The following is a 144179-nucleotide window of genomic DNA, read 5'->3' as shown; positions in this document are numbered from 1 at the left end:
GGGTAATAGGATCCAGAGAATGATTGTGGGAGACTGTGATGAGTGGTGTATTGCAGGAACTGGTGCTCAGACCTTTGCTGTTTGTTTTATATATGTATATTAATGATCTGAATGTGAATTAGGAGATATGATCAATAGGCTTGCAGAAATACATGAAAATCAGTGATATTCTTGATAGTGAGAATAGTCATAAGTTACAGAATGAAAATGATCGGTTGATGGGCAGAGCAACAGAGATGAAATTCAATGCAAGGTGATGCATTTTGTGATAGTCAATATAATTAAGATATACGGTGGTGATAGAAGGTTTGTGAACCCTGTAGAATTTTTTCTATTTCTGCATAAATATGACAAAAATGTGATCAGATCTTCATTAACACCAAATAAAGATAATTCAATTAAATAAATAACACAGAAGACATAATACTTGTTCATTCATTTATTGAGAAAAATGATCCAATGTTACATGTATTTGTTGGAAGAAGTATGGGAACCTTTGCTTTCAGGAACTGGTCTGACACCCTTGTACAGCAATAACTTCAACCAAACGTTTCTGGTAACTGTCGATCAGTTCTGAACATTGGTTTGGGGGAATTTTAGATTGTTCCTCCTTATGAAACTGTTCCAACTCAGGGATGTTGGTGGGCTTCCTTGCATGAACTGCTTGCTTCAGGTCCTTCCATAACATTTCTATAGGGTTAAGGTCAGGATTTTGACTTGGCCAATCCAAGACACAAATTTTCTTCTTTTTAAACTATTATGTTGTTGATGTACTCTTGTGTTTCGGATCATTGTCTTGTTGCATTATCCAACTTCTATTAAGCTTCAAACGACAGACTGCTACCCTGATATTCTCCTGTAAAAAGTCTTGATACAAATTTGAATTCATTGTTCCCTCAATGACTGCAAACTGTGTAGGCCCTGAGGCAGCAAAGAAACCCCAAACCATGAGGCTCCTTCCACCATGCTTCACAGTTGAAAAGATGTTTTGGTGTTGGTGTACAGTGCCCTTCTTCCTCCAAACAAAGCAGTGTGCATTTCTGCCAGAAAGCTCAACGTTTGTCTCATTTGTCTGCAGAAGCATTGTAGAACATCCAGACTTGCAGCAAGACTTGCAGTGAGACTTGCAGCAATGTGTTTTCTTGGAGAGATGTGATTTCCTCATTTCTCTTCAGTGTTTTTGTATTGTATTGTATAGCGTTTATTTTATTACTTACATCCAAGGGAGTAAAAATTTTCATGTTGTGCCTCTGACACAATGTACAGGCAATAAAGAGGGGAAATGTGGGAGGATATTGCTCAAACTCAAAAATTGGATACATAATTGCTTTGTATATACATGGATATACAGTCAGATTCACAATCAGATCAATGTACAGTCAGATTCACAATCAGATCAATGTACAGTCAGATCAATATGTAGAAAAAGAGGAAGTCATGGAGGGGTTGTCCAAGGAGTCTCTGTGAGTGGCAGTTAGGAATGGGAAGGGGTAATTGAGGAGCAGATAAGGAGACCAATTCTGATAAGGAGTAATAATAACAGAGTTGTTGTGGTGGTGGAAAATTTTAATTTCCCAAATATTGATTGGCATCTCCCTAGAGTGAGAGGATTAGATGGGGTAGAGTTTAGATGAAAAGGCCTTAAGACGTGAGAGAATAGGACCAATCAAGTGTGACAGTGGAAAAGCGTGTATGGAAACAGAGGAAATAGCGGAGGTACTTAATGAATACTTTGCTTCAGTATTCACTAGGGAAAAGGATCTTGGCGATTGTAGGGATGACTTGCAGTGGACTGTAAAGCTTGAGCATGTAGATATTAAAGAAGAGGATGCTCTGGAGCTTTTGGAAAGCTTGAAGTTAGATAAGTCACCGGGACTGGATGGGATGTACCCCAGGCTGCTGTGGGAAACAATGGAGGAGATTGCTGAGCATTTGGCAATGATCTTTGCATCATCAATGAGCTTGGGAGAGGTTCCAGAGTATTGGAGGGTTGTGGAGGTTGTTCTCTTATTCAAGAAAGGGATTAGGGATAGCCCAGGAAATTATAAACCAGTGAGTCTTACCTCAGTGGTTGGTAAGTTGATGGAAAATATCCTGAGAGGCAGGATTTATGAACATTTGGAGAAGTGTAGTATGATAAGGAATAGTCAGCATGGTTTGTCAAAGGCAGGTTGTGTCTTACAAGCCTGACTGAATTTTCCGAGGATGTGACTAAACACATTGATGAAGGTAGAGCTGTAGATGTAGTGTATATGGATTTTAGCAAGGCATTTGATAAAGTACTCCATGCAAGAATTATTGATAAAGTAAGGAAGCATGGATTGCAAGGGGATATTGCTTTGTGGATCCAGAACTGGCATGCCCACAGAAGGCAAAGAGTGGTTGCAGAGGGGTCATATTCTGCATGGAGGTTGGTGACCGGTGGTGTGCCTCATGGATCTGTCCTGGGACCCCTACTCTTTGTAATTTTTATAAATGGCCTGGATGAGGAAGTGGGGGGGATGAGTTAGTAAATTTGCTGATGACACAAAAGTTGCGGGTGTAGTGGATAGTGTGGAGGGCTGTCAGAGGTTACAGCGGGACATCGATAGGATGCAAAACTGGGCTGAGAAGTGGCAGATGCAGTTTAATCCAGATAAGTGTGAGGTGGTTCATTTTGGTAGGTCAAATATGATGGCAGAATATAGAATTAATGGTAAGACTCTTGGCAGTGTGGAGGATCAGAGGGATCTTGGGGTCTGTCGATAGGACACTCAAAGCTGCTACTCAGATTGACTCTGTGGTTAAGTAGGCCAATGGTGCACTGGCCTTCATCAATCATGGGATTGAGTTTAAGAGCCAAGAGGTAATGTTGCAGCTATATAGCACCCTGGTCAGACCCCACTTGGAGTACTGGCTCAGTTCTGGTCGCCTCACTACAGGAAGGATATGGAAGCCATAGAAAGTGTGCAGAGGAGATTTACAAGGGTGTTACCTGGATTGGAGAGCATGCCTTATGAGAATAGGTTGAGTGAACTATTCTCCTTGGAGCGACGGACGGTGAGGGGTGACCTGATAGAGATGTTCAAGATAATGAGAGGCATTGGTCGTGTGGATAGTCAGAGGCTTTTCCCCAGGATTGAAATGGTTAGCATGAGAGGGCACAGTTTTAAGGTGCTTGCAAGTAGGTACAGAGGAGATGTCAGGGATAAGGTTTTTACACAGAGAGTGGTGAGTGCGTGGAATGGGCTGCCAGTGGTGGTGGAGGCAGAAACAATAGGGGCTTTTAAGAGGCTCCTGGATGGCTACATGGAGCTTAGAAAAATTGAGGGCTATGGGTAAAGCCTAGTTAGGTCTAAGGTAAGGACATGTTCAGCACAGCTTTGTGGGCTGAAGGACCTGTATTGTGCTGTAGGTTTTCTATGTTCTATGTTTCTATGTCTTGATAAATCTGATGGCCCAGTGAAAGAAGTTATCACGGACCCTGTTGGTTCTGGCCTTAATGCTGCAGTACCATTTGCCAGATAAAAACAGCTGGAACAGATTGTGTTTGGGGTGGCAGGAGTCCCTGATGACCCTCCGAACCCTTGTTATGCACTTGCTGCTGCAAATATTTTCTTATAGTGGACACATGAACAGAGATTTTCGCAAGTTCCAGAGACTTCAGCAGGTTTTTTGCTGTTACCCTTGGGTTCTTTTTCACCTCCTTCAGCATTACACATTGTGCTCTTGGTGCGATCTTTGCAGGATGGCCACGTCTAGGGAGTGCACCAACAGTACCGAGCTTCCTCCATTTGTAGACAATTTCTCTGACTGTGGACTGATGAACACTCAGATCTTTTGAAATGCTGTTGTAGCCTTTTCCAGCTTGGTGCATCTCTACAATTTTTCTAAGGTCCTCTGAAAGTTGTTTTGATCGAGGCATTGTGCACATAAATAGATCTTTCTTGAGAAGAGCAGGCTCTGTCAGTAACCTGACTTTGTGTGTCTTTTTTATGGGGCAGAGCATGCTACTCATTCATGCTACAGTGAGGACCTAAACACAAAACACAGTGCTGTATTATAATTGTTCTGCCTCTAGAGGTGCTGTTCATTTTGCACAAGCCTCACTTCCTGTTTGTAAGCTGTTTATTACACCATTTCCTGCGCAGGTTAACTTGGATTTTGACTAGTAGTATACATGGCAGAAAGGCATCCATCTCCATCCTTTTTTTTAACCTTGAAATGGCACTATCTGTGAGCTTCTTAATAATGGTGAGCATTTAGTAGATATATTTTGAAGGAAGTGTTAGGTTTATCATTCATCGCTATTAAGCTATCATTGTGCTATGAGTTCACTCTAGCCCACAACATAGCTATAGAATGTTGCATGTGTGTAATATCCTATTTAACGGTGATTGTGAGAATAATCAATAAGATTAGTATATTCAGGCACACAATAATTCTGTATTGAATCTAATATTTGTTTTACTTAACTTTCTGCAGTTTCACCAAGTTTTCTTATTAAAAAACCTTGAAGAGAGCTTCTGGCTTGGATTACTTACGAGAAGGTGTTTAACTCCTGCCTAGCTTTGAATACAACAAACTGCAAGGGCATTAGAATGAAAAGATAAATCATCTTCAAAGGCATCGCACACGGACCGGAGACACATCTGAACACCATATGCTACAATGTCATCTTCTGACCCCAGTAACATCGATCGCCAAGCCCTGGAACTTAGGTCAGGATGTGGTGCATCAATCGTGTCTTCATGACACTCAAGTGAAACCATACTTGGCATGGCCGCAGCACGGGACCGCGCCGGAGCTGAACCCGCAAGAACGAGAGCAGCATAGGCTAAGCGCGAAGCTGAACTGCTCCTAGGAAAAGCATGCACAGACATGGAGCGAGCTCATGTAGAAGCGACACTGGAGTATGAAGCTGAGGCAAAGGTGCCTAGAGCAGCGGCTGACTTAGACAGTGTTAGTCATCGCTCTAGGAAGGTGACTGAAGAACTGACCATTGGTACAAGTTTTCTAATTCAACATGATGTTTATCAGAGGATGACATCAAAGTAGCAGGCAAAGATAGGAACCAGATTCCTGCCATGCTTCACATCAAACTTTAACCCAGAGCTCCTTCGGAGCTTGTGTCCTCTACTTCAGATTCAAACCCAAAGGAAGATGACCCTTCTTTTAAGATACAAATTGAGAAGTGCCCAAAGTCACTCAACTTGGAAGCACATGGGCATACAAAGGCTAAACGATGCACCAATGCATCAGTGGCTCCTTTTTCAACAGGAGCTACTATGAAACCACTGGATAATAGTGTGAGTGAGACGCTGAGTTTGGCCTGAGGCCAAGTCAGTCCGATTGTGGACGAGACAGTTATCTGGATAGTGGTGGAGAATCTAGGGAGGGCAGCAAGGAGAGATGGAAAAAGAGTAACAATATATTGCAGAACACTGATAGACACATGATGTAGTGACCATCAGTAGATTCCAGGAAGCTGAGCCAAGAGCCTGCTTCCAGAAGAATTAGACCCAGACACAGCTGTAAATTCAGGGACAGTGCCTTGGGCTACCAGTTGCAGCACACCGCAGCAGAACCCGGTGGGGAGCCTGCTGAGCGTCCATCTGATACATCTACTTCCCTGTACATTCTATCGACATGTCCTGGAACATCAGAAGTTACCAGAAACAGAGCTGGTGGAGTTGTCGTGGAACCAATAGGAGGGGAGGTCGGCTTCCCGCTGCCATCTTTCAGTGACTGCAACCATATCCCAACAACAGAGATGAGTTCTGAACTCCTGGAGCTGCACGTGGTCATTTGCACCTTCAGGTCCAAGCTGACAAGATTCCCCTGCTTGACGCTTCTGCTGAGATTCTCCTGTTGATTGGCAGGGACACCATCTGTGCCCATGAGGTTCACAAAGAGAGCAATGGTCAGCACAATGCACCTTATGGGCCAATGACTGGACCTGGCTTGGGTCATAGTGGGGGAAGTCTGACTCGATGGTGCTCATCAGCTCACTGTGAGTGCATTTAAATCTAATGTTTTGGAGAACACGTGACAAAGTCACTTCCATTCCTGTAAGAGTCATATCTGTATGAAAGAGAAGACTGTAGGAGCAGCTAAAGACAGGCTTTGCACATTTGAAAGCTACCTCTCAGCACAGAGCAATGGAATCGGCTAATGGTTAGAATCCTTCTTGTTGTTCAAAGAGGTTGTGCAGCGCAGGTACCTCTCCCAATCCAAAGCTTCCTTAGTGAACTTTGCCCTTTTCTTATCTCTGAGGGCCTTCAGCAAGTTGGAGTACAAATTAAGAGATCACAGTTTCCACCAGAGGAACCTCACCCAATCGACATGCTAGGTGAGCACAGTGTCACCGGTCTGTTCATCAGACATTACCATCAAGGATGACATTTTCAGAACAGGAATGGTTAAAGACTGTGAAGTAAGGCTGTTTCAAGACCAGTCTCTGAGACTGTACATTCTTTTGTCAAAGACTTAATGAAATGATCATTTGACCTTTAGTTTCAGTAGTTAAGTTTGATATCATAGATGTTCTGTCTGTAGAGGTGCTGTTCACTCTGTATGCAGTTCATTTTGTATAACATTATTTCCTGTTTGTAAATTGTTTTTTACATCATTTCCTGCTCTGGTTAATTGGGATTTTGACTTGGAGCCCACATGGTAGGAAGACATCCATGCCTTTTTTTGCCTTTGAAACAGCAATATCTGTGAGTCTTGAGCTTCGCAACATTGGTAAACATTTAGTAGATGTACAATACTATGTTTATTGCTATTAAGCTATCATTGTGCCACAAGTTCACTTCATTCCACAACATAACTATAGTATGTTGTATGTGTGTATTACCTTGTGTAACAGTGATCGTAAGAATAATCGATAATATTAGTATATTCAGACATGCAACGATTCTGCATTATTTCTGAATTTTGTTTTGCAGTTTCCCAAATTTTTCTCATTAAAACCCTTGAAGAAAACTTCCCACTCGGGTGATTTTTGAGAAGGTGTTTAACTTTTGATGAAGTGTTTAGCTTTGTACGCAACACACTGCCAGAGCAGTAGAATAATAATATCATTATTACACTATTTCCCAAAAAAGTACTTAAAATATACTACCTTGGAGAGCCAATTTTTTTAGTAGTGGATTGGAAAATACCAATTGTAACAATTATCTTAAAATTCTGCAGAAAACATGATATGCAAAACATGACATGAAGTCTAATTCAACCCGTGGTAAAACAGACACTTTATAACAATAGTTTATGAATTTAAAATAATCATGTCTTTTTAACAAAAATATGTGGCCAGTCATAATGGCCAATTTGTTTAGTTAAATTGTGTGTGTGTGTTTATATATATATATTGTCTGGGCTGAGTGCAGATAAGAATTGCTGGTGTGACAATCTGCACAATTTTTAGTCAATTCATTATACTGTAGAAACAATCTGCTTTTTCTAAAAGCTTTAAGGGGTGGATTTTCCTCTTGGTTACCACTGATACTCGAGTAATTTATTCACCAAGTCAGTTTGGCGTAAACGATCACAGAAGTTTAGGTCTGATGAATCATTCTCCAAACTATAATATACCTGAATGATCTTCTATGTGTGTCCACGGTACCTTGTATCTAAGTGAGCATCTGTCCACAAAGAAAGCTATGTGCCAGCATCATGATCGAGTTTCCTCTCATGGTTCTTCTTGGCAGGCTTCATCACAATGAATAAAATCAAAGATGGTTCGTTCTCTGACTCCACAGCTGCTTTACACGATGCTGAAGAAAGGTGAAGGAGAGGTGAAAATGGTTTGGGAGCATGTTGTAATTGACTAATGGCTTAACAGCGGAAAACCTAACAGCACACAGAAAATGCTGGAGGAGCTGAACAGGTCAGACAACATCTATGGAGGGGCATAAACAGTTGATGCTTCAGGCTGAGACAGGAAAGGAAGGGGAAGGAAGCCAGAACAAGAAGTTGGGAGGAGTGGAAGGAGTACAAGCTAGCAGGTGATAGATGAACACGAGGAGATCTGCAGATGCTGGAAATTCAAACAACAACACACACAAAATGCTGGTAGAACACAGCAGGCCAGGCAGCATCTATAGGGAGAAGCACTGTTGACGTTTCGGGCCGAGACCCTTCGTCAGGTGATAGATGAAGCCAGGTGAGAGTGAAAGTAGGTGGGTTGGGGGGAGAGAGGAGGAAGTGAGAAGCTGGGAGATGATAGGTGGAAAAGGTAAAGGGCTGAGGAAGATCTAGAATCTGCTTTATGCCAACATAGCAGGCAACATGAATATAATGAGGCCAATGTTTCTACTGAGTAGGTAATTAAGAAAACAAAAAGGTACTCACTAGCTGTTTGAGAATCCTGCAGTTATCTGGGAACACAATGCAGAATCCACTGAAGTCAGTGGCTAGACTGTTCCAGTGTTCAGAACTTCCACTCATTAGAAGGTTCACCATAATTCTGAAGAAAAGCCAGAGCTGATGGCAGATGGCGGACTGCAGGAGCCAGAACAGAGAAGTGTCCAGGAGGCAAGTGCTCACTCAAAAGGACTGTCAACATATGAGGTCTGGAACAGGCATGCACATTATGGGCTCTGCCCCAGCAAATCACCCAGACTACTTCCACTGGCAGACTATAGGCAAGAATAAATGCATCCACTAATCTGGTCTACGAACGTTAAGTGATTCATCACAAGAAATGTAATCTCCATCCTCATTACTAAATGGTAACTATAGAGTATATACATTACAAGTTATATTGTAAGTGTGGAGAAAGACAAACATTTAATTATGCCATTTGTATATTCATATCATGTGAAAATCAATGCAAGAGATGTATTTAATTAAAGCATTTCAACATGAAAAAGACTGGAAGTAAAGGCACTGGTGGCTGGGTAGTAGCATGATTTAAAGCTAATCAGTCATTTCTTTTAAATGAGTTGCTCAAACAATGGAACATGTGTTTGGCATTCCTGTGGAACCACTGTGCTCTAACAGAAACAGGCTGCTTCATCCCATTGAGAGATTGAACTGCTTCAGCAGCACTTTGTGCAATCACTTGGAAAGATTATTTCAGGCTTGAAACCGGCCATGCTCTCGATGTACTTGTGGAATCGCCAGGGACTAAACGGCTAAGGTGCTTCCATTTCCTCACCACTTTCACAGTCGCATGTCATAAAGCAGGAAAATTCAGATTTGGGTTCAACTAAAAGCCTTAAACAGGAATTCTGCAATGGCTGCAAAATGCTGACTATTATAACCATAGAACAATTACAGCACGGAAACAGGCCATCTCGGCCCTTCTAGTCCGTGCCGAACGCTTACTCTCACCTAGCCCCACCTACCTGCACTCAGCCCATAACCCTCCATTCCTTTTCTATACATATACCTATCCAATTTTTTTTAAATGACAATATCGAACCTGCCTCTACCACTTCTACTGGAAGCTCATTCCACACAGCTACCACTGTCTGAGTAAGAAAATTCCCCCTCGTGTTACGTCTGAACTTTTGCCTTTTAACTCTCAACTCATGTCCTCTTGTTTGAATCTCCCCTACTCTCAAAGGAAAAGCCTACCCACGTCAACTCTATTTAAAGCGGAATGTTCAGTTCAATACAACCACTTTGAAAGCTGATTGGACATCTGATTGTTATTTGCATTCGGAGATTGACTAAAGTTTGAAACCAATGAGTGCAATTATCAATTTCCGTCAACTTGGATCTCTTAAACATATGACATCTTGAGAATGGTGTTGAAATAGTGGGTTGGACTGGCAGCTATCAGCTATATCTGAGATGAAAATGCATGCCAGAGTTATAATTTTTGAATGTCAGCTTTGGTATTGAAACTTCTGGACACAAATCTCACAAATGCATCACTTGTTAATCTAATGATATCAGGGGAAAATTGCACGCCTAAGACTGCTTGGATAGTCAACCACTTTGTAAAAAAAGAACATGGATTTGTGTGGAAAGCTATTTAAAGGATCAGTGTGATACTAAATGTTAATGCAGAAATTTGCAGATTTGTAGGTCTTGACATTTCTAGAGTTTAGCAAAGGTTTGCAAATAGCCCTGACACTGACATGATTTCTTTACCTTCATCATTTCTGCAGCTGCAGTAGAATTCCACTTCTCCTCCTCTACTCTTCCTTCCTTCCAGAGGGAGGACTCCCTCCATGACTCATGTTCATCAGTTCACACCCATCCCTCCTCTCCCCAGAAACTTTTCCCTGTAAGCACAGGAGGTGTAATGCTTGCCCCTAATCTTTCCGCTCACCACCATCAAGGAGCACTTGTCTCTACGTCTGCTCCCTCACCACTTTTCAGGAACCTGAAGAGCCCTACTAGGCGAGGTAGATTCACAACCTGTATTCAGTGCTCCTGTTGAGGTCATCAGTGAGAGTAAGTGCCAATGAGGGCAATCAATTTGCACAGTACCTGAGTCTGTTAGGGTCACTTATCATGTTTGGTGCTTTCGGTGTGGCCTCCTATACATTGGTGAGACATGACATAGATTGGGAGACTGCTCTGCTGAGCATTTATGCTCCATCTTCCAGAAAAAGTGGGATCTCCCAGTGGCCACTCACTTTAATTCCACTTCCCATTTCGATTCCAATATGTCCATCCATGGCCTCCTCTTCTGTAATGATCAGGCCACACTTAGGTTGGAGGAACAGCATCTTCTCTTCTGTTTGGGTAGCCTCCAACCTGATGGCATGAACATCAATTTCTCAAACATCCCGTAATGCCCCCCCAAATCACCCACCCCCTTCTCTATTTCCCATTCCCTTTTCCCTCCCTCACTTCATCTCACCAATCAACTTCCCAGCTCTTTACTTCATCCCTCCCCCTCCAGGTTTCACCTACCACCTGATGGTTCTCTCTCCCCTTCCCCCACCTTTGAAGTCTACTCCTCAGCTTTTTTTTCCCCTCCAGTCCTGACAAACGGTCTTGGCCTGAAATGTTGACTGTACTTCCTTCCACAGATGCTGCCTGGCCTGCTGAGTTCCTCCAGCGTGTTGCTCAGATTTTCAGCATCTGCAGATTTCCTCATGTTTGCACAGCTCCCGTGTTCGGTCTGTTATGGCCATACTAAGCTCCTGGTTGCAGGTCATCTCAGTTCCCCTTCCCATTCAAGGTTCAAAGTAAATGTAATATCAACGTATGTATCGGTCATCATTTTCTTCAGGCATTCACAATAGAACAAAGAAGTATAATAGAATAAATGAAAAACTCCACAGAACCCAAGACTGACAAACAACCAATGTGCAAAAGAAGGCAAATTGTGCAAATAAAAAATAAGTAAATAAACAATACTAAGAACATAAGTTGTGGAGTCCAGTTCCCTTATTCCCACACTGATGTATCTATTCTCAGCTTTCCTCTCTGCCAGGGTGAGGCCCAGCAAAACTGGAGGAATAGCACCCGGATAGTCAGCGGCAGGAAAACTGAATTTTCTAGTTTCAAATAAGAGACCTGGGTGTCATTGTACACCAGTCATTGAAGGTGGGCATGCAGGTACAGCAGGCGGGTGAAAAAGGCAAATGGTATGTTGGCATTCATAGCAAAAGGATTTGAGTACAGGAGCAGGGAGGTTCTACTGCAGTTGTACAAGGCCTTGGTGAGACTGCACCTAGAGTATTGTGAGCAGTTTTGGTCCCCTAATCTGAGGAAAGACATTCTTGCCATAGAGGGAGTACGGAGAAGGTTCACCAGATTGATTCCTGGGATGGCAGGACATTCACGTGAAGAAAGACTGGATCGACTGGGCTTATACTCACTGGAATTTAGAAGATTGAGGGGGGATGTTATTGAAATGTATAAAATTCTAAACGGATTGGACAGGCTAGATGCAGGAAGGTTGTTTCCGATGTTGGGGAAGTCCAAAATGAGGGGTCACAGTTTAAAAGGGAAGCCTTTTAGGACCGAGATGAGGAAAAACTTCTTCACACAGAGAGTGGTGAATCTGTGGAATTCTCTGCCACAGGAAACAGTTGAGGCCGGTTCATTGGCTATATTTAAGAGGAAGTTAGATATGGCCCTTGTGGCTAAAGGGATCAGGGGGTATGGAGATAAAGCAGGTACAGGGTTCTGAGTTGGATGATCAGCCATGGTCATACTGAATGGCAGTGCAGGCTTGAAGGGCTGAATGGCCTACTCCTGCACCTATTTTCTATGTTTCTAACCCTCACTCCTGATGCATCTTCACCTGACGCAACCCCCCCACCCCCATCTTCCTTTATATTCCTTCTGTTTTTGTCCCACTTCCCCTCCTGATTTCATCACACCTACTGCCCACCACAGATTTCTTGCACCAATTAACCCACGCCCCTTGGTTCTGCTTCTACCTGTCCTTCATCTCTTCCCCTTTATGGCTCCCACTATCATTTTCCTTATTTGTCAGATTCCAGGGCTAGAAGCTTTTGTGTTCCAGCTTATCAGTCTCTGAGCGATCTTGACCTTCACCCTCCACTCACCTGGGTCCATCTGCCTTTCCTTTGTTATCTCCCTCGATTATTCGCATTTCTGTGACTTCCAGATCTATCTGTCCCCCTCCATGACTCAATCTGTCTGCTGTCCTTCACAACTCCTCAGTTCGCCTATCCCCTACTGGCCCCTGTGTCGCCAGTATCCGTCTCTACTTTCCTGGCTATCTACCCCCTTCACCCTAACTCCTAATGCGGAGTATCGAACTGAAGCATTAACAGTTCCTCCACCACCACCTCCCTCCAGAAAAAGATGTTGCTCAATCCTCTGAATTCCTCCAAAAAGTTGTTTGCACTTGGTTTCTTTAATTGTTTTATGATAAATGGTAAATGTCTAATACCAGAGAGCATGCAGTGAAGGTGAGGGTGGTAGGTTCAAAGGGGATGTGAAGGGTAAGTTTTTTACTCAGAGAGAGGTAGGTGCCTGGAATATGCTGCCTGCTATGGTGGTAGACACAAATACATTAGAGGCCTTGGAGAGATGTTTAGATCAGCACATGGATGTGAGAAAGATGGAGGGATAAGGACGCTGTGTAGGTTGGAGGGATTAGTGTATTTTTGATTTGATTTTTAGCTGGTTCGACAACATTGTAGGCTGAAAGGCCTGGTTCCTGTGTCATACTGTTCTGTGTTCTATGATACATAATTAATATAAGTATTAGCTTAAGCCGCAGCCAATATTTTATTCTTCTGCTATGATACAACAGGATTTCATGGTAGAAAAAGATTTCTCTTTTGAGTCCTGGTCCCACTGTGTTTTCTCTGGGGACTGAGCAGATGAAAACTCAGCCTGGTTTACAGGGAATTCAGCAAATGCTTTTGACAATGTTCAGCATTTCTAAAATGAAGGAAAGTATATTGAATGCTGTTTTATAAATGTAAGTTCAGTGTTATTAAGGGCTTATTTCACTGACAGAATGATTCCTTTCCCATTCTTTGCATGCAGCCTGTCACCAGAAGTGACCTTTATTACCTCTCTTGATGTTATTGATGCCTGTCTTACTCACGCTACGTTCCACAGTAAGTTACACATTGTCCTTGCACCTGCTTATATCCCTGCTACTCTGGATGCATGATATCTTGAATTTGAAATTCAGGGAGTTCTACCACCGATATGGTCAATATTTCCAGCTAAATGTCCATTTGAGGTCTCAATAGTCTGCTAGCTGACAGTATTCCCATTCCTTAGTCGGAAAGCCTAGACTTACATCCAGTTTAGTGCTGAGGAGGCAATGCACTGTTGGAAAATCCATTTGTATCATCTTTTCAATGAGGTACCACTTCAAAGTCTAACCTGCTTTCTTGGATCTTGGAGACGATCACAGAGGGCTTTATTTTGATAAAGAGCCATCCTGCTTTTCCTCCTGCTCCAGCCATTTTCACACACAAGCTACTCAAAAAGCAAACTAGAGAAAATCTGCAAATGCTGGAAATCCGAGCAACAATCCTGCCAAAGGGCCTCAGCCCGAAATGTCAACTGTACTCTTCTCCATAGATACTGCCTGGCCTGCTGAGTTTCTGCAGCATTCTGTGCGTGTTGCTCAAAAGTAGACTGCTTGGTTAATATCACATTGCTGTTTATGGCAACTTGCTATATATATATATTGCTATCTGCATTTCTTTCATTACAACAGTGACAATATTCTAAAGACACTTCATGGACTAACAGGCACTTTGGAAGGCATAGAGATACATTTAATCCTTTAATTTCAAGCAAATTCACAGAGGTTTAAAGTTTATAGTTAAATTAAGGTCTGATGAAGATTAGTTAGCCTTACCTACTAACATTCTCATAACATGTTTCTCCCGGAAATCAAAGAACTACCACGCCCTTTCCCAAGTGAACACAGTCATCCACATGCCAAGCTTTGCAAAGAACTTAGAAGCTTTCATATTTTTGAAGTGAATCTGTCAGTTCATTTCTTGTGTACATTTCACATGAAGGCATTTATTGTGTTTTACTGCTGCCTGGAATTCTGAAGAATTTAATGTAATATTGAAAGTGCATCAATAAGTCTATTTAACATTTGTTCAATGGCACAATGGTTATATTATTTTTTAATAATCACACATAATACATAAAAAATGACTCACCGTTAGGAACTCAGTCTTCAAAAGACAGTCATATCTCTAAACACAACATGGAGCATGTCTACCTTGAATCAGGGTTTGGATCTGTCTTTAAATTTACCAATGAATTCTCTGCCTCTTACCGGTTCACACATGTAAACTCCATGAGGGCTTGATTCCCTCCAATTGATCTGCACTTGTCCAGTGGGCTACTCATCCAGTTATATTATTAGTTTATTTAAAATGAGAAGTTAATTTTATGAGGTTAGATAAATCTCGTTTCCTCATGAACGTGAATTTATATTCTCCAAGAATGACCTGGGCTAAATTTTGAAACTCGATCATGTGCCGCTTTATTTTGCTTCTCTTTTGTTCTACAGGGCAATGTGGTTTAATAAACTACTGTAGGTGCAGAGGCAATAGGAAAATTATTATGCTTAATGCGTTCTGCCCAGTTGAACTGGCTTTTGCCATGTATCACAGAAACAGGCAAAGACAGTCCAGATTTTTTTGGTGGAGGCTTGGGAAGAGTCCTTCTGATCTTTAGCATTTTGTTCTTAGCTTCTCTTAGCAGGGAGATTGAAGAGCTTGTGTACCAGGGCAGTTTGTGGAGTTGTGCTTGGCATTTTGCCTTTGCATCCATCTGAGGAGATGATGGAAAGTACTGCTCTGAGAAGCCGGATTCTAGCGCACTCAGTTTTTAGGAGAGTTGACCTTTCTGTGAAATTCTGTGGGAGCAGATTGTGATAATCATTTTTATAGTTATTATGGTGAGACCTGAATTAGTAATGGGTGGGCAGATGGATATAGTGCAGGGGTGGGCAAACTTATTGACTTGTGGGCCACAAAGGGTTCTAAAATTTGACAGGGGGGCCGGACCAGGAGCAGATGGACGGAGTGTTTTGGTAATACACCTCATAAGAGAATATAAAATATCATGGGATATGTAGAAAACATGTGCTTTAATTTCAATTGAAATTGAACAAATGCATTACAACAAAATAGCTGTCTTTGAAGTCCCATGGTATTTAGCTATTTATTGAAATGACTTTTAAAACACTGAAAATTAAATGAATAAAATACAGCTTTTGTTAATAGTAACAGTTATTATTTTAAAGCACTGAAAATTCTGTTATCCTTCAAGATATTATCATCATCACTCTCCCCCTGACTGTCTTTATTTCAAAAATGGTAGGAGATGCAGGTCTACTTGTCCTGCTCCTTCTTATTCAATTGTCCCCTGTGCCAAAACTCAACAATGACCAGCACAAAGACAGAACAGTGACAGTGCGCCAGTATGCGGAGCGCGTTATTTGATCTGGAGCACATTTTTTATTTTGAGAACGTACGTGCACCTGCGCACTACTCATGTCCATCACTTAACAGAAATGACATGTAACATGTAAGGTTTATTGAAAAAATATTTTCAAATGCATTCTTTACATAACACAACGAAGAAACTTATTTTTAATTTCAGTGAGAACAGTGTTGTTGGTCTCCCTTTTTAGCCAGCGCATCAAAGTCTGGATTTAGTTTTGTTGTGGCGATTCTCAGGATGGATCTGAGGTGTTGGTCAGTTAACTTGGATCTGTGGCTGGCTTTGTTGATGTTCATGACGCTGAACGCCTGTTCACACAAATAGGTCGAGCCGAACAAAGAGTAAAGGGCAAATGTGGAGTAATACGCTGCACCTCAGCAAAGGTCAATGTATATAGAGTGCGTCATCTATTGGGAAAACGCCAGAATGGCGGGGATAAAACGTTAACAAGGTTTATTAATATAATTTCATCAAGTTCTGCGGGCCGGATTAAAAAGCTTCACGGGCCGCCTATGGGCCGCGGGCCGTAATTTGCCCATGCCTGATATAGTGGATGGGTTAATTCAGTGCTAGTTAAACTTCTCGAGGCCGTTCTGGTTCAGATTTTTGAACAAGAGAACCAAGAACCAAGAATCAAGAATAAGAGATAAGACCACTTTGAAAACCACTAATCAGAGAAATATAACTCAAAGCAAAGTTTGCTAAACTTTTCAAGAAGGTGGAATAGTTAAATGATTTTGTTAATCCTGATATTTTCCTTGGCAGGTTTCATTTTTTTTCTGAGTACTTACAGCTGCATCTATTTCCCATATTTTTTTTCTCAGAATTAGTAATTGCTTTCTTGCTTTGAGTCAAGTTAACTGTTCTCTTGCATCAGTGGATAATTCCAAACTTCTCATATTTCTATCATTGTGTAAAAAATATGGTTACAAAACCTCAGGGGAAAGGAAGGGCAGTCTTTCATCAACTGTAATCTCCACAATATATTCATCAGAGCCTTGTGTTGCGGAGACTCCATTTTGTGAAATGCTATGGGATTATTTTAAGTTCTCATTTCAGTAGAGAAGCCATGTGTACTTTTGATGCAACCTTAAGTTCAAATGAATGGAATAGTTTACAAGAGGTGAACCACAGAAAATGTACATATGATTTTTTTTAATTTTTGGCATTAGGATACACAGATCAATGAGAAAGCCACATTTTATTGCAAATTCCTAAGTGTCCTGTAAAGGCAATTGTGAAACTGCCCTTGGAACCTCTCCCATTGCTTTGTTCATGGTGCTCCCACAATGGTATTAGATACAGAATTTCTCCTGACAATAATGAAGAATGGTAATATGCGTACGTTCTGATGAAATGCCAGCATCCTAAAACATTAACTTTATTTCTCATTCCACACATGCTGGCTGATGTTGAACGTACAAACATCGCCCTTTTTTGTTGCAGTATACATTCAAGTCAAGATAGCATGTCTTGGAGGGAAACCTGCCTTCCAGTTAAACAATCACACTTATCCTTCCTGAGAGTAGAAGATGAGAACATGAGGAAGTTTCAGGTTACAATGGTAGATCATCAGCTATTGGGTGAAAATGGCAGGAGAGCTTTACCAACAAGCCCATTTACACTGCATGATTCAAAATTGACCGCTGTCGCACCTGGACCCAGCTGGGGAACTGATTTGGAACCGGAGGCAAGCCATCTGCAGTTTGGTGAAGTGTCCCTGACCTTGCAGTGTCAACATAATAAGACAAAGTAAGCTTCTGGTTGGACACGGCCCGATATAATTTAATATAGGGGAGGCTCCTGAAATGTTCTAATCATTACATGATGCTAATGTGGTGCAAATGTTTCTTATCACTAGCTCATTTGTTTAAACTATTGAAATACCAGCCACAGTCACCTTCCTTTGTATAAGGAATGGTTAAAGCCTTGACTTCTTCACTTTAGTATGACTCCTTAGGCTACATCCACACTAGACCAGATAATTTTGAAAACACCGGATTCGCGTAAAAACGATTGGCGTCCACACTATGCATTTTTGAAAATATCTCTATCCACATTGAAACGGAGATTTCGGCGAATCTCCTCCTACTGCACATGCACAGGACGCATCTACTGAAAACAAGCAACACGTTAGGTGTCAAATCTCGCCGTAAAAGTGCAAGTTTGTGTAGTTACAGACTAGAAAAACTTAAAATGACGGACACCTGTTGGCTTTCACGCAGGACAACTTAAAAGTAAAAAAGAACAAATACTGGAGCATACGGAGGCAACTGACGGAGTTCACGGACAGATTGACCCGGCTGAAAACGAACATTGAAAAACTGACTAAATCTGTTGCGTTAATAAAGCCCCTTGTTAAATGTATAAAACATGTCTGCATCAGTGTTATCTTGTATTTCCATACAATGTTACATTAGGCTGTTACACATCTATTGTCAGAGAAGTACTTGCATAAATAGGTAAGCCACCTTCACACAAGCAAGGACAGAAAACAGGGCAAAGTGAGTATACTTATTTACTCAGTAAGTTATGGGTCAAAGTATCTGGTGAGTACACTTCTAATTCTTCTGGCTTCAATCTCGTTGCTGTCTGTTCTGAAATCGTTAGGTTGCATTCAAGAAAACAATGAAATGGTGCGCTGTCATCTGACAGCGTTTTCAGAAGTCTCCGGTTACCCCGTCCACACTGATCTGCCCGAGCAGCGTTTTCAAAAATACCCATCTTGGAAAGCGTTCCTGAAAAGCTCCGGTTTTGGGGGATGAAAACATCGTTTTAGTGTGGACGGAGGGTAAAAACAAAGAGAAAAAGCTTCGGTTACGGATTTATCCAGTGTAGTGTGGATGTAGCCTAAGTGTCAAAATCATTCTTATCCTGCCTTGATGTTAAGAGTTATTGTACTCACCTCACTCCGGGCATTGAATTCTTGCATGTATACTTGGATCAAGGATATGGAAAGCTCAAAGCTTAATGCTTCTGGAAAGAAAAGAAAGGATTTATTTTTATATATCACATTTTATGGTCTTAGGATAAACAAAAGAACTTTACAACTGATGATGTACTTTTGAAGTGTAGCCACCTTTTTGTGCTGTCAGAAACATGACTGCCAATTTGCAGAGAGCTAGGGCCCACAAATAATGATGTGAAGATCTATTTCTAGAGATACTGGTTGAAGGTTAACTAATGACCATGTTAGCAGAAAACAAAAATCTCTTTAAGGGAGCACCTGGAATTTTTATGTCAGTCTGCAGAAATGGAGAAGAACCCAGTTCAACACCCTGTCTGAAGAATGACTCCATCGATACTGCATCATTCCCTGAGAGTCAGCCTCAGGTTTTGCCCTCGTGCTTATGGAGTGTGTCATTACCCTAAGCTTACTGAGTTCATGACAAGAGTACTACAAAATGAGCTACAGCTGACATTTAGAAATCTGGTATGTGTATTGCAATGATAATGATTCTTTGTTAATGAATGGAAAGATTTAGTTAGGTCCATAAATGATTGGGACAGCACCGCCCTGGAAATATTAAAAGAAATTAAAAAGGCAATGCAATACAGTGGAAGGAGAACCACAACCATTACATTGTTCTATTAAACTTATGGATTTATTCATTTAATACTGGAATGATGACATATTCTTCAAATAAAACTATTGAAGACTACTGAACTTCCTGAACTACTCATCACATTGGAACTGCCAGTAGCTTTACAGATTGTACTTTTAAACTTGTGTCATAAATGCACCTTATTTTTTGTTAATTTATTTGAAGTAGTATTACCTGATCTGTTGCGTGCGTGAGATATCTGTACTTTGTTATGTACATTGGTCTGAAGAAACGTTGTTTTGTTTCTAGATTCAAGATCTGAAATTGCTTAGTGTCATTTTCAGTAAACAAGTTCAAAGGAGAACAAAATAATCGCTATGCTGGATCTGAAGCAGCAGAAAAGAAGCACAATAAGATAAAGAATGCAATACTAATTAAAACATCGCAATAAATATAATGCTTATGAGAGCTTATATACATAGACTGATTGTATGTCCATAATGTGGTGTCAGGCACCAGTGTTGTTTGTATTTAAGGTGGGTGACTGACAGGAAATAACAAAGTAGTGGTGGTTGGGGGAGTAGAAGGCTGTGTTAGTGGGTGGACGTGTTGATTAGCCTCACTGCTTGGGGAAAGTAACTGTCTTTATGTCTGGCATGGATGCTATGTAGACTCCTCCCTGATGGGAGTGGGATAAACAGTCCATGAACGGGGAGAATGAGATCCTTCATGATGTTACTGGACCTTTTCTGGCACCTTTCTGTTTATAGATCCTTCATGGCAGGTGAGCTGGTGCCGGTGATGCACTGGGCAGTTCTGACTACCCATTGTAGAGCCTTCCTGATCCCCACAGTGCATTTCCCCCACTACACAGTGATTTAGCTTGTTAGGATGCTTTCTACTTTACATCTGTAGTGTAGATGTGCTTAGTCCAGCTCCCTTTGACCTCCTCAGAAAGTAGAGGAATTGGTGAGCTTTTCCGATTGTGTAGAATGTGTTCTGGGACCATGAGAGGTTGTGTGAGATCTGTTCTCCCAGGAGTGTGTGACTGCTCTCAGTTTCCACTGCTCTAAGGAGATGCGTGAGTGGTGCGAGCCTGAAACCAATAAACATCTCCTTTGTCTTGTTGACATTAAGGAAAATGTTTTTTATCTGGCACCAGGCCTTGAGCTCTTCCACCTCCTCTCTGCAGGCCACCTCATCATTGCTGGTGATGAGCCCCACCACTGTCATGTGAACTTGACAATGTGATTGGTGGAATACATGTGTGTGTTTGAATGACAATAAACTGAACTTGAAATATGGATGCCATAAGGATTTCAAATCCCAGACTTTGAAAATAATAACAGATGAAAAGAATGAATAAAAATCTTTGATAGATAAAAATGCAAGAGAATGTATTTGGCTTCATTTGTAAAAGAGCCTGTTATAACAGACATGGAATAAGAGGAGGGAACTGATACGTTCTAAGCTACAGAAATGCATCAGTTGTCCTTGGTATATGCGACGAGCCTTTGGAACAACAGGCTAATTGTACAATTTTTTTAGTGAATGTATTAGCAGAATGGCAGAGAGGGAGAATAAGCTTACCATATTATGCAGTAAAAACAAAACAACTATGAGAAATGCTTAGTAGGTTGGCAGCTTCAGTGGAAAGAGAAATCTGTTTCAGTTTTTGGACTCATTGACATGAATATTTAACTGTTTCTCCCTCCAATAAACTTATCTGATCTGCTGGTTAATTCCAGTGCTTGCTCTTTTATTTCAGGGTTCCTGGTTCAATTTTTTTTTCTCTGTTTTGTGCATGATCTGATTTGGTGTAAGGAGAACAAGAGCACTGTGATACAAAACCAGGAGAATTATCAATATTGCCCATGCTCCTTTCAAATACTACTCATTCAGCAGTTGCCATAGTGTGCTTAGATTTCACTTGATGTGTCTGACAATGTAACAATTGTGCAGATTTCAGGAGGACTACACTTTCTCTAAAGTGACCAAATTTAATTTGGTCCACACAGTTCCATTTAGCAAGAAAATAAAGTTAGCCTGCTTAAACCAGCTTGCAAATCCTGAACCTTACAGATAATGACACATCTCTTAACTAAGTATTTTTTAAGGGTCTCATCCTTTACGCTCTTTCCTTCAAATAAATTCCAGCCTCCTAATATTCAAGGGTTGAAACTAACTAAGGAAAGCATCTTGTAAGCTTTGTCTGGCACCTCTCTTCCTTCCTTTGGAATTTGTAGACAAATTAAGTTCCTTTGTTCCTTTACCCTTCTCAGTAACTGCCCATAAAGGGTGTTAGTTCTGTCCTGGCTTGGCCTCCTCACACCTCTTAGAGGTGTGCAAGATCATAAGAGACATAGATTGAGTAGACAGCCAGAGACTTTTTCCCAGGACAAAAAATGGCTAACGTGGGAACCAGGGCTGGGAAGTGGTGGTGGGGGGGGGGGGGGGGGTGGGGACGGTGAATGGACGGACATAATTTTACGGCGAGGAAATTACAGGCAGAATGTGATAGGTAAGTATTTTGTACAGAGAGTGGTGATTGCATGGAACGTGCTCCAAGAGGTAGAGGCAAATACATGAAGGACATTTAAGAAACTCTTTGATAGGCACATGGTTGACAGAAAAATGTAGGTCAGTATAAGAGGGAAAGGTTGGATTGATCTTAGAGTAGGTGAAAATATTGGCACAAATTGCTTGTACTGGGCTGCGATGCTCTATGTTCTCTGCAACCTGATCTGTCTATAGGCATTTATGATTTTATTTAGCGATACAGTGTGGAGTAGGTCCTTCTGGCCTTCCGAGCCACACTGCCCCAGCAACCCTACAACCCCGGTTAACCCTAATCTAATCATATGACAATATACAGTGACCAGTTAACCTACCCAGTATGTCTTTGGACTGTGGGAGGACCACCAGGGCACCAGGGAAGTTCTACGCATTCCACAGGGAGGAGTCTCCTTAGCGAACCACGCCAGTATCGAACTCCGAACTCAAGTCAAGCTGCTTTTTATTGTCATTTCGACCATAAACTGTTGGTGCAGTACACAGTAAAAATGAAACAACGTTCCTCTAGGACCCTGGTGCTACATGAAACAATACAAAACTACATGAGACTGTGTGAGACAACTCAAGGCTATACTAGACTACACGAAACTACACTAGACTACAGACTTACACAACACTACATAAAGTGCACAAAACAGTGCAGGGCAGTACAATAATCACTAAATAAATAAATAAATAAGCACGACAATAGGCACAGTAGAGGACAAATTTCAATACAATAATAAATGATGTAGATGTCAGTCTAGACTCTGGGTATTGAGGAGTCTGATGGCTTGGGGGAAGAAACTGTTGCACAGTCTGGTTGTGAGAGCCCGAATGCTTCGGTGCCTTTTCCCAGACGATAGGAGGGAGAAGAGTTTGTCTGAGGGGTGTTTCCTTTGTGGATGCAGCATGTAGCGTAAATGTCCATGATGGCGGGAAGAGAGACCCCGATGATCTTCTCAGCTGACCTCACTATCTGCTGCAGGGTCTTGCGATCCGAGTTGGTGCAATTCCCGAACCGGGCAGTGATGCAGCTGCTCAGGATGCTCTTGGTACATCCTCTGTAAAATGTGGTGAGGACGGGGTGGGAGATGGACTTTTCTCAGCCTTCACAGAAAGCAGAGATGCTGCTGGGCTTTCTTGGCTATGGAGCTGGTGTTGAGAAATCAGGTGAGATTCTGTTCCAGGTGAACACCAAGAAATTTGAACTCTGGAACTCTGAACTGCAGTAGTATTGCACTAACCACTGCATAATTGTGATGCCTTTTTCAGCAAATTAATGGCCATCAGTTTTGCTGCGTATAGGAGCAAATATAAATAATGGTAGAGAATGTGTCAGTTCAATCGGCACCTAAATTTCTTAGATTGTAACTTTCCTGTGCCAGATCCTATGCTGCTAGACAGAATGGTCTTGGACCATTTAATCTCCAGCATCTTATACCCATGTAGGAGATGGAAGATGATGCAGAACTGTGTTGGACATTTGCTGTCTTGGGTCTTGGGGCCTTTCTTGTTTTTTTTTTTGCCAAACTCAGCTTTCTAAATACAGCAGCTGTGTTGTTTTTGATTAAGTTAAACTTCCAGTATTCGCTGTTTAGTTTCTGGTTGTAAACATGAGAACATAAGAAATAGGTGCAGGAGTCGGCCATCTGGCATGTCCAGCCTGCTCCGCCATTCAATAAGGTCATGGCTGATCTGGCCGTGGACTCATCTCTACCTACCTGCTTTTCACCCATAACCCTTAATTCCCTACCTTGTCTTAAATATATTTATTGAGGTAGCCTCCATCAGGCAGAGAATTCCACAGATACACCACTCTTTGGGAAAAGCAGTTCCTCCTCATCTGCATCCTAAATCTACTTCTCCAGGTAGATAGTCTTTAGTTCTTAATGTAAATGGCAAGAAGTAATCAGTTTGAAGTTAAAAACACAGCTTTGCATGATGTGCAGTGTAAGACAATGTGGCATGTTAATTAGGCGTAATGTCACTTAGCAATCAATAGCTGATCTGTTAATAAGTTGACAGATTTGTGTACTCAGAGAGTGAGATTCACAGCATTAATTGTGGGTAGTAGGAACTCTGTCTTCAGAAGCTTTCAGATCATTTGTATAAAAGATATATAAAAAATATCTTATGTTTGTGAAGTTGCCCAAGTGGCAAAAAGGTTGTATAAATTTAGAGAGCAATGCAGGCTTATTCGAAATGGTCCAGAAACATCAAGAAGAATGTCAGGAACTCAGGATGAATTAGAATCCATCCATTCCTCTGCTTTCGATTTCTGTGATGGATGATTGGTTTGTCTGTGGTATTTTTTATCTTGTAGAAATTATACCTGTGTATTGGAAAACATTTGTGGTTTAGAAATGGTTTGTAATTTGGAAATCTTTTATAAGTTGGAAATCCTCTGTGAGTTTTAAATGTGCTTTAAGAATGTTGTTTGAATTTCAACATGTATCACTAAAAATAAATGAACTGTGTTTAAAATATTGTTAGCTGGAAGTATCTCCTCCTTGTGGGGAAGAGGGTCCCATTTCCTAAAAGGTGGTTTTTGGCAGTTAAATACACAGGAAGTGAATTAGTCTTTGAAGATTGGGCAGTTACAATATTATCTCCCTTTAAGTAGAGTACCTGTGGCCATCTTTATAGGATAGGGCTTAAGGTCTTCATCTGAGTTTAGAACTTCGTGGTCAGCAAACTCAATACCATCACAGCATATGGCACAAGACATTTGAAATCTGCATGAAGTGAATAAGAAATTAACTCTGTCATATAATAGTTTACTTCTCACATATAACCTGAGTGACTAGACAGGTCACAGGCTGCATTTGCTGCAGAAGATCCAGTTCTCTTCTATAAGGTGATTTGCTCTTTTAATTCCATGATCATAGCTTCAATGTCCCAATGGGTTCCTACTTGCCAGCAGCAAGAGTCATACAAGTAACCCACCATGCAGTTCTGACGAACCCTAACTGTTTTGAAACACAGAAAGAAAAGGACAGGGTGAGATACAGCATCATCAAAAATGCTATCTGAAGAACATGTCAAACAATTGAGAAAACAACAGAACATTGAATTATATAGACAGAAGTACATACTATGGAAGTTAAACTAATGTTACAGATGCACCAGTGAAACTATTCATAAAACTGTTGTTTATTTTGCATGCCATCCCACAGTATCATGGAAAAGGTTACAGAAAGCTACCTCAGATTGTATTCTTTATTTTTCTTTTTCAGCCAGCATTAATGTTGTTTATTTTCTCATGTAAGGCATATATATAACTTATGTTAATTTAAGTTTATGTTAACTTAAGTTTGTCATGTTTGTTATGTACTGTGCTGCTGCTGCTGCAGAAAGCTAATTTTCATTGCATTGATGGCAATGAACTTGAACTTGAATTAGAAAACAATTCTAATTCCATGCAAAAAAGAACTAAATGTGAAGAAATATTATGTAAAAAAAATCTGTGCAGCCTATGCCAAATGTGAGTCAGAGGAGACACTCACTGTGCAATGAGATAACCCCAGTTTATTTCTGGAAAGTAGCAACAACAGAAATAAGTGATAAAGAAGATATTGAGGGAACCTTGATTATTCAAACACACCTTGAAATGATCTGCCACATAGGGTGGAAGACACAAATGATTGGATTTTCAAGGTACATTGGTATTTGTGACAGTATTGTTAGAGTATTGCAATATTTGATGAGCTATATAGCCTTTTGTTATCTCTGAGTCTCCTCATAGAAGTAAATAGCATTCTTTAAATATTGCAGTGATTCTATTTTCCCTTGTGCTTCCTGTTTATATTTTAAGTGTAAGGAAAACAATATTCGTTTAAAAAGTATGGAAAATCACAACACAGCAACTAACTTGATTCACATTGTGAAATTACACCATTGAGTGTTGTGTCTTATTAAACAGGACATCAGCACTGAAGTCAGTTTCTCATCTTATACTTAATCTCTTAACATGTGGAATGAACAATTTATATAATTTTCTAAATCAAAATACTGTATTTCAAAGGATTTCAAGCATCTGTGTATGATCACTGATTCAACAGAAGTTAATTTGATAAAGTGTCAACACACTCAATTATATTTCATGAGCACTTTGACATAAACTTCATCAGAAGGTAAATGTCAGATGATTATGGTATCTACAAGAGAACTTGTTTTCATTACCTTGGTGTCTAAAAACCCACCCAAATAGAAAACCTGATGTGTCTTGAACTTGGGTATATTTTCTCTGTAATGCTCAGCTTCATTCTGGGTGGTCTGGTGATAGTTTGGCAGCAAGTTACATTTACTTGTGGATATATTTAAACTGCTAAGATTTGTTTAATGTCTAAAGTGAAATGGTGTTTTAGAAGGGGACTTTACTTTAGTAACACTGCAATCAACATATCCCTCATTACTTCATGCTTTGAAAATTTTTAATGCATTAAAATATTACAAAACATATATAAAATAAAATTATTTAATTATTTATAGTAGTTATAAGCATATTCTGTTGATATATAACCGAATCAAATATTTATTCATCACTTAAAATATATTCTGCCATATGAATTTCAGCATACTGGTACAAAAATACATCATAAAAGGATGGTTTTGAAAACCTATGTCTAAATAACTTGTAATTACATTTTATTTATTTATGGGATATGTGTGGTCCTGGCAAGACTAGCAGCCTTAAATGCCCTTGGAAAAGTGTGGTGAGCCATGTACTTGAATTGCTGCAATGGTTTGGTGAAGGTACTCCTATCGTGCTCTTGTGGAGGGAGTTTCATATGTCATAGCTGATGCACCATCAATAACTCTCTGAGACGTGAGGTGAGATATCGGCTTTTATTGACTGGAAGAAAGAACAGACAGGTATATGTAGTTCACCACAATAGCCAGTGACAATGAAGAGTAGGTGAGATATTTCTTACTCAGGATCGTGTACAACCTAGTCGGTGAGAGGGGGATCTGCAGGAGTGTATTCCTATGTACCCCCTGCCTCTGCCCTTCTTGGTGATAGATGTTTTGGGCACATGAGGTTGACCTTGATCTGTAACTATAATCTGTTCATAGCAGCCACACTGCACTAGTGATAAAAGGGTTGAATGTTAGAGATGATGGATTGTGTACCAGTTCGACTCCTTTGTCCTGGTTGGGTTCAAGCTTCTTATGGTGGGATACTTCTTACTTATTGTTGACGTTGGAAAAGTTTTGAGTACGCAAGAAAGACACTCAACCTTAGAAACTGCTCCAGGTATTTAATGCCATTGTCCAATGGTGACCATAGGATTTTATTGATGTGTGACATAATAGTGGTAATTTCATTGATTCAAAAGTAGGTGGTTAGAATTTCTCTTATTGGAGATGATTAGCACTTAACATTTGTGTGTCAGAATGTTACTTGTCTCTTTTTTGTTCAAGCTTATGTGTTTTCTATTTGTTGCTGGATGCAGTTATGTGCTCCTTCCTTTTCTAAGGAGGTGATAATGAAGTTGATCATTAGTAACATTCTTATTCCTGACAATATGATGAAATTATTGGTGGTGCAGTTCAAAATGTTTGGCTCTAAGATTTTGCCTAGCAAAATCCTGACGCCATGATGATTGACTTTCAAAAGAGACAGCATCTTTCTGACAAAAGGGTTAGGCTGAGAAGTACTGATGAAGTAACCATGATAAGTAACTTCAGTGCAGTTAAATCTCCAAGGTACCTTCAACATTGTAAAATGCTTATTTCCACACTGTTATCATTCAAACATTCATATAATGAATGCTTTCTGAAGCATATGTTCAAAAATAAAACATTTTAGAAATTATATAATTAAAATTATTTAACTAAGTAGGAATCTTCAACAGTAAGAAATTCAGAGTTACTACTTCTGTTACAATTTTTGCTACCCAGTCTACCTGTGACAACTGGGAAAGAGACTTTGTTTGAAAACTAGACACTGGCAATGTAAATTAGCTGTTAATTGTTGATCTGAAGCAGGTTGTTACAGATTTAACCTTAACCTTCTGTTGGGAAGACTGAGGATCTGAAGCAGCCTCATTTAAATATGCCAGTTGAGTATGCAGATATGCTGTTTAAAAATTTGCCAGTGGGTTGCTTTATGGGCAAGTTTGCAGTATGGCTCCTGTTCCACTCCGTTTATTCTTAGTAAGGCCCCAGGTACTGAAAATCCCATCAACTAAGAATTTAGCTGATAAGACTAATAAGATATTCACTCAAAACACCTGCATGTAGTGCAGATGGAGCAATTGCTTTCTTCAGTATTACCAATTAAATCCCGCCCTTCCATATGGTCAGTTTCAATGGCCTTGGTTTTCAGTCCCTGATTGCTCTAAAAACTGTGGAAATCAACATGTTGCATATGGAATTTTACACCAAGTACTCTGTGTTCCTGCTTATCTGTCAGTTTGCTCTCGGTTTTGGAGAACATATGGCCAACTGTGGTAGTTTAGAAGGACCTGTAATGATAATAGAACTTGCCAGAATTGATGGTCCCTTTGCATAGTATTACTACATTATACCCAGTGCACCATTTAGTAAAACAACATATTGCTGAGGTCCAGATTCTTTCTCCACATAGTTAGCAGGTCTTTGTTAGCTCACTCAAATAAAACAATTTTCACAAAAGGAACGCTTATTCCACTCTCAGATGCACAAGTCACATGTAAAAAAAACCCTTAATGTTTTATTGTTGTAGGCTTACTGTGGAAAGCCATTTCCCCTGTCCCTGAATGTCACTGTACTACTTTCTCTGTGGATTTCTATGTTGTTACCCTGCGATCGCTAAAGTTTTGGCCTTTAAACCACCACTGGCATGGCTGCTGTGTACCTTTTTTCTGCTGAGGCTAATCAGTTCATACTGAGTCAGTACATCTTCAAGTATCATCCGCGCCTGAGAAAATGTACCATGTCACTTACATATTCTTCAGGTTTTATTCTTGGCAAAGTGCACAGCATAGAAGTGCTGGTGCATTGCTTCTGTCTGTTCTCATTATTGGGTCCTTGTGTTTTTTTCTGCTTGTCCTCGTCTATTCCAACCATTCGGTGAAACAATGCAGTGCTGTCTTAAGACCTGCCCACCTGTCCTTTGTCTTCTGTATTAGGCAGAGCTAGTTAGTTGAAAGGAACTGAAAGCTAGTGGGTGTTGGATCTGCCTACTGCAAGATATTCTCCACTAATTGCTAGTCCTAACAGGCACAATTAGCCACTACAAGCCCTCAGAGATGGCCCTACGATTCTCTCAGGTAACAGCCGTCACTAGATAAAGGCTGAAATATGCTCCATTTATCGAGAGATTTGCAGACAAAGATGTCACATTCTGCCAATTATATGCTACTACAATACACAGTGTAAGTTCCAAGATAAAGCAGGACAAATGTATTCAGTTTAACAGGGGATCGCCCCGCCCCCTCCTGTTCTAACTTTATAAACCTTTTAATTAGTCTAAAGCACCAAATCTACTCTTATCATTTCCTTCCAGTTGAATGAATATTCTGATAACAAAATATCGATATTTGCTTCATAAATCATTTAGTGATGTTTGAATTTCCAGTTTTTAATTTAGTTAACATTAAAACCGGCCTTTCTCTGAAAGTGAAATGTATATGTATGTATGTATTTATATATAGATATAGATATATAGTATTTTGTTTTTGCATTTCTCTGTATTCATATTTAGTGACTTTTCTTGCAGAATGAATTAATTATAAATGCAATTGCTATGAAAGATAATTACCCTGATTAGATTATGCACCAATGCTAGCAATCTAGTTATGAACTTACATTTTTTATTCTGACATATGCCAGCATTAAATTCTATTTTGATGTTAGTTTCTAATCACAGGACAATTAAAATATAGCTGGTGCAACTCTCTGCCTTATTTATTCTCTATATTAAAGATATTAGAGTTGATAATATTGTTTGCACCTGTGTCTTGCTTAGATTTCCTTGTTTGAAACTGAATCTCATGTTCCAGTTGCCTCTGCTCTCCTTTCCTTCTCCATTTCTGAGGCAATGGTCAGTCCACACTCTGAATCGGAATCAGAATTAGGTTTAATACCACTGGCATATGGTCATGAAATATTTTGTTTTGTGGCAACTGTACAGTGCATTACACAATAATATAAAAAACTATAATATATAATATATAAAACTAGCGAGGTAATGTACACGGGTTCATTGTCCGTTCAGAAATCTGATGGTGGTAGAGAAGAAGCTGTTCCTAAAACATTAAGTGTGTATCTTCAGGCTCCTGTACCTCCTCCTTGATGATAGTGATGAGGAGAGGGCATGTCATGGAAGATGGGAGCCAATAATGATGGACGCTCCCTTGTTGAACCAATGCCTTTTCATGTCGACAATGCTGGGAGATTAGGGACCATGATGGATTAGACTGAGTTTGCAACTTCCTGCAGCTTTATCCGATCTGCAGTGGTCCCTCATACCAGATAGAGATGCAACTAGTTAGAATGCTGTCCATGTTGTATCTGTCAAAATTAATGAGAGTCTTTGATGACATACCAAATTTCCCCAAACGCTTATAGCCATTGCTGTTCCTTCATTGTAACTGCAACAATGTTTTGGACCCAGAGATGTTGACTCCTAGGAACTTGAAACTGCTCACCCTTTCCAGTTCTGATCCCTTGATGAGAACTGGTGTATATTCCCTCTACTTCTCTTTCCTGAAGTCCACAATCAAGGTGACAACAATAACCTTGTTGCCGTAATGTGTTGGTTTTTATCGTACAAATGGAAATTCACAGGAGATAAAGAAATTAAATAAATATACAATTCTTTTCGTTAAAGAGTAATTTTAAACGTGCTTCTCTTCTCCCCAAAACACTGACTCATGTTTACTGATTCACCTCCATGGCCCATGTTGTGTATTCATTGCAATCCACCTCTATGTTCAGCAATAAAATAAGATCTCTGTTTATTTAGTATGCTGTTTTACCCTAAACTGGTATAACTCTCTATCTTATGCCATTGAACTTAAATGAGAATTTTTTTACACTCAGAATGTGACTGAATTTTATCTAAATTTGATTTGAGCTCCTCAGTAAATGGAATCAGGGTCCCCTGTGTTAAGGATGTGTTTACACATGGCAGTCACTGATGTTCATGGAGATTATCATGTGGCATGTCATACACATGTTGATGCTGCTTGCAGGAAATTATTTGCACATGCTAGGAACATTTATTTATTTTATTTGGAGATACAATACAGGGCAGGCCTTCCTGGCCCATCAAGCTGCAACCCCCCGGTAACCCACATCTTTAACACCAGCCTAATCACAGGACAATTTACGATGACCAGTTAACCTACTGACTGGACTGTGGGAGAAAACTGGAGCACCTGGAGGAAACCCACATGGTCGTGGGAAAGAACGTACAAACTTTTTACAGATGGCGCTCAAATTGAACTTTGAATGCCCAGAGCAGTAATAGCGTCGTAGTACCGTGTCACCCTGAGAATTGTACATGCTGATCTTATAATCAGGCTTTAACAGGGGGACCTGAGACTTACTTTAGCTTAAAAGAGGGTAATTTTGCCACGACTTCCACTTTACAGTATTTTCTTTTGTGTTCATTCCTGTCCCTTCCACAAATCCCCTCCATGAGGCCCTTGCTTGTTTCCATATTAGAAATCCTTGCCACCACTATTTGTTCATTGGTCCATTTCCCCCCACCAACAGCCAATCACATACCTGACACCAGCCCAGCCACTCTCCCCCAACCACCTGCACCATCTCTCTCTACCATTCCTCTCTATTCTACAGGAGGCTGAAAATACAAATCAAAGCACTGATAAGATACAGAAAATTACAGAAATCACAGAAAACTAAGATGATAAACAACTGAAAGCTTAGGTTTAAACTGGCAGAATAAATGAATATGTTTCCCAAAGAGTCATCCAACCTCAATATGGTCTCTTCAAAGCAGAGATCAACGTATTGTGAATGTTGAGTACAGCAAACAGAAGTATTTTGTCATGAGGAATGTTGGGTCTTAGAATAATGGAAAAAGAGGAGGTAAAAGGAATGGTTTTACATCTACTGTGGGAAGAGAAACGTGAATATGGACATGAGGAAATCTGCATATGCTGGGAATCCAAAATAACATGCTCATTATGCTGGAGAAACTCGGCAGGCCAGGCAGCATCTATGGAAAAGAGTACAGTTGATGTTTTGGGTTGAGACCCTTCTTCAGGGACTGGTTGGGGGGGGGGGTGGAGGTGGTTAGATTCCTGAATTAAACGGTGGGGTGGGGAGTGGAAAGATGCTAGCTGGAAGGAGATCCATGAAGCCGGCTGAGTTGGAAAGGTGAAGGGCTGGAGAAGAAGATTGTAGAGAAGAGTGGACAATAGAAGGAAGGGAAGGAGGAGGGGACCCAGGGGAAAGTAGCAGGTAACAGACAGGTGAGAAGAAGTAAAAAGTGAGAGTGGAGAATAGAGGAAGGGAGGAGGAAATCTTGTTCACTGGAATTCACAAGATGGAAGCAAAGTCAAGCTCCCAGGAAGGATTCGTGGTTGTGATAGCGGGTCTGGGTGAGCACATGGTCAAAGAGTCTGAGGGCAGCATAGTTCACAGAGGGGGAGCAGTGAGAGGGGTTTTCAATGAACTCCTGTCGAAGGGAAGATTTAAACTTCTTCAGGGTAGGCCTCCCTTGAAGAGACTTTGCAGTGGAGTAGTAAATCACAAACACGAGAAAATCGGCAGATGCTGGAAATCCAACAAAACATGCGCAAAATGTGGGAGGAATTCAACGGGTCAGGCAGCATTTATGGAAAAGAGTTAACAGTTGATGTTTTGTGCAAGGCCCCTCTTCAGGACCAAGAAGGAAGAGGGGAGAAAATATGGAAATGGTGCCTTCTCCACCAGCTTCTACTTTCAGCAGTTATTGCCCATCATTTTTGTCACCTTAACTTCACTACTTATGGCATTTCAACAGGAACATTATTTCAGGGACAACCTGAGGTAATGTTTCCATTGGATTGCCTCAAGAACCCTCTCACCATCTAGAGTGCCTTCTTGGGCAAATGTAATGAATGAGATATGGTGAAACCATTTGAGTTTAAGGGCTTTTCCTGTTCAGATCAGCAGTTCAGCTCATCCAACAGAAAACCTGGGAATCAATGGACCATGATATTCCTGTTCAAAGAAACTTCATGCTGCTGGGTTGTATTATTGGATTAAACATAAGATGTAGAAAATAATTATTGCATTTTCATGAGTAATGTATCAGCAAGGATAGATTGTGCCAATTTGCCTGATATTATCCTTTATTACATGGTTCAAAATACGTAAATACTCTAAGCAATAAGTATTGTGTGCTGATCGTTCTTGCTTGCCCTGCTTGTGTTGCTCAGCCCTTGTTATCATTTGAATGTTTTGACCATGCTTTACAAGTGAAACAGAGCACCCTTAGAAAGATTTTGGTTTGAGGAATTAAAAACGCAAGTTCACGTGAACCTGTCTATTACCAAAAGTGAGGCAGTTAAAATAACTACTTACTTGTTTTCTCCATGAAGACAATGTCCCAATTTCTTAAAGTGTGGCTGAAGGACCTGTTTCCACATCATATTTACCCCTGATTATAACTAAAGGTATCAACATTCCCCAATGGTAAACTCCAGATCCCTCTTTAGAAATATTGTTCAGTCAATTAAGCTCATTTTCCCTGCAAAATATTTTAAATCCTTTGCTGCTAAAAATTGTAATTATATGTATAATTTTATCTTGGAATAGTTTAACTAATAGAGTACAGGTCGATGGTATGCACATCCATCACAAACCCCATATTGAATATTTTTGAACAAAAAGTGAATTTTAATTTTCACAAAGAAAGAAGTACCTGAATTGGACAATGCAATCCCACAATGCTAATAAAAACCCTGAATTGCAACACAATATCAGGTATTTAATTTATTCAGTTGCCTTGGTATTAGGCCTTATTTGGTGCTGCTTTTCAATTGAGCATTAGTTTTTGAGTTGTCAGCTCTTTTTGAAGCTGTTCGTCAGCTTTTCCAAGTCTTGAAAGTTAGTATGTGTGCTGCTGTCAATTCCACTCCCACATGTAATTTAAGATAGTTAATGGGAAGTAAGCTGATGTTATTCAAAGACATTGCTATAAAAGTGAAAATGAGACAATTGAACTTTGGAAGTGAAGGCAACAAAAAAATGGAGACTATATAGCATACATGCAGAACTCCACGTTTTAGTGAAAGTGAATGGTTTGCTATAATGAAGTAACACATCATTGCTTGCAATAGATGTCCAAAAGAAAAATCAATCAACAAAGGAGGCAATACATTGGGGCAGAAATTTATACCTGATGTTTGTGCTAACGGCACAATATTACACTGGCTGTGTTTTTCAGTATATCTGAAATTTAACTCCGGTGAAGTCATTGATAACAAATTGCATCTGTATTGCTTCTATCTTTCTCCTCAGTTCATCTGTTTTCAAATTAATGCTGATACAGCATAAGTAACTGTATTAAGATATTAAATGTGTGATTTTGCATGTAGGTGGAATTGATATGGTATCCAAGTCGCCAGACCTAAAGGATGAGCTAGTTTGGCAATTGTCAATGAATTATCATTGTCTATCATCAGTGTGCCTTGCAACTTTTGAATATCTATGCAGGCATAAATTAACAGGAAAAACCCAAAGCAGCTGTGTGTAACTCCCAGACCGTCATATACTGCAAAGCCTTCAGGTTTCTTGATCACAATTATAATAAATATTAAGTGTTTACAGACCAGTCTCAATGCAAAATACCGTTAAATTTTTAACCTGTTATTGCATGACATCTATGAGTCATTAATGGAGCACTGAGCCATAATTACTTAGAGAATCCACTCCCCTAAGGTAATTTTAAATAATTTTATGTTTATTAATGGTTGTTCATGTTTGGCCAGAATCTAGTGAGTGTTTTTCAATACTATTTGTGCTCTGTAAAATATTTTTAAAAATGTTTCAGCAAGTTGTGTTATTTATTTCTTTCTTGGTTTAGTGTCGACTAGACAGCTTCACTGTGACTGGCTGCTCACCGTAGTTTGATAGAAGCTGCTGCCTCACAGCATCAGTGACCTGGGGGACAATCTCAAAGTTGGGCCCTGTCTGTGTAGAGCTCACATGTACTCTCTGTGGTTGTCCTCTGCATGCTCCAGGGACCTGATCCATGCCCAAGACAAGCAGGTTTGTAGCTTAATTGCTCACTGTAAATTATCTGACCCAGTATAGGATACGGTTCTTCAATTCCAATCTGGGCCATTCTCTCAGTAATGGAGGTACCACAGCGTGTTTCTTCTTCTCCGCTTGGGCCGGGTCTCCCCTTTTCGACCGCTGACCAAATGGTACTGATGCCCAGGTCATCTCGCTGAGCAGCTGCCACTTCCCCAGGACTCAATTCCGGTAACTTGTTTGTCTTCAGAGCAGTCAGGTTACAGTGAACTTGGGGAATGACATCATCAGGAGCTCCCAATTGATCTACCGCTTGATCCTGCTGTTGCCTTCCCTCTGCCTTCACCACGATGGAAAACTGGCACATGGCTTTCACTCCTGAGGCAGGAATGCTCTTCCACCCTCCGTCCCTGTCCGGCCGTTCATGCGCACATCAGGACAAAGCATCGGCATCAATGTTCCGGCTTCCCAGCCAGTACTTCAGGCCGAAATCATAGGCAGACAACACCGCCAACAGTGGCAGCCTGTGGCATCCAGTGTCACCTTACTCAGGATATAAGTTAGGGGGTTGATGACTGTCGTCACTTCAATCTTGGCACCAGAGAGGTAATCACTCAACTTATCCGCCACAGCCCATTTCAATGTCAGAAACTCCAACCTGTGTGTGGGATAGTTTTTCTTGGAGGGCGTCGGACTCCAGCTGACAATGCAACGGGCCTCAACCTGGTGTCCTGATCTTGATGCAGGGCACCCCCTATGCCCTCTCTGCTGGCATCTGTATGTAATCTGTATGGCAATTGGGGTCTGCAAAAGCCAGCACAGGCACCTGGGTCAGCAGCTCCTTCAGTGACTGAATGACCTCTTCACATTTCGCACCCCACCTCGGTCCGAAAGGCTCCAAAGGGCTAAAATACTCTTTACCCTCCTCTCCTTTTGTCCTCATCCCTTTCTTTCCCAAGGGAGGGTAACAGCACAGAAGCTGATTTAATGGGTGACTAGATTTCATGTAGGCCTTCATGAACCGCCGATGGTAACCACAGAACCTAAGGAATGAACGCAAAGCGCACACATTCTGGGGCCTTGCTCAAGTGGTCACCGCCTCTATCTTAGCGGGATTTGTAGCTACTCCATCTTTGAGGCTGCGTGCTCAACGTAGCTGACAGACATCTTGCAGAGCTGGCACTTGCCCAGGGAAAGTTTTAACCCTTCAGCTTTCAGGCAGCCGAGCACCTTCAGTACCCTCTCTTCATGCACTTCCAAGGGGGATCCAAACACTATGAGGTCATCCAGATACTCCAATACCTCAAGCAAGTTCATATCCCCCACTGTTTTCTCTATGACACACTGGAAGGCTGCAGGGGCTCCTAATATGCCCTGGGGCATCCTTTCGCAGTGGAAGGATCCCAGTGGACATATAAATGCAGTCTTCTCTTTGTCAGCCTCACTCATGGGGATCTGGTAACATCCTCTCCTCAAATCCAGCACACTGAACCACTTCACACCACTCAGACAGGCCAGCGCATCTTCGACCCTCGGGACCGGATACTGGTTGGGGACAGTACGCTGGTTCAGAGTCCAATAGTCTGCACACATCTGTACCTTCCCATTTTTCTTTCTGGCCACTACTATTGGGGATGCATTGGGACTTCTGGACTCAGTGATGATCCCAGCTTCCTTCAACTTACACAAAGGCTATTAAACATCTTCCACCTCTGCAGGGGCTAGTCTCCGTAACCTTCCTTGAAATAGGGTGTCCCTAATCACCTGAATAGTGTGACGAGTGCTCTTGGAACAACCCACATCAAACTCGTCAGTGGAAAAGTCATCTTCCAGCTTCAATATCTTCTCTATCAACCTCCTCTTCCAATCCACAGCTACCGGGGAGTGCCCAAAGTTGAATGTCAGCGGTCAACTTTCACCCTTTTTCCAATAGTTTCTCCCCAGCTTGTCTCCAAGTACACTAGATATTATCGTTATTGGGAGAAGATGCACCAGGGCATCCCTCGCTTGAAGGTGACCTCTCTCTTCATAGTGTTCCTGACAACCACTGCCATCCCGTTCACCTGTACAACCGAGGACTTTTGCAGTTTGGGCCTCACCAGTACCCCAGCAGGCATTCCCGACTCCTCTTCATGGTCTTCCGGAGCATTCACCAAGTGGGCCTTGCCCTCTGGCATTCCAGGAAATTTGGGGTTTCCCATTACTCTCGCTTCTTACCCAGGCCGTAACATGATTGGCTTGGACTGGGTGAGCTGCACAGTCCCTTATCTAAACTTGTTGCCGGGCCCAATGCAGCCGCGCACGTCCTCAAAAGCAGCTCGAAACACCGGGTGAACGGTCAGTGTTCTCGGGAAGCTCTCCCCAGCTTTCTCCTTGCAGGCTCCCATGAGCCTCCTCACAACAAGAGTGTTGGTCCCCACAAGGATTGAAACACTGCCCTTCTCAATGGGGTCTGGACAAACCAGCAGTAATTTATCAAGGGCCTAAGACACTCCCACATCGGCTCCCGAAAACTCCAGCTTCACTTACAAATAACCATCATATGGAAAATCGCCCACACTAAGACCCCAGATCTCTAGTGCACTGAATGGCATCAGTGGTAAATGTGTCAAATACTGGTTGTAAAACAAACAGTACAGCAAAGTGAGCTGTGACCCTGTGTCAAGTATGGCTCCAGCATAAATACTCTCTATCCCCACTAAGCCTTCAGAAACAGGGTTTTTTGCTTTAGGGTGTTCCGTGATATATTGCTGGGAATGTGCTCACCCCCATACACCAGGCCATCTCGTCAGTGGGTCTCTTTGAAGTTTTCCCATTGACGCTATCTGCTCAGTTACCTGGGGGCTCACTCTCTGAGGGGTTTCCCATCATTCACACTCCCGCCTGAAGTGTCCCTCTTCACCACAGTTAAAGCAGACAATGCTGGCCGCTCCCCTTCTTGCGTGACCCCAGCTGCTATCTGTCCTTTGCATAGTCCGTCCCCTTAGAGGATCCTCCTCCCTATCAGCTCCGTCAAGGTGGTCACACCGGCTGACATCTCAGTTCTCAACTCTGCCACAATCTCCTCTACCACTCCCCGGGCAAGGCTATCCACGGTCACTTCCCCGCAGGGGACCACTACTGAGGACTGTACCCTGCCGATCGATTTCCTCTGAATGTCATCGACTCCCTCCCCCATTCCAAGTTCACCTCGTCCTGCAGTCCACGACCTCTCCGATCCGGCATCTTCTCTCGCCATCTTCCGCCGAACAAAAGACCTCGAACAACTCGCACTCAGGCACACAACAAGAGAAAAAACACTCCCTTCATTGGACAGCGAAACATTCCAAAGCCCCTTTTATCTCTAGTCATACCCCAAACACTGCTGCTACAGAACAACCATTACATTAGCAGTGAAATATTTCCCAGGGCATTACATCCCTTGATGGACTTTTACACTCAAGGGCACTGGTATTTCCATGCCAGGCCATAATGCAACCAGTCAACATACTCTGCACACCTATCTATAGAAGTTTGTCAAAGTTTTAGAGGTCATGCCAAATCTTCACAAACTTTTAAGGAAGTAGAGGTGTTTCCATGCTTTCTTTGCAATTACATTTATGTGCTGGGCCACAACAGATTCTCAGAAATGATAACATGAGAAATTTAAAGTTGCTGATGCTCTCCACCTCTGATCTCCTGATGAGGACTGGCTCATGGACCTCTGATTTCCTCCTCCTGAGCTCAGTGAATAGCTCAGTTGTCTTGCTAACATTGAATGGGAACTTGTTGTTGTGGCAACACTCAGCCAGATATTTACTTTCCCTCCTAGATGCTGATTCATCACCACCTTTGATTCAGCCATTGACAGTGGCATTGTCCGCAAACTTCAATACAGCATTGGAACTGTGCTTAGCTTCATAGTTGTAAATATAAAGTGAATATAAATATAAAGAGCATTAGTTTAAGTACACTATCATGTGGTGCACCTGTGCCGATGGAGAACGTGGAGGAGATGTTGTTGCCAATCCGAACTGACTGACGTCTGCAGCTGAGGAAATTGAGGATCTAATTGCATAACAAGGTATTGAAGTCAAGGTCTTGAAGCTTATTGATTAGCTTTGAGGGGATGATAGTGTAACGCTCTTCAAGGTTTCACTGCTAATGTGATGGGCTCTCTGTCATGTTTCACTGCTGAGGTAATGGTTTCTCTGTAGCAGCAATGTTTGGGTTATGACTAGCAATAACGGGGCCTTTGGAATGCATGTTAGCCAATGAGAGGCATGTTGTTCTTTCTTGTGGCTCTGGGAGCATGGATTTTGTGGTCTTTTGTTAGTGAGAGATGAAGAGAAAAGACATGAATGGAAAGAGTTGGTAGATCGCAAGACAAAGTGGACTCAGAGAGACCATCTGACGGTCAGCGACGCTTGGAGGAGATCGATTGGGGGGGGGGGGGCTCAAATGGATGATCCCATGAGTTCCAACATGCACATTAGATTGTTTCATTAAAATGGGCCTCTTTTCTTTACTAACCCTATAGTCAGATTAAAATTTATAAAATTCAATCATTTAATTGCATATGGTGTACTGTCTGATATTTTGCGGTTTAGATTTGTAACGGGGCAACGCACAAACGCAGCATCCACACAAACGAGATTTCTCAGTTTGACTGGGCTGGAGGCTGTCTTCTCCTAGACCGGGGGTCGGCAACCTGCGGCTCCCGAGCCATTTGTGGCTCTTTCACCTCTGTGCTGCGGCTCCCTGTGGCTTTGGGAAATAATTGGTCAGTATTTAATTAAAATGTATTTTATGTTAGTTTGTTAGCTTTTGAAATGTAATTCTAAATTTGAAGATTATGGTGATCTTGTACAATCTAAGTGTGGCGACACATTTCCTGGCACATCCGAAACGGCTCACAATTAGCCAGCATTCCGGCTAAGGGAGATAGCCTACGGGGGTTTGTGAGTACGCGTCTTTTGCAGCATCTGCGTCCATGGGGGCTGGGTTGAGGGAGGCTTAAAAGCAAGGCTGTTTAGTTCGAATAAAGCTATCTTTGACTGCAGTTTACTGACACCGCTACAACGTGTTTTTATCACTGGCTGTCCAGACGGAAGGTGCTGAAACGCTTTGTCGCGTGTCTGGAAGAAGTGAAAACTTTCCTGGGCAGCAAAGGGCTCACCTTTCCTGAGCTGGAACAGCCAGAGTGGCTGGAAAAGCTACACTTCATGGTAGACATGACAGCGCACCTGAACACAGCTCTTCAGGGGAAAGGACGCACAGCCCTGCACATGTTGGAGGATGTTTTGGCATTCGAGCGCAAGTTGACAGTGCTTGCCAGAGATTTACAGAAAGGCACTTTGTCTCACTTCCCCAATTTGAGAGAGTTCAAACAAGGTCACGACATGATAATTTCGGAGTATTTACATTCTGCAATCATCGCAATGCAAACATCGTTTGGGAAACGCTTCTGTGAGTTCAGAGAGGAAAAAAACACATTATCCTTCCCGGTCACTCCCTTAAGCATCGATCCTTCCCTACTGAATACGACTGCATTGGCAGGTGTGAGTCAACCTGATCTTGAGATGGAACTGGCCGACATAGCCGACAAAGACATATGGGTGTCCAAGTTTAGACGCTTGACAGCAGACCTTGAAGATGTTGCCCGTCAGAAGGCCGTTCTTGCTCAGAAACACAAATGGAGTGATATTGAAAACCTTCTAAAACCGGACAAACTTGTGTTCGAAACATGGAATGCTATGCCCGACATTTATGTAAACATTAAAAAGTATGCGCTTTGAGTCCTGTCGATCTTTGGATCCACATATGTATGTGAGCAGGTGTTCTCCAACATGAACTTTATTAAAAACAAACATCGCGCACGCCTCACAGATGACAGCTTGCGATCCTGTGTAAAGATGAAGATGACGTCATACAGCCCTGATGTGCAGACGCTGTGCGCTGAGGTCCAGGAGCAGAAATCCCATTAACCAAGTATGATAAATATTTTAATTGCCTATTATTTTATGTATATTCATATTTTTTCATTGTTCAGTGAAATAGTCCTTTTATTTTTCAGGCTGACAGCTGGCTGATGTTATTTTTGGTTTGCTGCTGGCGGAAAATTTAAGTTCGGCATTTTTCATAAATACAAGAAGGACTCAAATAGACATTGAGTATTTTACTTAAAAGTAACTTTCAACCCAACGTCTTTTTTTCGGAGTTCAAAATGTTTTTGTTGCATGCAGAAATGTAATTTTGTTTTCTCTGCAGGAGTTCATCAATTTCATAAATGCAACACATTATAGTTTGTTTATACATAGCATAAAGGCAAAAAAAACGTTGTATGCAGTGTTATTTCATTTTAAATGTCAAACGGGTTTTGCGGCTCCCAGTGTTTTCTTTTCTGTGGGAAACGGGTCCAAGTGGCTCTTTCAGTGGTAAAGGTTGCTGACCCCTGTCCTAGACAAACGCATGCTGGTCTAACTTGAGGGTAACAATTGTGGGGTGTCGTTCCAGGATTGATTCCGTTGGATGCTACGTGATTGCCCTGAGCATTGAACCAGTGGGTTGTGCATTTAAGTCTGTGCTGGTATGGATGCTGCTGAGGTGGAGCAATTGTGTGCCCCCGTGGGGTTACCAGTAACTAATGCATGCGTGTTGAGTGTGCTGGATATTTGTACCCCAGATAAATTGTTAATTCTATTTTTGATTCTGGTTACTGTTGGCAAAGTTGAGGTTATAGCACAGAGTTCGATAAAACGGCGGGCACAGACCTTGTTTTAGCTCAGACCAGTGCTGACGTAACAGCAGTAGAACTGCCCGCTTCTATCAGTGCCCCAGGTGAGGCGGGGCCATGGCCTGTCCATACTATCAGGGAGGAGGGGAATGTAGTGGAGCGGTCCAAGTCACAAATTGAGCTTCCCGTCGCTGGGGCAGAGACGTCAAAGACAGGGTTCTATCGTTTCTGAGGAGTGAGGGCAAGGAGTGGTCAGATTTGGAATGTCTAATTAGTCCCCATCCCCCGGTGAAAAATGAGAATTCTGAGGTAATATCCGCCCTTATCTCACTGGCGAACAAAAGGAAAAATGCCCAAGTTCAAGATCCCTGCTATGGTTGTCTCTGCCTATTCTCTGAAATACTGCCCACCCCTAAAGAGGAAGGGGTGTATGAAACTGGGGTGGAGTAGACCTCTCAGTTATAAGATGAGTGGCAGTGCCCTGGTGATGTAAAGCATCAGAGATTGGTTGAAAGTTTGAGTGGGCGGGCCGCTGTTGCGGCGAGAGCTGTGAAAGCTCGTCAACCCTTAGGTAGCTTTGCCAATTACTAGGGCATATTGGAGAGCACCTATGGTATGACAGGGATCCCATTGTAGCTGATGGGGGAGCTGGATCCCATAAGGGGGTGAAACAATGCCGGTGTCACAGGAGAGCGAGCCCCCAGGTACAGTCATTGGGAAAACTTAGAGGAGTCCCAGTGAGGGAACAGCCTGGTGTCTCCAGGGGAACATGTTCCCAGCAATATACCAAGGAACCCCTGAAATTTAAAGATCCTGTTCCTAAAGGCTTAGTGGGACCATGCTCCAGAGCATTGCTATGGATAAAGGGTATTTATGCTAAAGCCATAGTCAACACTGGGTCGCAGGTCACGATGTTGTACCGTTCATTTTACAACTGGTATCTGAAACATTTACCATTGACAACATCCAGTGCACTGAAGATCTGGGGTCTCAGTGCCGGTGATTATCCATACGATGGTTATTTGTCAGTGAAGCTGGAGTTCTTGGAGGCCAATGTGGGAGTGTCTGAGGTCCTTGATACATTGGCGCTGGTTTGTCCAGACCCCGCTGAGAAGGGTGACGTCTCAATTCTGGTGGAGGCCAACACCCCTCTTATGAGGAGGCTCATGTGGGCCTTCAAGGAGAAGGCTGGCGAGAACCTTCTGGGAATATTGTCCGCGCACCCGGTGTTTCGAGTTGCTTTTGAGGAAGTGCGTGGCTGCATTGGGTCAGATACTGAATTTAGACAAGGGACTGTGTGATTCACCAGTCAAAGCCAATGGTGGTACGGCCCAGGAGAGTAGTGAGAGTGATGGGGACCCCCAAATTTCCGGAGTGCTTGAGGGCGAGGCCCTCTTAGTGGATGCTCCGGAAGACCACAAGGGGGAATTGGGATTTCTGGCTGGGATACTGGTGAGGCCCAAGCTGCAGAAGCCCTCGGTTGTACAGGCAAGCAGGATAGTGGTGATTATCAGGAATACTATGAAGAGGGAGGTCTCCTTCAAGTGGGCTATGCCCCAGGCACATCTGTTCCCGGTGACAGTGATGTCTAGTGACCCTGTGAGACATGCCGGGGAGAAACTATTGGAAAAGGGGAGAAAGTTGACCGCTGAGTCATTCAACTTCAGGGACTCCCCAGTACCTGCGGGTAGAGAAGATGTTGAAGCTGGAAAGTGTCTTTTCCGCAGATGAGTTTGATGTGGTTGTTCCAAGAACACTCGTCACACTATCCGGGTGACTGAGGACATCCCGTTTAGAGGAAGATCGCAGAGATTGGCCCCTGCAGACGTGAAAGATGTTCAGCAGCATTTGTGTAAGTTGAAGGAAGCTGGGATCATCATAGTCCAGAAGTCCCCATGTGTCCCCAATGGTAGTGGTCCAAAAGAAGAATGGGAAGGTACAAATGTGTGTGGACTGCAGGACTCTGAATAGGCGCACCGTCCCTGACCAGTATATGGTCCTGAGGGTTGAAGATGCACTGGCCTGTCTGAGTGGTGTGAAGTGGTTCAGTGCGCTGGACTTGAGGAGTGGGTATTACCAGATCCCCATGGGGAGGCCGATAAAGAGGAGATGGCATTTATATGTCCTCTGGGATTCTTCCAGTTTGAAAGGATGCCCCAGCATATCGGGAGCCCCTGCAACCTTCCAGCAGGTCATGGTGAAGACAGTGGTGGATATGCACTTGCCTGAGGTATTGGTGTACCTGGATGACCCCATATTGTTTCGATCCATCTTGGAGGAACTTGAAGTGAGGCTACTGAAGGTGCTTGGTCGCCCAAAAGCTGAATGGTTAAAACTTTCGCTGGACAAGTGCCAGTTCTGCAAAATGTCTGTTAGCACAGTCTCATGGGTTGGAGTAGCTACAGATCCGGCTAAGCTCGAGGCAGTGACTACTTGGCCAAGCCCCAGAATGAGAGGTCTGCACTCGTTCCTTGGGTTCTGTTCTGAGGTTACTATCAGAGATTCATGAAGGGCTACGCAAAAGCGAGCTACCCGTTGAATCGGTTTCTGTGTGGTTACCCTCCCTTGGGGAAGAAAGGGAGGGGGATAAGAAGACAGGAGGGTGGAGAGTATCCTAGCCTGTCAAAACCCTTTGGACCGAAGTGGGATGTAAAATGTGAGCAGGCCTTTCAGTCACTGAAGGAGCTGCTGATCCAGGCGCCGGTGCTGACTTTTGAGGACCCCTGATTGCCGCATGTATGGCACACAGATGCCAGCCAAGAGGGTTTAGGGGGTGTCCTGTATCAGGATCAGGGCACTGGATTGAGCCCCATTGTGTTTGTCAGCTGATGTCTGTTGCCCTCTGAGAAAAACTATCCTACAAGCTATTTAGAATTTCTGGTGTTGAAATGGGCGGTGGTGGATAAGGTGAGTGACTCCCTCTATTGGTCCAAGTTTGAGGTGAGGACGGCCAACAACCCCCTAACTTATATTCTGACCTCAGTGAAAGTGGATGCCACAGGCCATCGGTGGTTGGCGGCGTTGTCTGCCTATGATTTCAGCTGGGAAGCTGGAACATTGATGCTGATGCTTTTTTCCCGACAGGTGCATGAGGGACTGGATAGGGATGAGGAGTGGGAGAGCGTTCCTGCCCCGGGGGTGAAGGCCGTGTGTCAGTTTGCCATCACCGTGAAGGCAGAGGAAAAGGAGAGGCAGGATCGAGCGGTGGATCAATTGGGGCTTCTAATGACGCCATCTCCCGAGTTTGCTGTAACCTGACTGCACTGAAGACAAATCAGCTGCTGGAATTGAGCTCTGGGGAAGTGGCAGCTGCTCAGCAAGGCGATCGATACCATTAGGTCAGCGGTCAAAAAGTGAGACATTGTTCAGACGGAGAAGAAGGAACATGTCGGTTCCCCCCAGCTTAGAGAATGGTCTCGGTTGGAGTTGTGGAACCAGACGGGTCACGTCACTCCCGGACTGACCTCGGCGTTGCCAGTTTGATCTGCTGGAGGCATTTCGGAGGATTGTGCTGAGGTCACTCCATGATGTTTCTGGACATTTGGGGTGGGAAAGACTTATGGATTGCTCGGAGACCGGTTTTACTGGCCCCAGTTGAAGTCAAAGGTTGAAGAATACTGAAAGACGTGCTTTCGATGCGGAAGACATTGCCTCCGCGGGCAGCTCCCTTGTCCCACTTGCAGAGTGCAGGGCCCCTGGACCTGGTGTGTGTGGATTTCCCATCAATAGAACCCGATGCCAACAACACGGCGAATGTCTTAGTCATCACAAACCCCTACACCAGATATGAGCAGGCTTTTCCTGCCAAGGACCAGAGGGTGGCCACAGTGGCCAAAGCGTTATGGGAGAGGTATTTCATCTATTATGGCCTTCCCAGGTGGATACATAGCGATCAGGGACGGGATTTCGAGAGCAGACTCGTCCGTGAGATACTGAGCATGCTCAGAGTTGAGAAGTTGAGGACCACGCCCTATCACCCACAGGACGATCCCCAGCCTGAGAGGTTTGATTGGACCTTGCTTGACTCTGGAGATCAGCAAGAAGAGCAAGCGGAGTCAACATATTGGACATTTGGTTCACTGTTACAACTGTACACAAAATGAAGCTACTGGATCCTTACTGTATTATCTGATGTTTGGGCACGAGGCGAGGTTGCCCATCGACCTTTGTTCTGGGACTGATGAGGGTGACTTACCACCGAAGACTTATCTGAAGTATGTGTCTGACATGAGCAGAGAGCTAAACAGGGCTTATGAATTAGCATGGGGTCACGGCTGCCAGGCAGAATCAAGGAAATAAGAGGAAGTGTGATCAAAAGGTGAGGTTCTGCCAGCTCCTGCTGGGAGACTGGGTCCTCATAAGGGATTTGGGGCTACCTGGGAAACACAAATTGGTGGACCACCGGGTGGCTATGCCCTGTGCGGTGGAGAGTCAGTTGCCAAACCTACCAGTTTTCCGGGTGAAACCAGAGGATGGGAGTGGGCCTGTCAAGATTCTCCTTCGGAACCTCTGGGACAAGAGATGCAGATTGATCCAGAGCCCGACTTGCAGCCTACACCTAGAAAGAGGACTTTGTGGAAACGCTGGGTGACTGTGGAGCCCACAACAGGGGAGGTTAGGTCAACTCTTACCCCTGAGAAGGAAAGATTGAGGATGGACTTGGATTGGACTTTGTGTTTTGCAGGAAGGGTTGATGAATTATCTCAACGTCATGAGGACGTGAGTAAATTTGGTGGGGGGAGAGTGTAACGCTCTGTAGTGTTTCACTGCTAAGCTCATGGTTTCTTCGTAGTAGCAATGTTTGAATAACGGGGCCTTTGGAATGTATGTTAGCCAATGAGAGGCATGTTGTTCTTTCTTGTGGGTCTGGGAGCAGGGATTTTGCGGTCTTTTGTCAGCGAGAGATGAAGAGAGAAGACGCGAATGGAAAGAGTTGGTAGACCGCCAGGTGGAGTGGACTCGGAGGAGGATCCACTGATTAGCAATGCCTGGATGAGGTTAATGGGGGTCAAATGGACGATTCCATGAGCTCCGACATGCACTATAGACTGTTTCATTAAAATGGGTCTTTTCTCTTTTTGATTTCTTTACCAACCCTATAGTCAGATTAAGATTTAAAACGTTCAGTCGTTTAATGGCATACAACGTACTGTCTGATATTTTGCAGTTCAGATTTGTAACTGGGTAACACATCATGCAGCATCCACACTACCGAGATTTCTCAGTTTTGCTGGGCCAGTGGCTATCTTCCTCTAGAAAAACATATGCCAGGGTTAAAATAGTATTGAATGTTGAGATGTAGTCAATGAAGATCATCCTGATTTATGAACCTTTCCTGTCCAGTTGTTCCAGGATTGAGTGAAGAGCCAATGAAGTGGTATGTGCTGTTGTGCCAGAAGGCAAATTGGAGTGGATCCAAGTCAGTTCTCAAGCAGGAGATGATATGCTTCATCACCAACCCCTGGAAGCAGTTCATCATGCTGGATCTGAGTGCTGCTGGAGGATAGTCACTGAGGCAGGTTACCAAGTTCTTCTTATAATTGAAGCCTGCTTGAAGCAGGTGGGTTCCTCAGACTGTCAAAGTAAGAAGTTAAAGATATCAGAGGATACTCCAGCCAGGTGATAAGCACAGATACTCTGGGCCAGATGCTTTCTGTGGGTTCACCCTCCTCAATGATGGCCTCAGAATCAGAAATTACAAGGTCAACAGGGGTTGTAGGAGATTGTGAGAGTTCCTCCATGTTTTGATGGTCAAAGCAATCATAGAAGCCATTGAGCTCATCTGGGAGTAAAGTCTTGTTGTCACCTATGTCACCTGGTTTCACTTTGTAATTGGTGATAGCATTCAAGCCCTGCCACAGCTGTCGAGCTTCGTTCAGAGGTTTAAGTTTGGGCCAGAATTTCCATTTCACCCATAAGCTGGCTTTCCAAAGATCATACCTAGACCTCTTGCATTCCACTGGGTTGCCAGACCTGAATGCCACTGATCTGGCCCTCAGCAGGCATGGTTCATCCAGGGCCTCTGCTTGGGGAAGACTCTCAATGCTTTTATGGTGACACACTCGCCTATAACTAGATTGGAAAGTAAGGAATCAAGAAATATAGGCTTAGGACAGGAAGTAGAATTGGGGTAAAATATATATCATGAACTTATTCAGTGGCAGAGGAGGTAAAACAGCTGTATGGCTTTCAGCTGCTTATTATATACACCATTGCTAGTTGTGAGATTGTAATGCATACTTACTATAAAACCCATAAGATTTAAGGGCAGGATGAGGCCCTTTGGCCCATTGAGTCTGCTCTGCTATCAACCTTGACTGATTTTTTTTTAACCCCATTCTCCTTCTTTCTCCCTATTCCCCTAAATCCCCTTATCAATCAAAGGCATATCAATCTTTGTCTTAAATACACCCAATGATTTAGCCTCCACAACCTTCCATGGCAAAAAGTCCTCAGATCCACCCTCTACTGAAGGAGTTCCTCTTCTCCTCAGGTTTAAAGTGACGTCCTTTTACTCTGAAGCTGTGCCCTTGGATCCTAGACTCTCCTACTAATGGAAACATCTTCTCTACATCCGCTCTATCCAGGCCCTTCAGTATTTGAAAGGTTTCAAAGAGATTCCCTTTATTCTTCTGAACTCCATTGAGGCCAATATACATCAAATGCTCCTCACATTGTAGACAGAAACTGTAGCACAGATAGCAATGAAGATGAAAGTACTGAAAATCTTCTGCTTGTTTTGTCCGTTTTATTGCTTTTGCACTGCATGGACATGGTAACGTGGTGCTTGCAAAATAATTTCAGGATGTGCACGGATGTTTATGTTTTATTTACATTAGTTACCTTATGAAGTCTTAAAAATACTTCTGGTACATTATTGCCACTCATATTGTGGTTACAATGAGCACTGTCTGGACTGACTGAGTCACTTCCTGTCAAAGAGTGAGGCAATACTCTCTCAAGTAAAATTCAAATTAATGTCCAACCTTTGCTATAGGGCCTTTCGCTGATATGTGTGTGCCCCAGAGATGAACCTGTCACATGACAAACTTGCTCAGCAACTCCTGGTGCTAACTGGCAGGAAGGGCCTTCTGTAATATTATTAGTAATGCTATTTGAAAGGTTCGTCCACCATTTATGGCTTATTTGCAGGTTTGTCATTTGAGTCAGCTGATTAATTTCTGTGCATCTTGTGGTTTGTTTTCTGATTGAATTATGTCTGACAGATGATATTTGGCTGCCTTCTAAACAGCTGGGCCTGCAGTTTTCTCCATATCCATCTTCAATGATACACTAAGCGTTTTTATTTCCCTCTCAAGTTTTGCTTAATATTTTTTTGCATTTCACCAGAAGCAGAGACTGCTTTGAACCTGCAGAATCAGGCCATCAGATGAAGGTTTCAGATAGGATATCCTTATAAAAGTAAAATTATATTGAAGCCTATTCCCTGATATATTTCAAAGTTGTAACTTTATTAAGCCAGTGGGGATGGTTCATCATTCCGTTGCTCATCACCCTAAATGCATTGCATCGTCGTAGCAATACAGTGTCTTCTGGTTTCATTAACATCAATGGACTGAATTTCAGAGACCAAGCAGAACACACTTTTAGTGCCATAAAAGAAGATGAATTCATAATCTTCGTGAAACCCTGTTTTAAGTATCTGCTAAATGTTTTAACAGCAATAAATAGGTATCACTCTAATCCTTGCCTTGTGAACTCACTTATGGTTAGCATTCAGAAGGCACAAGACTGCTGAGCTCATACTGAATACATTTCAGACAACCATGGTGACCATGAGCAGATTCAGGCTTAGCAACCTGGTCGCCGACAGAATCCCATTGCTGCATTGGTTATTGGGTGGACAGACATGAGTGATGGTGCTTGTGAGCACAAGGTTGTCTTTTACAACAACATTATCTCTGAAGGACAGGTTGGTGCCCTCAACCACCCGGAGCAGCTCAGTGTGAGCCTGCACTGTCCATGCGACACTTATCAAGAGACGAATGGTGTTGATGACGAGACATTAGATAAGCTTTCACCTTGGGAGGGCTGAGCAAAGGACCCACTCACTTCTGAGTGAGTGCAAGAGAGCAAGGACTCTCTTCTGGAGCAGCACCTGTTCTACAAACAATATCCAACATTCTGGAATCTTGGATCAACTCTGCACAGTCTATGAGCAGTACCAAAACTTGTCAAGATGTCTAGCTGATACTTTCTTGTGATGAAGTTGCTTAGAGTGAAGATTATGCTGGTCGCTGGATACAGAAAGACTAGCTGCAGTAAATGCTTGGAAGGACTATTGGTGGCGCAGCCTCAGGTTATGTAAAAGCGTGATGATGTTGGGGAAGTTGGTTTACAAAGTGATGGTGAGGACCAGAATCAGTAAAGTCCAACCTCAGTTGTGGCCTTTGCTAGTTGTGGAACAAGCAGACCTGGGTACCTTAGGGTGGGCAGATTAAGGAGTACTGGGATATGCAGAGGCTGGTGAACACTCTCAGGACAGATTGAGAGAATGGGAAGAGAAGAGTCAGATGGAAATATAATGTTGGGAATTTTATGGTCATGCATTTCATGAAGGAATAAAGGCATAGACTACTTTCTAAATGGGGAGAAAATTAAAAAATTAGAGATGCAAAAGGACTAGGGAGTCCTTGTGAAGGATTCCCTAAAGCTTAGCTTGCGGGTTGAGTCAGTTATAAGGAAGGCAAGTGCAATGTTAGCATTTATTTCAAGAGGACTCGAATATAAATGCAAAGATGCAATGCTGAGGCTTTTTAAGGCATTGTTCATACTGCACAGAGTATTGAAAGCAGCTTTTGGGCTCCTTATTTGAGAAAAGATGTGCTGGCATTGGAGAAGGTCCAGAGGAAGCTTATAAGAATGATCCCAGGAATGAAAGGGTTAATGTATTAGGAGCTGTTGATGGTGCTGCACCTGTACTCACTGGTAATTAGAAGAATGAGGGGGTACCTATTGAATATCGACAGACCTGGATAGAGTGGATGAGTGTAGGATGGCCTCAGAATAGAGGGTGGTGAATCTGTGGAGTTCATTGCTCTGGTTGGCTGGAGGCCAAGTCATTAAGCAATTTTAAAACAGAGGTTGATAGGTTCTTGATTAGTCAGGACATCAATGTGAGAGAAGGCAGGAGAATGCAGTTGAGAGGGATAATAAATCAACCATGATGAAATGGTAGAGCAGATTCAATGGACTGAATGGCCTAATTCTACTACAATGCCTTACGGTCTTATGGCTTCTGGTCCCATATCACCAGATTCAGGCACGGTTATTACCCCTCAACCATCAGACTCCTGAACCAGAGTGGATAACTTCACTCACCTCAATACTGAAGTGATTCCACAATCTATGGGCTCACTTTCTAGGACTCTACAACTCATGTTTTCAATATTACTGTTTTGTTATTTTTACTTTGCTTTTTCTTTTTTATATTTGCACAATTTGTTGTCTTTTGCACATTGATTATTTATCCATCTTTGTGTGCAGTTTTTCATTGATCCTTTTAAGTTTATTTGTATTTACTGCAAAGGTCTGCAAGAAAATGAATCTCAGGATAGTATATAGTGACAAATATGTACTTTGGTAATAAATTTACTTTGAACTTTGAACTCTGCTGGGAGAGGAGGCATATTACATAGATACATCAAGCAAAATTTAAAACCCATCTGCATATAAAGACCAAAGCTTGGTCAAAGAAACTGGTTGGGAAAGATGTTTTAAAAGATGAAAAAGAATTAGTGAGGAAGAAATATGACAGGATGCAATTGCAGAATGTAAGGCTTGGCAGCTGGATGTAATCTGCCAGTAGCGAGCAACTGATATCAGGGATGAGTTATAATCTGATGCTGGAAGACCACAGGTACAGCAAGGATGGAGGAAGTTAAGTCAGCTGCATACTGTAATGGAAAATAAATAAACTTACATTTGTGGTGCTTGACTAGCTAAATTCTTCCAGCATTCTTGTATTTTGTTTCTTCTTCATACACTGAATGTTGAGAAAGAGAGGTGGCAAGTTATGAGCAGAATGGTGAATGGAGCTTAGGAAAGAAATTGACTCCAATGACATGTTAAAGCAAATGGCAGAGCCTTTGTTGTTGTGTGAAAGCAAAATGACGTTGGTATGTAGTATAAGGGGAATTGAACTAAGAAAACTTATTTTACTCTATGCAATATTTCAGTAATATTGTAAATATATTGTTTGATTAAGCATTCTTTGTTTCCATAATTCATTATGGGTTATTTGCAAGAAGGGCGTGAATGGCTTATGTTATTATGCCACCAAATCATATGTACACATCTCACCAAAGAAGTCGACACGTTTCCCAGCTTCTGTGTTTTCTTTCAATTACTTTTTGGAGTTACAAAACATAACAGTGGCTATGAGGAAGTTTTGAAATGAACACAAGATGACTACCTATTTGTTGAAGTGCAGCACACTTTTTTCCCTCAGAAGGGGAGAGAGACGGTTGAGGGAAAATGAAAACAGCAGCACATGTTTTATTGGAAGGGGAGAATAAATGCTCAGTTAAAAACAAGGCAGAAAATGGATGAATTTCATGGGTTCATAAACAGTGAGAACCAGGTGATAATCATAAATTTGAAAAAGCAGAAATAGCTATCATTGGAAAGATAGATGTGTTGGATTGCACAGCAGATTACTGGATGATCTATACTGAAAAATTGAGCAGTATTTCAAAACACATGAAATAGCCAATGTTGCTGAGCTTTAATAGGCGGAGAAATAGTTTGCTTAGAGGTTTAACTGATCCAACTAAACCAACCAAAATGAGCTTTGCTGCTATTGTGAATGTAATGCAGGAATATCTAGTAATGAAACCATTGTTGACTGCAGAATGCTTTGATTCATAAGTGAAATCAAATGGAAAGGGAGTTCATTTCAGCTGACATGGCTGAATTAAAGAAATTCTCCAAGTATTGTCTGTTAGGTTTTAGGCTTAATTATGCACTAAGAGGTCATTTTATTTGTGGAATCTTACAAGAAGGCATTCAAAAATGGCTCCTAACTGAAATGCAACTCACATTTAAAAGGGCAGTTGAAATCATTGTAGCAGTGGAACCAGCAGCCAGAGAAGTGATTGAGTTGTAGTTGGGAATGAAAGTGAGTGTGAACAGAATTGCAATGTCTAAATAGAAACTGACCTTACTGTTGTGGCAGGGGATTGCATACATTAGACCAATGTAGGTTTAAAGGGGAAACTTGCAGAAAATGCAGCAAAGTAGGACACATACAAAGAGAATGTCATGCAGACAAAAAAAAAGGACTGCAGAGGGATGAGAAAAGGACAAAAAGTAAAGTTGTGATTGAAAAAGAGCAGTAATCTGTATGCTGTCAATGAAAAATATGATAATGATGAGAGTGACACAAGAACACAAGACTGAGTAGCCTTAAAATTTACAATGTGAAAACTAACAAGAAACAAGCATTATGGTTTACACCAGAAATGATCAGCAAACAATGTTCCTTCTAACTTGTAATGACCAGTATGTGCAAAAATCTTGTGTTGTGCAATTTTTCTGCATGGACTACTACACTCATGCACTGAATAATTTCTTCAATAAAAATGGTATAAATAAGCTAGTTCTAAAACCAGCAGATAAATCATCACAAACTCCATCTTATTAACACCGTCCACATCAGAGATCAGAAAAGGAAATGTGACTGTGTATGATTATGAAATATGATTAACATGCCAGTGAGGCAGGGTGACAACTTTTTGTGTGCGGTTTAAATTCCTTTGTGCAGTAGTAGCAAAAGAAGTGTGCATGTGCATATGTGTACACTTCAGAGGGAACACTGATAGCAAATTAGTTAAAATGGAACCGAACACTAATTTGGATGTTTCAGTCATTCCACAAAATATGTTTAAATGACAGTTTAAAGATGATGAACTAAAACCTGCAGATATTCAACTCAGAACTCATAATGGAGAAAAGATAACTCCTGTGGGAATGACATTTGTGACAGTGAAATATGACGACCAACAAGCCACATTGGGCTTGTACGTGGGGAAAAACAGGAGGTCCAAGATTGTGGGGCCATGATTGGCTAAGACAACTACAACTTAATTGGAGATCCATCCAGCAGCTGCGTGCCACATCCCTTGCAATAGAGTCAACTGATAAAAATTTTTAAAAAATAGTTCTGGATGATTTCCACAGCAATGTTCAAGGATGGTGTTGAAAAACTCACACATATCAATGGTAAAGTAGTATTAAATAAGAATACAAAGCCTGCCCTGTTCCTTAATAATAATAATAATAATAATAATAATAATAATCCATAATAAAGTAGCCAGTGAGCTAGATTGCATTGAGGCTGAAGGAAGTCTTTCCAACACTGAGTGGAGCCCATGGAGAATACTAGTGGTCCCGGAAGCCAAGAGGGATGAGTCTATTAGGAGCTGTGGTGATTTTACCATCAACCTAATACTGAAAGTAGATGAATACTCTCTGCTGAGGATAGGGGATATCTTTGTAAACCTTTCTGGAGGGAAACATTTCATCAAAGTGGTCTTAGCTGAGGCCCACTTACTGATGGAGATGGAAAAAGTCCAAAGTGTTTCTCACCATAAACACTGAAAAACACTTTTATTACTATAATAGGTTTATTTTGTGGAGTAGCATCTGCACCTGCACTCTGGCAGAAAACTCTGGACCACGTACTGCAAGGCTGCCCAGTCACCCAGTGTAACTTGGATGACGTCATTGTTACTGAGCAGGATGACAAGGAACATTACCAGAATCTCAAGACTGTGTTAAAAAGATTAGATGATAAAGGGATCACAGTACAATGCAACAAGTGTGAATTCTTTAGAACAAGCATCACTTACTGTGGTCACACCATTGATATATAAGAATTACACAGGTGTGCTGGGAAATTCAAGCTGTGAAGGATGCTCCAATGCCAAAGGACATGTTCCAGTTACGGCCCTTTTTTAAGATTTGTCAATTACTATAATATGTTCCTGTCAAACATGGCTATTGTGCTCTACCCCTTGAACCCATTACTATGAATCAGGAAGATATGGCAATTGATAAAGCTGGCTTTCCACAAGGCAAAGGAAATGGTGACTTTGAACACTGTACTCACACCTTACGATCCACATCATCCAGTAAAGTTTACCTGTGATGCGTTGCCTTATGGTATAGGAGCAGTCATGTCACATGTGATAGAAATGAACACCTCTATAAAGTAAACAACCCTTAGACTTTACATCACATTACCTTATAGCTGCTGAGAATAATTACACACAGATTGACAGAGAGGCCTTAAGTCTAGTTCGGGGTGTAAAATAATTCAACCAGTACCTGTGTGGGAGAGTATTTATCTTCAGTCATCCTCTGGTGTCCATTTCAATCCACAGAAAGATGTTCCACTAACAGCAGCAGCACAAATGCAGAGATGAGCTCTGTTTCCTGGAGAATACAATTACAAGTACGGCTTCAAGAGGACAACTAATCATGGAAAAGCTGATAGGTTGTCCTGTTTACCCTTGGAAAAGGAAAGGCCTGAAAAATTTACAAAAGAGAACACCCCAAGAGGGCTGGAATATGCAGCATAAATTCTATTTCCCATATTCTTATAAGTGCTGGGATGAACTTGCCCTAGACATGGGTTGCCTTATGTGGAAAGTTATTGTACCATCCAATCTATAATCAAAAATGTTGGAGGAGCTATATGCCGGCCATCTAGGTGTGGTTTAGTGTAAGTGTTAGCTTGAAGCTTTGTCTGGAGACCTGGGATAGATCAGTAGTTCGCTCAGCTTGCCATACACTGTTTGAGATGCCATCACCTCTAGAAGATCCCAAGAACAGTGGCTCTCCATCCCTGGGAATGGCCTGCATTGTTCTGGCTTTCACGAGGATTCATGTGGATTTTGCCAGACCATTCATGGGCACCATTTTCTTGGTAGTAGTGGAAGCAGTTACAAAGTGGCCAGAAGTGTATTCAATAGCTTCCACTACAACCTTGCACACTGTTGATGTGTTGAGAAGCCTCGTCTCTAGGACTGGTGTTCCCAAACACTTGGTCAATGACACTGGACCACTGTTGCAGAACAGTTTCAGTCGTTCCTGAAAAGGAATGGAATATTTCATCTGCACCTTACCACATCGCTACAAATGGATTGGTGTAAGGTTTGTCCAGAGTCTAAAGAACACACTGTGAACTATCTCAGCAGAACACACTACGCTGACATTGAACCGGAAGTTTGCCAAATTCCTCCCTGCGTATCACACTCCCCAACCAACAACTCACCAACTCACATTTCAATTTCTTCAAACCCAATCTCAGCAGGAGTACGCTGGACAAAGAGCTGAAACAAATTAAGGCTTCCTCAAACAAGGAGATTTGATGTTTCACTCATGGACCAGTAGTCCTGGTGAAGGACGGAAGAGGTGATTAAAAGCGCATTTTTGGAAAGATTAAGAATAGAACTCCTGCACAAAGGAGATTATGTCTGATGTCGTCTGGAGACAGCGCATCAATCAGTTGAGGAAGGCAGAGTCAAGTGTTAGACAAAAAAGGTGTCCAAAGCTGTCCAAACCACTTCCTATGATCCCAGTTTCAGCTCCTACAACCACCACAGGTGAAACCCCAGAACCTGAGGTTGTTTTACAGCCACAAGCCTCACCTGGAAAGCAGAATAACCCCCTTGTCAGGAAAGCCATTATCCCACAAGAGTAAGAAATAATCTGCAGTGATTAAAGCTTTAGGCCTGACTGGGACTCTTTTAAATTTTCTATGCCTATATAGTAATTTTATTATATGGTATAGGAATGTCATAGATTTGAGTTGAGAGGCATTCCATATTGAGTTGGAGTTTACAGCTAAACAGGGAGGAGCTAAACAGGTATGTTTAATATTTCAGTAATATTGTAATTATATTGTTTGACTAAGCATTCTTTGTTTGTTGACATAATTTCGGGTGGATTATATGTAAGAATACGCAAATGACATACCTCATTATGCCACCATGGCAATTGTGCACATCCCACTAATGTAAAGGAAAATAAAATGTCTCCCAGCTCCCATGCTTTTCTTTCAATTTGCTTTTGGAATTACAAAATATAACAAGTTTTATTGGATTGTTGTTAATTTTCTGGATTGCAGATTATTGCTCTAGCCTAATTGAAAAGTTGATGGTGAACTGCCTCATGAACAATTCCAGCCCTTTTGGTGAAGAGACTGCACTCTGCTGTTGGATAGGGTATACAAGGACGTCGACCAAACAAAATGAAGGTCGCTGTAAGTCAGGTTCTGAGCTGGTGGTGTTCCCCTGTACCTACTACCTCTTCACTCCTTGGTGGTAAAGGTCTATAGATAGTGCTGCTGGAGGAGCTTACATGAATAAAAATGTCTTGGAAATGATGCACAGTGCAAGCATCATGTGTCAGTGGTGATGGGATTAAATATTAGGGTTTGTGGGGACAGCCTTGCTTTGGTTGATGCTGAGTTTCTTGAGTGTTGGAGCCCCAGGTTCCACTTTGCTGCTGACTTCTGCCTTGATGGTGATGGGGCAGGTCTAGGTGTCAGAACATTATTCGCTCACTGCGGGATAGTCTGGACTTTCCCAGCATAGTTGCAGTATTTATGGGGCTGGTCCAGCTGAGATGGTAACCAGGAACGTTGATAGCTGTGGGAATTTGATGATGGTAACACCATTAAATATCAAGTGAAAGTAGTTAAACTCTTGATGAAGAAGGTCATCACCTGGCACTTCTGTGGCACAAACATTATTTGACATTTATCGGCCCACGCTTTTGTAGGTCCTGCTGTATGCAGCACAGACTGGTTCAGTTAGTGAATGGTTAAGACCAGAATTGAACACTATGCAATCATCAGCAAAAATCCCAGTTTCTGACCTTTTGATTGAAGTAATGCCATTGATGAAAGAACTGAAAACATTTATGTCCAGGACATTGTCTCAAAGAACTCTTGTATTAATGTGCTAAAACTAGGATTATTCTCTCTAAAAAATGGTATCTTCTTTCCCATGTGTGAGGTATGTTTCCAGCCAGTGGAGTACTTTCTCTTTCTTGAGCTTTGATTTCTATTGTCAAGATTCACTAGGATGTTGATCCCTCTTCAGTTCAGGTGCAAACTGTCCCTTCTGTACAGGTCCCACCTTCCCTAGAAGAGAGCCCAATGATCCAAAAATCTTATGCCCTTCCTCCTACCCCAATTCTTTTGCCAGGTATTAAACTATATAACCCTCCTAATTCTAGCCTCAGTAGCACATGACATGGGTAGCAATCGTGAGATCAAAACCTTGGACGTCCTACACTTTAACTTAGTACCTATCTTCCTGAACTCCCTGTGCAGAACCTTGCCACTTGTCCTTCCCATGTCATTGGTACCTACATAGAACACAACTTCTGGCCATTCATCCTCACACTTAAGAATGCCGAGGACTTGATCCAAGATTTTCATGACCCCAGCAGCCAGGAGGCAACATACCATCCGGGAATCTCATTCTCTCCACAGAGCCTCCTGTCCATTCTCCTAACTAGGATTCTCTTCTATACATAGCCCTACTTTATGCATGTAGGGGGATACTAGTCATTGGTGGATCTGTACATGTGTTGACTCTGAGAGGAAATGTTAAGGTAACTAAGTAGCTTGGCAAGAGCAACTCTTCCAGGTTGCAGCAGGAATTTAACTCTTTGGTCAATCTTTGGTCCGTGTTTGAGATAAGGTCATTAATGCAGGTCAATGGAGAATAAAATGACACATTTTGTCACATTTGCTGACTGATTGGATGGGATTTAAGAGCAGGACAAGCCTTGGCAACCATTATTTGCATCATGCTAGTGACAGATGATAATACCTAGGAAGAGAAAATCAGGCTGGACAACAGGATGGTGAAAGTCTTTAGTATGAAAATCAGACTTTTCCTCCACAAGAGATGTTTCACGGCCACTTCTGCCGTTACCATGAACTGATGCATTGAAATTAGTCAGGATAATGTTAAATAGGTTGATCCCTTGGTTCACTTACTGTCTGCTTGGCACCAAGTCTGGCAAACCTATGGTATTCTCTCCCACTTTTGATGATAGACCCAGGGCACATTTTGTGCTTCTCATAGGTATTGTTCCATATAGAGGAATACTGATTCATCTGCTAAGGGTGCATGGTAATCAGGAGGAAATTTCCATGCCTAGGTATGACCTGATGCAATGAGACTTTATGAAGGGCTCCAGGGTGACTTCTTCTTACCCCAAATGCGACTGTGCTGCCACTCCTGGTGGATCAATCCCTCTAGTAGGGCAGGACATACTGTGATGGAGGGTTTGGACATGTTGTCCAGAAGCTAAGATTCAGTAAATGTGATTATGTCTTAGAATTGCATGATGAATCTGTCCGACAGCTCTCTCACTTCACTCACCAGTCCTTAGAAGCTTATGAGGATGATTGTGTAAGGCATCTCAGCTGGTGGTGATATTGACAAGTTTAAACTTGGTGCCAAGTTTGATGACGGGTGGCCTGTTTGGTTTGATTCTTTCTCTGGTAGTAATGGTATAACTGTTTGGCTTGTTGGATTATTTAATTGTTAACCACAGAGAGATTACAGTTAAATGTAACCCAGAGCAGACAAGAATGGCCAATTTCCTCTCTGAAAACCACATTTTTTTCAGTACAATCTGATAATTTTTATAGTTATTATTACTAAGTTTAGTTGAAACTATTATCCTCAAATCCAGATGGCTAAATTAATTTAAATGTCAATTTAAGTTTGATGTCTCTGATTAGTTGGTCTAGGCTCCTGGAGTGACTTGCCTGTAAGCTTTAACACTTTTGTGATTAATAGGAAAGCACTTGTTTCAAGGGAAGGAAAGGGATGGAAGAGCTTGAAGTGCTCGGATGTGGAGGAGGACTTTTCAACATTATTCTAGAGTCAAGTGGGCCTCATGCTGTCTAGGTAAGGGAGGAGAAATGCTTCAGGTATGGTACCTGGCAACTGGAACTGAGAGTGCTCTGCATAGCCATTCTTCATAGCTTCTCTTTTAGCTTGTTGCAGCTCTTGAGACTCCTAAAACAGAAGCTTAAACAACCTGATAGATCAGCTTAACAGGTAGAGCATCATCTGTGGGGCAGAAAGGAAGTGTCAACCCAAAGCATCAACAAATCTTCCCCCCAGCTCTGGCACACCTCACAGATGCTGCTTGGCCTGCCAAATACTCCCAGCATATGGTTTCAGGATCCAGCTTACAGTGTCTGCAGTCTCTTGTGTCTCCTGAAACCAAAACACTATTCTGACCTCTGTTGTGGCAAGACATCAACTGGCAGAAAAAATGATCTAAGGATATACTCAAAGATGCTTGAAGAGGTCAGCATTCAGGACTTATTGAGTCAGGAGCACAAAGAAAGTCTGTGTTAGTGACAAGAGAAGTGCACCACCTCACAAACTACACACATGCCAACCAACACGGTTCTCACATTGGCTTCATCAGCCACTTCATAAAATTGGAATGCTATCAAACTTTCTTCAGACTTGAGGGATGAAAATGGAGAAGCCATTTGCTATTGATTTGCCATTTGAAGTGAATAAAATCTGCCTTTGTTTGCACACCTTCTGCACGAATACGCCACCTCCTCCAGAGCTGGGAAAGAAGGTCAGATTCTCTGGTGCAAAAGTCTCCTAGCAATAACTGGAACTGAGCTGAACAATATGTTGCTTTAAGAAATGCTTCCAAACTGCTTCCACTGATAAAGTGGAAGCTGTGCTCCCTAAGATTGGTAGGTGTAAACTGGATAGACTCAGAAATTGGCAAACTATTTGCCTTGCCATCCAAGGAAGATGAGAATTTATCCCCAGTAGATTAGAACAGAAGTAAAAATGGGATGTACTAATGCAGTCTTCCTTCAAAAATATAGCATGATAATTACCTTCAAATCTTAATTACTTTGGTTAAGTTGTGAATTATAAATTTAAAATCTATAATAATAAAACAGCAGAGAAAAAGGCCCAAACCTATTCATTTTATGCAATTGCTAACCAGTTCTTAAATGTTTTATCACATCAAAACATTTATACTGTTAAAACCATTTAAATGTCAAATATTCCATTTCCCAGGAAGTATAAGGTATAAAATTTTCAGTACGAGTACAAAAATATTTCAAGTTAAGCAGCCACTTGTGAACACCTGTCAAGCTGCAGTACTCTTATGCGTGTCCTTCATATTCTACACTGGTACTTACAGACAAAATGAATGTAGTAGATGTAGACAAAATGATGCTGTAACGCACTTAAAGAAAGCTTTTATACCGGTGGCAATTCCCTCAGTATAACAGTAACACTGCAGGCATAAAATGAGTGAGTTGTAGTCTCCAACGTTTCCAAACCTCGCGTAGTGACATTCAAAGTTGGGAGATAAAGACAGCTTGATCTCTTCAGAGAAATGCCTCATGATATGTGCTGATATAATTACCTAGTCTTTATTGGCAATTTACTTTCTGCTTTTAGGGACATTTTAGAGCAAATGTAGTTTTCTTCCTTCATCGAAACATAGTGGTATTTCTTTTCTCCCTTGGGTTAAGGCAAAAATTGAGTTGCAGGATCATTAGATATGTGACATAGTTATAATATGCCTTATGTCATTGAAAACTTAGCATACCATATTACTAAATGGAGACAGTCTTTCTCCTGACTTTAGTATTTAGAAATGCTCCCATTAATAGATCATGTTTATTGAATATTCATCGTAATAATGTTACAGGATACATTTCTCATTTTGGTTAATTTTTTTAAGTGCTATGTTTGAGAACTAAGCATGACTGGCTCTCTTTGTAACAGGAATCATCAGCATGTTAGCAAATACCTTCAGTTCACTAAACCTGACCAATCGTTCAGAAGCTCTGTATTACTACAAGTACCTGTTTATTATCGAGATACGCTTTCCCCATTAGGTAGTGGTGAGTGCCATGGTTACATTACTAAAAGCTGCTGAGAACTGATATGACAGAGATTATGTGCCACGCTAGATTACAGGTCTAAACCTGAATGCAAACACTTCTGCATTTTAAATGGTTGTCCCTGATTCCACAAACCAGTTCTTCTCTTTCATCCTTAGGCAAAGGCATTTCATTTTCGAAATTCTGAATGAGGATCTCTTCTTAAAATGGAATAATCTACACCAGTAGTTGTTTTTAACAGAGAGTGCCTGGTGAATCGCACTTGTTAAATAAATATTTAGACTTGGTGGCACATTTGCTGCTGTGCTCAGACTGTGCCAGTACTGGAAGAGCAGCCGATATATTGGCAGCAATAGGAAAAGTAAGAGGGTCCAAAAATAAATTGATAAAAAGGGTTGGAGGTCAGTGGTGACGTTCAAGGAGGGAAGAATGAGAACAGAGAGTTAAATGCATCTGTGATAGGAACAGGTGGTGCAGCTGTATGGTGTTATTGAGATCAGTGTTAGGGCACTCAAGCAAATAACTATATCTTAAACCTCTCCCACTTAGGAATTTTCCAGTGTGACCTCTTTGGATTGAAAGTTAACAGAGTGTGGCCATGTATCTCTGCCAAGATCAAGTCAATAAAAATTCTCAGGATGTCTAATTGTAACAACCAGCGTCAAAGCTGTACTTGCAGAGAAGCAAAGTTAAAAGCACTGATTCTGAAACTGAAAGGGAGGTGGCCATACAAAGATTTCGCTTACTGCTTTGACCGTGATGCAAATGTTGAAGGCGGTGAGAGACGAATAACAGCTTCAGAAACCAATACTCTTGCCGAAAGCCCAGGACATGGGCTATAACATACAGAGCTGCAGCAAATGATTACACTGCTGTCCTTCACTGTGAATCACACTTGCTTAGGCTCCAAATGAGTTTCTTCTCATTCCACTGATTCAATTAACCATGTTGGTACAACTTCCTCTTCTTTTGCCTTTCATGTAGTTCTCCAGAAAAAAAGGCAATAATCTACTGCCGTTATTATGCTTTCATCAGAAAGTTTATTGATGTAAAATATTATCTTTGTTTCTCCCACTGTAGATGCTACCCAACCTATAGAGAACTTCCCGCATTTTCTGTTCTTCAAATGTTTAACTTCTGCTTTTGTTCCCCCCAATGTAAGTGAGCTCTTCCTTCATATCACTGTGAGTGAAGAGGCCAGAGTCTCTTTGAAACTTATGTATGGGTTACGTCCTACGTTCATCACCTATACAAGAGGGAAAAATAACTTCATACAGGGCATTTTGTCATTGTGAAATGTTACATAGGAATAGAAATTACAATCCAAAAACATTTCATTGGGAGTTGTATTTGGGAGCTCCTGCAAGAGTTGTAAAAGGAATAAAATAAGAGTGAGATTTTCCTTTTTTTCCCTTTATAATGACTGTGTATAAGGACATTGAAGTCATGTCAAACACACACGCCATGCACAGATGATCATTGCTGCACCCACATCCACTTTCAAAACCAGTCTGGACCTGCTCCTTTGTTGAAACACTGCAGTTCTTTGACCTCCTTTATGAAGTCTATTGAAGAAGTTTTACACTAAGATAGAACTAATTGAGTAATTTATAAAAGTATTAGTATTGGTTTATTATTGTCACATGTATCAAAAATAGAGTGAAAACTTGTTTTGCATGCTGTTCATACAGATTGAGGAAGAACAAGGTAAAACAACAACAATGCAGAATGAAGTGTAAAAGCTGAGGAGAAAGTGCAATGCAGGTAGATAATAAAATGCAGGATCATAAAAAGGTAGATCGTGAGGTCAAGAGTTCATCTTATTGTACATGAGGTTCATTCAAGATCTGATAACGACAAGATAGAACTTGTTCCTGAGCCTCATGGTAATGTGTTTAAGAGAACTCTAAAATGATACGGCACAGACTGAGGCCAATTACCCCTGTTACTCTGCTGCATTTGAAAGGCAAATCTGGGTTGTTCTGCCTCTTTGACCTGTAGGTATGTGGTCACCAAAGAGAAATCAGGTCTGAATGGAAGGTTTATACTTGAGGTTGAAGCCTGCTGTCTTGTCTGTTTTTGAACAGCGCCTGGAACTTTATCATGTTTCACGTAACTTGCAGCATTTGTGCGCAACATAAAGGAGTGAGGCTTCTGCTGGGGTTGTGTACATGTACGTGAGTAGAGGTGGGCAGGAGAGCCCCAAGCAAAATCCATTCCAAGGTGAGTGTTAATGTAATAAAATCTCAGATGCCATCTTCCACTTTGCATTTTTATGAATGGTTCCCAGTGCTTCAACAGACACAGGAGTACTGATCTAAACATAGAACAGTGCCATGCCTACAGCTAGGCGTGTGATTTAAATAATAGGCTGAATTACTATGATAAATCTGTAGTAGAGTAGGATCAGAATTCTACTGTATAATTGTTGAGATTTTACATCGTGTTGAATGAAGCACAGACTTAGACTTGTCTTGCAAGTAGATATTGCTTTCAATGTCTCAGCATGTATTGTTGATTCATTTATTTGTAAATGTTGGGGTATATAATCTGTTAATTATTTAAGAAAAACCTGTTCCATGCAGACATGTAGGAGCCTCGTTGGGATGCTGAACAACGATGCTGAATGTGATCACTCGCTAATCAGTTCAATTGTTTGCAAGAATCACTTTGCAGAATTTGAACAAATTCATCTGTCTGATAGCAAGATTGCTTTCAAGAGCCATTTGCACAGAGTTGAATCAACAAGAAATGCTTTATTCTTATATTAAAAAATTCTGCCTTGTTGTGACATATGTACATGGAATTTTAAACTTGATAATACAATAAAAGGGTTCATTCCACATGGAGGAGCAGATCAGACAAACTTGACTCAGCTGTGCAAATAGAGTCAGCATGTGAAAGAGTTAATTTGCAACCTAATTTTCAGCAATTGTTTCAGTCTTATGGCAGCTTCCAATTTCTCTGCTAATAGTATGAGAATAATTTGAATTATTTGTAATTTATAGAAGCTGTGGTAATTTAATCTGAATTCATTCAATATGCTTAATCAGTCATGGTTATTTAATACATTTCCTCAACCTCTCAGTGAACAAGAAGCTGTGACTGGATCTCTAACTGTTTTTCTATACCTTTAAACAAAAACCTGTTGTCACGATATGCAAGATGCTGCATTTCATAAATGCCAGAAATATGCAGCACTAAACTATGTATATAGAATTGGTGAATGAGGTTACAGTCATCATCGAATTCAGATTTTAAAGATTTTTCTTCTATTCTGTGTTTGATGAGAACTGAGCTCCTGACAGGTGAAGCAGAAAGTCATTTTTCAACTGAAATGTCAAGGAGCTGTACATCATTTATATTCTGTCAAAAATTAACCAGTAAACATGTGAATGGTTCATTGCAAAAGCACAGTATGTTCTGTGCAGATCATGCTTTTTTGTGAGGGGCCTCTGATTTTATTTCATGGAAAGTAACCCATTAAAATCCACAGTGAAAGGCCATTTCTGCATCATGAATGAAAACCTGGTTGCACTTGCTATGCAATGTATTTCTTTCCAGCAGAATTCACCAAAGAAGGAGTGAGGCAGTGGAAGGCTATGTTGAGATGAAGAAAGATGAACTTATTCTGTAATGGACCTTTTCTACATGCAACATGTCAGTTTGGACAGAAAGAGTTTCTGATCTTGAAAAACTTAATAGGAATTCTATTAGTACCATGTCAGCCTCATTGGTACTAACTCACAAGCATTCTAGTTTTATCATAAATGCATAAAATTTGTCTCCAGTGCATGTGAGAGTTAGTGATAAAATTAATCTTCCGAAACTCACTCCGTAATTCATTTATAGCTCAGATGTCCCTTGAAGATGTTTCTTAATCTTAAAAATTAACCAAATTTGCCCATAGTTTCTGGGAATTCTGCTTTTGAGTAGTTCTGCAGTGTGGATTCCAGCTGATGGTGCTGGAAAAAAGCATCAATAAATGGAAATATTTGTCCTTCTCTGGAACGTATCTATTCCAGATTATCAAAGGGAATTGAGTTGAAATATTTTTGCCTTCCTATAACCATAATATCAAATTCATCTGTTTTACCTAATTGTGGTCCTTCCTATGAATTAGCAGATTTCAATCTTTAACTGAAGTGGGTCAAAGCTTACTGAAGTGAATGCTTTAAATACACAGGAAAGAAAATGAGCAATTTTGCATAATACGTTGAGAGAATATTTTAGCTGTAAGCTACATTGCAGTTCATTTTGTGTTCAGATGAAGATTTTTCTCTTTCAAATACTGATGGTAACCTTCTATGGATTTCCTATCCATTTTTATTTGAAAAACATTCAGGTTTTAATTTGCTTGTGTTAATTAATCACAGAATCATTGAATTGGTGAGTCCATTCAGCCCATCATGTCAAAAATGGCTACTAATAGAGAAACCTTGTCAGTTCCATTCCCTGCTTGGTCCCTGTAGTCCTGTAATTTATTCTATCTCAAATATCAATGCCTTCACTGGAGAATGCAGAGTCAGGGGAAATTATTTCACATCATCCTGGCAAGCTCTTGTAAGCCCACTGCTATACTGATCTCTGCAGTGTTGGCAATCATAGTCATAGTGGAATACTTTGGTTGTCCCTCACTCTGTTCCCTTTGTATGCGGTCTGGCATTTCATTGATCAACTCAGGTGTCATTCAAATTTATATGTAAACTAGCTTCATTTTATTATGATAAAAACGCGGTTTTTACTTCACTTCTCTGATTTAGTCAGAGAAAATGACATAAAACACACAACAGAGAAAGGACTTGAATTATTTTTAAATTATGTAGATATATCTCTAATTTATAAAAAATATTGCTATTCTTGATCCCTTCATCTATTAAAGTAAAGAAACAGAAATAAATAGCTTTTTAGAAAGGAGTCCAGTGTATTTTTTGGCTAAAAAAAAGTATTTCCTTCACTGCATACATCTGCAATTTGAGAGCAAAGGGATCGGTATTGCTCTGGATGATTCTATTTGACAAATTTATTAATGGGGGTCAACTGCTGAAAATAATTCAAGACAGACCTTTATTGCAATGTATAGACTAGCCATAAGCCACACCTTTCAATCATATAATTCTCATTTCAAATCTTGACATCCTAGTTCATGTTTGAAAAAAGTCTGAGTTCCATGTCAGTGGCTGACTGTGCAGTTGAATATCTGTCCTGCTTAAATCTGCTGGCAAATAGCTGGAGGTGACATAACCTTTCATGTAATACTGCTGTGTACATATACAAATAATTGAGGCTCTTGACCCTGTCGACGTACATACAACTGTAAGTACAAACCTGACATTTTGATACTAAGCGTAGCCTTTTCACTTGTTATTTTCTGTTTCAATAAACCAGTGTGGATTATAAAATGAAAGAAGGAAACTTGACTGATTAATGCTGTCAAAGAAACATAGTTATGAGAAACCAAACAGCTTTTTTTACTGAACATTTTCAAATTGATATGGAGACTTTGAGTGCACTCTGCACAACTTTTAGATATATTAAAATCCACTTCAAAGTTGTAAAGCATCTATTTCACCTGAAAGCCCCTGTGTTTCCTATACAAACAATTTCTGCTGCTTAATATATATTTTGCAAATTATATTTAATGTAAAAATAGTGTAACAGAAAGGAGAGATGAATCATTAACATTTATCAGTACCAACAGTTCATATTGAATAAACATGAGTAAAAATCTAAAACTGCTTCAAAAGCTCTCAAAAAGTTACATTTACAATAAAAGTACATTTTCTGTTCACTCCATCTCCAATACAGCACATCTGTGGCAAATAATTACCATCATTTTTATGCAACCAGGTCATTTTGTTCAGTCATTGAACCACTACTGTGAGTGTCATAGTCTCCTGAGTGGTTTTATCCACTCATGAAAACTGGTAAAAATCTTAAGCACGATTCATGGAAAAGGGGGTGAGTGGCCTTGTGCGTGTGCAAAATTGCTGCTGAAGGTCAGGGGCGCATAGGGCCCAGGTAAAATTGCAGCTGATGTGTGACAGTACAGGCACAAAGTGATTGCCATACTGGCAGCTGCTCTTAGTGTGCTCCTCATCACACAGGAAACTACATGTTGAGGAGCATTAGGTATGGAAATGTTTCAGAATGTTCAGAAAAGGCCAACGTGGAGCAAGGTCCCATGAGGTTACAGTGAGATTGCCAGGCAGTGCACAAATGTAGGAAGGAATAGAAATAACTAGCGCAGACTGGCATTAGAGATTGCTTGAATTTTTAAGACTAGATGATTTGTTTTTCTCCACAGAAATGTGCAACAATACCACACATCATCCATTATTTTCCACTGTGCATCAGTTGGTAATCAGCTTTATGGCTTTTGGATACTTTGATATCAGATGTGGTCTTTTCCCTTGTTATTTGATAATTCCATTTGCCAAGCAATTAGAAAAATTCTACATCTTTCCCATTAGTGTCTTATTTTCCTCCTTTTTTTGTTTTCCTATCTGCAACAAGATAAATAGACATATATACTTAAATGCTATTTTATATATTTCAATACCAATAGTATTTAATATACTTTAGATAACCTTTACTTTAGATATACTTTAGATTTTGCTCATGTAAAAAGTCACTCAGCAACGGTATCATACAGCGTGAAGTATATTAAGATAATGTGCATAATAAGCTAATAAATAAACACATGTATTATTGTAATATAAGGTTGTTGCCCAGGTTAGTGACTCAGGAGTTCTTATTATTTTGTTCAGTCATTCAGTTCATGGAAACATGGCTCACACCCACCATTTCAGTTGCAGTGCTGCAGCTCGATGGCTTCACCATTCGCCATAAAGACAGGACAGCTCAGTATTTTAAAGTCTGAGAAGGAGCAGTATGCTTCATAATTAACTCATTGTGGTGCACAGACGTGGCGGTTCTGTCTCAGTCCTGGAACATCCATCCATTGACTAGCATTGCTTTTTATCTGCTGAAGGCCAGCATCCCGGTGGTGGTGTACATTCCAACTCAGGCCCATGTCTGACAAGCTAAGCTCTGTAACCAGCAGGAATGAAACACTCCTAACAGTTGGTTGGCACAAGTTTTCAGAGCCCGACCAGGTACACCATCAGGGCCTGATGCCTTCGCTGTCGTTGTGGGGATTGCAACCAGGCCAGCTTGAAGGAATCTCTGTACAACTACCGCCAACATATCACCAGAGGAACCAGAGGAGGCAGTGCACATGACCACTGTTATACCACCATCATGAATGCTTACTGTGGTGACCCACTCCCTTACTTTGGAAAGTCTGATCACGTAGTTGTAGTTCTCATCCCAGCATATTGGCAAAGACTAAAGAGTGCAGTATCAGTGGTGAGGAGAGAATAAAACTACATCTATTTGAATCTCAACAGCATCCAGTGACCCTGTGATCTCTGTCTCGGAGGTTGACGTCAGAACGTCTTTCAAGAGGGTGAATTCTTGCAAGGCATCAGGCCCTGATGGTGTACCTGGTCGGGCTCCGAGAACCTGTGCCAACCAACCGGTGGGAGTGTTCAACACCTTCAAACTCTCACTGCTGCAGCTGGAGGGTCAAAAGAACAACAATCACTCCAGTGCCCAAGAAGAGCAGGGCAAGCTGCCTCAATGACGATCATCCTGTGGCACTTATTTCTACTGTGATGAAGTGCTTTGAGAGGTTGGTCAGAATCAACTCCTGCCTACGCAAAGACCTAGACCTGCTGTAATTTGTCTTTCGCCACAATAGGACTACAGTGGATACAGTCTCACTGACTGTCCACTCGGCCTTGGATCACCTGGATTATAGCAATACTTATGTCAAGCTAATACTTATTTACTATAGCTCGATGTTCAAGACAACTATATCTTCAGTTCCAATCATGAAGCTCCAATTCCTGGGCCTCCGTAACTCCCTCTGCCACTTCATCCTTGACTTCCTCACTGGAAGACCACAGTCTGTGTAGATTGGAAATAACATACCCGATTCATCGACAATCAACTCAGCTGCACCTCAAGGAAGCATGCTCTACTCTACTCTCTCTCTGCTCTACCCTCTGCTCTACTCTCTTTACACACATGATTGTGTGCCTAAGCACAGCTCAAATGTCGGCTATAAATTTGCCAATGACACAACTATTGTTGGCATAATTTAAGATGGTGAAAAGGAGGTGTACAGGAGCGAGACAGATCAGCTGGTTGAGTGGTATTGCTGCAAAAACCTTGCACTCAGTGTCAGTAATACCAAAGAACTGATAGTGGATTTCAAAAGGAGAAGTCGAGGGAAAATACGCTAGTCACTTCGAGGGATCAGCAGTAGAAAGGCAGTTTCAAGACTTTGGGTGTCAACATCTCTGAGGATCAATCCTGGGCCCAACATATTAATGCAATTACAAAGAAGACCCAACAGCGGTTATATTTTATTGGGAGTGTGAGGATAATTGGTATGCCACCAAAGACACACATTGTGTAGTGTGGAATGGGATAGACTGTTATCTAGCAAAGGTGTACTAGGTAAGTGGGAGGTCTTAAAAAGTGATATTTTGAGCAGAAAGCTTGTATGTGCCTATCAGAATAAAAGATAAAGATAACAGATTTAGGGAACCTTGGTTTTTAAGAGAAATTGAGATCCCGGTGAAGAAAAAAAAGGTGCATTGCAGGAATAGGCAGGTTGGAACAAATAAAGAGCTTATGAAATGTAAGAAAACACTTATGAAAGAAATCAGGAAGTCTAAAAGAAGGCATGAGGTTGCACTAGCAGACAAGGTGAATGAGAATCCTAAGGGATTCTACAGATATGTTAAGAGCAATGATAATCAATGTGTGGAACAGAAAGAGATGGGGGAGATCATAAGTGGATTTTTGCATTTTTATTTACTCGGGAGATGGACACAGAGTATATAGAAGTGAAGCAAAGCAACACCAAGGTCATGGATATGATAGAGATTACAGAGGAGAACATTTCCGCTCTCTTGAAGAAAATTAGGGTGGATAAATCCCTAGGGCCTGACAAGGTGTTCCCTCAGACACTGCAAGATATATGTAGAATTTGTAGGGGCCCTAGCAGAGATATTTAAATCGTACTTAGTGGCAGGTGATGTACCGGAGGACTGGAGGATTGCTAATGTAGTCCTGCTATTTAAGAAAGGCTCTAAAAATAAATCAGAGAATCATAGGCCAGTCAGCCTGACATCAGTTGTAGGGAAGTTATTGGAAGGTATTTTAAGGGACTGGATATTTGAGTATTTGAATAGACATGGGCTGATTAGGGATAGTCAGCATGGCTTTGTGTGGGATAGGCCATGTCTAACGAATCTTGTAGTGCTTTTTAAGGAAGTTACCCGAGAAAGTTGATGGAGGCAGGTCAGAGGATGTTACTAACAAGCATATCAACAAAGCATTTGACAAGGTCTCACATGGGAGATTGGTCAAAAGGGGTCTGTCGCTCTGCATTCAAGATGACGTAGTAAATTGGATTAGACATTGGCTTTGTGGGAGAACCCAGAGAGTGACAGTAAAGGTTTGCCTCTCTGACTGGAAGCCTGTGACTAGTGGTGTGCCACAGGGATCGGTGATGGGTCCATTTTTGTTTGTCATCTATATCAACAATCTGAATGATTAAATGGATCAGTAAATTTGTAGATGACACCAAGGTTTGAGGTGTAGTGGACAGTGAGGAAGACTATTAGAGCTTGCAGCTGAAAAAATGGGCTGAAAAATGACGGATGGAATTGAATGCAGACAATTGCAAACTGTTCTACTTCAGTAGGACCAACCAGGGTAGGTCTTACACAGTGAGTGCTGGGACAGTGAGGAGTGTGTTAGAATAAAGGGATCATGGAATGCAGGTTCATTATTAGTTGAAAGTGGTGGCATAGGTATATAGGGTCGTAAAGAAAGCTTTTGGCACATTGGCCTTCTTAAATCAATATATTGAGTACAGAGATGGGATGCTATGTTGAAGTTGTATAAGACGTTGGTGAGGCCCATTTTGGAGTATCGTGTGCAGTTTTGGTTACCTACCCTCAGTAAAGACCTAAGTAAGGTTGAAAGAGTACAGAGAAAATTTATAAGGATTTTGCTGGGACTGGAGGATTTGAGTTAAAAGAAACAAATGAATAGGTTAGACTTTATTCCTTGGAACGTAGAAGATTGAGGGGAAATTTGATAGGAGTACACAAAATTATGAGGGGTGTAGATAGGAGGTTGGTTGGGACTGCTACTAGAGGTCATGGATTAAGCATGAACTGTAAAATGTTTAAGGGAACTTGAGGGGAATCTTCAACAATCAGCGTGTTGTGACAGTGTGGAAAAAGCTGCTAGCGCAAGTGGTGCCTGTGAGCTCAATTTCAACATTTAAGAGAATTTTGTATAGGTACATAAATGGTAGGGGTATGGAGGGCTATGGTTCAAGAGCAGGTTGATGGATATAGTCAAGTTTAAATAGTTTGGCATGAACTAGATGGGCCAAAGGGCCTGATTCTGTGCTGTGCTTTTCTATGATTCTGAGTCTCTGCGCTCACAAGTTTCTACGAACGTATCGTGGTGATCATTCTAACTAGTTGCTTCACCATCTGGTCTGGAGAGGCACGGCACAGGATTGGAAAAGGCTGCAGCAAGTTACAAATTCAGCCAGCCCCTTCATGGGCACTGACCTTCTCAGCATCCAGGACACCTTCAAGAGCGTGGCATCCTTCATTACGGACCAACGTCAGTCAGGACTTGAGCTCTTCTCTTCTCAATGCTACCATTAAGGAGGAGGTACTCAGAAGGCTGAAGACACACACTTGATATTTCAGGAATAGCTTCAAAGTTCAAAGTACATTTAATGATCATATATGATATACAACCTTGAGATTTGTTTCCTTACAGGCAGCCACTAAACAAAGAAACCCAGTAGAACCTATTAAAAATGTGGACTGTCAAACACCCAATGTGCAGAAAAACAACCATGCAAACATTAGAAGTAAGCAAGTAATATTCAGAACTGAAAAGTTCACAAAATTAAGTCTACTGTCATGATGTTACACATCACTGCAACAGATTCAGTAACCCAGTAGTTGCAGGCCGCAGCCTCGGTTCAGCGTGGAGATGACTAAACCTTGTGGAGCAGTGAGTTGAACAGGCCTGTCGCTCATGTTGGCCCAACATACTGACCTTTTCAATCTGACCTGCTACTTAAACCATCCAAACCTTTGATTGTTCCTTCACTCCCAGAGCTGGACCCTGCCACTTCAGTACAATTTTGGGCCCAGGCCCTGCCATACTCATTTGGCCTGACATTTAAATCAATCAAACCTTGCGTCTTTCCTCACTGGGTCTGAGTTGCATGGCCTTGACTCAGCTTGCTTCTGTTCTGCTGTATCGAATCACCCCCGGGTCCGCTCTAGTAATAGCCAAACATTGGCTCATTCCCAGCTATCAGGCCTGGCACCTGCCACATCCATTCAGCCCGCATGTGCCACGCCACAACATTCTCGCACCTTCAAGACTTCAGTTCACACTGCAAAGATGCCGGGTCATACAGGCAGATCAAATGAAAGTTACAGGCTATTGAATGCCATAATCGTATCCAAGAAAAAGTATAATTTATAGTTTTGTTTGTTTTGTTTGCTAGCAGCTAGTGCTTGCTGTGCTTCATCAGTGCCACCCTCCATCATCAGATTTCTGAATGGACAATAAACCTATTAATACCTCAGTATTTTGCTTCCCTCTCTTTTTGCACTATTTATTAAATTTATGTATGTGTGTGTATATATAATATGTGTGTGTATATATATATATATATATGTGTGTGTGTGTACATATATACTTCTTACTGTAATCTACAGTTTTAATTATGTATTGCAATGTACTTCTGCCACAAAGCAACAAATTTCATGACATATGCCAGTGATATTAAATCTGATTCTGATTATTTATGGTAAAAGCTGTTTGATCCAGAAGCAAAATTCTACTGAGCTATCAATGAACAGTGGATTAACAAGTCATCACAGCATTTTCTTGGATAAAACAAATTGGTATAATTCAGTCTGAAGCTATCTGCTTGTCTTCAGTCTGATCACAATGGAATTGCAAATTCCTTGGAGATGTGCCATTTTTGACTGGAGCTCTAAGAGCACTTCTTTGAACCACAGATTTGATTCTTTAACTGGTAAACAGCTTATTTTTACACTTCACACACACTCGCAGCTTCTCTACTTAAATTAATTTTTCTCCTGTAGAAGCTTTTGCATAAACTTATTCAGGCAGTAAAGGAAAATTAAATAATGCATATCTTGTGTTATGATAAATGTTTTTAAGATGTTTAAATGATATTGGTTAAGGGGAAGAAATAAGTGCATTCAGATAGTAGATATTCAGACTAGCTTCCTTAATGGTTTTTGTACACCTATATGAGTGATAAGCAACAAGCCATTGGAATATCTAAATATTGATCAGATTGATTGAAGAATTTCTTGTGAAGTTATATTTCTGCCCCACAAGAGAGAAAAGGTTTTGAAATTCTAAAAGATAATCAGAATAATGTCTTACATAAAGGATGTGCCTTTGCATAACATGTTGATCATTTTCTCATCCAAAAATGATGATCTGCTTAGTTACAGTGAATGAAATTTGTTTCTAGAAGTCTGCCTGCATTGCCACCTATTCAAGAGCTGCTTATTTTCCAACTAGTTTATTTTTACAAATTCTCCTTTTCCTTTGCAACACCAAAAATGTCATGTACTTCTAGAACATGAATTAGGTGCTTACAATTCTAGATACTAGAGGAGAGAGGAGAGGAAACACTAGTCAATTCAATACAAGCTAGGCAACTTTGTGAACCAGAATAATTTGAGTTATGCCTGGGATTTCATGCTTTCAGGAAATAAGTTTAATGCGTTCTTCCACGATATAAAAATAGGTTCCTTTTAGTTGAGTGTTTTGATGAAGCTCTACTACTTCTGGATAATAGTCTTCAGGATATCATTTGTTGTTCAAATGTTACTGGGAGTGAAATTTCACCAGCAGACAGAAGGGCAATATCTCGATTTCAACTCACATTTCTTGCTAACAAAAAGAAAATGTCTGCAACATATTAGCACTGATGATTGATTTCCCGTTAGAAAACAATGAGCACCACACAAAGAATATAATTAGGGTTCTGTGAGGCACTTAAATGAATATTTTATATGTATATTTCTGTCAAGTGAATTGAAAATAAAATACCATTTCCTTTTACTTACATTCAATTGTATTTCTTTCTTTTACACAACACATATTTTGATGAAATTTTCTGCAATGCGAGTGATATCTTAAAATTTATTTATTGAAATACAATTTTTGTGCATTAAACACAAGAACAATTTCTCCCTTAGAATCTATTGTGCTACAACAAAAAAAAGTATTTTAACTAGCTACCAAAATAAAGCCTATTAAAACTGTGATAATAATATTGCTTTATTATTTATAAGTCTTTCATTTGCAGTTGAATGTACAGTATATGAGCAAGGTTGCTATTACTTCAACACATACAGTGAATAATCACAACTCCAGAAATATCATATTGTCCCATTTGGATCAGGCCACAGGCTTTATAAATGCAGTTCCAAATGGGGAAAGGTGAAACTTGAGGAGACATCTTATCATTTATAAAACAAATTTTAACATTTGCCTTCCCAGTTCAAAGGTTCCAACTATGTAGATTTGGTTATTTTATCCCTCAGAAGTGCAGCAAAAATTTGTTTTACATGATTGTTATAAGAGCCATTAGTCATGCCGGACACTCACTGTGGGTAATAGTGTTTTCAACTATGTGTTTGGAAAACTGAACAATTTGGGCCTTTTAAGATGGCACATCTATTGCTGACCTCCATGTGTTGCACAGGATGTGTTACTAATAATCCAGACTTCTCCGAGAATAAGCAGCCATAAATTTGCAGTGAAGGTGACAGATAGGTGTATTTTAAGGAAGGGTACATGGCTCCTGCCCAATGCAACATATTGGAAGAACTTCCAGTTTTAAGCTTCACTGCCATTTCCTAAGCAAACTATGGGCACAAATGAATGATATATTGCAGCCTTTCTCTTTCTGCATGGGATATTGTTTGATGTGCCCCAAAATAACAGGAGCAAACGGAACTGACATGAACCATGAACAATTTGCTCATTGTTCCTTCATTGCTTCAGTTAGGCTCCTCCAATTTATGTTGAGCACCAAAGTGTATGAAAACAAAATAGTGTGAATCCTTTAATTCTCCTGCCTAACACTTAATTCAGCTGGTTGGCAGATGAATGCACAAGGTCACTACTGTACTGTCAGCTTCTTGTCCAGTGCCCAATGGGTGAACAGTGATTAAAGTCTTCTCCCAATCCACAACATCTCAGGAAATGAGTTGAAAGAAATCACCAAGATTCATGCAAGTATCAAAGCAGGTAATAATCTTTTGTAGCAGTCACTCTTGAGACTGACAGTCATCAAATTTAAACTTAGAGACTCAACAGAAATTGACAATGCATGTAACCAGAGGGCATGTTGTCATTCAGCACACTGGAAATTCATTTAATATCAAATAAACAAGTAAAATGCTTTTGAATATTCATAGCACTAATTCAGCCATGTCTGAAGTAATAAGCATTAGAACAATTTACAGCAATTCAAAATTAGCCATGGGAGTAGCCACCATTCCCTGTTATTTATATCTACAATGAATATTTGTTATGTTAAATATGTTCTTCAGTAATTGCTCCAAATGAAATCTTTATGCCTAGAAATTCATCCCCAGTTGCATCAAAACATTGTACTCTACTCTGCAATTCATTCTGTACTAAGGGCCAGTGCAACTGAATAACATGCTTAGTACTATCATCTAGAGATGAATTTCAATGCATTTGTTTCAAAATAAAATGGTATCTTTAATTACATTTTGATATATTTAAAATGGTATTTTGATATTCAGAATTGGAGTATTTACAGTTTATATGTCAGATATGTTTACTTTGTGCTGAAAATATTAGGACATGCAGAGACAATTCACAGAACTGGAATCATCCAAATTTTAATCAAAAAAATTTGCTGAAACCATTGACTGAGAAAGATTATACAAGGGTGAAAGATGAAAGAGATGAAAGGGGCAGTCCTCAGTGATAGATGTATGTGTACAGCAATCCTTTTTAAAAGTTGCCTCTTGGTTTGGCCACTCATTTAACATGGAGAAGGAAATATAGTGTTTGGTTTCTTCTTTATTGATTTATAAATATTACTTTAAAAGATATTTCAGTAAATTAAGATTAGTATCTTGATCAGTATGGACCAGTTGGGTCAAAGGGCATGTTTTGATTCTGTGTCACTCTGTGACTCTGTGATGTGAAGTCCCAACATTTTAATAAAGCACCAGGGAAATGTCAGACAACATAGAGGAGGAGTGACCAAAATTAGAGCAGCTGAGATGATTCTGTGATGAATGATAACTTCAGTAATAGACTGCAAAAATAACAAGCCATCAGAAGCCACAAAATGAGAGAGAACAGATTCTAAACACAACACAAAGCAACATAACTGAAAACTAGGAGCAACTAGTTGAGGCTTATTGTTTTAATTGGTGAACAAGGACAATGGATGTGAGCTGGGTTTAAATAGGCTGCAGGTGATGAGTTGGAAACAAGTGGAAGGTGACTCCTGTTAGTTGTGTGGAGATGGGAGGTGCCTGCCTGTGCAGGTCTGACTGGAAATTCTTACAATTACATAAGCACATGGTATACTGTAACTTAGAAGAAAAATGTTTAAGTAAAGAAAATCTAAAAATAACCAATAGAACAAATTCTATATATAAGGACTTCTAGCTAGATGGACATTCTCACTCTTTTTCTAGACATTCTTGTTAGAGCTCTGATGAAAATCACGGAAATGGATTGCCTAGAAATTCTCTGTTATCTGTTAAATGGTAGACTTGATGGTCAATGTGCATTTTCTGAGTTGCCACTACAAAAGTTCTGCAGTCTGAATGGCAAAAAGATCATGGAATGTTATATATTGGCCTTGCATAATGACCACACTGAAAGATTTTTCCCATGGAGAGCATGAAAAAGAAACAGGCATGTCTGGGACTACTCCAAGGGTAGTGGGTGGGCGAGCTCTGGGAGGGGATCACTGGGTGGTGAACCAATACACCTTTTGGGGGCCCATCAGCTTGATGGACAGAGAAGTTGAGGAGGGCTGCAGGAATTGGGGTGGAAGAGCGATCCTGCTTAAGTTATGAAGCAAGTTTTAGGCTCTCTGTTCTGAAAGCTAGAAAGAGCAGAAGTCATGACCAGGAAATTGTTGAGAAGAAACTGGGAGGGAGGGGAAATTGATCTCCATCTTACAGCTTACCATCACGGAAGGTACTTCATTAGGAACTGCTCTAGTGGGTCTCTTTGCCTGATGATGGAGCAAGCCTCACATCTGCTGCTTCTAATAATAAGTACTTTCTAATAATAAATGCTCTATGTTTTCTGTGAACAAGAGCAGAGTGGCATTTGTCAACTAATTTCATGGATTATGTGAGCAAAGAAAAACTGGTAGGACATCACTAGGTGCCAAGATGCTTTCAGACATCAAAAATATGAAAGACCCAGTCAGGAAAAGTATAAATTTTCAGCTTTGTTTTTGGTGAAAATATGGACAAGAAGTACTACTTCTTACAAAGTTGTGCATGAATCGGACATATAATTTAAGCATTTGGTCCAAATTAATTGATTATTTAATTCTAAAAACAGTGGAGATTAGATATTTATTAACTAGCATCAATTAGTAGAGAAAAGGCTAAACTTCAGTTTATTATTTAAGGACTACTACCGAACACTTAATCAAGATAATTTTGAAATTCCACAAGAAGTATTGTATAATAGAGGACCACTGTCTTCTTACTTAAATTAACAAGTACATTCTCCAAGTTTCATGAGGCTGGGTGTTGAATTTGCTAAAATGTTGCTGAAGCTTATGTTTTATCTGTAAATATTCTAATTATACAAATGGCAAATGTTTGAAAATGAAAAAATTGTAGAAGCTTTACATCAGAAGCGAAGACAAAATATTGTAAACACTGTAAAGACACAGGTAACAATAGATCCTGAGGGAGGGTCTTGGCCCATAATGCCTGTTTTCCATAGCTGCTGTTTGGCCTGCAGAGTTTCTCCAGCACTGATAAAAAGAAATAAAGTCTAAGGCTGAGGACCATTAATCAGAACATTGTTTTTGAGTCAAGCGCAAGAAATCATAATCTTGAACAAGGGTCTTAGTCTGAATCGTTGACTGTTTATTCATTTCCATAGATGCTGCCGGAGTTGCTGAGTTCCTCCAGCATTTTCTGTGTATTGAATTGCATGAAATGTTTTCTAACAATGTGTCCTCTCGGGTTTGTAAATATAGGTTTACCTTCTGATTTATCGGTGAAAATATAAAGAGTGCACGGTAGTCAATGTGCTTCCCACCTCTAGGTATGTTGTGCTAATGCACGTATGATCTATGCAAATTAAAAAATAGCGAAGCAGTGTTTAGAGAGGTTGGAAATGGCACACTTAAATGAAAGTGAGAGGAAGGAAAAATACTTTGAGCCAGAAATGAGTCGAGGCAGAGGATCTTGTTATCTGAAGTGCTATTGCCTGAGCTGCTGAGGACAGTTTGATAACTCATACAGCAAATGTCTTTGGCAAGGAATTTCTATGATCATAGTGAAAGGTCTCTTGGGCTGAGTGTACTTCAAGTCTCCTCTCTTAAATAAAGGAGGCCTATATTGAATCTGTTGAAGAGCTAGACGATCTGCACTCACAAAGAAAAATCAAAATATTAGATCTCATTGAAGCTTTTGAGAATATGGTCATTTAAAAAAAATTGAATACTTTAATGTGTGGGCTAATCACCCCCACCCTCATCAAAATGCCTAGGATTAATAATGAGAGTTCACCAACCTTTACAGAGCCTTAACCTTGAGCTGTGATTGTGAAATTATTACACTACAGACAATGCCTTCTGGCAACTGAAAGGGAAAAACACATTAACATTAATAAAATCATATTGTATCTGGATTTATCTGATGAACTACAGAATAAGCAAAGGCAATATAGTAGTATTAAGTGGTTGTTGCTTAACTGACTGAAGCAGCCAAGCAGTTGCTATATATTGAAGTAGAATAAAAATGTAACATTTAATTCATCAATATCAACATCAACTTACATTTTGCATGAATTTCCCAGAATTATTGCATTCAGGATGTTATTAAATAAATGGGCAGTTATTTAACTTTTTACAATGTTAGTTTTTAGACAAAGTAATTCAAGCCTCAGAATTAATCTGACATTTCATTTGTCATTTTAAGAGTTGCATTAATTTACTTAAAGCAAACACATTAACATTTAAAAAAAATTTAACCACAAGATCAAGTGAAGTATCGTTTTATGGTATTATCTCAATTAAATTTCCAGGCTCCATATCATTAAGCTTGAGGGAAAAATAACAGAGCTTCTGTTCTTTTCTCATGTTTATTTCTGGAAAAGGGCATGAAAGGAGAGAAGGTCTCCATGTATCATGATGAAACAGCAAAATTCTAGATAAGTTCAGAGTATAGGAGATAAGATGTTTGATATGAAAGGATTAATTTAATCAGAGTTTTGCAATTAAGTTAAATAAGTAGAAAAATCATAAGTTGGATGAAAAGGCCAAGAAAATAAATTTGAAATACAGACAAAAAGGATAGGAAGAAGACTGAAGAGTGTGAAACAAGAGTTAAAGACGACTGAAGATTGGCACATTTAGACGTAGGACTGAGTGGAATGGAAAAGAGAAGATGGACAGTTAAACACTAGATTGGGTCTTTTAAATGACTGAAGTCGAAAATATCTCCCAATCTGCCTTTCTCCAGCAACTTAGGAAAGTGATAAATTATCTACATGACTGAGGGGAACAAGTATCATCACACCCAAAGTAGAGTTGTACAAATTCTAACGTACAAGGAGATCAGTCTTTAATAGAACAATCATGCTATGCACTGTGCAATTTTCTTTGCTCCCATTTACTTTGGAGCCTTGCTTCACTCAACATTATGATGCTGCATGCAGTGGGGAGATATTCTTGGTAAATGTGTGATCCAGAGGTTTACTTGTACGGTTTAAAAAAATACTTAGCTGGTACTTACTCTTATGTTGCAGTTAAAGCCCTGCTAGCCATAAGCAAAGACATTTGATTATTTTCTTAGGAAATAGTGTATTGAAAAAGTAAGTTGTGCCTAAACTCTGTAATGTTAATCGTATTAGACAATGAAGAAAAGATTTCAAGTCACTGTCAGAACTATTTTATTCAGTGAACAGTAATCTACTAGTAATAATAAATTACAGCCAATTCAATCTTATAGCTCACACTAGCAATTACAATACAGTAAATATACATATAGTACTGAATCCTGGAGTATCAGTTCACACTAAGCCATAAACCACTCCTACCCTAGATCTTCCAACCATACTCCGATATGGTGAACCCTTTTAAATTTTAGAATATTTTGAATAAATTATTGCATGCTGTAACATTGCTTACGTGCAGTTCAACAAATTCATACTGATGAAACACAATTATAGGGAATTATAATTATATAAACATAGGTTAATTGGTCATTGTAACTTGTCCTGTGATTAGGCAAGGATTGGGGGGCACGGGTCGAAGGCCTGCAAGGACCTACTCTGCACTGTATCTATAAAAATAAATAAACAAACAATACATCTATATTTCTCATCAAAACTCATGAGTGCTTTAGTGCTCCTGCAGAATCCAGGTTCCAAGTGCTTTTTGTTGAGAGTTCTCTGGAATGGCTGTCTAGATTTTGGAAAATGTCACTTCATACTGAGGAAAATTTTTGCACCAACAATGATGGTCAAATTCTCTAATCCAATGTTATGTTTCATTAAGCTGTGAGTTTATTGACATTATTGAGAAAATGGCACCTTGTCACTGCCAACTAACAAAATGAACTTGCACTTCTGACCAGTTAATTTGCCACAAATTACAAAATCTGATTGAGTTCAATATACAGAGGAATCAAAAAGGTGCCTGATCCTCTGATTTCATTCCCAATAAAATCAATGCTGAGAACTAGCCTCCAAAAACAAGCTTCTCTAGTACATGATCTTTTAAAATGTGTTTCCTGCATCAGTGGGCCTGCAAGATTCATGAGGTCACGAACTTATCATGTGATATTTGTAATTATTGACTGCAATTGACTGAGTACTGTGTAATCAAAATATTTATATGCCTAAGACTTTTGCACAGTACTGTAGCTGTGATTGGTCCAGAATTAATTTCTACAAAAGAACTGAGAGCTCCCATCTTAGAGGTTGCCTTTTACTCATAAAACAATAGATATCGTTAAGACTCAATAACTTTTAGTCTATTGTTTATGATCAGCAGAATGCTTCTTCTACACCTCTCTAGTGCTGGGTAATGATAGTAGAAAAACTATCAAAATCTCTGCACAATCCATGGTATTGACAGTGGAGCAAATCCCCACTTTGTCTACACAACATGCTGGACAAAATAGAAGGACAGAAAGTGTTCCTAATGGGAAGGGTATGTAGTCAAGATTTAGGGTGCATAGATTGGTGACTAACAAAAGGAGCAAAATTGACAGGAGAGAGAAGTTTTAAACAGTGAGCAGAGTTGGGCTTCGGAATGTGCTGTCAAGGAGAATGATGGTGGTAGATTCAACAGTAGCGTTCAAGATGGATCTGGATAATTACTTTGAAATAACTGACTGTCCGTCACAAGTAAAGCATTCCCCACCACTGAGGTCACCTACATGGAGTGTTGTCATAGGAAGCAGTGTCTATAATCAGGGACCCCCACAGCCCAGGCCTTACTCTCTTCTTGCTATTGCCATCAGGAAGGAGGTACAGGAGCATCAGGGCTCACTCCATCCGGTTCAGGAACAATTACTACTCCTCAACTATCAGGCTCTGAACCAAAAGAGATAACTTCACTTGCCTATCAGTGAACTGTTCCCACAATTTACGGACACACTTTCAAGTTCTCTCTTTTCATCTCATGTTCTCGATATTTATTGCTTATTTATTTATTATTATTACTTCATTTTTCTTTTACCCTCTGGTTGAGCGCCCAAGCTGGTGTGATCGTTCATTGATTCTATTATGGTTATTATTCTATTATGGATTTATTGAGTATGCCCACACAAAAATGAATCTCAAGGTTGTATGGCGCTTTGATAATAAATTTACTTTGAACTGGGTTTTGAAGAGATGGCAGAGGAGTGAGATAGCTTATGTAGAACCGAAATGAGATTCATGGGCTGAATGGCCTCATTGCATACTGTACCTGTTCTGTAATTCTCTGAACTAAATTTAAAACCATTCCTTTACAATGATACAAGTTACAACAACAGCAAAATACAACCATGTAGTATTTCCAATGATATACATTATGGAAATAACAAAAAAATGCAGGAACACTTTGATACGTGGATTATGATCCAAAGGAAATAACTGGTTGTGTAGCTTAGCACTTTAGTGCAAGGGTGCTTATTAGGTGTGTCAAAAATCAAACTTACAAAAATGAGTGAAAACAGTGAAAAGAAAACTGACAATATTTACAAAAATATACCTGCCAGAAAACACAATAATTGTTCCGTACTTATACTTGGCCAGTGTGATCTCTCTCTCTCTCCCTCTCCCTCCCTCCCTCCCTCCCTCCTTTTAATTTGGGACTAGGACATACCATGCTTAATTACTAACAAAGTTAACTTAAGCCTACGCATGAATTAGAACATGATGTACCCCACAATGTAGTTTCTGCTTGATACTGCGCAAGCACTGCCAGATGGCTGTTGTAACATGCAGTCGTTACAATCACATTTTAAAATAAGCAGAAGTATTTACAACATACACACATTTACCCACCTCCATTACTAAAGAAATGGAATATTCTACCAGGTATGATGGGAAAGGCACCATAAAGCCAACCGGAATGCTTTAGCTCGGTTTAGGACCAATTATGGGAATATATCTGTTTACAACATACATTAATGATTTAGATGAAGGGATTAAAAGTAACATTAGCAAATTTGCTGATGACACAAAGCTGGGTGGCTGTGTGAAATGTCAGGAGGATGTTATGAGAATGCAGGGTGACTTGGACAGGTTGGGTGAGTGGGCAAATGTATGGCAGACGCAGTTTAATGTGGATAAATGTGAGGAAGGCAGATTACTATCTAAATGGAGTCAAGTTAGGAAAAGGGGAAGTACAATAAGATCTAGGTGTTCTTGTACATCAGTCAATGAAAGCAAGCATTCAGGTACAGCAGGCAGTGAAGAAAGCTAATGGCATGCTGGCTTTTATAACAAGAGGAATTGAGTATAGGAGTAAAGAGGTCCTTCTGCAGCTGTACAGGGCCCTGGTGAGACCCCACCTGGAGTATTGTGTGCAGTTTTGGTCTCCAAATTTGAGGAAGGACATTCTTGCTATTGAGGGAGTGCAGCGAAGGTTCACAAGGTTAATTCCCGGAATAGCGAGACTGTCATATGTTGAAAGATTGGAGCGACTGGGCTTGTATACACTGGAATTTAGAAGGATGAGAGGGGATCTGATTGAAACATATAAGATTATTAAGGGATTGGACACGCTGGAGGCAGGAAGCATGTTCCCGCTGATGGGTGAGTCCAGAACTAGAGGCCACAGTTTAAGAATAAGGGGTAGGCCATTTAGAACAGAGATGCGGAAAAACTTTTTCACCCAGAGAGCGGTGGATATGTGGAATGCTCTGCCCCAGAAGGCAGTGAAGGCCAAGTCTCTGGATGCATTAAAGAGAGAGTCAGATAGAGCTCTTGTAGATAGTGGGGTCAAGGGATATGGGGAGAGGGCAGGAACGGGGTACTGATTGTGGATGATCAGCCATGATCACAGTGAATGGCGGTGCTGGCTAGAAGGGCCGAATGGCCTACTCCTGCACCTACTGTCTATTGTCTATTGGGAAGACATTGGAGTGCATACGGACAGTGTATCGACAGCAAAATGACAAGGTAATATTTGTGTATGAGTGAATGCGTACGTGTAAGGAGTGCAATTACTGAGTGCTCTCCATCACAAATACACAGCAAGTCAGGCAGCATCTGTGGAAAGAGAAAATGAGTTAGCAGTTCAAGTCAATGGCTCTTCATTGAAACTCCAAGAACAGCCTATGACATGAAAAATTCAGACTGCTTCTTTTTCCACAGCTGCTGTCTGACCTGCTGAGAACTTACCACATTTTCTCCTTTTATTTCAGATTTCCAGCATTTGCAATTTTTAAGTTTCTCTTATGAAGTTGATTGACACATGGAGTGATCACAGATACTGAAAGACAAGAAAATCTGTCTGGCTTCACAAAGCTCCAATCTCTCCATCCTGAACCCCATTATATCCTTATAATGGTGCCCATGCCCTCACATTAATTAAAACTCTGTCAATAATTTTACCTTTTGATGTGATAACGCATTTTATTGTGACAGCATGTGCATCCCGCTATGAATGCTAAAGTGACAGTAAACTGCAAATTTTCAAAACCAGCCTCTGAAAATTGCAGACTTTTCTATCCCTAGTATTTTCAGCATCCATTTCAAAGAGATAAAATTTCAGCTATAGTCTACAATGTCTATTGTTTTGTCAATCTTCCTATAACATTTTTGATTGATTTATGTAGAAGAAAAAGAATAAAACAGAACAATGCAGTATCAAAATCAACAAAAAAACCATTAGAATCATAATCAGGAAACCTTTACAGTACTGGCACAGAAGAAGAAATAAATTAATTATGATGTGTATTAACTAGATCATTCTAATCTTGCATTAAAACAACCAATTCTTGAATCATTATTTTCCTAAACTCTAGTAAATAGAAAAACATGCTTCCTTCCATTACTATAAACCTGTGAAGTTAAGCTAACTTCCTTTTATGTCTGTTTGGTAGGCACTGAGCAATGGTGGTTCTTTGAAGTCAGAATTTACAAACTTTGTGGTGCATGCCGTGGGCTACATAAAAAACGTAGCCCATAAATCTTTAATATCTTGCCTCCTGTGTGCACCAACTCCTTTGAGCTCAGTTTAAGAATTTTGTTTGTTACAATGAATCCCTTTTGTCTGTCCTCCAGTATCCATTCATACAGTTTATTTTCAAAGTCTGGGCACAGTGATTTTATGTACATTGTGTAACAAAAGGATTTGTTCTGTTAAGAAATTTCAATCATCTTTCTAAACTTTCTCATGCTTCTTTTTCATTTCTTACATGATGTATTTCCACAAGTGATTTGTTGTGCTCTTATACATTTACATTTATTTTTGGTTATTTTTCTCACTTATTTTCTTCTCTCTTGTAGGCTTTGCTGTCTCACTGGCGTCTGTCAAAAACCAAATCATCTTAGAATTTAGAATTCCTTTGTTATAGATTTAATTTTGAAAAATAATAAGATTTTGGATTGAACTTTAATGTTTTCCATTTGACTTTTACATTGAGCTCATATGACTGGGTGCCTGATGACTTCAGATAAAAGGCTCAAAGGTTAGATAAATAGCTTAATAATAATGTAATTTCACCCTTTTTAAAACTAAACACAAATAACAAGATTATAGAATATCTTCTTCAAGTGGTACCTTATCAGTGGTTGGTAATTATAGCCATTCTACATAACTGCAACTACACTCAGAGGCCACTTTGTTAGGTATCTCCTTAATGCCGGCTGGTGGGGTAGTGGCTTCAGCGCTGGAGTCCGGAGCGAATGGTCCTGAGTTTGAATCCAGCCGGCTCCCTTGCACGCTTTCCATCCATTGCTAGCAACTTGACCTCGTAAAATAAAACTGGTGAATGCTACAGAAACGCCATATGATGAGCAATCACCAAAAACAATCGGTGCAAAAAGCTTGTCGTGACAGCGCCCTGACTCCTCTACCAGGAGTTAAGGGCATTCTTCTTCTTCTTCTTCCTTCTTTCTTTGAGCATTAAGCTCAAAGGACAATATACACTCAGTAGCCACTTCATTAGGAACACTTGTGCACCTGATTCTTAACGAAAATACCTAATCAGCCAATCGTGTGGCAAAGCTCAATGCATAAAAGCATGAAGACATGGTCAAGAGGTTCAGATCAGAATAGGGAAGAAATGTGACTTTGTGGAATAGTTGCTCTGCTTCACATATCATCCTCAACATGCTTGTTGTTAAGGTGCTGAGTCTATTGCAATACACTATGCTCAGACATAATTGCACGGCCAAACACTCGAACAATCACATTGTCAAGATTCTTAATGACATGACAGTGGTGGGGCTCATGAGCAAAAATGATGAAGTGGCTTACAGAGAGGAGCTGGAAGAGCTCGCGGTCTGGTACTGGGCAACTAGCATCATAACCCCCTTTACATCATCAGCACAGCAGTGGAAGCTGCAAGCATTTTCAGACTCCTGGGTGTGTGTATGACGCACAACCCCTTGTGGTCCCAGAACGCATGCTACGCAGTCAAGAAAGCGCACCAACTCCTCTACTTTCTGAGGAGAGTGAAGGGAGCTGGACTTTTCACATCTATACTCATGTCATTCTACGGGTGGACAGTAGAAAATATCCTAACATGCTGCATACTGCATGGTTCAGAAACTGTACTGTGGTGGACAGGAAGGTTCTACCCAATGCATCACCGGCCTACCCGCCATCAAGGACATATATACAGAAAGGTGTTGGTAAAGGGCCAGTAACATCATGCTCGTGAGCTGTCTGTCCCACTCCCATCAGGGAGGGGGGCTACTTAGCTTCCATACCATGGCCAGCAGACACAAAAACAGTGACTTTCACCAAGGAGTAAGACTGATCAATACTTCCACCCATCAATTGCACCACTAATTTATTATTTATTGTCAATCACCTCAAGTACAGCCTAGCATTACCTTATGGCCATACATTCAATCTATGTATATAAGCTATCTTGCATATTTATAATTATTATGTTTTTAATTATTTTTGTGTTCTCTATCTTTTGTGATTTTTTGTGTTGTTTTGGATCTAGTGTAACAATTATTTTGTTCCCCTTTAGACTTGTTTGCAGGAAATAACATTAACCAATCTTGTGGGGGAGCAGGTAGTGTAGAGGAAACAAGCATTTAGACAGATTAGAAGAATGGGCAAGAAAGTGGCAATGTTGGAAAATGTGTGGTCATGCACTTTAGTAGTAGAAATAAATGTGCAGACTATTTTCTAAATGGGGAGAAAATCCAAAAATCTGAGATGCAACGGGACTTGGGAGTCCTTGTGTAGGACTCCCTGAAGATTAACTTGCAGGTCGAGTCGGTGGTGAGGAAGACAAATGCAATGTTAGCATTCATTTTAAGAGATCTGGAAGACAAGAACAGGGATGTTGATGCTGAGGCTTTATAAGGCACTGGTGAGGCCTCATCTTGAGTATTATAAATGGTTTTGGGCTGCTCATCTATGAATAGATGTGCTGGTGTTGGAGAGGGCTCAGAGGATGATTTGGGAATGAAAGGGTTATCATACAAGGAACATTTGATAGCTCTGCGTCTGTACTCACTGGAATTTAGAAGAATGAGGGGGAATCTCATTGAAACCTTTCAAATGTTGAAAGTCCTAGACAGAGTAGATGTGAAAAGGATGTTTCCCGTGGTGGGGGGGTCTAGGACAAGAGGGAACAGCCTCAGGATAGAGGGGTGTCCATTTAAAACAGAGATGCAGAGAAATTTACTTAGCCAGAGAGTGGTGAATTTGTGGAATTTGTTGCCATATGCAGCAGTGGTGGCCAGGTCATTGAGTGTATTGTTACGTACCCATGGGTATCTTGTGACTGTCACATGACCATAATGTAATTGAGGCTCTGCTGGGCATGATGTAATGGTCTTGTGATGGTGGAGTGATGTAATTTTCCCGCCAGTGAGAGGTCATGTGATGGCCCCTTTCAACAAGGTATAAAAGGAGAACCCCTCCCTGTGATGCAGGTCCGTTCATGGCTTAAGTCTTCAGTGACTCCGTTCTGCTGTGTATTTAATTTCATGACGCAGTTTTGTTTTAAAGTGGAGTTTTAATTTCTACTGTAAGAATCATTGTGCCAGCAGTTCTGAAAATCGCTGCCAGTTAAAGTCCAGTCGGAGAGTGAAGAATTATCGAAGTTCGGGAACCCAAAGGATCGAGAAAAGCTGGTGTCATCAGCGGTAATATGGGATCAATCTTATTGCGTCCTCATTTGGAAGGAATTAGTAACCTGCAATCCAAGATAGTCCCTGCTGTAAGAGCAGAAAGGACTGGGGCAGTGAGCTATTCGCCAAAAGGAAAAGGTCAGTCCATTTAAGCCGTTTTATTTCCTTCATAGTAAATCCTTCAGGCAAAGCCTATTTCGGCTGGGATCAGCAGTAACGTCGCGTCATCGAAGAATTTGTTGCTTCTAGGAAAAACACTCCTAATCGACTGTGTAAATCATTTGGACGTTTGCATTTATTACTTTTGAGAACTGTTTTTGCATTATCACTTTAAGAACTGTTCAAGCTGCCATGTCGCAGCCGACTTCTGGTTAAGTTAGTCGTTTGTTTATTTTTGGTTTTTTTTGAGCAGTGTTTAATAAATGTTTTATTTGTTTATAAAAACCTGTCTCAATTCTATATTCAATGTTGCTGAATCATAACAGGATGTAGGGCAGAGCCTGGTAGGTTCTTGACTGGCCACAGCATCAAAGGTTATGGGGAGAAGGCCAAAGAGTGGGGCTGAGGAAGGGGAGAAAAAAGGATCAATTGAATGGCGGGGCAGACTTGATGGGCCAAATGACCTAATTCGGCCCCTGTGTCTTATGGTCTTACGGTCCAATCTTGAAACTTGATTCTTGGTGCTATATGGGTGGTTTGATTATCTCAGAAACTGCTGGCATTCTAGGATTTTCAGGACAACAGTCTCTGAAGAATACAAAGAACAGAGAAAAACAAAAACATTCAGGGTGAAAATGCAATATTAATGAGAGAGGTTCGAGAGGAATGGCCAACCTGGTTCAAGTTGAGAGGAAGGTGACAGTAACTTAGATAACCATGCATGACAACAGTGGTGTGCAGAAGAGCATCTCTGAATGCACAACATATTGAAACTTGAAATGGATGGGCTACAGCAGCAGAAGACCACGAGCATGCTCTTGGTGGCCACCTTGTTAGGAACCTCCTGTATCGTTAAATCAAAGCTAAAGATTTTTTCCCTTCCCCTCGCTTCTTACGTTATTCCCCACTCTGGCCTTTTATCTCTTCTCACCTGCCTATCACTTCCTCTTGTGTCCCCTCCTCCTTCCCTTGCTCCTACGGTCCACTCTCCTCTCCTATCAGATTCAGTCTTCTCTAGCTGTTTACCTTTCCCACCCACTTGGCTTCACCTATCACCTTCTAGCTTGTTCTCCTCCCCCTCTCCCAACCTTTTTTATTCTGGCATCTTCCCTCTTCCTTTTCAGTCCTGAAGAAGGGTCTCAGCCAGAAACATTGATGATTTATTCATTTCTATTGATACTGCCTGACACAAAATTACAAGCCTACATCAGTTTAGAATCATAGTTATAGAAAAGAACAGCACAAAAACAGGCCCTTCTGCCCATCTAATCCATGCTGAAGCATTTAAACTGCCCAATCCCATGGACCTGCGCAGGGACTATAGCCCTCGATAACCCTGCTATCCATGTGCCTGTCCTCAAGCTTGCATGCAACATTTGCATTTCAAGGAATAAATTCCTATCCTTTCAATCTTTCCTAATAACTCAGGTCTTCCAGTCCCAGCAATATCCTTGTAAATTTTCTTTGTAGTCTTTCAACCTTATTTACATCTTTCTTGTAGGTAGGTGACCAAAACTGTACACAATGCTCCAGATGAGGCCTGACCGATTTCTCATATAACCTCAACATATTGTCCCATCTCCTGTACTCAATATGAAGTCCAACAAGCCCCAAATTTTCTTTATTACTGTGTCTACCTGCAATGCCACTTTCTTTTTTTTTTGTAATTTATTTTTTTATTGAAGTTCATCAAACAAACATTTCCATAAGATGTATTTCAGATGTTGTACATATATATCATATAATCATATATATCACAAATCTCCACAAAGTATTTATTTGAGGTATAAACTTATAGAAAAGAGTGGAAAGAAAAAACAAGCAAAAGGAAAGAACTATGTACAAGTAGGGAGTGATCTTTTTTTTACAAAAGATTCATTGATTTGTGAGAATAAAATCAGTGCTATGAGGCATTATGTAGTTAAACCATTTTTTCCCAGTATGAATCTAATTGTTCCAGCTTATGATTAACAGATGCTGTTATCTTCTCCATTTTGTAAATGTCCATTGTAATTCCCATCCATGTATCTAAAGTTGGGCTCTCCTGTGATAACCATTTCCTAGTAAGAGTCTTTTTACCAGCCACCAACAGAATATTCATTAAATATTTATCTCTTTTCAACCATTCTTGAGGTATATATCCAAAATATATGGTCTTACTCTCCAAGGGTATTTCAGATTTAAAGATGTCTTGTAGGGCATTGTATATCCTCCTCCAATAGTTTTTGATAACAGGGCAGTCCCAAAAAATATCATAATGATTTGCATTTTGATTTCCACAATTTCTCCAGCAAACAGGGAAGTTACTATCACAATGGGATTTCTGAGAGGGTGTAATAAAATATCTTATCAAGTTTTTCCATCCAAACTCCCTCCATTTCTGTGAATTGGTACATTTCCATTGATATCTCCATATTGTTGTCCATTCTTCCTCAGATATAATTATGAATTATGAACCTGCATTCCAGATTCTTTTCGCTGAACACCTATGCTCTGTCTGCCAGAGAAAGCAGGATCTCCCAGTGGCCACACATTTTATTCCACGTCCCATTCCCGTTCTGATATGTCTATCCATGGCCTCCTCTACTGTCAAGATGAAGCCACAGTCAGGATGGAGAAACAACACCTAATATACTGGTTAGGTAGCCTCCAACCTGATGGTATGAACATTGACTTCTCTAACTTCTGTTAATGCCTCTCCTCCCCTTCTTACCCAATCCCTGATATATTTAGTTCCCCCCCCCCCTTTTTTTCTCTCTTTCTGCTCATCACTATGCCTGTTCTCCATCTCCCTCTGGTGCTCCCATCCCCCTGTCTTTTGCCCTAGGCCTCCCATCCCATGATCCTTTCCCTTCTCCAGCTATATATCCCTTTTGCCAATCACCTTTCTGGCTCTCAGCTTCACCCCACCCCCTCCGGTCTTCTCCTATCATTTCACATTTTCCCCTCCCCCTCCTACTTTCAAATCTCTTACTATCTTTCATTTCAGTTAGTCCTGACAAACGGTCTTGGCCCGAAACATCAACAGTGCTTCTCCCTATAGGTGCCGCCCGGCCTGCATTTTGTGTGTGTTGCTTGAATTTCCAGCATCTGCAGATTTCCTCCTGTTTCCAGATCCTTTTGTTCTACAGCACTCCTCAATGTCCTACCTCTCATTGTGTAAGACCCACTCTGGCTGATCTTACTGAAGTGCAAAACCTTGCACTTGTCTGCATTGAATACCATCTGCCATTTTTCAGCTGGTCTAGTTCCCGCTGCAAGCTCCAATCATCTTTGTCTCTGTCCACTACATACCCATTCTTACTGTCATCCATAACTTTGTTGAACCACATCCTTCTCCAGATCATTGATATAGGTGACAAACAGCAATGGATCCCTGTGGCACTCTACTAGTCACAGGCCTCCAGTCAGAGACGCAACCGTCTACTATCGCTTTCTGATTTTTCCCACTAAGCCAATGTCTTATCAAATTTACTGCCTCATCATGAACGCTGAGTAACTGGGCCTTCTTTACCAACCTTGCAAGACCTTGTCAAATGACTTGCTGAAGTTCATGTGGACAACATCCACTGCCTTGCTTCCTTTAACATTCCTAATAACATCCTTGAAAAATTCTATGAGATGGGTTAGATGTGACCTACTGAATACAAGCCATGATGACTGTCCCTAATCAGTCCATGTCTACGCAAGTACCAGTCCCTTTGAACACCTTCCAATCACTTTCCCTCTACTGATGTTAGGATTCTCATGAATAACAAGCATGGGTAAAAAATACAGCATTTCCTCTTTTCAAGAACATTCTTTAAAGGATGCACAATAAGCTTTGAAGAACAATTGGATTAAATGAATAATCTGCATGACATGACTCTATTAAGAATATATAGCCAATACCATAACTATATAATAAATGTACAGTATATATGCCTTCCATTTATGACATGCAGCATTATCTGGAATATTTGTTGAATGGTTGTGGATTTAGTCAGAATTGATTGCTTTAATTGGTAGACTCTAATACACTGTCAAGATGAATATTTTCTCTATCCCACTTGATGGGACAAAAAAAAACAATTTTAAAACTGTTACTACAGGTGAGATGAATTAACTCTTCCAAGATGGAGACTGAGTGTATCCAATTTACAAGCATGAAGGATGACCTGGACAAATTCATTAAGCTATCAGTAATGTTTCCTTTCGAAATGCTGAATACATTTCATGAAGTAGTTCATATTATTGCTCTGTGGTACTGGAGGAAGTAATTGCTGATGACAGAATTGGCAAGTAATTCCTAAATCACAGGTTGATTTAATTTGGAAAATTAAGCTCATGAAAAAGCATCAATACCACAAAACACAGAGCAAGAGAACTCACCATCAGTTTATTTTGTTTTTTGTAATTTAGTGATGTCATTAATAATGGGTGTTGTTTCTACATCTGTAAATCTTCAATGGTAGATTTATTAACGATAAACCAAAGTTCTCCTGAGAAAGTTAGAAGTCACACAGCCAAACAAATAAAAAAAAAGGAAGCAACACACACAAAATGCTGGTGGAACACAGCAGGTCAGGCAGCATCTATAGGGAGAAGTGCTGTTGACGTTTCGGGCCGAGACCCTTCTAGCCTCAGGTCTTAGACCATCAGACATAGGAGCAGAATTAGGCCATTCAGCCCATCGATTCTGCTCCGCCATTCCATCATGGCTGATCCTGGATCCTACTTAACATCATACACCTGCCTTCTCACCTTGAGGCATACTTGAAAGAGATTAGAAAATTTCTGTTTGCAATCAGGAATCAGATTAGAAGAATTGAAGCTTTGCTCTTTATCCCAGTTCATGCAATGACAAAATGTTATCATGGCTTTAATAATTATTGGATCCCCCAGCAAGATCCAATCCATTGTTTGTTAGCAAAGTTTTCTCTCCTTACACTTCAACTGTTTGTCATGGGATTTGACATGTCATTTTTACATCCATCAGAGCGAAGTTAGAGGCTTGTTATAATGTCTCATCTAAAGGGTAACATCTTTAACAGTGCTTTATTACTTCAGAGCAATCCTCTATTGGTAGCAGACACTTTTGTAATCTAGACCTTGAGAACCTGAACCCAAAGCACTATGACTTAAAGACAAGAATGCTACTGAACTAGCAGAATGTACTATAGACCAGAGCAGGCTGAAAGTTTGGGCAGCCATATACTTTAGGCAAGATGATGCAAATGCAACTCTTAGAACAAAAGACACGATACTGTTGAGAAACATGCACAAAATGCTGAAGGATCAGGTTAGCCTGGAACAAAGCAATTTTGCTCTTGTCTTTGGCAGTTTTAATGCCCATTGGGAAGTTTGCCTTTCTGAAAGGATCTTCATTCTCTTTGTTAATATCAGAATCAGGTTTAATACCACTGGCATATGTTGTGTAATTTGTTGTTTTGTGGCAGTAGTACATTGCAATGCATAATAATAAAAACTATAAATTACCGAAAGAAGTATAATATAAAAAGAGAAAATCAAATTAAATAAGTAAATGAAGAAGAGAGGGAATAAAAAAATACTGAGGTAGTGTACATGGATTCATTGTCCATACAGAAATCTGATGGTGAGGAGAAAGAAGCCATTCCTAAAACTTTGAGTGTGTGGCTTCAGGCTCCTGTATCTGCTCCTTGATGGTAGCAATGAGAAGAGGGCATGACCTGGGTCCTTAATGATGAATGCTGCCTTTGCGAGGCTTTGCCTTTTGAAAGTGTACTGGATACTGGCGAGGCTAGTTCCCATGATGGAGCTGGGCGAGTCTACAAATTTTTGCAGCTTCTTTCGATCTTGTGGAGTGGCCCCTGGGTACCAGATGGTGATGCAACCAGTTAGAATGCTCTACATAGGACATCTATTGAAATCCTGAGTCCCTTTTGGTGACTTACCAATTCTCCTCAAAGTCTTAATGAAATATAGCTGCTGTCATGATTTCTTTGTTATTTCTTCAATATGTTGGGCCCAGAACAGATCCTTAGAGATGTTTGACATCCAGGAACTTGAAATTGCCCATGCTTTCCATTTCTGATCACTCAATGAGGACTGGTGTATGTTCCCTCAACCTCCCCTTCCTGAAGTCCACAATCAAATTCCTTGCTCTAACTGATGTTGCATAGAAGGTTGTTGCTGGAGCACCATTCAACCAACTGATCTATCATGCTCCTGTGTGTCTCCTTGTTGTCACCTGAAATTCTGCCAACAATACCTGTGTCATTAGCAAAGTTGAGCTGTGCCTAGCTACACAGTCATGGGTGTAGAGAGAGTAGAGCAGAGGGCTAAGGACACATCCTTGAGGTGCAGCTGTGTTGATTGTCAGCAAGAAGGAGATGGTATTTCCAACAGAGATCATAGAATCACTAGATGCTGCAGAGCTTTGCACAGGTGTAGCTTTATTCTCCCTTTCAAAGCATGTATAAAAGGTGTTGAGCTCATCTGGAAGTGAAGCAACAGAGCCCTTCATAATGTTAGGTTTCACTTTGTAGGAAATAACGGCTTACACACCCTGCCAGTAGAGACATGCTTCAAATTCTGCCCCTCGCCTCAATTGGAATAGTTTCTTTGCCCTTAAAATAGCCTTCTTTAGTCACACCAGAGCTTCTTCTACAGTTCTGGATTACCAATCTTGAATGCCATCGATCTAGCCCTCAGCAGACTACAGTCTCCTGTTCCTCCATAGCTTTTGGCTTTGTATGCCAGGTGCGTTTCCCGAAAGCACACACTCATCCATACAGGCTTTAAAGAAGTCTTTTTGTTATGTTTTGTAAGTCCACGAATTAACTGAAAGAAAAAGATAGGAGAGCCAGTGATAACTCATGCCTAGTTTTGTTTTTCTTTTTACGAGGCGTGCACAGATGACATGGTGGCGTGATAACATATGCTATTTATGTACTTTTTCATATAACCTGCAATGCATTACATAAACACTGCTTAATCAAGCAATATATTACTAAAATATTAATGACCAACATCAGTGACAACCTCAGCATATTCATTCACACTTGAGTATGAATTCTGAATATTGTCCAGCCCTATATGTGTTCCTATGTCTCCCCTGACCACATCTTCTTGATCCTCACTGATGGTGCTGCGGTCTTTAGTCTCTTTCCGTACACTGGAAGTACAGGCAGGTGACTGGACTTTCCAAACTGTGGGCTTGGGGTGGAATGGCGGTTCTTGACGGTGGTGTAACAGTGGTTGAGTGTTGGCTCCTTTTGATCCACGTATGATATATTCATAATAGTTGTTCAGAGACTTCCTCAAGCTATAAAACTATCTAACCTCCCCCACCTCCAAAGTATATAATCTGCAGTGAAACACACAAAATTCATCCCAATGAGATTTTCAACTGCACTTTATCTGAAATACAATATTTATTCACAGAACAACCTGCCCTGTTTCCTCCGTGATATCTTCCAACCTCAACTACTGCCTTACATTTGTGACTTCATTGCTTTTTCCAGAAAAGTCCTGGTCTTCTAGTCTTAGTCTTAGGATCATTCCAGGCCACTGCTGCGTACCCCTGTCACTTCCCATCATGTGACCGTGGGGTGCCATGGTAATGTAGTGAGTTTAGAGTTCAATTTGGGCATCCTCTGTAAGGAGTTGTATGTCCTTCCTGCTCCAGTTTCTTCCCACAGTCCAAAGACACACCAGTTAGTAGGTTAATTGTTCATTGTAAATTGTCCTGTGGTGAGGCTAGGGTGAAACAGGTGGGTTACTGGGCCTCATGGTTTGTTCGGCTGGATGGGACTATCTGCACTGTATCTCTAAATCTAGTAAATATATCATACAGTGTTCACTGCTGCAGCAGAGAAGTCATCAAAACTCCATGCTCAAGGAGGTTAATCTTCACCTTCAGCCCTCAGGAACAGGATGATCAGAGACAGGCACCTGACTACAATAAAGGCTTAGCTTAAATCTAGCCTTGCACACACTGCCTTTGTGTTGGTGGGAATTTCTTCCTGTATCATGTGACCATAAGATGAGACGATCGCTGTGGTTCGCGAGTATGAAGATTATACCTCCTGTGGGCACTGTTCTTCATCGGCCTGCCCAGGTTGCTCTGGATTCCTGCAACAGCTCTCATTGTTGCATCTTCCATTTTTTCACAGGCAAAACTCGCTTGCAGAATGTGGCCAGAAGGATCCCGTTAAGAAACTGGTTGCAAAAACTGCTGCTGCCAGTGGAATTTGCAGCATATCAATAAACAATGTCAGGCTGATGGGACTTTGTCAGTCTCAGTTGAGCATTTTAATGGATAATACTGCTTTATATGTTCTGCTGTTCACTATGCAACTTACAAAATATCATTAGAGTGACTTACAATGCAGTTTCAGTGTCATAAAAATTATATGGAGCAGTTTCTAGGTCTTTAAATGTTGCTTTGGAGTTCAGTGCTTGGTGTTGCTGAGCTTTACAAGATTCATATTTGTGCAGTATGAGGGTCATATAACTAGAACAGGCACTGAAACAGAAATGCTAGAAAAACTCTGCAGGTCAGGAAGCAACAATGGCGAGAGAACCAGTTAATGTTGCAGGTAACCTGAAGCAGGCATCTGCTCTGGCAGCCTATTTCAGGGCCCCATCCATAGCAGCAGAAATCATGCTCTGTTTATGGCCCTAAACGGGCAGCAGAATAAAAAGCAGCCCGTTGCAATCTGCCGCTGAAGCTCAGACTCAGGGAAATGTGCAATGAGCTGACTCTGTTGCACAGTGGTGCCAAAGGGAATAGGTTTTATTTAGGATAGTAACTGAGCTCATAAGAGTTTTAGGATTCTTGTCTACCATTTATTCCTGGTGGAAGTAATTAAAATAGGATATTTTTAAATAGATGAAGTGGATTAAAATCAAAGTGAGCAACCAAATTACCTCTCTCTTACTCTCTGACACGTTTCCTTTGTTTTAAAGAAATAGTCATTTGTGTCTCATATTGAACTCAGTAAACATAATCCTTTTCTGTCCACTAAATATGCGGATAATGCTTTACTTCAAAAATTTAAATACTTTTCTTAAGTAAAGATAACATTACAAACATGGGGAAATCTGCAGATGTTGGAAATTCAAAGCAACACCCACAAAATACTGAAGGAACTAAGCAGGTCGGGAAGCACCTGACCTGTAACAGTCAACGTTTAGGGTCAAGGCTTTTCGTCAGGACTGAGAAGGAAGGTGGGATGGAGATGCCTGAATTTAAATCATAGGTGGAGGGAAAAGAGGCTAACTGGATGGTGATAGGTGGAGCCAGGTGGGGGGGGGGGGGGGGAAGGTCAAGGCCCGGAGAAGAAAGAATCTGATTGGAGAGGAGAGTGGACAATAGGAGAAAGGGAAGGAGGAGGGTGCTCGAAGGGAAGTTATGGGTAAGTGCGAAGTAAAAGTTCAGCATGGGAATAAACCAGGCACAGACATACTTATTTGGGGAACTAACTCCCTGCAGCCCAGGAATGACTTAAAAATATTTAACTGAAAATTTAGCTCAAAATTATGGGGGACCATTTTATGACATCCTAAGCAAGTGTTTAAAATAGATGATGGTTCCCTGAATTTTGCAAATCTTGTGTTGACCATTTGGTTCTAGGCCCCTCAGAGATATATGCTTGCAAAGACTTAGAAAGGCTTTGGCCTGTATTTGCCAGTAACATTATTTCTGGGAATTAAAATTCATACATATATTTTGTAAGCACATGTCCTAGTCCGATTATTATTCCAGTATCTATTCCTGGTCCAATATAGATTCATAGTTCAATATTATTAAAAATGCATTAAATTCATCTTTTTCCATTCTCCGCCACCTCGGCTGTGTACATTGATCCTCTTGTAACAGTTGTCACTGCCTCAGAATGTTCCGCCCTATTCTCCTTCAAAACCCTTAGATAAGGACCATCTATCCTGGCAAATTATTTCAGTTGAAGCACTTTAGCATTTTTTTTTAGGACTGCCATTTCATTTGCATCTAAATCATTGATTTTATTTTGGTGTCTCTATTCGATGATGGAATATTGCAAAAATATACCAGTAAATAGTTGATGGAAGTAAACATAAAAAAAGTTAGCACATCCTCATTAAATTATTGTAAATAAAAGCACAGAAAGGCTCGACCTACAAGAAGTGAATCCAGTCACCACTAATTTCAAGAATTGGAGTTGAAGCAGGATGAACTCCAGGTCATTCGGGAGGCTGACGGGTTGATCAAAAGGACATAAAGGGAGCAGGGAGGTAGTTATACCAAAGATGCTAGACACAAATAACTGGGTGACTGCCAAGTGAAGGAAAGCAGATAGGTAGCCAGTGCAGAGTACCCCTGTGGCTGTTCTCCTCAATGACAGGTGTACCACTTTGTATGCCTTTAGAAGGTTGACCTCACAGAGGAGCGTCACTGTGGTCAGGACTCTGGCACTTAGTCTGCCACTGTGGCTCAGAAGAGAAGGGGTAAAAAAGGTGAGCTGTAGTGATGAGGATTCATTGGTTAGGAGAATAGACAAGAGGACCTGTGTACAAGAATGAGGTTCTCCCTGGGTGCCAGGGTCAGGGACATCTCGGCTCAAGTCTACAGTATTCCTAAGCAGGAGAGTCAGCAGCTGGAGGTCATGATCTGATTTCACAATGTGCACTGGCAATATTGGAACCCCAGTACAGAGGAAAGACAGACTCCAATGTAGAGAAGGCAGCCAAAGTTTATTCATAAGAATTCCAACAGAACGTCACGAGGTGTAACATTCCCAGATCTAGGATCTCGGGATTAGCACTAATCGAGTGCTGGGTTAAACAATGCATGTAACATGGAATCCCTGAGCCAAAAAAAAATAAACTTAGCAAGTTTAAACAGAAAGCATTGGGAGACTGTATCACAAAGAGCAAATCACCTAAGGAAAAAAACACAAGGAATTCTAAGCGATTAATAACTCTCATTAAATAACAATTGACCTATTCAGGTGCTCTAAAAATCTTGGAGCCTAACACTCTCTGGCTCCCCACACAAAGAGTTTGTTATAGCTATGTTGGTACCAATGACAAAGTCTTGCAAAGTGAGTTCAGGGAGTTAGGTGTTAAGTTAAAAGAAAGACCTCCAAGGCTGTGACTTCAGGATTGCTACCCATGCCATGGGGTAGTGAGGTCAGAAATAGGAAGTTCACACAGTTCAACACATGGCTAAAGAGATGGTGCATGGGGGAGGGCTTCCAACTTTTGGATCTCTGGGCTCTCTTCCAGGGAAGGTGGCATCTGTGCGGAAGAGATGGTTTGCACCTGAACTGGTCTGGAAGCTTTGGTAGTGTGAAACGGGGAAGTTAAAACTAGAGTTGCAGGAGGATGGGAACCAGAGCAGATAGTAAAGTAGTTGTGAGGAAAGATGTTGTTAAGTTTACACTCGAAGTCAGGAGTCGAAAGCTTACAGAAGAGGAGGTGTTTGCTATCTTGAGGCAAATTAGGATGGATAAATCTCCAGTATCTGACAAGGTGTTCTGTTGGACTGTGTGGAAACCTAATGCAGAAATTGCAGGGACTCTAGCAGAGATACTTAAAATGTCCTTAACCATGGGTGAGGTGCCAGAGGATTGCAGGAGATGTAATGTTGTTCCATTGTTTAAGAAAGGCTCTAAGAATAAGGCAGGAAACTATAGGCCAGTGAGCCTGGTATTAGTAGTGGGTAGGTTATTGGAAATTATTCTATGAAACTGGCTCTATGACGACCTACCGATGCTCACTACTAAAATCGAGGTGGGAAGACTGCAACTTGTAGGGCACTGTCTACGCCACCCTGAGCTACCTGCCAGCCTAGTCATCACATGGGAGCCCAAGAATGGGAGGAGGAACCCTGGGCGCCCTCCCAAGACTATGGTCAACACGCTCCTAGAAGATAGCGGCATGGCTAATGTAGATGAACTGAACACACAGATGAGGGAGAGGGAGGAGTGGAGAGTCTGTCATCGTGCCCAACGCTATCCTGAGTCAATGAAGTAGTAGTAGTGGATATTTAAGTATTTGAATAGACAGGGGGTTCCTTAAGATTGTAATAGCCAGGGATGGGAGTGGGGATAAGCTCCCACTACTTATTAAATGCATCCAATGACGTGCACCTGAAATAGCCTCTGACAACCAAGTCCAGCTTCTGGTCTTCACGTGTCCCCTGGCTACTAAGCCCAGCAGAACTGTTTCTACTGACAGAAGGGGCAAAGCTGGTTACTGCATCTTAATATCAGTCACTTCAGACAGATGGGACTCATCAGCCAAAGGCACCTGCATGGTCCTCAGCAATGCCTGCCTGATGTTGAATAGTCTATGTTCCAAACCTTCCCTGGTAATGCTCCCAACTCTTCCTGCACTATACTGATGATTGCATTTGAGCTGCTTCATGCACCCATTTCATCAATTTCATTAAATTTGCTTGTCAATTTTATCGACTTTGCCTCTTAACTTCCACCTTGCCCTTAAATTCACTTGGTCCAATTCTCTCCCCTTTCTCGATCTCTCTTTCTCCATCTCTGGAAACAAACTGTCTACTGACATCTTTTATAAACCCACCAATTCTGATGGCTATTGTGGCAGTGCCTCTTAGCACCATTTCTCCAGTTAAAATGCTGCTCCCTTTTCTGACTTTCCTCATCTCTGTCACATCTGTTCCCAGATGCAGCTTTCCTTTTCAGGATATCAGAGATGTCCTCCTTCTTCAAAGGACAGAATTTCCCTTCCTCCAATATTTATGCTGCTCTCATCCTGCAACTTCTACATTTCCTGGACATCCATGCTCACCCTATCTTCCCGCCAGCTTAACAGGGATATAGTTCCCCTTGTCCTCACTTAACATCCCTTGAGCCATTGCATCAAACTTATTATTCTCCTTAGCATCCACCTTCTTCAATGAGATCCTTCCAGCAATCACATCCCTACCTCCCCTCCTCACTCTCCGCTTTCTGTAGGGATCATTCCCTCCATGGTTGCCTTGGCCATTTGTCCCTCCCCATTAATTGCCCTCCTGGCACATATCCCCACAAGCAACAGAAATGCTACACCTGCCCATTAACCCCCTCCCTTACTTCTATTCAGGGCCCCAAATAGTCCTTCCAGATGAGGCAACGCTTCACCTGAAAATCTTTTGGGGGTTGTCTATTGTATGTGGTGCTCCTGGATGTGGACTCCTCTACATTGCTAAATTGGGGGACCGCTTTGTCGACTACCTCCGCTCCATCTGCCAGAAGTGGAATTTTCTGGTAGTCAACAATTTTAATTCTTATCTCATTTGCGTTCCAACATGTTGGTCCATGGACTCCTCTTTTTGCCCTGATGAGGCCCCGCTCAGGGTAGGGCTGCCTCCTATGTAGCCTCCTACCTGATAGCATGAACATCGATTTTTCCTTCCATTAATTTTTCCCTATCCCTTCACTCTTCTATTCCCCACTCTGGTTTCTCCCTCTTCTCTTTGCCTATGGTTTCCCCAGGTGCCCCTCCTTCTTCCCTTTCTCCCATGGTGCACTCTCCTCTCTAATCCCTCCTTCTTCTCCATCCCTTTACCTTTCACATCCACCAGGCTTCAAGAGATGCAGCAAATCTTGAGCAATGCCAGAGGAATTCAGCAAGTCAGGCAGCTTCTATGGAGGGGAATAAACAGATCTTTCAGGCCAAGATTCTTCATCAGGACTGGAAAGAAAGGAGCCAGAAGTCAGAATAAGAAGGTGTGGGGAGGGGAAGAGCACGAGCTGGTCGGTGATTGATGAGATCATGTGAGGGGGAAGATAAATGTTTGGGAGTGGTGAGATAAAGTAAGAATCTGGGAGAGAATAGTTGAAAAAGGTAAAGAGCTGAAGAGGGTGGAAAATATTTAGTTTGTCAATGGATCACATATGTAATTTGAAAAAGAAAATTTACAAAATACTGTGTGTGCTGGAAATCCTAAATCAGAAAATGCTGAAAATACTCTACACGTCAGGCAATATCTGTTGGGAAGGCAACAAGAGTAAACATTTCACACAAAATGCTGCTGGTACACAGCAGGCCAGGCAGCATCTATAAGGAGAAGCGCTGTCGACGTTTTGGGCCGAGACCCTTCGTCGGGACTAACTGAAAGGAAAGGTAGCAAGAGATTTGAAAGTAGTTACTTTCAAATTTGAAAGAGTTGAAAGTAGAAAGTCACTACTTTCAAATCTCTTACTAACTTTTCTTTCAGTTAGTCTTGACGAAGGGTCTCGGCCCGAAACGTCGACAGAGCTTCTCCTTATAGAAGCTGCCTGGCCTGCTGTGTTCCATCAGCATTTTGTGTGCGTTGTTTGAATTTCCAGCATCTGCAGATTCCCTGGTGTTTGCTCTTGAAGAGTAAACATTTAGTAACTTTGTTTCCTTTTCCAGAGATACAGCCAAATTCACTGTGAATGCGAGATCTGAAATTGAATTCTGATTGAAAAAGGATTTATATGACCTTGTTTCGGAGGTCAGGTTCACGGAGCAACATTTAACTTCAGGAAGGTACAGATAAACCGCTCTTCATCGCACATCAATGGCTCTGCTGTGGGAAGAACGAAGAATACAAAGTTTCTTGGTGTGCGCATAACAGATGATCTAAACTGAACCCATAACACCTCCTCAGTAGTCAAGAACATTGCAGTACCTGCACTTTCTGAGGAGACTGCGGAGTGCAAGGCTCCCTGCCCCTATTCTACAAGAGCCCCGTCGAGACTGCCCTGTCTTTCTACACTTTTGTGTAGTATGGAAACTGCAAGATATTGGACTGCAAGAGGACAGTAAAAGCTACCGAGACGATCATCGGGGTCTTCTCCCCCATATTTATAATATTTACTTGAAGTGTTGCAGATGAAATGCCCAAAGCATTCTTGAGCACTCCTACTACCCATCCCACAATCTCTTTGACCCACTACGGCAGGACTGTCAGATTAAATAACAAATTCTTCCCCCAGGCCATGAGACTAATGAATATTCTGCTGGCGCCCGAGTCTCATCACTAGGACAAGTGAACTGCACACAACATTCATTTTGAATTATATTTTATTAACTTACTGTATTTATGATAATATTTTGTTTATATGCTGTGTGTTATATACAGTACTGTACAAAAGTCTTAGGAACATACACATAAAAAGCTAGAGTGCCTAAAATATTTACATAGTATTGTAGTAACTTTATGTATTGCTCTGTACTGCTACCATACAAAAAAACAAATTTCATGAGTGATGAAAGACCTGTGATATGGGTCTCTATTGTGGACTGAGAGTGGGAAGGGGGCAGTGAGAGGAGAATCAAGGTTGGGAAAAGGAAAAGAGAGAGGGGAGGAAACGGGAAGCACCAGAGAGATATTCTGTAATGATCAATAAACCAGTTGTTTGGAATGAAATGACTTTGCCTGGTGTCTCGGGGCTGGGTGTGTCTGCACCTGCGCCACCCATCTTCCCCAAGACCCCTCGCCCCAACACCTTCTCTGCCACCTGTCCCACACCACTCCCGTGACACTCTGCCCTTGCCATTCCGGACATCCTTTGCCCCTGCCAGATTTACAAACTTGCACTCTGTTTCAAGTTGACAAATACAGAACTGTGCAAATGTCTTAGCTGTTTCTAGGTGGTAATAAACTTGAAACTGCACTTAAGTCTGTGCTGAAGGCCGTGCCATCAAGCCTTCTGTTTTTGCTGAAGAAAACGTTAACTCGTGAATGATCTAACAGTGAAGAGATCAAGTGTGTGCAGACAAAGTGGTCAGGAGGTAGAGCCACGTATCATCAACAAGATAAAGTGTAAAGAGTAAATGAGAAAAATGTAAGGAACATTACTTACACTGATTTATTATCCCTTACAGAGCATGAAATGCGAATTGAAACATACACATATGAATAAAGTTGAAAAGTCATAAATGAAACAAAATATTTAAAAAAATCATACTATGTTTAAGATCCATCAGGACAGAATTTCTGTTGTTTGATGTAAGAATTTTATCTACCAAGCAACAGAACTTATTTGGAAATCTGGTTGCTAAATGGGATTAGACACTTGGTTCACATGTAGAACACTGGGCATGTGTTCTGATATTAGCTGGTATATGAAACATGACTGGCAAGATTTGTTGCTATACCTGAATGATTGATGAATGTAATAAGCCTTGTCTGGAGAGGCAGTTTCTAACCTATAATCTACTATTGTTTTACAAAAGATTCTTTCAGGATTCATGATTTTCTCTATGGTAAGTTCTTGCTGTATCGTTACATCGTGAGTGATTGTGACCTCCTCAGCTTCTGTATGCATTCTTTTTAATGCCTTTTATGGTTCCCTGGGTTAACTTCTGATTCTTCAACAACCAGTTATTACCTGTTTCCCTTTCCATGATGTTCTCTTCAAAATTCCTAATTGTGACTCTTGGCCTTACTATTGGTTTGTTCTCCTTAGTCCAATTCCACTCACTTTTGAATCATATCTTCCCTCTGAACTCATCGTCTCTTTCCATATATGTTTCCAACTCTAGTCTCATCCATTCTCTCTGGTCTACTCCTCCTTTCTCTAATCACTCTTTATGAATCAACCAACTATTGTCTTAGAATGTTTGTCCTAATTTCCTTCCTAGTTTACTAATCCCTCTGTTACACTTGACCCCATGACTCTCTTTCCCAGGTCCCCAATCATTTCTCTGGTCCATGCTGATTCTTCTGACCCCTCAATCTCTCAAATATCCCAACCTCTCTGAATAACAGGTATCTTCACCAGGCTCCCACAAGTCACCTTCTCTGACCTAGTGGAAGTAGTGGAGGATGACCTAAATGATCGTTGGTGGAGGAAAGTACACAAAGCCACGCCTTTGCAGATGATACAAAGATTGGTGGAGGTGCAGGTAACGTTGAGGGGACAGGTAGGCTACAGATTAGAGGAACTGGCAAAAAAGTGGCAAATGAAATACAATGTTGGAAAATGTGTGGCCATGCACTTTGGTAGTAGAAATAAATGTGCAGGCTCATTTCTAAACGTGGAGAAAATCTGAGATGCAGAGTGACTTGGGAGTACTTGTGCATAACACCCTAAAGGTTAACTTGCAGGTTGAGTTTGTAGTGAGGAAGAAAAATATCATTCATTTCATTTCAAGATGTCCAGAATAGAAGAGCGGGGATGTGATGCTGAGGCTTTATAAGGCACTGTGAGGCCTCACTTTGAGTATTGTGAACAGTTTTGGGCCTTTCATCTAAGAAAAGATGTGCTAGCATTGGAGACAGTCCAGAGGAGGTTCACAAGGATGATTCCAGGAATGAAAGGGTTTGGTAGCTATGGGTCTATACTTGTCGGAATTTAGAAGGATGAGGGGGGGATCTTTGATACCTTTTGAATGTTGAAGGGCCTAGACAGAGTAGATGTGGAAAGGATTTTTCCCATGGTGGGAGAGTTTAGTACAGGAGGGCACAGCTTCAGGATACAGGGGCATTAGGGTAAAACAGAGATGCAGAGTAATGTCCTAAGCCAGAGGCTGGTGAATTTGTTGAATTTGTTACACAGGCAGCTGTGGAGGCCAGGTCGTTGGGTGTATTTAAGGCAGAGATTGATAGGTTCTTGATTGCCCACAGCATTAGAGGTTATGGGGAGATGGGTGGGGTGTGGGGCTGAGGAGGGGAGAAAAGGATCAGTCATGATTAGATAGCAGAGCACTTGATGGGCCAAATGGCCTAATTCTGCTCCTATGTGTTATTGTCTTATGGTCTTTATTGGGACAAAGAAGCTTATACTTTGCTTGCATCCAGTAGAATCTCACTTATTAGGGTCTCATTGAAGCCTGGGCCCCTTGAGCCAACACTATTGAAAGCAGTGCTGAAGGATTTCTAGGGCAAGAAAGTTTAAAATCCATATCTGCAGACATTACAGTATATTCCAGACAATTAACATTAGCTTCGTAGTGCCCAAGACACAACTAAGCAATTTTGATAGTACATATTTAAAAGCTCACATTAGCCTCATGCAATCAACTGTCAATAGATTTATATTGCTCAGATTGTCTTTGGAACAAGTTCCTTATTCATGTTCTGCATTGCATCATCTGTTGGTGCAAGCATTGCTCTTTAGCATAACCATTAGTAAGTCAAATAGTGTTGAATGGCATTAGGAAAAACAACTTGCAGTAGAGAGATCATGAAGTTTTATAACAATTCACCTCAAGTTTTTATCAAGATCATTCCAGTTCAGTCTTCTTGTTTGATTTCCCCATTTCTTAATTTGAGTAAATTCAAAGCATACTGTCACAGATGGATCAGCTGTCAAGTGTGCTTGCATATCAGTTTTCAAGTGTAATCGTTTAAAATTTTCTCAAATATATGATGCTTTAGTACAGGCTTTCAATTCATCTGCTTTAGTACCTCATTAAATTACTGGTAGCTTTTGACAAAAATCTCCAGTGAGCACTGAAGTAACACCTCCCATTAATTTATTATTGTGTCCAAGATCTTGCAATGTTCGATCTAATGCTTCAGTGGCCGCTTTGTGAGCCATTGTTTATTCATCCTAGATAATAAGTATGCAACTTTTAGAATTTTTTCTTTGTAGTTCCTCAACCAATGAATTTCCACATGTATTATATTTAAAGGGAGTTGAACCAAAAGTAGATTAGTAAGGATTCTCCATTCCATTGGAAACATCCAAAATAAGACATCATTGTAAGCAACCCTTGTAACAGTATTCCGAGACATGATCAGAATTAGGCCATTCAGTCTGTTGCATCTGCTCTGCCATTCTATCAGAAATGACTTATAATGCCTCTCACCACATTCTTCTGCCATCTCCCTGTAACCCTTCTTGCCTTGAATAAGCCAGAACCTATCAACCTCCACTTTAAATAAGCCCAGTGACTCCTCTTCCACATGCATTTGTGGCAATGAATACCACAGATTCACTGCCCACTGGCTAAAGAAATTCCTTTTCATCTCTATTCTAAATAGTTGTCCTATTCTGAGGCTGTGCCCTCTGGCCCTATTATACATCCTTTTCACATCCACTCTATCTAGGCCTTTGAATATTTGATAGGTTTCAATGATATCCCCTCTTATTCCCCTAAAGTCAGTGAATTTGGGTCCAGAGCCATCAAACGTTCCTCATATGTTAACCCTTCCATTCCCAGAATCATTCTTCTGAGTCTCCTCTGGACCCTCTCCAATGCCAGCAATTCTTTTCATAGATAAAGGGTGCAAAACTACTCACAATACTCCAGGTGAGTTCTGACCCTTGCTTGCATGTTCTGGTCTTCTTGAAATGAATGTTAACATTGCGTTTACCTTCTTCGCCACTGATTCAGTCTGCAAGTTAACCTTTAAGAAATACTGTGATTTCTTTGCTTTCTTTCTTTCTCTCTGTTATATTTGACTCACTAGTTTAAATCATAGCTGGTCTCTCCAAGAAACATAAGGTTCAATTGACCAAAAGTACTTAGATAAGGTCGATCCAAATAATAATAATAACAACTTTATTCATGGAGTATTTTTCATACATATGATGTTGGAAGTACTTTACAAGGGGATAAAAGTATGGACATGAAAATACAATTAAAACTAAAAATAAACATGAAAATAAAGGACAAAAAGATGCTAGCTAAAAGCAAAGTTAAACAAGTTTTGAGTTGGATTTAAAAATGTGTCAACAGAGTCTGCATCCTTTATAGATTTAGGTATTGAATTCCACAGTTTAGGAGCATAGTTCAAAAAGCTGACCTGCAAATTATCTTTTGAGGGAGATTGTTTAAATTTAAGAGACGGGCGGAAGAAGAACTGAGAGCTCGAGCAGGATTATGAAGAGAAACAATTTTGCGATGTACTCTGGTCCCAGACTGTTAAGAGCTTTAAAAAACAAATAAGAGAACTTTAAAACCAATTGTAAATGATACAGGAAGCCAATGCAGGGTAGCTAGCATGGGGTGATATGTACCCTCCTCCTGGTTTTGGTTAAGAGTCTGAATGAGCTGAAGCTTGTCAATAGACTGCTTTGGCCAGTAAAAAGTATTATATTTGGCAACTCACTAATAGATCTAAAATATTTTCAATGGGGACAATTTGGGCCTTGGAGGGCCTCTTCTGGGGAATTTAGAAAAACCTAAACACAGTGTACATCCTTATGTTAATCTAACTTTCATGCAACATTTCAGTTTCATTACTAACTATGTTGTTTCATTACTAACCAATGTCTGGGACACACATTTTGTTCTTTTGATGCTCTGCAATATCTTATTTTTCAGCAAGGTACTAATAGGTGTACTTTTGAATTGAGACAAATTTCAATTTCAAAATAACCAACTCAAAAAAGAAAGTCTCTCCAATATCCCTCAAAATAGATCTGAAAATAATCCTCTTAATTTTCAATGGGGATAATCAAAATCGGTCTCCCTTTGGACCATAGAGAGCCTCCTATTGGGGTTCTAGAAAAATTAAGAGTGTAGTACACATATTTATGTTAAGCCTAACTTAGATGCAAAATTTCTAAGTTGCTTAGTTTCTGAACATTGAGCTTACAGACATTTATTTTATAACGTAGCTTTAAATTTCTATAAACTATGCTAGAAGCAAAAAATCTCAGGCTCATGGTTTAGCAGTTCCCTTGACTCAGATGTGTGGATGGGGATGAGTATATTTACAGTCTTGTTCATTCATTTTTGTGGGTGTGTTCTGGAAGGAAGAAATGAAAACAAAAGAGTCTCTTTGATATTCAGTTTCTATTCCCACAGGCCCATCACAGTGTATTTTTTTTATTTGGTGTAGCTTTACATATGACTGCTTCATGGAGGACTGGGCATTTTCCCAATGTATTTGTTTATGAGAACAGCCACTTCATTCCTAAGTGGCATGTCTTTAGCAGGTCTGTGCACATTGAAACTGATAAGTAATACATCAACGGATCAGTGTTAGTGCAGCTTTGTAACTTTGTGCTAGGAGTTCATCCATGGAGCAGATTCAGTCTTTGAAAAGATTACTGCAATTAGTAAAATATGGAGCATTCAAAATGGAGTTACTTGGATTAATTTTCAATGTCATTTTAGTTGCTTTATAGCAAATTTGCTATATTAAAATACTATTCAAAAAACATTTATATTTTAAATCTTAATTCTTTATTTCATGTATAGCCCATAAATATTACCTGTGTAGTCAACAGTGATATTTCTTTGGCTAAAGCCTATTACCAAACTCAACTCATTAACTTCTTATATGACAATAATCATTATTATTGTCCTTTTAGATTAAAACATTAAGGCTTTGAAATTTGATTGTGGGTAGTAATATTCAAATATTTAATACATCCATCTGAAAGTTGTCCCTCTGGTATTGTAGTGCAGGTTTCACCCACTCGTTTTAAGCAGTTTAATGTAATTGACTTATGAGTTGCTACATGTCAAAAAATAACTTTTCGCAGTTAGCATCAAGAATTATTAGTTCACTAATTGCTGTTCTGGTAATAGGCAGGACAATTTCCTTTGAATGTCAAGCAGTCCACAATATAGTCCCTGCTAAAATGGACAAGAATTTTGCCATTTCCAAGAATGTTAAATCCATGAGTACAATGAAATAAATATTGATTTCAGTTCATGGAACACAATGTAAATTGCTGCCCTTTGGGTTGCATAAGCGACTTTCCCAGTTGCATATGTAACCCTGGGTCAATAGTTTAATGTTATAGTCCTCAGACGCAAGTCAATATTTGTCCTTTGCGATATGAGAAACCAATGATCACTCTTCTGACATCACTTTGAGAGCAATATTTTATTCAATGAGCTGACATAACTGGGGGAATTCTGGGAAATTACATAAAGTGTGTCTGCAGGAAGGTCAATTAACTACCTTTCCACTAAATAAAAATATTTCAATCACCATGGAGCACCTCATGAACATGTTAGAATGAATAAAAATCAATTTATATTATGAGTAGCACACACAAAATTTTGCAGGAACTCAGTAGGTCAGGCAGCATCTATGAAAATGGACAAACAGTTCACATTTTGGGCGGAGACCTTTCATCAGGACTGATAAGGAAGAGGGAAGTCACCAGAATAAAAAAGTGTGGAGGGGAGAGGAAGGAGGACCAGTTGTAGGGTGATGGGTGAAGCCAGGTGGGTGGGAAAGATACAGGACTGGAGAAGAACGAATCTGATAAGAGAGGAGAGTGGACTATGGGAGATAGGGAAGAAGGAAGGGCTCCAGGGGAATATGAAAGGCAGATGAGAAGAGGTAAGAGGCCAGAGCAGAGAATAAAGAAGCAGGAAGGTGGAGGAAAAATTTAAAAAGATACCAAAAGGAGAAAGCGATGTAGGTTGGCAAATATTTGGATGCAATATGAGGTGTTGCTCCTCCACCCTGAGAGTGGCCTCATTGTGGCAGAAGAGGACATGGACCAACATGTCAGAATGGAAATGGAGATAGTGATGAATGGGAAATACTGCTTTCGGCAGATGGATCAGGGGTGCTTGACGAAGTGGTCCACCAATTTACGTCAGATCTCAAATACAGAGGCCGCCAATGAAGCACTGGATATAATAGCTGACTCTAACAGATTCGCAGATGAAATGTTGCCTTACCTGGAAGGGTTGTCTGGGGCCCTGAACGGAGGTGAATAGGTGGGTGCAGCTTATCTGTCACTTTCAGGGATATGTGCCAAGAGAGAGATGAGTGGGATGGAACAAATGGGCAAGGGAATCATGGAAGGGGCAATCTCTGAGGAAAGCAGAGAATGGGGAGGGGGGAATGTCAAGATGTGTTTGGTGGTAGGATCCCATTCAAAATGGTGGACATTGTGGAGGATGATGTGCTGGATGCAGAGGTTCATTGGGTGGTAGCTGAGGACAAGAGGAACTCGATCCCTGTTAAGGCAGCAGGAAGATGGGGTGAGCACAGATGTCTTGGAAATGGAAATGATGTAGGTGAAGGCAGCATCGATGGTGGAGGAAGGGAACCCCCTTTATTTGAAGAAGGAGGACATCTTCTGAAGCCCTGGAAAGCAAAGCCTCATCCTGGGAACAGATGCGGCAGAGACTCAGGAACAGAAAAGGGAATAGCACTTTTATGGGAGACAGAGCGGGAAGATGTATAGTCAAGATACCCAAAGGTATCAGTAGTTTTATAGAAGGTGTTGGTAGATAGTCTGTCTCCAGAGATGGCGACACAGAGCTTGAGAAAGGGGAGAGAGGTGTCATAAATGGACCAAATGAATTTAAGATCAGGGTGGAATTTAAGGGAGGGCTTTCAATTCTCTCTGATGGCTCAATCAAATCATGATTGATTGGCACGGGGAAATAAAAATAAAGCTGGAACGAGTGGAGCCGCCATTGATGGAGTGGACCAATGTTAGAGTGGGGAGGATTTGGCTCAGCTGGCTTTGGCTACAACAGGCTTGGGCGAGGTAAGTTTCTTCTTCATTCTTCATCTGTTGGTGCAGTGAGAATGGCTCCAGGGGCTGTGTCGTGTCCTTCATCTGAGATGTGGGAACTCTGGGAGAAATCCAGCCTCCTGGATAACCACATCTGCACTGAGCAGCTGAACCTCAGGGAACACATTAAGGAACTGGAGCTGCAGCTCGCTGATCTTTGGCTCATACAGGAGAATGAGGAGGTGATGGGTAGGACCTACATGGAGGGAGTCACCCCTAAGTTGCTGGAGGCTGGTGACTGTCGAGAGAGGGAAAGGAAATGGGCAGCCAATGCAGAGTACCCTTGCGGCTGCTCCCTGCACTAGTAAATTATCACTTTGGATCCTGCTGAGGAGCATGGCCTACCAATGGGGAACCACAGCGACCGGGTATTCGGCACTGAGTCTGCCACTGTGGCTCAGAGGTGAAGGAGGAAGGGAAGTAGTGCAGTTGTGATAGGGGATTCCATAGTTAGAGGAGTAGACACGAGGTTCTGTTCACATGAAAGAGATACTCAGATGGTATATTGCCTCCTAAGTGCAAGGGTTTGGGGCATCTTGGATCAGGTCCACGGCATTCTAAAGGGGGAGGATGAGCAGCCATAGATCTTGGTACACATTGGCACCAGAGACAGAAGTAGGAAAAGGAAGGAGGTCCGGAAGAGAGAATTAACGGAGCTAAGTAGAAGGCTGGAAAGCAGGACCTCCAAGGTAGTAACCTTTGGATTGCTACCTGTGCTGGCAAGAATGGGATAATTAGGCAGGTGAATGCGTGGCTGAGGAACTGGTCCAAGAGGAAGGGCTGCAGATTTCTGGATCTTTGGAATCTCTTCAGGGGAATGTATGATTGCTGCCTGTGCAATTCCCTTCTCCATTTGTCTCTCCCCACTAATCTCTGTCCCGGCACTTATCCCCTGCAAGCAGCCTAAGTACTCCCATCTCCCCACACACCTTCACTCAGGGCCCCAGGCAGTCCTTCCAGGTGAGGGAGCACTTCAACTGTGAATCTGCCAGGGTAGTCTATTGTCAAACAAGAGAAAACCTGCAGATGCTGGAAATCCAAGCGACACACACAAAATGCTGGAGGAACTCAGCAGGTCAGGCAGCATTTAGGAAAAGAGTACAGTCGATGTTTTGGGCCGACTCCCTTGAACAGGACTGGAGAACAAAACTGACGAGTAGATTTTAAAGGTGGGGGGAGGGGAGACAGAATAAGTGAAACCTGGAGGGGAAGGGTGAAGTAAAGAGCTGGGAAGTTGATTGGTGAAAGAGACAGAAAGTGAAAGTGAAGGAAGAAAGAAAAAGGGGGACGAGGTACATTTCTTCTTAATTCTTCATCTGTTAATGCATAGTTGGTGCATACATCCCATGTCTTTAACTTCCCAATGTAACTATTCACCGACCGTCAAATCCAACCTCCACACCTCTCTAGCAAAGCCAAATGGGTGCCTTGTGAGAACTGCAAGTCTTATAAGGACTGAGTCTTATATGTGCCAATAAAAGAAAGGGGGTGTAAGTGGAGCAGTTATTGCTGGAATGGGGCAGTGTTAGAGTAGTTTGAATTTGGCTCTATGGGCTTGGGCAAGCACAGGTGAAGGTTCTAAGTAATTTTCTGGTATATACTTTGATTCTGTTTGTACATTACCTAGTGTGCTGAGAATGGGTCCGCAGTTAATGGTAGGTTCTTTGTGTGAGGTGTGAGGAATTTGGGAGGCCTCCTATCTATCACTTCCGCATTTCCCTGTATGAGCCAAAGGTCACTGAGCTGCAGTTATTTAGATAGTGTGTTACGGAACTACAGCTGCACCTCAATGACTTTTGGCTCATACAGGGAAATGAGGAAGTGATAGATAGGAGCTACTGGGACATAGTTACCCATATGTTGCAGGAGACAGGTAAGTGGGTGGCTGTTAGGAAAGGGACAGTCAATGCTGAGTATGTCTGAGGCTGTTCCCCTCAATAACAAGCAGACCACTTGGATACTGTTGGGAAGGACAGTCTACCAGGGGTAGCCACAGCAACCGGGTCTCTGGCACTGAGTCTTGCTCTGTGACTCAGAGGGAAAGGGGGAAGAGAGGAGTACTGTAGTGATAGGGGAGCAGAAAGGAGATTCCGTGAACATGATAGAGACACCCTGGTGGTACTTTGCCTCCCAGGTGCCAGGGTCAGGGATGCCTCAGATCAGGTCCACAGCTTTCTAAAGGGGGAGGCTGAACAGACAGAGGTTATGGTACATGTTGGTACCAATGACATAGGTAGGAAATGGGAGGAGATCTTGAGGAGAGAATATAGGAGTTAGGCAGAAAGTTGAAAAGCAGGACCTCCAGGATGGTAATCTCTGGGTTGCTTCCTGGCCTCATGCCAGTGAGGGTAAGAATAGGCAGATGAATGAGTGACTGAGGAATTGGTGCAGTGGGCAAGATTTCTGATTTCTGGGTCATTGCATACAAGTAGATGTAGTGTGCATGAGATTGTGAGGCAGGACAGGCAGACTTGCAATCAGTGGGATGAGATTTCAACATGGGACAAAATAAAAAATGGTGATGAATACAGGGTGGAAAGTGTTAAATTTGAATGCACACAGTATATGGAATATGGTAGATGAACTTGTAGCACAAGTAGAGATTGGCAGGTATGACCTTGCAGGCATCATTGAGTCGTGACTTAAAGGTCATCAGTGGTAGCTTAATCAAAAGGACAGGCAGGTAGGCAGAGGGGTGGCTCTGTTGGTAAAAAATGAAATCAAATCCTTGGAATGAAGAGACATAGGATTGGAAGATGTAGGATCCTTGTGGATAGAATTATGAAAACGCAAGTGTAAAAGGATTCTGACAGGGTTGTATGGAGACCTCAAATAGTAGCCAGGATGTGGGAGACAAATTACAATGGGAGATATAAAATGCATGTAAAAAGGGCAATGTTACGATAGTTATGGGAGAGTTCAAAATGCAGGTAGATTGGGAAAATCAGGTTGCTGCTGGATCCCAAGAGAGGGAATATATAGAATGCCAACAGCTTTTTAGAGCAGCTCAGGAAGCAGTGATCATAATATAATAGAATTCATGCTGCAGTTTGGAAGGGAGAATATAAAGTCGATGTATCAATATTACAGTGGAGTACAGGGAATTACAGAGGCATGAGAGAAGAACTGGCCGAAATTGAGTGGAAGGGGATACTAGCAGATTGATGGTAGAGCAATGGTAGGAATTTCTGGGAGGCATTCGGAAGGTGTGGGATAAATATATCGCATAGATGAAGAAGCATTCTAAAGGGAGGATGAGACAACCATGGCTGACAATGGAAGTCAAAGACAGCAGAAACACAAAGGAGAGGAAATACAAAAAATAGTGGGAATTAGAGGATTGGGCTTTTAAAAACCAACAGAAGGCAAGCAAAAAAAACCATAAAGAGAAAAGATGAAATATGAAGGGAAGCTAGCCAGACATGTAAAAAAGGATAACAGAAGTTTTTTTTTAGATATATAAGAGAGACAATGATGGATTTTGGATTGCTGGAAAAAGGCGCTAGAGACATAGTAATGGGAGGTAAAGATATGGCAGAGGAACTTTACAAGTATGCTGCTTCAGTTCTCACTGTGGAAGACACTAACAGCACTAGCGGTATGTCAGTGATTCACGCGGGCATAAATGAATGTTGTTGCTTATACTAAGGAGAATATGCTTGGGAAGAAAAAAGGTTCGAAGGTAAATATATCACCTGGACCAGGTCGACTGTACCCAAGAGTTCTGAAAGAGGTGGCTGAAGAGATTGTAGAGGTATTAATAATGATCTCTCAAGAATTGATAGATTATGGAATAGTTCTGGGTCTGGACTGGAAATTTGAAAATGTCACTCCACTCTTTAAGAAGTTAGGGAGGCAGAAGAGAGGAAATTATAGTCCAGTTAGCCTGCTGCCATCAGTGGTTAGAAAGTTGTTGGAGTCCATTATTAAAGATAAGGTTGTGGGGTACCTGGAGGCACGTGATAAACCAGGCCAAAGTCAGAATCATTTCCTTAAGGGGAAATATTGCTTGACAAATCTGTTGGAGTTCTTTGAAGAAATAACAAGCAAGATAAATAAAGAAGAGTCAGGGGATATTGTTTACTTAGATTTTCAGAAGACCTTTGACAAAGTGCTGTAAATGAGGCTGCTTTACAAGATAAGACGTGGTATTACAGGAAAGATACTAGCATGGTTAGAAGATTGGCTGATTAGCTCGAAGCAAAGGGTAGGAATAAAGGAGGCCTTTTCTAGTTGGCTGCCAGTGATGTGGTGTTCCACAGGGGTCGCTCCTTTTCACGTTATATGTACAACCCTCGGTTCAGCTAGCAGCTTGATATAGGGGATGATAGCCCCCAGCCTGGCCAAACTTAAGAAATCTTGTTTGGGTGGATGCTGTGCGATGCATCCCCTCTTACAAATCAGTACCACGAAATAACAAACAGTACACAATATGTGATTAAAAGATTGAGCTTTACAATTCTTAATTTGACTATATGGTTAGTAAAGAAACAAAAAAAAAGAAAAGGGCCCTTTCTCATGACACAGTCTAATGCGCAAACATTGGAGCTTGCAGTGTCGTCCATTTATTCTTGTCACCCTCCTCTGAGTGCAACCAACCCCGAACCCTTGTTCTTCAGTCCACTCCGTCTGGCGTCTACTAACTCTCTCCATAGCTCTCCCACAAAAGACCACAAATTCCCTCTCTCAGACACACAAGAAAGAACTACATCTCGCTCATTGGGCTAACATGCCCCGTCATCTTTAGTCATAACCCAAACACTGCTGCTACAGAGAAACCACTACCTTAGCCTTAACAGTGAAACATTACAGGGAGGCCATTACATTAGCAGTGAAACCTCACAGCATGTTGCATATGTCAATGACTTGGATGACAGAATTGATGATTTCGTAGCCAGGTTTGCAGATGATACGAAGATAGGTGGAGGAGCAAGTAGTGTTAAGGAAGCAGGACATGGACAGATTGGGAGAATGGGCAAAAAAGCGGCAGATAGAATATAGTGTCAAGAAATGTATGGAAATAAAGGCATAGATGACAGGCAATTCAAAAATCATAATTCAGAGATGCAAAGGGATTTGGGAGTCCTTGTGCAGGATTACCCGAAGATCAACTTACAGGTTGGGTCACCAGTAAGGAAGGCAAATGCAATGTTAGCATTCATTTTGAGAGAACTGGATAAAAGAGCAAAGAGGAGATGCTGAAGCTTTATAAGGCATTGGTCAAAAGGTACATGGAGTATTGTCAATAGTCTTGGGCGCCTTATTTAAGAAAAGGTGTGCTGGCATTGGAGAGGGTTCAGAGGAGGTTCACGAGGATGATTCCGTGAATGAATAGGTATGAGGAGCATTTGATGGCTCTGGGTCTGTACTCCCTGGAGTTTAGAAGAATGAGGGTGGATCCCATTGAAAACTATCAAATATTGAAGGATCTGGATAGAATGGATGTAGGAAGGATATTTGCTATAGTAGGTGAATCCAGAACCAAATGGCACAGCTTCAGACTAGAGGGGCATCCATTTAGAACAGAGGAGGAGGAACTTCTATAGCCAGAGTGTAGTGAGTCGGTCAGTCAACTGTGAAGGTGAAGTCATTGAGAACATTTATGGTGGAGGTAGATAGATTCTTGGTTAGTCAGGGCATGAAAGATTATGGAGAAAGTTGAAGGCAAAGTTTATGATGTTGACAAGCTCAGCATGGGTGTATGAAGCAGCACCAATGCAGTTGTCAATGTAGTGCAGAAAGATTTGGGGAGCATTACCAGGGAAGGCTTGGAACGTAGACTATTCCACATACCAAAGAGGCAGGCATAGCTTGGGCCTGTGCTACACCTTGTGTTCGGAGAAATTTGGAGGAGCTGAAAGAGAAAATGTTGAGCTTGAGGATCTGCTCTGCCAGATGGAGGAGGGTACTGGTGGAGGGGAACCATTCTAAACTGCCTACTGATATCTTTTATAAATCCATCGACTCTCACGGCTATCTTGACTAGACCCTTCCCAGTCTTTCTGCTGTAAAAATGCCATTCCTTTGTCACTGGTGCATCTATTCCCAGGATGGGGCTTTCCTATCCAGGAGAGCAGAGATTACCACCTCCTTCAGAGAACAGAGTTCACCTTCTTCCACCATTGATGCTACCCTCACCCACATCCTGTCCACTTCCTTGACATTCACCCACACTCCATCTTCCCACCACCTTAACAGGGATGGAGTTCCTCGTTTTCAAGTTCAAGTGTAATTGTCATTCAACTATACATGAATACCTATGAGTATGGTCAAATGAAACAACATTCCTCTGGGGCCAAGGTGCAAAACACAGTACCAGCAGTCATTCACAGTCATTCACCTATAGCACATATAAGATAACAAGTACATATACAGTCTCACACACAAAAAATATATAGGTGAAGTCCCTGAGAGACACGTCCTGTAAATTGATGGCGCATTGGCATTATTCACAAGAACAAGCTGTTCTCAGCAGACTGCAGATGAACATACAGGTGCACGCATGCCCGCTTGCAATCCAGCTTGTCATTCTACCAGTTGAACACAGGAGGGCAATAGTGATGGGAGGGGCCAGTCCGCAACCCAGCACGGGTTCCATGCTACACCGCCTTTGGCATCTCCTCTCCTGGCTGCTGCAACAGGCAAGCCTGCAGTTTGAGGCCTAGTGCTCACTATATCTCAGACCATGCTATCTGTCTTGTCAATAAACAAGGGAAGCTGACTTGCAGCATTTTAACTCTTCAATGTCCAACAGGGTTTCGAAATTGCAAGAGAAATGTCCAAGCGCATCACTTGCTGTTAGATTGCACGCCAACTTAGTGCACAACTCCGGTGCCGTCCTGCAGCAGGCAGTAACATGGCCTGCACTAGCCCCAGCTCCTATGCAAGCAAGCAGTTCGCCGAAGTTCTGAATGTCCAGCATTGCCCTGCAATCGTAAAAAAGATTAAACGCCTTCTGTTGGCCCCCAAGACACCACTGCGTCCGAATGTGCCGCCATCTTGTCTTCACCTACCAGCACTGAATCCAACACATCATTCTCCACAACTTCTGCTGCCATCTATGGAACCTACCGCCAAGCACATCTTTACCTCCCCCACCCCTCTCTCCACTTTCTGCGGAGACTGCTCCCTCCATTATTCCCTTGTCCATTCATCCCTCCCTACTGACACTTATTCCTGCATGCTGAAGAGTGCTACACCTTCTCCTTCCACACGAGGCAACACTTCGTCTACACATCTGTTGGAGTCATCTACTGTGTCTGGTACTCCTGATGCAGCCTCCTCTACATTGGTGAGACCCAGCTTAGATCGGAGGGGCACTTTGTCGAGTGCCTTCACTCCATATGCAAAATGCAGGATTTGTCAGTGACCAGACATTTTAATTCCAATCTACATTCCCATTCAGACATGTCGGTCCATGGCCTCCTCTACTGCCATGGTGAGGCCACTTCCACCAGTTCCTCTTCTTCAATTTCTCACTCTGCCACCCCCCCACCACTTCTCTTCAACTCACATGCCTATCGCCTCCCTTCAGTGCCTCTGCTCCTTCCCTTTCTCTCATGGTCCACTCTCTTCTATCAGATTCCTTCTTCTCCATCTCTTTACCTTTTCCACCCATCACCTCCCAGCTTTATTACCCCTCTCCTACTCACCTGGCTTCATCTATCACCTTCTAGCTTGTGCTCCTAACCCTCCCCCACCTTCTTATTCTGGCTTCTTGCTCCTTCTTTTCCAGTCCTGATGAAGGGTCTTGGCCTGAAATGCCTGCTGTTTGTTCATTTCCAAAGATGTTGCCTTACCTGCTGAACTCCTCCAGCATTTTCTGTGTCCTGCTCAGAGAATTAATTTTACATGTTTATAAAATTCACTACATTCCCCATACAGCCTCAATGTGTAAGTGTAGAGTAAATAAAATACTGAGAGTGCTTAGAATTCTGCACTATTCATAAAAATGGTTTAATATGGAAGCTACTCTACTTCATAAAGTGGACGATTATCTTCACAGCAAAAACTTAATACCCAATAACTAGGAGTTATGTAGTGATAGGGAGCTACAGAATGAAAACAGACATTTCGATCCATGGAATGTGCAAATCTATTCAAGCAACTGTTATATTCTCCCCATATTCCTAACAATTACATTCCTCACCCCCAACATCCCAAACTGTACCACTCAATTATTACAGGGCAATTTACTACAGCCAATAAACCTGGCAAACTACACACTTTCAAAGTAAAAGGCCTATTTGGAGCCTGCAGAGGAAATTCACATGGTTACTGTGAGAACGTACAGACAGCACCAGAGGTCAGGAATGAATGTGGACCTCTGGAGCAATGGGGCAAAAGATACTGAGAACTTTGAAGACATTTCTCCTCTTAACATGTTAAGTGGTAATTATAAACACAGGAAGTTTTGGACAAGCCCCTTGAAAACATTTTTCATGTAATTAAAATTCTGTCTAGATTATGGAGCAAGATTTAAAAAGGTAATTAGTACCAAAATAAAAATGGAATATTCTATTTGATAGATTTACTCATTATGTTGACTTTTATTTTTGCTCATTTACATAAATGATCTGAATGCTGAAATCAGGTAAACTTTTTTTTTGGCAAGTAGGTTGATAAAGCTAAATTAGAGATGTGGGGTGGAAAGGAAGGGCAAAGGAAACCAGATTAGGATTGTTTCAATATGTTGTGCAGTTGCCTATAAAGACAAATTAGAATGTATTACCAGTTAATATTAAGCAATATGCCGCAGTGGAAATGTACAATAAATAAAAGTAGCTGGATAGAGGCTACTTTAATACATAGGCAAAACTGTAAAGCAATCAAACACTGGGAACGGCACAGAACAATTGAATGCATTCACCAAGGTTTCTGTTAATGCTTTACACTAGACTAATCAGAGCTGATATAGATAAACCGATCATATCACTAAGGGAAAAAATCAGGTACTGCACGGAGGCTGCAAAAGAGAACAAAAACAATTAAACCCACATGTAATGTGTGTGGAATTTGGGAAAAATTTTAGTGGTAGAAGGTACAAAGTTTTGAATGAATGTGGCAAAAGAAGCAATCAAACAGAGAGCATACAGAGATAATGGGAAATCAGAATATTCGTCAAAATTATCCAGGTAGGAAAAATAATTTACTGAAAACTAATTTTAAGCAGAAATTAGGAAGAACTCCTTTAATTAAATGTGTTATTTCCTCTGAGCACTATTTTTAGTGCGCCTGTTAACATGTTTGCATAAATTCCTGTCTATTTAAATGCAGTCATTACCCTGTTAAAGTAAATAGATTAACAACTATGCTAAAATTGAACAGACTGGGATTTACACAAATGTGTTAATAGTTGAGCTAAAAATAGCATAACAACAAAAAATAAATCCAGCTGACTTCAAAATATCTGCAGAAACAAGCTGAGATCTTTTAAGTGTATTACAATGAGATACTAGTGAGCTGGGAAGTGACAAGACAAAATACTTGCTTCACATTGACTTTTCTTATAGATATCCTTAATGTCATAATTTTGATCATTTATATTGCAACCACCTTTTCCAGCTCATTTCAGGAATTCCTACGTATCTGCTGCTTAAACAATTACAATTTAACAGAGCACTTTGTTTAGGTGTCCGAGACATCTTATGATCGCACTTGCTTTCAGTGGGGGATACAGCAGGAGCATTCATGAAACCTTTCCAATTCTTGACCTGTAGTAGCTATTGTCATACACTGGGTAAATCAATACCACAGTGTCCTTCTTTGAAAGGATTTGTGGCTGCCTTGTACGAAATATGAGAAAGAAAGAATGGGATTTATCGTATCTTAGACTTAAAACTTTGAACGATCTACCCAGAGTCCAACACTCTAATAAAAGTTGACAGAATTGGTTTCAAATGGCTATGGGGCACAAAATTTAGATATTTTGTTTAGTGCAGGCTCAAGATCCTAGAAAATGGATTTCATCCTTTTAGGGTATACGGAATTGCTGCTGTGCATAGTACGAACTGCATCCCCTTATAAAAAGTAAGTTGGCTAAAATGATATTTGAAACAAGGTTAGTATGATTCTTTGTGGGACCTGCATGGTTCTTAATGGAACCATGTTTAATTGAGTGCGACTACAAGCACTCAAACAATATTAGAAGAGTGTCAGCCTTTAAAGACACAGTCTTCACGGGAACTAATGGCAGCAACTTACATTATGACTCCCAAGAAGGAGCAAAATCAGAATCAGCATCAGGTTTAAAGTCACCAGAATATGTCATGAAAGTTGTGAAATTTGCGGCAGCTGTGCGATACATGATAATACAGAAAAAGACTGAATTACAGTTGGTATATATGTATATTAAATAGTTAAGCTAAAATAAGTAGTGAAAAAACAGAAATAAATAAAAAAAAGTAGTGAGGTAGTGTTCATGGGTTCAACAGACATTCAGAAATCGGATGGCTGAGGGGAAGAAGTTGTCCCTGACTTGCTGTGTGTGTGTGCCTTCAGACTTCTGTACCTCCTTCCTGATGGTAACAATGAGAAAAGGACAGGTCCTGGGTGTGGAACTCGCTAATGATTGTTGCTGGATTCCTGAGGCACCATCCGTTGAAGATGTCTTTGGAGGCTGATACCCATGATGGAGCTGACTAATTCTACAAGTTCTTGCAATTTAATTCAATTCTGTACAGCAGCTCCCTCCACCCCCTGCTGCCGAGATCAGAACCACACTTTTAGACGAAGAATGGCGTTTTGCACTGTAATGCAGGTATTCACATGGTAGTCGTGCTCAATTGTCTTAATTCATCAGAGAAATCCAGGTAGAGTATGATGAGTTTTGAAGACTTTCTGGGAATTGGCTATCTACTGATGAGTATTTTGCCTCCTGCTCTGAGATCTCTATTGCATCCTGGGTGGCCAATTATATCCATGATAATGCTTCCAGTAAAAGAGTCACAACAGTGTTATCACCACTGAGACAGCTCTTATAGGAGTATCTCAGTAACTAAAAGGTGAAAAAAAAACTTCCTGTTACCTGTAAAACTCTAGGCTCTGGAAGGTGTTTGAGCAGCAGCTATTTCCTTATTTATTTTCCAATATCAAAGTCATGATTCTTGGTTGTTCTTGAGAAAATGCCCAGTTAGTTTATTGATGCCCCATTAAATAATGTAGTATTGTGAACATTCAACAACGGTTCTATGTTGCAATCAGAGTTAATGTTAGCAAGTGAAAAAATCAACATGGCTTGAATGGCAAGGTGCGAATACTGGATGATGCTGAAAAAATGCACTGTGCATATGAATTTTACAATAGTGCAACTTCACTTGTAAATGATTGCATATGCTATTTACTCTGAACTTACTTAATTTGTGCATGATGCGATTTATTTTTAAAAGTACACTAATTGGTTCGATTTTTAGGCTTTTGACCAAATGCATTTTTTTTTGTCGTCGTGATTTTTAGATTTCATTTGAGTTTTGAGCTTGGAAATTACTATTTTTTTTTCCACTTATTCTCCAATAATAAGTCCTTGCACTTCATTATGGAAGCCATTCTTATTTTTTTTCCTCTCATTTTCCTTCCAGGCTGCTTCAGGGGACATACCTTATAATCCCAGTTTGCATTAAGCTTTAAGCCTCTCCTTTGCAAAGCAAACTAATACATCAAATAAATATCCTTTCCAACAGCCAAGATGAAAAGACCCTCAGAATTGCAGCAGCGGCTGGTTTTCATTGTACCCAGGGAGTTATAACCTGCACGCGTGCAGTCATCAAGGCACCAGAAGACCAGTCAGCAGCTTTTGTCAACAGAAGGGCTACCACTCCATTAATCTTCAGCTGGTTTATGAATATCAGAAAGGATCACGTAAATCTGTGCCATTTTTTGCATGCATCTGTCACACTCAGCCACTCCCATATTATTCTGCATTTCCAGGTTCCTTGGAAGATTGCTATCCCGAACATGGCTTTTGACATCATTCCACAACGCTATTCTTCACTGTCAGGACTGTGGGCCAGTGGTGAAGCAAGTTCAGTGACCTCAACAGGGCAGACAAGACAAGACACTAGACATACCTCAGTCTCATCCTTTAATCTCTGGGCCACAGAAACTCTTCATCCCTTATGTCAGCGCGTGCTTAATTCATGTTATTTAAAAGGAAGACGTGTTCATCACTAAAGGAAATCAAGCTTCTCAAATGTAGTTTTAGCAGTAAAGAGCTTCAGTCGCAGTTCAGTACTGTATGATTGAGAACAGAAGGAACAGTAAAAATAAGAAATTAAGTGAAGAAAGTGTCCAAAAATGGGAAAGAAATAAAATTTTGTTTGTTGCATTGCAGAGCACAGGTATGAAGATATATAGTGGATTCCAGTTAATTAGGGCACATTGGGACCAATGAATTTTGGCCCAATTAAGTGGTTTCTCCTATTAGTCGTAGTTTCATGGAAATGGTTAATAAGGTATCAAAAATACAAACTTTTGTTTAAATGAGTATTTATGTACTTAAATGAAATACAAAACAAATTGGAACATAGCCTATGTTACTACTGTGTGTTAGTTCCTAATAGTTATCGATGGAGGAATTCATCTGGTGTATGCTGCCATCTATGGGGTGTCCAGGGAGGGATAGCGCCTCCGGAGAAGGGACTTATCATGTCCATTCTGGGGCAGCTCACTCACCTTTTGTCCCAACCAGGAACTCAGCTCCCACCTATGCTTCCAAGTAGCTGTTTGTGTGTGAAAGCAGCCACACCATGGTAAGTCACTTTGAAAGGCAGAGTAAACCAGGTGAGGGTAGATGGCGGGCCTGATAGCCCAGTGAAACAGGGACATGCCTATCCTAGCATGTGAAGTCAGCTCTGGCAGACTGAGTGGATGAGATCAACAGAGAGATCCAATGGGCAGGAAGGTGTTTCTACAACACTCCGTGGAGAGCGAAGGGCATGATAAGGAACAGAAGTCATGGTTATCCACTGCAACCTTTGAAGATCCCAGTTTGTGATGACCACTCATACCACTGGACCTGGACTTCTGAGGTTGAGAGAGTTGAACTGTCCCTATACAGCAGCTTTTCCACTTGAAAACCTATGCCACACAGGATTCACTGTCATCATTGGATACAGTGATTGACTCTAAGAATAAAATCAGTGCAGACACAGTGCAGATAATGGACTGCTTTCAACAATTGCATTCTTGAAATTTACATTATAATTGTAACATTCAAGATGATTGTTGATACCTTCAAATTCTTCATAGTTTCTAACTTGTTGAAGCCGTGAAATCATTTCATTTTCACTCCAGGCCATTTCTGACATCTTTGAATCTGAATGCTTGAAACAGCAGTGACCAAAACAGTTCTAAAATTGCCTTTCTGCTTATTTCTCACCATCCATTAGTGACAAAAATCACTGCTTTTTGAACACAAACACATGGAACTAATGCAATTTAACAACTGTTCGTTCTAAGCACAGAGTAGTGTCTAATGTCCACACAAGTCACAAGAAACTAATGTTAGTTATAAGCTGTTCGGCAATACTCTTTCATCCCAAATAAGCGGCATAGTGTCCATCCCAAATAAACAAAAGGAATGCTGGCTATTTTCTCAATTAGTTTTTATTCTTTAACAGTTGTCCCAAGCACGTGGCTCTCGCGATTAACCGATGAGCCAATTAACCGGAATCCACTGTATCATTTCAGCCAATTTATGGAAATGAATGAAGACGAAACAATGTGGAGAAGGACCAGAAATATGAGCAGTTTTTAAACATATGAACAAAAGGTTATTCTTGGAAAAAACATCAGTGACATTCAATTGGACATGTTCTACGATATAGCATCTAAATATGTAAATATAAATATAATTGTACAATTGCCATACCAATGAGATGAAATCCAAGGTAAAAGTTTTATTTTACTGGTAGACTAAAATGGTTACTTGACAGTATTGGGGCCAACTTCCTCTTATGCCTAAATATCTTTTAATTGGTGGACTGGATTTGGTGCAAGCTCACCAGGCATGCGTAAATAATGCTGTGTTTGTAGCGATGTGCTACACACAGCACTGAAATAACGACACGCAGTCGGTAAGTCATTTCGAGACTAGCTTATTCAATCTTCGTGGCGCTGGCATTTAAATCCCTAGCGCCCGCCCTCTCCGGGCGGAAATGACATCAGAGGTGCATTACCAAAATCTCCCCCCGCGCGATGGCTATTTGTGAGCCGGTTCGCCTGCGCAGAAAGTGGGTCGCCACATAACTGCTGCGGGTTCCTCCTCTTGCCCCCTTGGGGCTGGTATGAACTCTCCCGGGACGGCCAGGGGCGCGCCGTACACCAACTCTGCCGACAAGGCGTGCAGATCCTCTTTGGGCGCTGTATGAATTCCAAGCAGGACCCAGGGAAGCTTGTCCACCCAGTTAGATCCTCTCAGGCGGGCCATGAGAGCCAACTTCAAGTGACGGTGGAAGCGTTCCACCAGTCCGTTCGACTGTGGGTGGTAGGCAGTTGTGTGGTGTAGCTGCATTCCCAACAGGCTGGCCACAGCCGACCACAGGCTAGGGGTGAACTGGGCGCCTCTGTCGGAGGTAATGTGGGCCGGTACCCTGAAGCGTGCTACCCAGGTTGCGATCAGTGCTCGGGCGCAGAAATCAGCAGATGTGTCAGTGAGCGGGACCGCCTCTGGCCACCTCGTGAACCGGTCTACCATAGTTAGGAGGTACCGCGCTCCTCGGGACACTGGTAGGGGGCCAACGATATCCATATGAATGTGGTCGAACCTCCGGTGGGTGGGTTCGAACTGCTGCGGCGGGGCTTTAGTGTGCTGCTGCACCTTGGCTGTTTGGCACTGCGCGCACGTTCTGGCCCATTCACTGACCTGCTTGCGAAGTCCGTGCCACGCGAACTTGCTGGAGACCAGCTGGACGGTTGTCCTGATAGATGGGTGTGCCAAACTGTGTATGGAGTCAAAAACTTGCTGCCTCCAGGCTGCCGGGACGATAGGGCGAGGTTGGCCGGTAGCCACGTTGCACAGGAGGGGAGGGTTCTATCACCTGGGCCTACGAGAAAGTCCTGCAGCTGTAAACCCGAGACTGCGGTCCTGTAGCTGGGCATCTCGTCGTCTGCCTGCTGCGCCTCCACCAGTGCTGCATGGTCCACCCCCAGGGACAGGGCCTGGACAGCTGGTCTGGAGAGTGCATCCGCCATGACGTTGTCTTTTCCCAAGACATGCTGGATGTCCATCGTGTACTTGGAGATGTAGGACAGATGTCACTGCTGGCGAGCCGACCAGGGATCGGACACCTTCGTGAACGCCAAGATCAATGGTTTGTGGTCCATGAATGCAGTGAATGGCCTGCCTTCTAAGAAGTACCTGAAATGCTGGATTGCCAGATACAGTGCCAACAGCTCCTGGTCGAAAGCACTGTACTTGAGTTCGGGTGGTCGTAGGTGCTTGCTGAAGAAAGCCAAGGGTTGCCAGCGCCCCTCGATGAGCTGCTCCAGCACCCCACCGACTGCTGTGTCGGATGCGTCCACCGTGAGGGCGGTCGGAACGTCTGTTCTGGGGTGCACCAGCATTGCGGCATCTGCCAAGGCTTCCTTGGCTTTAACGAAAGCGGCCGAGGCCTCCTCGTCCCAAGTAATGTCCTTGCCTTTACCCGACATCAGGGTGTACAAAGGGCACATGATACGGGCTGCTGAGGGGAGGAAACGGTGGTAAAAGTTCACCATACCAATGAACTCCTGCAGGCCTTTGACCGTGTTGGGCCGGGCAAAGTGGCAGACTGCGTCTACCTTGGCAGGCAGAGGTGTTGCCCCATCTTTGGTAATCCTGTGGCCTAGGAAGTCGATGGTACCGAGACCGAACTGGCATTTGTCCGGGTTGATCGTGAGGCCGAAATCACTCAGGCAGGAGTAGAGCTGGCGGAGGTGGGCCAGATGCTCCTGACGACAACTGCTGGCTATAAGGATGTCATCCAAGTAGATGAACGCAAAGTCCAGGTCGCGTCCCACTGCATCCTTTAGCCGCTGGAACGTCTGTGCGGCATTCTTCAGGCCGAACGGCATTCGGAGGAACTTGAACAGGCCGAACGGGGTGATAAGTGCTGTTTTGGGGATGTCTTCAGGGTGCACCGGGATTTGATGGTATCCCCGGATGAGGTCTACTTTGTAAAAGATTCTTGCCCCGTGCAGGTTTGCTGCAAAGTCCTGTATGTGCAGCACGGGGTAGCGGTCTGGAGTGGTAGCCTTGTTCAGTCTGCAGTAGTCACCGCATGGTCTCCAACCCCTGGCTGCTTTGGGCACCATGTGCGGGGAGAGGCCCATGGGCTGTCGGACCTCCATAAGATCCCCAATTCTTCCATTCTCTTGAACTCCTCCTTCGCCAGGCGGAGTCTTTCTGGGGGGAGCCTTCGTGTGCGGGTGTGGAGGGGTGGTCCCTGGGTTGGAATGTGGTGCTGAACCCCGTGTCTGGAATGACTGCCATGAACTGCAGTGCCAGAATTGATGGGAAGTCTGCCAGAATTCTGGTGAATTCATTGTCCGACAGCGTGATGAAGTCCAGGTGTGGGGCCGGCAACTTGGCTTCACCCAGGGAGAATGTCTGGAAAGTCTCGGCATGTACCAGTCTTTTCCCTTGCAAGTCGACCAGCAGGCTGTGAGTTCGCAAGAAGTCCGCCCCCAGGAGTGGTTGGGCCACTGCAGCCAGTGTGAAGTCCCACGTGAACCGGCTGGTGCCAAACTGCAGCTGCACTGTGCTGGTGCCATAGGTCCATATCTTGCTGCCATTTGCGGCCCTCAGGGTGGGTCCTGGCTTCCTGTTGCGGGTGTCACACCCTGTTGGGGGCAAGACGCTGATCTCTGCTCTGGTGTCGACCAAGAAGCGGCGTCCCGACTGTTGTCCCAGACGTACAAGAGGCTGTCCTGGTTGCCAGCCGCCATAGTCATTAGCGGCAGCTGACCCTGGCTCTGGCCCTTGCAGGGCGGGCGACAATGACGGGCTTCTGTGCCCCACTGCTGGTGGTAGAAACACCACTGTTCACTGGCCTCCTCACTCCTGCCTCTGTGTTGTGTGCGGCCCCCTGCCGGGCCTGGTCTGGTCTGCTGTTGGGCACGTGGCCTGGTAATCTGACCGACGGATGTCACGCTCTCCATCTTGGCTTTCCAGAGCACGTCTACCTGGGCCGCCACCTTCCGGGGGTCGCTGAAATCTGCGTCTGCCAGCAGCAGATGTATGTCCTCAGGCAGTTGCTCTAGGAACGCTTGCTCGAACATGAGACAGGGCTTGTGTCCGTCGGCCAGGGACAGCATCTCGTTCATCAATGCTGACGGCAGTCTGTCTCCCAAACCGTCCAGGTGAAGCAGGCGGGCACCCCGCTCATGCCGTGAGAGGCCAAAGGTCCCAATAAGCAGTGCCTTGAATGCTTCATATTTGCCTTCTTTCGGGGGTGACTGTATGAAATCCACAACCTGGGCGGCCGTCTCCTGGTCAAGGGCGCTCACCACGTGGTAGTAACACATGGAATCAGAAGATATCTGCTGAATCTGGAACTGGGCTTCTGCTTGGCTAAACCACACGCGTGGTCGCAGCGTCCAGAAAGTCGGCAGTTTTAGTGAAACTGCGTGAACAGATGAAGAGTCGGTCATCTTTGGTCCAAATCCCGTTTGGACCATCCGGGTCACCAATGTAGCAATGTGTTACACACAGCGCTGAAATAACGACACGCAGTCGGTAAGCCATTTTGAGACTAGTTTATTCAAACTTCGCGGCACAGGCATTTAAATCCGGGCGGAAATGACGTCAGAGGTGCATTACCGAAGTCTCCCCCTGCGCGCTGGATTTTTGTGAGCCGGTTCGCCTGCTCAGAAAGTGGGTCGCCACATGTTCTATATTATTCATTTGTAGTAGTCCCAGATGGATCCAGGAAAAAGCTGAGTACTGGGAGAAGGAAGTAGTGTGTGTCATATTTCAAGGGAAAACAACAACAAAATAAGTGTCCTGAACATTTTTGAACAGGCTCGAGCAAACTTTGTAACAATTGAAGGGAGACAACTTAAAAACTTACCGGCAAATATCATTTGGAATATTGTGAGCAAGTTTGGGCAGAGGATGTTCATAAGAATGATGCCTAGAGAGAAAAGTTTAACCCGTGAGGATGTTTGATGTTTTTCGGATTGTACTCGATGGAGCTCAGAAAGACAAGGTGGGATTCCATTAAAACCTGTAGAATACTGAAAGGCCTAGACAGAGTAGATATGGAGAGAATGTCTTCATTGTTAAGTCTAGGATACAAGGACACAGAATAAAAGGATTACCTTTTAAAACTGAGATCAGAAGGAATTCCTTCAGCTAGAGGGTGGTGATTTGTGGAATTTTTAGAATTTGGGGGGCACAGTAGCACAGCAGTTAGCACAATGATTTACAGCGCCAGTATTCCAAAAATGTTTGGTTAGGTTTGATGAGTTATGGACATGCCATGTTGGTACCAGAAACATGGCACCACTTGTGGGCTACCCAGCACAAACTTTGCTATTTAATTAGATGCAAACACATTTCACTGTATGCTTCGATGTACAGTATGTGTAACCATTAAAGCTAATCCTTATTTCTTAATCCTTGAATAGTGGTCCAGCTGTCAAGGCCACCAATTATTGCTGATCTTGAATTGTTCCCCACAAGGTATTGTTTAGCCTTCTTCTTGAGCCGCAACAATCCCTCTGATAAAGTTTACCCCCTTGGTGCATTTGGTTAGAAGTTCCAGAATTTATACCAAGTGACTAAAGGACAATGATGTTTACCAAGTCAAAATGGCCTGTAGAGGAGGACCTGCAGCAGGAAAGTTTCCATAATGGTCAATCGTGTGGTGCACCCAATTATTTAACAGAACATGATAATTACCTTGGCAAGTGAATAAGTAAATAAATAGTAAAACGTAAATGCAAAACCATATAGAGAACCTCAGAAGTTTTTTTTTGAGCAGAGCTTTAATCAATGCTAAAACCTCAAGTTGATACTGTTGGATATCTTTTAGTGCAGCTAACAGGGACGGTATAATTCCTAGATCAGGGATATTTTCCAAAGTGAAGTCTTTTCTCTCCTCCCTGTGGGTATTGTGAATCATTCATAATTAGGTACACAGGACAACCCTCTGGCAGACTGAAGAAGAGCTCTTGCCCTGATAATAGGCAGCTCACATCAGGAAAAGCATGCTGGTCCAAATAACAAATATCTGAGGAAAGCCTACATGAATAGGAGTTTCTGTAAATTCTCATTCCTATGTTTATATGAAGAAGATGTTCCTGGAAAAATGCCTTGATACAGACACCAGAGGGGAAAAGGCTGTTCTTACTATGCCTTTTGTTCCCCCTTCAAGTTATAGAGTACATAGGCAGGTACTAAATCCATTCTGATTTCTCTCGTAACATCCATCCTGTACACTTACTCCATCAGGTTTCTGCTCTACCTAGGAAACAATACAGTTTTGCTCTACTCTCACCTCACCATTAACCTTCAGCTACCTAAACTTGATACTCTCAAACTTTTTTTGTAAATTCCTTTAAATGCTCTTCTCCCGTAAGGCTCACTTTCTTGTTTTGGCAAATGATTTGTTCGCAGCCTTCATTTAATTGCTTTTGAAAAACAATAGGGAATTATTTTCTATGTTGCAACTGTCCAGATTCCATAAAATTCCTGTGGCTCCAGAAGAAAAGGCAGCAGTTCTTGTTGACAGGGAGGAATTCTCCTCATTGTTGTTGAGCTGGTGCTTGATCACTGCAGACAGATAAAGAATGGCTATGCCAGTTTCTCTGGCAGCTGCCAAGATAACTTAATTCCTTGATACTCATCCATCTCCCCATCCTTTCATCCAATCAGAAACATCAAAAGACAACTGCTGGGCAGCAAAGATAGGCCTACCATTAGGCTGGCAATACTATTCCAAAATCCCGCCGCGCCTGGTGAACAATAAGATTAACAAGACCATCAGGTGTAATATTATAAGGTCAAGAATTATTGAGCAATCCAACCCATGTTGAATGGTTTTACTCTGAGCCTGGTGCCCTTCCTTTCCAGGAATTGTTGAGCAATTCCTTTAGTTGTATGCTTTTTTTAGCTAGAGGTGCTGCCAGAATTTAGTGCCTGTTCCTAATTGCCCTGAATATGCTGTTTGGTCAGCTACAAAGTCCTTTTGATGAATCATTCCCTCATTAGTGTTGGGGAAGGACTTGCAGATTTTTGGATATTTGGAAGCTAGCTTACTACTGCTGCTGCTATTGAGGGTAAAATGTTATTCTGGTTACAGATTGGCTGCCCTCTCTGTGCTCATGTTTAGGAGAGATGTTGGATATATTAGTGCCAACTTGAAGGGAATCTCTTCTAAGTTGTGGAGTTTGGTGAGGAAGCAGTTTGGAGACAAGTTGGTGATCTATCAGTTTGAGAAGAGAGACATTAGAGGTAGCAAAGAGGATGAGCAGTACATTAGTGAACCTATAAATGAGATGGAAGGGACACACTCACTGAAACTACATTGCAAAAAATAGATGGACGAATCAAGAGCAGTAATCTTTGTGATTCTTGGGAGATCTGCAATCTTACCTCAGGGAGTTACTTTGAGAGCGGAGCTTGCTTTATTGGCCTGCTGGAGATTGTGCTTCAGAATTATGTTAAAATATGCCGGGACGTTCCCTGGGAACTAAATCAGTTTTAAGCTCTCCTTGCTATTCTGCATGGAATTAAATCTTTGGGCAAGATATCAGAGCACCCTTCTTAGTATCTATCTACCCTAATAACCTGTGTAGTGCAGGTAAAGCAACTCCATGTAGTGCAAGTGAGGTTTATGTAGCCTCATGGAGTTGCATTCAAACTCATATTATATTTGAAATAAATGACCCACCATCTTTCAGTTGTGTTTTGCCTATTTCCATTTACTGTTAATGCTGCTTAATATATACATTATAGGATGGTTGGTCGCTCAAATAATATGCGCATGTTTAACATGCCGAAGATACTTTCCAAATTTACACACTGTGGCCTGGGATGTGTTTTAAGTGAGTGTCAATATAAATTGCTGTTAAAGCTGCAGTTTCTAACAACCTACCTGTCAATTTCAGGTCAGTTTCATATATTCAAAATCATCCAACCAGTAATCCCTGTGTATTCAGGCTGATTTAGAAGCAAGACTGTCACTAAATAGATGACTGCAATAAAATGTAAGTAACTTTTAACAGAACAATGATCAGGAAGAAATGAGTATAGAAATCTAACCAGGGGACAATGTGCTGTCATTTTGTTATACATTTCAATATGGGGCTATAAAAGGCACAGTATCTGAGCACTGCATCCAGCTGTGATGTCTTGCTGTAGCATTTCGTCCATTTAGATTTATTTAAGCATGCAAACCGATAGCTCCTACAGAAGATAACAATTGCAAGGGCCACCTTCCCCCTTGGTGTGCGGGAATATTGTTGTTAGCAATTAAGATAAATGAATAAATAATTAAAGATACAAACATGTGAAGTGGTGCAGAACTAATCAGTTAAACATGTTAACAGTTGTTAAATACCAGAATATTTAAATTATTTAAATCCTTTGTGCTTTTTTGAAAGGCTGGAATTATCCAAAATATGATATTGTAAAACACATTGCAGAACATTACCTCAAAGGTTTTTAAATGCAACAAAACTGGATTTATTTCCATAAAATAATCTGAGTGGAGCTCAGTAATATTTTTTATCAGTGACTAAAAAGTCAACATATTTTTCTCCTAATAAACCCCTCCACCTCCACCCCCCCTACCCTGGGTTCTGCTTGATCTATTGTGTGATCTGTCCCTGTTGGGAATTGACAGTCGCTTTCATTTTCTTATGTATTTCTTTTCCCTACCAAGGTCACATTGGAGAGAGCCCTCGAAGTTCTCAGCATTCGTCCTCCTTCACCCTTTCACCAGCTCCCGGTCATGAATCATTCCGTCTTCAGATTGAACTCCTGATGCTTCGGTTCCAGAAAACAGCCCGACTTCCGCAATTTTTCTTCATTCTCACTAACAATTTGGTAATGAAATATTGATTTTTAGTTAGATTCAAATAGATGTTATTAAGTTTGCATTGATAAATCGTTCTTTTTTGCAGGCTGGTGGTACTTCAGTCAAATTCTAACTACGCATTCATACCTTGTGATGTATTAATTTGACATATTTGTCATACAGCTGCCGGACAGAATGAGAGGAGGTTGTGAGATGTAAGTGTGGCTATTTCAGAAATGAGACATCATTTTAGGTGATTTATATTTTAAGAATTTAATGTTTGAAGATGTTCGTTTTCCAGAAACACGTACACTGCCTGTCTTTCCCTCAGAAAGGAGAATCTGCATGATGTGAGCTGGATGCTGGAGCCGAGGCTTAAGCTCTTTACGTATTCTGATTCCTTAGAATTGACTGACTGCAGCTGATGAGACTCACAAACTTTATTGAAATCCAGCTGGTTGTTAAATAAGTCGAGGACCAACCTGCCTCCTTGGGCTCATCGTGGCTTGAAGACGTTTAAAAGGGAATAGGCGATACTTTTATGTTTCATCCAGAAATAATTTGCCAACAGAAACTAGACAGTGAGCTGTGTGTACTAATATTTTGCTTCAAGGTCATATCAGCATCGAAGCCTGTTGGTCACAAATAAAAGAGTCACACACTCCCACTGCCCAGCTGCTGGCTGGCTGGTCCAAATGCTTCTAACTGGAAATTGCAGGTGTTTGTTATTTCAATGGTGCTTAGCTGAAAACTGTGTTGTTCTGAATTATTGCTTTCCTCTAGCTTTCTAATACGTCCATAATTTCTCAGATATACTCACACTTTTACTGCAACAGGTTAGATGACAACTGGCTGAAGCAGCATTGGATAATAGTGGAAGAAGTGGCTTAGCATTGAAATTTTTTTCAGAGCTTTCTGAATTGGCCTCCTACCATTTTGATGACAGGTACAGTTTTGGAGGGAGGGGGAAGAAAAGTGCCTGTTCTTCAGAAAGTCCTCCTCCAGACTGATAGGCCCACATTCCATAAAGCAGCCTGCTGTCTTGTGTTGTGAAAAGAATCAGCTTTTCCTAGGAACGCCATTACTGTGTAATGAGGCATGCAGCAAAATATACCTTCAGCAGCACTTGATGAAGGCTCGCTGACACACCAGACCAGACTGAAATGTTTTTGTGTGTTCTTCCTTATTTTGTCCATCAATCATGTCATTAGTCAAAGCAGACAGCCTTGTCAGCTGGGCACAGATGCAGACTGGCAGCAGATCAGTGGACAGGTGTTCGAGCTTTCCCAAAACAACTACTTGTCAAGGCCTTATACAAAGACTGTGTGCCAGCTAGAAACAAAGGGAGGGAAGGGTTGAGGTCACGAATGTAAGGGAGTACTCAACTCCAAACATTTTTAAGGTTGTTACATTAATAATGAAAGAGGTTTGTGGATCTCAGCAACTTTACCAGCTATTTTTTAAAAACATGTTCACTTAGATCACTTAAAAAATAAGGGACAGGATTTCATGCTCTGTTACTAATGTTGGATGTTAGCCAGTGCACTTGGACCAACTTCAGATACTCCATTTCATTACCTTCAATGGAAACAGATTTTGTGAGTAGGGGGCTGCAATATTGGTTACCTACTACAAAGGACACACTCCTCCTCCTTCTCAATGGAAAAGAAAAGGGCAATATATAGGCCGTTAAAAGTTTGCTGCCTAGAAATATAATTGGTTAGTATTTTTTTTAACTGGTGTTACATGATTCAGTGTCAATTTAACCCAGAGCACATCCAACTTGTAACAATTCTGGAGTCAAATCACACTAGTTGTGAAATTACTGGCGTGATGCACCTTAGCGAGCACAACATGATGTTAGAGAATGAAAGGAGAACTTGGACCATTTTGCCCTGAGGATGCCTGTCATAATCTGACAGACCCAGCCTAAAGATCTGCAGATATGTGCAAAATTTACCTAAGGCTTCAGCCCTTCTCGGACCCTGAAATGAACTTACTCCTAATGTCTGTAATATCCAGCTTGCTTCAGCCCAAAGTCCCATGCTATAACCTCCCCCCTCCCCCGAACTGTTTCTGTCTCCTCACCATATCATGGTATCAGCTTCCTGACACCCCTCCCCCAGTGCCTCTCCTGAGGGTTGATACCCCCAATACTGATGGTAGACCTGATCCTAAGCATTATCCCTCTCAGCTGTTCTGACAGAGTCACTGTCATTCTAATCAACCCTATTCCAGCATAATTGTATACTGCACCCGCTTTGCTATGGTTAGCTGGAGCGGTGGGCACAGAATAGGCACCTGCTGTAAAAAAGTGTGGTCATAGAATGGCCTTGAATGAGCAGAAATGCTGGACATTTCCATCTTTGGCAGGGGGTGGGGGGCATCTAAACATCTTTGGCTGAATCCCAACGTGGTGGCGCAGTATAAAATGCTTCATAGGGATCTGGCTCCTTACTTTGGTTCCTACTTCCATTTAAGATTTGTTCATTCTATTACATTTGTTGTCCTTATTTCCATTTGACAATCTCTAGACAGTGTAGTAAAATCCTGTTGCCACCAGGTTCATTAATATTGTAATCCAATCTAAATAATGCAAATAGTAAATGAACATTCTTTAGTAATAGTTTCATTCTTATTAAATGTGACACTTTTCCTATGCCAGCCTTTCTCCCACTTGTTCACCGGTCTCATACATGGAAGAAACACCATGTGATTTTCTAAACTGGGATGCCATCTCACCTGCAGTTTTAAAGTCCAGATATACTGGATTACCTGGGCACAAAACTGATATAAATACTCAAAGAAATGGTTAATGATGAAGTGTTATGCTACCATGCCTAATCTTCTGTCCACCTTGCCCAAGTATTTCTAGGAAGCTGTCAGTTCCAGGCACTGAGTGGGTCTCGGGCATTGGCGGGGTAACTGATCGTGTGGAGGCAAGGCCATCACATCTGAGCTGTGTTTGCTGCCATCCCGGCACGTGCACTCTCCTGGGGGATTACCCGGCAATGATTGTGGTTGTTTTAATAACCTGGATTGCAGTTGGCTGTACAAGAATTGTGTGGTAGGCCCCTATGGCATTGGAGTGAATATCACAGAGCATAGTAGCTCCTTGGTTCCAAGGTAGTCAAGCCGAGGAGTGGTAGCGGAGACAAGCTCCCACTACCTAAAAATACTCCTCACAGCATGCGCCTCAAATAGCCTCTGACAACCAAGTCCAACTCCTGGACTTCTTGTGTGGCTTAGCCTCTAAGCCTGGAGGAACTGTTTCTACTGACAGGAGAAGGGGCGAAAGTGGGTCCTGGCACCTCAAAACCAGGGCTTCGGGTAGAATAGAACTCGTCAGCCTGGGAAGGCAGTCCATCTAAGAGAGGGAAAACTCTGATTTCAAACCTCTGCTGCCATGCGGCCATACTCATGGGAAAAGTTCTGGGAGTAATCCCTGAGGAAAAATCCGGAGCTGGAGTCCTTAAGCCAGTCCGACATTGCCTTCAACCTCATCCTGGCAACTCCTGCAATGACACTGGCACCAAGCTGCATTGGCCCTTGTCCTTCCCTTGGACAACATCGGTGGTGTGGAGAGGGGAGACTTGCTGCTTGGGCAGCTGCTGGTCTTCCATACAACCTTGCCCAGGCCTGCACCCTGGAGAGGACACAGATCCATGGTCTCGCGAGAATAACGGATGCCACACACAGTGGCTCCTTATGAGTGATAAGTTGAATTGATTTTATTTTTGACTCCTGAGACTTAGACCATTGATGCCACTTGTAATTCCTGCACTCGTGCTGCTGCATAAACTCATTGCAGTGACAATTTTGGGGCTTGCAAACTGGAGTTGATTGCAACGTGAAAACCTCATTGCTGCTTGAGACCTTTGAATGGACAGACCAGCAGATGACTGAGGAGGGGTGCATTATTGAAATCAGTATGTCTAAGATGTTGGGAACTGATGATGCGATGGCTAAAGTAATGTGAGCTTCATTTCTGGCCAGTTCCAGAGGTCTGCCAAAGCTAAATGTTAAAGAGTACCTGATGCGACACATACCGTCTGTTCTGCTGGCACCCCAGCCCCACACATCCTGACCACACCCTCGGGGTCTTCTCAGTACTATTTTAAGATGTCAGTTGCTGAAGCATACCTTAGTTCACCTTCTGAACTTAATTAAGGATGAGGTCTCACCAAAAGAAAACTGAAAGTCTCTTCCCCACAGAGACTTTTGTTAATTCAAAGTCAAACTAGGTTGCTCTAAGGGAATCCATTCAGTGTTTTTCATATGCATCCCATGTGGAACTTAACAGGGTAGGTGCAGAGATGATACTTCATTGCAATGCACACAAGATGCTGGAGGAGCTCAGCAGGTCAGGCAGCATTTATGGATGGGAATAAATGTTTTGGGCTGAGACCCCCTTGTGTCTATAATATTTCACTGTCCTGGGCATCTGATCCAGTATTTACTGTCTCTATGTAAGGGTTTAGCATTCAGGAGAGGGGATTTATTCAATTAGAGAGTAGTGAATCTTTGGTTCTGTCAACCAACAGATTTATTGGAGGCTCAGTCCATGATCTTGAAGGAATGAAAGACCATCAGTATCCACTGACAGGTTATTGCTGGTCATGTGCCACCTTCTCTCACAAGAAAGAGGTAAATGTGTAAGAGGTAAAGTATCCTGCAGAGGTGTTGCACCTACCATAGTTGAAGAACTAGTGGTATGCAAAAACTATGAGGTGTCTGAGGGGCTTGGTGATGTTAAAGGTGTGAGGGTACTTAGCTGTGCCTGATGAAGATTGCCGATGGGTGACAAATGGAAATGTGGTTTCTACAAAAGGTGATAAAGCTAGCTCATGAGCAGTTGATGTAAGGTGGGATTTGATCATTTCAAGCAGGATTATTAAATTTCTTATGGTACGATCTCACATGTTTTCATTCTTAGCATAAACCTCCATTATTACTTTCTCCCGATGTCACTTCATGGTCTGCTTAGTGTGTCTCTTCTCATCTTGTAAACCGGACTTGGAGAGCTGCGGTAGACTGGGGCATCGTCCCTCACCAATGGCTTGCCACCTTTCCCACCAGGCTGCCAAATCCTGAATCCCATCACAAAGCACTTACTGTTCAGAGAACTAAGTATGGCTCAGTCAGCACTAGCAAGATTCATTTTGTGCTAACCACTCACAAAACTGACCCCACTGATGTTGAATTAAGGTGATCAACAATGTGGTTAGCATTGCTTAGTTTCTGAAATCACAATAATGAGGTCAGGGCACAAATTTTGTGTTCATCCTGTATTGGTTAGGCCCATATTGTCATCTCATCACAAATGTTCAGGAGCCACCCTTTTGATCCTGCTGGGGTCCTGGATAAACGAGAAACAAACGAAATGAGCTCAGGAGTTTGTTATTTAAAAATGTTAAATGCATGATTGCAAAGTTGGAAAATATCCATAACATCATCAGGAAATAAACACTGTTAACCCTGATAGGATCAAATATTTTTTCTCAGCTTCCTACATTTATTTTCAAAGATTCACTGCAGGTTCCATGGCAGACTGCAAGAATATGGGGGGGGGGGGGAGGATTTATAAATTCAGACACATAAAAAATTTGTTGGAATCAGTCAACTCTCCAGAAGAAATAATTAAGAAAGGTGAGGTCTGAAAGCATGTTTGAACTGAGGGCTCAGCTCATATTTAACACCAATTACCTTCATAGGTGATCAGCGAGAATCGTAAATGTGGTTCGGAGTATTTGCAGATTTCAGGGCCTCTGACCTCTTAAGTGGCTGAAGCTGGATTGCAGACATCAATGTTGTCGATGTGACCATAATTTAAAAGGAACTAGGTTAGAGCTGCTCTCTCAGAGAGCTAAATTTGCACGTGGGGGGGGGGGGGGCGCGGGGTACGGGAAAGGAATAGCAATGCATAGACTAATTACCAATTTTCATACAAACCTGATGACATCAGCGGGCTGTGTTCTGCCAGTGAGATTATAAAAATAAAGAGTAGGAAGCCAAATGAAAAAGAGATGGCGGTTGATTAAATCAGAGATGAAACATTGCAGAAATTTAGCACAACAGGTCAAAAACAAGAGAGAAGGGGGAGAAAAAGCTGATTGGCACAAAAGGCTGAAGTGTGAATCGTGCTCAGGTGTCCACAGGTCAGAGAATAGATTATAAAATTAACTGCTGGCCAGGGATCTCACAATTAAACGAGGTGTGAACAGCATTCAGATGGAACTTCAGTTGCTGTAACCTTGTAAAATTAGACACAAAATGAACTTTCTCATGATGTAAAATATGAATATCATAAAAATAAAAGGGAATTGTTTTATCTTAATTGAAATAATGTATTCATTATATATTGATTCACTGCACTGGAATCTTTCGAATTTCTCAGTTGTTTTGCTGGTCTAAATCTCTATTTTTTTCCACTTGCTTTAATACAGCCTTGTCCTTGAGCAGCTGTACTGGTTATTTTTGAAGAATACTCTTCCGTAGCATTAGGACGGCCTTTAAACACCCTACTTTGTAATCTTACAGCCATTTTTCCTGTACATAAACACTGTGCGTTTAAAACTCGGCTTCTCATCTGTCTTCATTTGAAGACTGGGTTAAAAAATAAAACTAATGATTGCTATCAGAGAGAAGATGAGCAGCGTCACCAGTGAAAAGTTGCACTGCCACATTTTGCCAAGGCTAACATTTTTCACTAGGTGGAAAAAGGCTGTATATACTTGTAAACATTATTAAAAATAATAACTTAATGTTTCCTCTGTTTGACTTGCTGGCATTAGCTAGGTATTTCCAATTAGTGTTTCTTGAAAGCTTTTGTGGAGCTTGCAGTTCATTTTGTTTAAAAAAATCCGCTAAAGCTCTCTGCTGCTGTAGTCATTAATAGAATAGAATGTGTCTTCTCAGGCAGTAAGGTGATATTTAAATCCAACGTTCAGAACGTAAAGAAGCTTTTTAAGCTTTGTTCGGATTTAATTTCCTGTCGTGTTTACTCTTTTTAGTATTATTATTCTCTATTTTGCAATGTACATATCTTTATTAGTCCACATTTTGAATAGTAATCAATGTTAGAAAGTGTCCCCAGGAAGAAACTGGTAAAGTTTCGATTTCAATCTTAGTTCCATTTGTCCGCCACTTTTAGTTCTGATTGATTGCAAGCTTTGTATTATTTTGGCAAAAATATTACACTCCATTCTTTGAGGAAAGAGCTTTTGAAGAGTCTATCCCATTTTATGTATTGCATAAATTCAATAAATTAGGAAATGCACTAATTAAGGCCTAGTTAGGGAAAGCAGTCACAATAAGAAACCCTCCTATTTATATGTTGTCATGCCCTTCTGTGGAGTAACCACACACATTACTTGCAACATACTGGAAAACCCTGACATTTCTCCAGCTTGATGGACACTTCAGATATATGGCTTGAATCTAAACATCTCACAACCAAACAATCTATCCTTCCTTTCTCCTTGACAGCAGCATGTTGGTGTCTAACTGCAGTGGAAATTCGGCAGTGATATGATGGACACTACTATCAATTAAACAACTGAATAATGCTGGAACAAAGGGGAAATTTGATAGAAGTATTCAAAAAACATTAATAGTTTTGATAGAGTAAATAAGTGGATGTTTCTAGTGACAGAAGCATTGATAACCAAAGTAAATGGCAAAACAACTGGAAGGGAGATGAGGCATCATTTCTTACATAGTCATAGTGAGTTATTGTAATCTGCCTACAAGTGTGGTGGCAGTAAATTACAAGTAAATTTAATTGGAACTCTCAAAAGAAAATCTGACAATACTTGTATAGTAACAAATTGTACAAAGCTGTTGAGAAAAATAGGTAAATTGGATCCTAAATGCATTTTAAAAGTTTCATTGATTTTGACACCTAAATAAGTTAGGTATAGAATGACACATAGGCAAAATAAAATTGGTGTAGGGGCCAGTCTCTGTGCTGTAAAACTTTAATAATGAAATTGGTGAAGATTTTCAGGAGGGTAGGCAGCATCTGTATAAAGGGAAGCAGGTTTAATGTTTCACTCAAAGCATTTCATTGGAGCTGGAAAAGTAAGAAAATGTGTGTTTAAGTTGAAATAAAAAGGGGATGGAATAAAAGGAAAATCTATGTGTTGAGGTGTGGAGGATTGAAATGGCATGGTAGAGTAGCGATTAGTGCCAGCGATCGCCCACGCCGGTTCGATTCCCACAGCTGACTGTAAGGAGATTGTACATTATCCCCATGACTGCATGGATTTCCTCCAGGGGCTCTGGTTTCCTCCCACATTCCAAAGATGTACAGTTAGTGTTGGTGAGTTGTGGACATGTTATGTTGGCGTTGGAAACATGGCGACACCTGGGGGCCTAACACAATCCTTGATGCTTTAATTTGATACAGATGACGCATTTCACTGTATGTTTTAATGTACTTATATCAAATAAAGCTAACCTTTAATCTCCCTCTTTCAAAACTGCAGCTGGTTACCATGTAAGAGATGGCAGTGAAGCCATGTAAATTACAGCTGATCTGTGTGGAGAAGATGCAGATAGAGGCCAATGAGTGAGGATAGAGGAGAGAGTAAGGAAACCAAGCCATGCTAAAGTGGTAAGATTCATACCACAATGTATGCCGAGTTCCCAAATAAAGGAAAGGCAGGAAATGGTCTGAGAACAGACCTGGCATCACAAATCTGGCTATTCATGAAGTTCTGGAGACATTCAGCAGCATCAGAAGTGAACACCAATACAGTTTGTAATCTTTGCCCCTGTGTATCCTTCACTCTCCTATTAAAACAAAGCTGGGGATGAAATAAAGTTCGATGAGCAGTGAAGTAGAATGTGCCAGGAGCAGCACCAATCACATCTAAAAATGATTAAGTGCCAACCTGCGAACTTACAATATAGACCACTTCCATTCCAAACAACAAAAATAGCATAGACAATGTATCAGAACAAAACTCAGCAGCTCCACCACATCCGGTCATCAATACAGATGGATAATTGAACAGCTAATGGCAGAAGGAAGTTGAATGAACACTTTCACCCTCAGTAACAGCAGGACCCAGCATGTGTGTGCTAAAGAAAAGGCTGAAGAACTTGCAAGCACATTCAGCTAGAAGTGTGGGATATATTATCCATCTCAGCTTCCTGCAGCAATCCCCCACTGTCATATATACCAGACTCTGAACAATACGATTCACTCCAAGTGATATCAAGAATTGACTGAGGAGAGTGGATGGATGCAGCAAAGGCTGCAGACCAGACAACATCTCAGACCAGACAACATCCCAGTCCAGACAACATCCCAGACCAGACAATATCCCAGACCAGACAACATCCCAGACCAGACAATATCCCAGACCAGACAACATCCCAGACCAGACAACATCCCAGTCCAGACAACATCCCAGACCAGACAATATCCCAGACCAGACAACATCCCAGTCCAGACAACATCCCAGACTAGACAATATCCCAGACCAGACAATATTCCAGCTGTGTTCCTGAAGACCTGAGTGACAGAACTAGCTGCAGCTTAACTAAACTTTTCAAGTGCAATTGCAACACCCAACGCTGTGGAAAATTGCC

The 144179-nt window shown here is 41.4% G+C and overlaps 2 long non-coding RNA genes across 2 annotated transcripts; one reads left to right on the top strand and one right to left on the bottom strand.

The window, feature by feature from the left end:
* The first annotated feature begins 63729 nt into the window (after nucleotides 1-63729).
* LOC132406873 (uncharacterized) lies at nucleotides 63730-135860 on the top strand. The gene is made up of 5 exons (XR_009516295.1): nucleotides 63730-64060; nucleotides 133669-133767; nucleotides 134445-134608; nucleotides 134686-134794; nucleotides 134881-135860. It is a non-coding gene; the product is annotated as an uncharacterized LOC132406873 (long non-coding RNA).
* On the bottom strand, nucleotides 67470-83525 carry LOC132406874 (uncharacterized). The gene is made up of 3 exons (XR_009516296.1): nucleotides 83472-83525; nucleotides 79781-79848; nucleotides 67470-68343 (listed from the first exon to the last, which is right to left on the bottom strand). It is a non-coding gene; the product is annotated as an uncharacterized LOC132406874 (long non-coding RNA).
* Nucleotides 135861-144179: the final 8319 nt, after the last annotated feature.

Source organism: Hypanus sabinus, chromosome 17 (assembly GCF_030144855.1).
Source record: "Hypanus sabinus isolate sHypSab1 chromosome 17, sHypSab1.hap1, whole genome shotgun sequence".
Classification (NCBI taxonomy): Eukaryota; Metazoa; Chordata; class Chondrichthyes; order Myliobatiformes; family Dasyatidae; genus Hypanus; species Hypanus sabinus.
Note: the sequence above shows the minus strand (reverse complement) of the source record. Positions and strands in the feature narration are given on the sequence as shown.